Source organism: Perissodus microlepis, chromosome 8 (assembly GCF_051167445.1).
Source record: "Perissodus microlepis isolate ML-2025 ecotype Zambia chromosome 8, ASM5116744v1, whole genome shotgun sequence".
NCBI lineage: Eukaryota > Metazoa > Chordata > Actinopteri > Cichliformes > Cichlidae > Perissodus > Perissodus microlepis.
In genome coordinates this window covers 18221581-18362708 of record NC_140468.1, presented here as the reverse complement: position 1 = coordinate 18362708, position 141128 = coordinate 18221581, and the positions used below count along the sequence as shown (strand labels likewise).

The 141128-nt window shown below is 41.1% G+C and overlaps 10 protein-coding genes and 3 long non-coding RNA genes across 19 annotated transcripts; 9 read left to right on the top strand and 4 right to left on the bottom strand.

Annotated features, from left to right (window-relative positions):
* Window positions 1–19813: 19813 nt before the first annotated feature.
* Window positions 19814–33755, bottom strand: sbk1 (SH3 domain binding kinase 1). Its single transcript, XM_084937937.1, has 4 exons — window positions 32939–33755; window positions 26120–26361; window positions 25213–25415; window positions 19814–24785 (listed from the first exon to the last, which is right to left on the bottom strand). Exons 1-4 carry the CDS (start codon window positions 32974–32976, stop codon window positions 23961–23963), a joined length of 1308 nt encoding a protein of 435 aa, XP_084794063.1. The 5' UTR covers window positions 32977–33755; the 3' UTR covers window positions 19814–23960.
* Window positions 33756–38496: 4741 nt separating this feature from the next.
* On the top strand, window positions 38497–44424 carry LOC146381806 (retinol dehydrogenase 13-like). 2 transcript variants are annotated; one of them, XM_084937935.1, is made up of 7 exons: window positions 38497–38674; window positions 40377–40495; window positions 40608–40763; window positions 40837–40941; window positions 41044–41256; window positions 41385–41486; window positions 43445–44424. In XM_084937935.1, the coding sequence occupies exons 1-7, from the start codon at window positions 38610–38612 to the stop codon at window positions 43765–43767; spliced, it is 1083 nt and encodes a 360-aa protein (XP_084794061.1). In that variant the 5' UTR covers window positions 38497–38609; the 3' UTR covers window positions 43768–44424. The 2 variants fall into 2 exon arrangements, with proteins under 2 accessions (XP_084794061.1, XP_084794062.1); XM_084937936.1 differs by lacking the exon at window positions 38497–38674 and adding an exon at window positions 38685–40278.
* A 595-nt stretch (window positions 44425–45019) lies between these two features.
* On the top strand, window positions 45020–49807 carry decr2 (2,4-dienoyl CoA reductase 2, peroxisomal). Of its 2 annotated transcripts, none has more exons than XM_084937933.1 (10): window positions 45020–45482; window positions 46057–46166; window positions 46252–46320; window positions 47230–47281; window positions 47366–47501; window positions 47888–48012; window positions 48206–48299; window positions 48380–48484; window positions 49126–49314; window positions 49502–49807. In XM_084937933.1, the coding sequence occupies exons 2-10, from the start codon at window positions 46066–46068 to the stop codon at window positions 49534–49536; spliced, it is 906 nt and encodes a 301-aa protein (XP_084794059.1). In that variant the 5' UTR covers window positions 45020–45482; window positions 46057–46065; the 3' UTR covers window positions 49537–49807. The 2 variants fall into 2 exon arrangements, with proteins under 2 accessions (XP_084794059.1, XP_084794060.1); XM_084937934.1 differs by having other exon boundaries at window positions 45022–45482; window positions 49126–49388.
* Window positions 49808–50643: 836 nt separating this feature from the next.
* Window positions 50644–78917, top strand: rab11fip3 (RAB11 family interacting protein 3 (class II)). Of its 2 annotated transcripts, XM_084937931.1 has the most exons (14): window positions 50644–53571; window positions 59815–59908; window positions 62536–62612; window positions 65889–66061; window positions 69435–69635; window positions 71610–71747; window positions 72575–72610; window positions 72757–72850; window positions 73024–73268; window positions 73583–73664; window positions 74393–74530; window positions 74691–74846; window positions 74966–75106; window positions 75190–78917. In XM_084937931.1, exons 1-14 carry the CDS (start codon window positions 51976–51978, stop codon window positions 75301–75303), a joined length of 3285 nt encoding a protein of 1094 aa, XP_084794057.1. In that variant the 5' UTR covers window positions 50644–51975; the 3' UTR covers window positions 75304–78917. The 2 variants fall into 2 exon arrangements, with proteins under 2 accessions (XP_084794057.1, XP_084794058.1); XM_084937932.1 differs by lacking the exon at window positions 71610–71747.
* A 1049-nt stretch (window positions 78918–79966) lies between these two features.
* On the top strand, window positions 79967–88569 carry telo2 (TEL2, telomere maintenance 2, homolog (S. cerevisiae)). Its single transcript, XM_084937930.1, has 20 exons — window positions 79967–80659; window positions 80735–81012; window positions 81115–81183; window positions 81604–81751; window positions 81856–81958; window positions 82034–82102; window positions 82228–82369; window positions 82721–82857; window positions 82971–83056; window positions 83258–83368; window positions 83479–83567; window positions 83662–83753; window positions 83859–83975; window positions 84061–84132; window positions 84226–84396; window positions 84476–84567; window positions 84648–84747; window positions 84824–84888; window positions 84988–85103; window positions 86876–88569. The coding sequence occupies exons 1-20, from the start codon at window positions 80319–80321 to the stop codon at window positions 86995–86997; spliced, it is 2520 nt and encodes an 839-aa protein (XP_084794056.1). The 5' UTR covers window positions 79967–80318; the 3' UTR covers window positions 86998–88569.
* A 1268-nt stretch (window positions 88570–89837) lies between these two features.
* On the top strand, window positions 89838–94775 carry LOC146381802 (uncharacterized). Its single transcript, XM_084937929.1, has 3 exons — window positions 89838–90161; window positions 93086–93130; window positions 93223–94775. Exons 2-3 carry the CDS (start codon window positions 93091–93093, stop codon window positions 94155–94157), a joined length of 975 nt encoding a protein of 324 aa, XP_084794055.1. The 5' UTR covers window positions 89838–90161; window positions 93086–93090; the 3' UTR covers window positions 94158–94775.
* A 92-nt stretch (window positions 94776–94867) lies between these two features.
* Window positions 94868–100446, bottom strand: LOC146381801 (uncharacterized). The gene is made up of 5 exons (XR_014801167.1): window positions 99300–100446; window positions 99017–99079; window positions 96767–97192; window positions 96522–96613; window positions 94868–95354 (listed from the first exon to the last, which is right to left on the bottom strand). It is a non-coding gene; the product is annotated as an uncharacterized LOC146381801 (long non-coding RNA).
* Window positions 100447–101527: 1081 nt separating this feature from the next.
* LOC146381800 (uncharacterized) lies at window positions 101528–104823 on the top strand. 2 transcript variants are annotated; one of them, XM_084937928.1, is made up of 3 exons: window positions 101528–101854; window positions 103125–103169; window positions 103262–104823. In XM_084937928.1, the coding sequence occupies exons 2-3, from the start codon at window positions 103130–103132 to the stop codon at window positions 104203–104205; spliced, it is 984 nt and encodes a 327-aa protein (XP_084794054.1). In that variant the 5' UTR covers window positions 101528–101854; window positions 103125–103129; the 3' UTR covers window positions 104206–104823. The 2 variants fall into 2 exon arrangements, with proteins under 2 accessions (XP_084794054.1, XP_084794053.1); XM_084937927.1 differs by lacking the exon at window positions 101528–101854 and having other exon boundaries at window positions 103031–103169.
* Window positions 104824–104915: 92 nt separating this feature from the next.
* Window positions 104916–109792, bottom strand: LOC146381799 (uncharacterized). Of its 2 annotated transcripts, XR_014801166.1 has the most exons (5): window positions 109345–109792; window positions 109062–109124; window positions 106815–107240; window positions 106570–106661; window positions 104916–105402 (listed from the first exon to the last, which is right to left on the bottom strand). It is a non-coding gene; the product is annotated as an uncharacterized LOC146381799 (long non-coding RNA). The 2 variants fall into 2 exon arrangements; XR_014801165.1 differs by having other exon boundaries at window positions 109062–109792.
* Window positions 109793–111428: 1636 nt separating this feature from the next.
* On the top strand, window positions 111429–114851 carry LOC146381798 (uncharacterized). Its single transcript, XM_084937926.1, has 3 exons — window positions 111429–111891; window positions 113162–113206; window positions 113299–114851. The coding sequence occupies exons 2-3, from the start codon at window positions 113167–113169 to the stop codon at window positions 114231–114233; spliced, it is 975 nt and encodes a 324-aa protein (XP_084794052.1). The 5' UTR covers window positions 111429–111891; window positions 113162–113166; the 3' UTR covers window positions 114234–114851.
* Window positions 114852–116809: 1958 nt separating this feature from the next.
* On the bottom strand, window positions 116810–120379 carry LOC146381797 (uncharacterized). The gene is made up of 3 exons (XR_014801163.1): window positions 119376–120379; window positions 119093–119155; window positions 116810–117268 (listed from the first exon to the last, which is right to left on the bottom strand). It is a non-coding gene; the product is annotated as an uncharacterized LOC146381797 (long non-coding RNA).
* A 1257-nt stretch (window positions 120380–121636) lies between these two features.
* LOC146381795 (uncharacterized) lies at window positions 121637–140117 on the top strand. The gene is made up of 5 exons (XM_084938643.1): window positions 121637–121924; window positions 123195–123239; window positions 123332–124270; window positions 138437–138481; window positions 138574–140117. Exons 2-5 carry the CDS (start codon window positions 123200–123202, stop codon window positions 139497–139499), a joined length of 1950 nt encoding a protein of 649 aa, XP_084794769.1. The 5' UTR covers window positions 121637–121924; window positions 123195–123199; the 3' UTR covers window positions 139500–140117.
* On the top strand, window positions 131451–135514 carry LOC146381796 (intraflagellar transport protein 140 homolog). 2 transcript variants are annotated; one of them, XM_084937924.1, is made up of 10 exons: window positions 131451–131614; window positions 132043–132206; window positions 132290–132511; window positions 133284–133405; window positions 133489–133619; window positions 134112–134287; window positions 134457–134548; window positions 134625–134731; window positions 134866–135008; window positions 135411–135514. In XM_084937924.1, the coding sequence occupies exons 2-10, from the start codon at window positions 132060–132062 to the stop codon at window positions 135411–135413; spliced, it is 1143 nt and encodes a 380-aa protein (XP_084794050.1). In that variant the 5' UTR covers window positions 131451–131614; window positions 132043–132059; the 3' UTR covers window positions 135414–135514. The 2 variants fall into 2 exon arrangements, with proteins under 2 accessions (XP_084794050.1, XP_084794049.1); XM_084937923.1 differs by having other exon boundaries at window positions 134866–135514.
* Window positions 140118–141128: the final 1011 nt, after the last annotated feature.

Here is a 141128-nt window from a genome sequence, read left to right as displayed (position 1 = left end):
ATTTTCCTTTTCTTTTCTTTAAACTTGATTTCTGATGAACTGATGAATCATTTCTCTCCCTTTTATTCCCGTCCTTCGTCTGTACAAACTTTTCACCAGCTTCCTGACTTTGACCGTTTGCTACGTGCTGCTGATGGGTTGGCATATGTTTTGTTTGTCTTTTTTTCTCTTCATCTCGGCGAAGATCTTTCTGCTGTTGCTGAAAACAACTACATTTCAATACAGTCTCAGAGAAGTTTGTGAAATACTCCTGAAATTTTATCTACAGATTTTCCCGGATCGTTTCGTTCCCTTTATTTCATACTGTTCAACAAAAAGGTTGCTGGAGGTGTGATGTCGTCCCTGATGTTACTTTTACACTTACATTGCATTTTCCTTCATGAATTAGTTAGCTTTAGGCAATAAAACTGCTCAGTTGTGTTTAGGAACCAAAAGTAATTGGTCAGGGTTTAAAAGTTCAGTTTTCTTAACTGGCATTCTTTTTGCTGCCTTTCAGAGAAGTGTTAAACACATATAGTGCTGTTTCTTCTTTGTTTGGCTTTTTTTTTTTTTCGGGGTTACATATTGCCCATGTTTACAAGATTTCAGATAATAATAAAAAAACTTTTACATTAGACAAAGACAAAGCTTTTAAATTAACTTTCAAAATGTCCCTGTGTGAATAAGTAATCACAGCCAAGAGTTTGCAATACTTGGCAATGAGTCTTTCACATCACTGTGGAGTTCTGGTCATTCATCTTTGCAGAATTGTTTTAATTCTTTGATTGAAGGTTTTCAACCACAAACAGTCTGTTTTAAGGTCGTGTCAAAGCATCTCAATCGGATTTAAGTCTGGACTCTGACTAGGCCACTCCTAAACCTTTATTTTGTGTTTGAGACATTCAGAGGTGGATTTGCTGGTGAGTTTCAGATAATTGTCTTGCTGCGTAGCCTGAGTGCCCTTGAGCTTCGGGTCAGAACTGATGGCCAGACATTCTCCTTTCTTCTCTTTCAAGATTTTCTGGTAGAGAGCAGAATTCATGGTTCCATCATTTACAGCTGCCGAAAGAGCAAAACAGCCCCAGACCATCACACTACTTCCACCATGGTGGATTGTTGGTATGATGTTCTTTTTATGAAATGCTGTATTAGTTTAACACCAGCTATAACGGGACTCAAACGTTCCAACAAGTTCCGCTTTTGTGTTGTCAGTCCAGAGAATATTTTCCCAAAAGTCTTGGGGATAACCAAAATGTTTTTTTTGGCAAATGTGAGATGAAGATTTGTGATTTAGTTCTTTGAGGGTTTCGCCTTGGAACTCTCCCATGGAGGTCATTTTTGGTCGGTCTCTTTCTAATTGTTGAATCATGAACTCTGATCTTAACTGAGGCAAATGAGCCCTGCAGTTCTTTAGATATTGTCATTCTTTTGTGACCTTCTTGATGAGCCATTGATGCGCTTTTGGAGTAATTTTGGTTGGCCAGCCACTTCTGGGAAGCTTCACCGCTGTTCCATTTGTGGATAATGGCTCTCACTGTGGTTTATTGGAGTCCCAAAGCCTTAGAAATGGCTTTTTAACTCTTTCAGACTGATAGATGACAACACCTTTTCTTCAGTTTCTTTAGATCATCTCACAAGCTCATCAGCCTGCTTCACAGTCAGGTTCTACTACAGGTGTGGTAGTAATCAGGCCTGAGTATGGCTACTGAAACTGAAGGAAAAAAGAAAAACAAGTGGCAAATCATAGTTGATTAATTATTCAACAAAGGGCCAATTACTTTTCACATAGGTCCGGGTAGGGTTGGGTAGCTTTTTTCTCTAATTAAATGAAACGTCATGGTTCTGTACTGCTCTGGGGCTCCTGCATCACACTTTTTACTGGCCTCAGACCCCAAACCAGTCGCTTGAGCCGCTGAGCTTCCTTTGGAAGGAGAAATTAAGCACATTCCTCAGTCTCTCTGATAAATTACTCACCTCACTCCACACTTGGACTAACCTACTTCTCTCTCCCAGAGCAACTTACCTGCAGTGCCAGTCCCAGTTCCTGAGAATGCCCTTGCCTTCTTCAAAGTTTCATTTGTGTCTGATTCAGTAAACCATTTGAACTGTGCTCATCTGTTCCTCGGGTGCTGCTTTAGAGTCTCCCAAAACCTTGTACGTCTTATATTTGTCGCATCAAGTCATCATATAAAAACTGCCTTTTGTATTTACTCGGGTTATCTTTGTATGTTAAAATCTGATGTTAAAATTTGATGATCTGAAACATTTAAGTGTGACAAACTTGAAATCGGGAAGTGGGCAAATACTTTCCAGTTCTGCACAGAATTTCTTCCAACTGAAATATATGCATTTCAAGGTCCTGCTGAGATCCAGATAGATCTTGATAACTATTTAATGTTTTGACAGGATATACATTCCTACTGCAGACATAAATGGCACAAATCTGATTTTATTTTATTTCTATTGTCCATATGAAACTCAGAGCTGTGAACAGAAGAAAAAAACGGTGTATTTTGCTTTAAGCCACAGAGGTAGTAAAAAGCAGCCCTGGAGATTCAGAAAAACTGTTTTAGTAAAGACATTCATGGCACAATGCTACCACTCCCGGCTGCCACTTATCCACAAAAAAACCCATGCTGAGGAGCTGGCTCCCTTTCTCTTAAACCTCACTGTCATCTGTTCAAAAAAAGGAAAAAGAAAAAGAAACTGATGTTTGTGATGTCTTTGTTTTTGTTCTTTTGTGTGAATCCGTTCAGGCTCTATTAAAGAATACTCTGTTCCCTTTAAGGATGACCAAAACAAATCACCCACCTCCCTACCATCCTCTTCCCCCACACTGACCCTCTGCATGTCCCCCTTCACTACATCCATGAACCCTCTTTGTTCTTGCCTGGCAGATCCATCTTTAATATCTTTTGTCCAATGTATCCACTATCCCTCCTCTGCACAGTTGAAAAATTACATGATCAAAATAGGAAAAAAGTGACTCGATCAATAAATTGACCTTGAAGAGTGAAGGCACAAAGCACGGAGAGAAAAAAACACAAGAACAAAGCTGTAGAGCTGCAGCTCACCCTAACTTAATGGTGGCAAAGACCCACTGAGAGACAGAACCTATAACTAATTTAGAATCAGCAATTAAACACAACATGAATGAGTCTGACTGGAAACACTGGGAGAGCAACAGTTATAGCATTAATTAAAATGTTTCAGAAAGGTCATGATTACACATGAAAAGATTGGCGAATATTTTAAGAATGTGTGCACACAGTATCCAGAGGTGTTTTTGCACATCTGTCACTGGATGCTGTTTGGTTATAGAGTTTAAAGCATCCAAGATGCAGAATATAGGCACATATATAATCATCTCCAAAAAATAAGAAGTTTAAAGGGAAAATCAAAAGTCCACAAGCATAAGGAGCAAAAGTAATCCAAGGCACAGGAAGACTGAACACAGCAGCATAAGGAGAGGAAGTGACAACGACAAGACACATAAGCTGAAGGCTGACTGGGGATGGGACACAGCTGGAAGAAACGAGACACATGTGCAAACAATCAAGGCAATCGGGAGGAAGTAAAACCGGCACTGGACGTGAAAATAAACAAGCCTTGAGACCGATACCAGCATGAATACTAACACCAAACAAGGTGTTCAGGACAAGGAACGGGCACAGGGACCTGACATGAAGCACAAGTTCAGAAAACACCAAGAAAATGAAAGCAGGGATCCAAAACCTCAAACAAGAGAACAATAAAACCAAACACCTTATTACTAATTATGGAAATAAATGTGCTGGATGCTAATAAGAAACGACTTACTTTACCATTCAGATCTGGATCAGTAAGGTGATCAAAATACCCTTAAATTAAAAGTCAATTCTTCTTCTTCTTCTTGTGCTTCTTCTGTCCGGTCACAGCCATGGTGGTGGTTTCTATTATTCTTTCCTGACGCTGTACGTGAAGCGAAGTAATTAACTGGACACCCTCTCACTTTCCTAGGTATGATTTCTTTGTGTTGAAGACTGATATTCCTCCTCCTTCCAAGAACTCGCTTCACTCGTACCCAAATTATTGATGTCTTTCCAAATCAATTGTAGCAACAGCGTCCGAGGCTTTTCTCAACACGTTCGAAAAAAGGGGAAGAGAAATTGCTTTTCAGCTTCGGTGTGGATATAACAGATATGACAAGGAGAGAGGGGCATTTTTCTAGCAAACACAATAAATCTGCCACTCTGTGTGCAGCAGTCACTTTTTCTCTTTACTTTTGAGTTTTTAGTTATTTTTTGTTTAATGTCTCTGTGAAATGAGTTTGCAGTGATCTTGACCCTTTTTCCCCCGTGACCTCATCGTTAGCAGACCCCTGACTCGCTTTAATGATGTGTTAAAACTGAAGAGCGAGTAGAACTACCCTAATTGCATTATATACAATGGGATAATTAATGAGGCAATCTGTGCTGCCTTGTATTTTGGGGCGTTAGTGCAATTAATGAGACAGAGCTGTTGTTTCTGTCTTCCTCTGCTTTGAGAAGAGTGAATCACTTTTCTTTTGCAAACTCAAAGCACTCAGATTGGCACTCCCGGAGTCAAATCCAAAAAAGAAAGAAAAAAAGACCTCAAAGCTGCTAGTTTTCAAAGCATCTCATCTTTTTTCATGATGTATTATCTTTGACAAGGAGTGGATGGCTCTCTCAGTGGGCTTCCTGTTTGCTTCATAAAAGCTGTTTCTCTCCTCAGCCGTTTTAATGACAAACAACATGCATCCAGTCATATCCTGTTACCAGCCACGCTGATTATTCGAGATTACCCTGGCAACATAGGCGTGTGTATTTACACCAGATGCAAAGCAACCACTTCAGTCTGCGTGGAACACGTTTTAATCACCTCTTGGAAAACAGCGGTGTGTGTTTTGCACCCCAATCAAACTTTGTCTCTGCTTTACAGAAATGAGAACGGGCTCACAGTTTGTGATAAGAAATCCACAGCCGGGCGCTGTCGGTAGTATAAGCGGTGACCGTGATTCATTTCTTCATTTCATTCACAGGGGTGCGCAGTATGACTCACTCGGGTCTCGACTCGTGTTACATATGTCTAAGATTTTCAGTTCATTTCTATTTTCAGCCTATTTCTCTGCCTGCCTCCTCGCTCAGTCAGTGCAGCAACCAGTGGATGCAGTGGTGGAGCAAATCATAATATCATGTATTATGGATTGTTTTCTGTTGCTGTGTGATTTTAAACACTTCATTATACCACTGAGCACTGAATAAATAGAGTACTAGTACTGGAAGAATTAAATGAAAATACTCCCCTTACCTGATACAAAACATGACTATTAATATTGATATATTTAATAAATTTAAATCCTCATTTCTAATCTAGCTAATGATTTTATGTATGTCTGTCGCAAAGTAGCTCAACTGTACTTACAGACCTTTGTAGTAGTTGTGTAGTAGTTTTGTACTCCCAGAACCTCTTAGGTGCCTCCATGGCTGATGGCAGTGCCAAGGGTGCTCAGGTGAGAAAAAGCTCAGGCACTGACTTTATCTGTCAGTGCAGCGAGGCACAAAGTTTCAAAAATCTTCCAGTGGTGAAGACAGTATTAAAGATGTCACCAATTGGTTTTGGGATGTGCATTTTGAAGCCTCAACTTTAGTGTTTTGTCTACCAACATTCAGTTTTTTGTTTTTGGAGCAAAAAGTCACCGCATGCTAAGTCACCAGCTAACCCTAGCAAGCTACATTCATGAACTGTATGAGAGCAGTACACAGAGAAAGACATATGCAAATTGTGGCTTAATAATGACTGATAAATGCTACAAAAGGCACTACTGGGAAGAGGTCCAGTTCCAGAGAAGACCGGTTCAGGTCCAGTTAGCCAAGGTGAGGGCTAGCAGACACTGAAATGCTACAGCTGCCTGGAAGGACTCCTGTCAGTCAAAATTAATGGCCCTAACACCAGAGGTGGAAGTTGACAGTATCAATACCAGCGCTGGTATTGGTATCGGTATTGGATCGAATAAAGTTTAACATTCAGCATCCATGAAAACAAGGATTTACAAGGCTGAACAGAGTTAGCAGGAAGTTAGCTTGAAAGTTTCCATTTAAGATGCTATACCATGTTCTGACTGAGGGATTTCTAAATGAAGTCAGAAAACTAAACAACAGCAATGTTTTTGTGGTTATTGAAATTTGGCTAGCAGGCTTATGATGGTTTTAGCTGGTGGCTACCTACAGAGCTATAGTTAAGATAATATAAACACATTAGCGGAGTGAAGAAAGAGGATGAGGGTTAACTTTCTTTCCCTCAATAAAAGTTAACGTGAGGGTCCCCGATGGACAGAGACAAATGCAATAATGTGGCAAGAAAACGACGCTGAAAACGAAGCAAAGTTCAGTCAAAAGAACATCTGAGGTGATCCCTCCACATCACAAGGTTACTCACTGATATAATGTTCAGCACTGCAGCCAACGCATTAAAGCCAAACACTCTCCCTATCCGGTGTTGTGTTTTCATAGCTTCACTACCACAAGCAGAGTAGTTGGAGTGTTTGCAGACAAGTTGTAAGAAAGAATATCCCACCGTGGTCAGCTGTGTTACACCACTTTTCTATTGGACCATAAAGATGCTTTTAAATGCTTTAAAGCATAGGTGTCGAACTCTGGCCCGCGGGCCAAATTTGGCCCGCAGCCTAATTACATTTGGCCCGCGAAGCCATACCAAATTACTATTAGAGCTGGCCTACTGGTATTATACAGCTAATATATATATTGTTTAGTATTAAGCTTTGCTTGTTCCATATTCAGTTTTCCAGCAAAACTTATTTGAGTCCATAAGAAAAGATTCATTCTTATATCTGGAGGAAGATTTTTTTTTCAATAAATATTAACGTTAGCCCGCGACTTTGTTCCAGTTTTGAATTTTGGCCCACTGTGTATTTGAGTTTGACACCCCTGCTTTAAAGCATTTTAACATGGGCCTCCACGTTGGAGCCAGCCCCTTTGTTAATACTATATTGGTGTTTGGCCTTGGAGGTTGAAGTGCAGGTGGAGCAAGACAATTTTCAAATGATTTTCCAGACTGAAACCACAACTTACATTGTTGTGACAGACCAACCAATGTCTTGTTTTCTGTTATATTTTGTTTCCAGTACCTCATTTATTTGGAGGCTCATTCTTAAAGCATGCTTATGTATGCATGACAGACACTTTGAGGATCCGTATTGGATAAACATTTTTTTATGTAAACATAAACCAAATAAAAGCATCTGGGAGCACTGCTAAACTGATTCTTTTTAATTGCTTATAAAGCCCACAAAGTAAATACAGTTTAAAATGGTTGGTTGCACTTTTATAACGTGACTGATGTTTGTTGTGTGGTTGTGTGGGGTGGCAGGAAGCATTGCTTTGTCTCCACCCTACTAAAGCAAGCCACTACTGAATAGGCTCAACCCTCTAGTGACAGGGTATACTGTAGCTGACAGTTATAAAAGAAGGAGGCCAGCAAAACAAATTGAAATCGCTAACCTCCTGTGTGGTCTGAGATCACTGCAGCTTCAGACAGCACAAAAACTGAGGTAAAGAAAATGTGTGCTATTTGTAGAAAAGCCTGTTTTGCATACTGGACACTTCAGGTTAAAAAAATGTCAATCACATAGGTGATCAGAAGTCAAGTGCAAGCTGTAAGTGTTTGTCCATAACTCTTCTTGGTGTCGTCTTCCACCCACTTCCATTCAATAATATGAAATAAATACATTTTCAAACTTTATCCAAACCACCATAAGACCAAATTTTGCCTGCAGGTTAAAAAGAAGAAGAAAAAAAAGGCTATAACATGAGAAAAAACTAAAACAAGCAGATGTTTGTTACTCAAGAAGAAAAAACAGCTGAAAAAATAAGATTTATTTAAGTTATAATTTAGTTTCTCCGAGATTTGCAGCTAAAGGTGAGGGTATCTCAGTTTCACCCACTCCTTATGAATCTACTGCCTGTGAGTCTAAACTGCTGAAGGGCCTCACTTGACACAAAGTAAACGGTCGTTGCTACAAAAGACGGCGTTGTGGCTCCAAATAAAACTGATTTATCGACATTACAAAAGAAAAGAAAAGTAACAAAACAAAGAACTGCAATGGATGAAAGGACCGAGGCTGGTTCTTTAATCGCAGCGTGGAGTGAGGGGACTTAGTGACGGGACGGGCTGTTTTGTCAATAATATAAAATCTATGCCCCAGCAGGTGTCTTAAATACCCTTCACACTAATCGAGCTGCTGACTGGAGGGTGCTCACCGAGCAGGGCTGTAAACGAAAGCATTGATGGGAGCTGTTTCCTACGATATTGTTGGTTGGTTGTTAAATGTCACGGCTATTAGAAAAAAGAGAATTGCACTGTTCTGTTTGTGATCTCAGAGAAGAAAATAATCTTTGCTCGTCTTAGCCAAATAAGGAACTATTAAAATGTTGCATTCGAGACAATGCAGGAAATCATCTCCCATGTCCACCTTGCAATGCTGATTTTGCTGCCTTCCTCTGTCAGCGAGTTTGCGGTGAACATGAATCATCTTTACAGAGCCGGTAGCTGTAATTCCTCTGTCACAGCTGCACCTCTTGTTTCCCCACTTATTACAGAAACTCATTAGCAGATAATTGAAAGTAACGACACTGATTATGAGAAGCGCTTGAACAGCATCCCCGGGGTCTTTGCAATTTACAAGCTGGCAATGACATGTACATGATTGCTGCCACAATCCAAAAGGGAGCACTGCTGTTTACAGGCAAGAGGAAAAAAATATGTTGGTTGTGATTAATAATTGTGTTTTGTTTCAGCATGTCTATCTCCATATCACCTCCCAAGACGAACCATGGACTTTGCTTTTCCCTTGTTGATTAATAAACAAAAATACTGAGTGGCTGAGGGATTTAAATAAATAAAACTTCAATATTACAAAAGAAAAATCCATCAATAAAGCTCAGAGCAGTAATATTCTAAGGAATATTGTGATCTTTAGTAAATAAACTTTCTGTAGCAATTTGCCTTGATTGTTCCTAAAGACCAAAATAACAGCCCACCTAGCAAAAAACCTTCCTACTGGGCAACCAGCAGAGATTTCTTGCATTCAAGAAATTTTAATAACTAAGACCAATCTGTAAAATTGAAATGTTAACACAATTACTGACACAGGCCATAAAATCTTGCATTCTGCTAATGCATGTTGATTGGGTGGCTTATGAAGGACATAGTCCCTTGATGGCACGCTATTGTCACCCTATGACAGATGGCAAGAATGCAATTCCAAAACACAAACTTAGCTGTGAGTATGAGAAGCAGCTGGTTGTAGTGGTTCAAAGCGACCGTGGCTCAGGGGATTGGGAAGCGTATCTGTAACCAGAAGGTCGCCGGACCCACACCCAGTTTCACACCTTGGCTCAGGCGATTAGAGGATCATCAGGGGGTCCTTTTGTCCCTCTGTGGGGGGATACTCCCACTAGGTTTATATCTGGGACTCTCCACCAATTGACCTTAGAACTGAAGAAGCTTCTCGGATGAGAGGTGAAACGTCTTCAAGTAACTTAAAGAAGTCCAGACGCTTTTCTTTGCAAGATTTATATAGCGCTTTTCAAGGCACCCAAAGCGCTTTACAATGCCACTATTCATTCACTCTATTCACTCTATTCATTCACTCTCGCATTCACACACTGGTGGAGGCTACATAGGAGGAACACACACAGAAGGAACACACACATGTAAAGGAAGCACTCAAAACGTGCGGCTATCCTAAATGGGCGTTCTTAAAGTCAGCAAAGAGGCACAGAAAAGAAGACCAGACACCAGCGAGGGAGGATAAGAAGGACAGACGCAACAACATTGTCATCCCCTATGTAGCCGGTGTATCAGAAAAACTTAGGAGAGTTTTCTCCAAGCATGACATCCCGGTGCATTTCAGACCCAGCAACACGCTCAGACAAAAACTGGTTCACCCGAAAGACAAAACGCCAAAACACAGACTTAACAATGTGGTGTATGCTGTACAGTGCAGCGAGGAATGCCCAGACCTCTACATTGGAGAGACCAAACAGCCACTTCACAAGCGCATGGCACAACACAGAAGAGCCACCTCCACAGGACAAGACTCAGCAGTCCATCTGCATCTTAAGGATAAAGGACACTCTTTCGAGGATGCCAATGTTCACATTTTGGACAGAGAGGACAGATGGTTTGAAAGAGGAGTGAAAGAAGCCATCTATGTCCACTGTGAGCGACCATCTTTGAACAGAGGCAGGGGTTTACGACACCAACTCTCTGCCATCTATAATCCAGTTTTGAGATCCCTTCCCAGACGCCTTAACGCCCACTCACATCCTGGGCCATCTGACCTCAGGAATTCGCATGATAAGGTGGGGCCAGGTTTCACAATGAACACACCCGAAACTCTGGCTGATTGGGACCCACACCCAGTTTCACACCTTGGCTCAGGCGATTAGAGGATCATCAGGGGGTCCTTTTGTCCCTCTGTGGGGGGATACTCCCACTAGGTTTATATCTGGGACTCTCCACCAATTGACCTTAGAACTGAAGAAGCTTCTCGGATGAGAGGTGAAACGTCTTCAAGTAACTTAAAGAAGTCCAGACGCTTTTCTTTGCAAGCTCCTTTGACTACGATGACCTGGATGACTGAGAACCTTCACAGACGCTATATAAATCCAATCTATTATTATTATTGCTATCACTAGAAATTCTGTGCTGCTGCTTGCCTGATGTATGAAATCAAAACGGCAAATGTCATGCAGTGTCTCACAGTGCTGTGCATAAACAGTAAAAGACACTAATGTGGCTCCCAGGTCTGAAAGCTGAAGCCAGTATTTAAGTGCCTTAAGCCTCCATTCTATTTAATGGCCACCAGTGCACCACCCCTGGTTTTTCTGTTTATATAGAAGTCAATGGGAAAACATTCCTTGGCTCTTTTGTTCTGTGACCACGTCTGTAAACACTTTCTTAAGGAATTTTCAATTATAATCATTATATGAGTCAAAAAGGAGGATCCAAGGATCCAAGGTATGCTCATTGGCTGACAACTTGCCACCCACGTGTCCTTAGCCAATAAGAATGCAGTTTCACAGTGATGTTCACCCCTCTCTTGTCGCATCTTGTTTCTAAAGATCAAGAATGGTGATGATAAAAAGGCTTAATATGTTGCTGTGACATCACTTATACTTATACTTAAATGGACCCAAATGCAGGACTCCAGAGACTAAAAGGAAGCTTTATTGCTAATAATCAAAAATTAAAAAATACTAAATTCTCAGTCACAGATAAAACCAGGAACGTGGAAACTAAGAAACACACAAGACGGCACCCAACATGAGACTATATGTTAACAAAGAACAGGGGGAAACTGAACGGAGACGCCCGGGAAACACAGCTGAACAGAATCCAACTAATGAACCACGGGAAGCAAAACTGAAAACAATGGACACAAGACGAGGGACTATCAAAGTAAAACAGGGGGGAAAAAACAGACTTACATTAAAAAACAAAACAAATAAAACATGAGGGCAAACGGACAGGGACCACAAGTGACACCTAAATATTATAAAATATTTATAAATATTATATAAATATATAATATAACTAAATATTATAAAACCTATAAGATTAACTACACAAAGTCCTGGGTCCAAGACCCAAAGACCGTCACATAAAACTATTTCACTACAACTGAAAACCCCTGGGAAAGAAATCAGCACCACCTATCAGAAGACAAGAATATGATCATGTGACAGACTATTATTATCATAGTTACTAATTTTTGGATTATTTTTTATTTATTTTGATATATCATTTATATCATCAATTTTTCACAAGTTTCATAACTTATTTATCTTAGCAAAGTGTATGCTGCAGTTATTATGTCATGTTTCTATTTATCTTGATTTTGAACATTTGTATTGTTTCCAATTATACCTATTGTGATTTTGTAACCCCTTTCCTATAGTGTGCTATAAGAGCTGGACTTGAAGGTTTCTGAAAAACAAGTGCACAAGTGGGTTTAGCAGCAGAAGGTTTGTTAAAATTCAATGATCAGACTTAAGTTAAATAAGTCTAAATGTTTCATTCAACAACTAATAAACTTAGAATTGTAATTAAAATGAACGTATCAAAAGCTGGACATAGAAGGTTTTCCACCTACACTCTCGATCCACCCTTTTGAAAAATAGTAAAAGCTGGCAAAGAAAGAAAAATACAATAACGCCACCGACCCCTTTTTTTTAACTTCTCTATCTTACAAGCACCACCTATGAAAACAAACTCTTTGAGAAAATGAGCTCTTCTGTTAATTCTCTAATATTATACTTTTACAGTTTAAAATTCTGAAGTCATTAATAAATATGTTCTGACATTTGTTTAAGACACCGAGATATCCATCAAAATCCTGGTCCACACTCTTGGATGATGTACTGAGTCTGTAAGACTGCCAACACATAACAGAAAAAACAACAGTTAGTCAATTAATGATTGCATCTGCAAGGTCGTGGAGACATTATCCCTTTAAAAAAAAAAACAGTATTAAAAACCTGTGGTTTTTAATATTGAGAACAAAAAAGTCATGTTTTTCCTAGAGAAGGGACTGAGCGCCATGCATAGGAAGTATGGGAATGCTATAACTGTGTAAAGTGTACGGACAACATCAATTTAAAGTCACTGCAAATAGCACTTTATAAATAAATGTTACTTACTTAGGGAATAAGTCTTATTTTACATGAGAGCAGATATAGAAAATATATTCAGCCTATCATGACAGATCAAAGCATCAAGTAACAATACCACAGGCTCAGCAATACTAATCATTTAAATCAGACCTTCTAAAAATATAAGCCACACTAGAGCTATATGTAATTTTACTGGCTTTAGGGTGGATGAAACAAAGTTGGGGAAGCAACGCACTGGTAAACAGTGACACTGTTTGTGCACTGGGCAACTTTAAATCAGTCTCACATCATAATATCAGAGCTTATATGAGATAATGCTAATATATTCATGTGGGTTCATATAGGCAATAATAAGAGACAAAGGCTGGCCATGCAAACTGCTAAAAAAGGAGAGACAAAGAGAGAAAGTAGATATTAATATCAAATTCTCTATATCAGAGGCTAAAGGTAGCTGTGTGGAATCAAATTAATAAAAGCTAACATTAATACTGGGCTCAGGAGACAAAGGGAAGCAGTAGAAAAGAGACAAGACTAATAATATGTCAGCTACCTTAACAGCACCTCTATACCGTAGAAAATTATGATCATGTGAAACAATAGAGTGTGTACGGAGCCCCGCAGGGGACATGGGAGAAAAAAAAAATTAAGACGGACTTTTGCGAGATCTCGCAAAACAAACTCGGGATCTCGCAAAAGTTGAATTCCAACAATGGCGGCAGCTACTTAGTTGTAATATTACTCTTTCTGCGTCACAAAATACACATTTAAGATATTTTGAGGCGTGAATGTAGTTGTGTAAACGTCAGATACCTGCTCGGTTTACAAGACATCACATATTTGCAAAAGTGCTCCAACGTTTTCAGAGATCTGACACCCACTATCTCGAAGCTAACGGGAGGTCGAGACCTACTACAGCCGGGAGGAACACCGCTTTCCCGGCACATCGTGCCTCGACCTCCCAGTCGGCTTCGAGCTGGCGGCCTCCGAAGAATGCGGCTAAAACTTTTGCGAGATCTCGCAAAACTTTTTTTGCCTGCGGGGCTCTGTAAGCGTGTTCTCATACTTATTTTTTATTTTATTTTATTTTTAAATTATTAAACTTTATTAAGAAACAGTATACAGAACATGTATACAACCAGAACAAAATTGCGTGTTCTCATACTTGCAGAAGAAATATGTGGTAGTGAGTATAGTAATGCTAACAGGAACTGGAAGTTTTATTTTCTTCATATAAGTGGTCTTCTAAGGAGAACTGGGGGATTTCAGTCTGTGACTAAATCCAGAAAAATGGCAGTGATTCAGCTCCATGGATGCAAACAGCTATGTAAAACAAAGAAGCTGAACCGTTAACTTCAGTCAGGCTACTCGGCTTGGTTGTCGAGCTAAGCTAAGATAGGATAAGCTAAGCTAACAGGCTAGCTGTAACCTTATATTTAGCAAGAGTAGCATCAATCTTCTCATCAATCTCTTTGGTCAGAAAAATCTGTGGTTTTTCCTCAAAAACAACTATTATTTCTTTAAAATAAGTCCTAACCAAGCACATTAGTACTTTTACATATGAGCAGCTTAAAACGCTATGCTGCTAATTAGCACTGCACAACTGATCAAATTTTAAACTCAATCTTGATGTTGCCATTGCACAATTAAATAGATATGATCAAATGATCTTGAAATAGCATGCTTCACAAAAAATAAAATCAAATTAAATCAAGCACTCCCTAAATCAACACCTGCCCTTACCTGCATTACCTTAATCACAGCAGTCCCTATATTAATCTGGATGAAGAACCAGACATTAAATTAGATGTACATTAGATGTACAACAAAATTCAGTAGAAGGTGGTTCTCCCTCAAAGCAGATAATCATCTGTTGTTTAGAAGTACTGTAGATTTAGGGTAGGTGAAGAAATCATATGGAAAGAGTGCTATGTGCCTACACCGCAAAGCAACTCAATTTATTCAACCACATTGAAACACACTACAAACTGCAACATAATTATTGAATGGAAGACAAGAAACACAAATTAATGGTTGCTAACAGGAAGCATCTGTGACAGTGAACCTGTATGGCACATCAGCATATCCATCCAACTCACTGAAACCAATGCAATCACATTCCAATGGGCCAAAGATATGTGCTCGTTAAACACAGTAGGTAACAAATGCTTTAGGGAAGTAGTGATAGGTTATTCCCTTGCACAGTTACATTCCCAAAGTGGCAATACCTGCACTGTATGCAAAATATGGCAGCAAGCACCTAGATATGCAGTTTACATCCATCATCCAGCTACAATGAATAGGGTGCTTCTAAGAGGTGAATTAGCACCTAATTGCCTGCAAAGGCTTTTAATTAAGAGGAATATAGCACAACTTAAAAGTGAGAACTGTGCTGTGTTGACTGTGAGTGCCAAATATCCTCAACATGTATGTTAATTTTCGAGTAGGGTCATGTTTTAAATCTTGCTCCACAAGCTGACATAACCTCCTTTTAGTTTCAAAGAGTCATGAAGGGGAATTCCCAAAGTCTGGGTCAACCCATCCACTCAGTGTCCTCTTCAGTCAAGCTGCTTACTATAATTGCTGGAAACTCACTAAGGTACTTTGAACCAAATAATGAAACTGAGCTCGCCCTGCAATAACTTATGAGCGAAATGGGTGTTTTAGATTTTCATTACCAAATTGTATGAATTAGTGTAACTTATAGTTGAAGTGCATCAGTAGAATTCAGCTGGACCCCCGAGGTCCATTCACAATTAAGTCATTTATTAACATTTATGTGACTTTCAGGCAATATTCTGAAACCTGGAATTAATCATGTATTATTTAAGGTCTTATTATTATTCTAGGGAGCATAGAAAGAAAGCGACTGGACTTCTCTAAGTTTCTGGAAGACATTGCACCTCTCATCCGAGAAGCTTCTTTGGTTCTAAGACCAAATGATGGAGAGTCCCGTGTATATAAATCCTAGTGGGGGTTGTCCCTTAAGAAGGTCACTGACTCACTATTAATCCCGTGCATCATCACATGGCCCAAAGTGGGAAAAAAGGCATGTGTCATTATCACCAGAGGTTTCAGGTAAAACCATTGAGACCTTGCCTCACCCTATCACGTGACCCATTGAGGTCACCTGACGCAAGACCACCCTCTCTGTTCAAGATGGTCATTCACAGTAAGCATACATGGACCTCACAACCCTCTTAAGGGACAACCCCCACTATGGGAGCCACCATTCGGTTTTAGAACTGAAGAAGCTTCTCGGATGAGAGATGGTGAAACGTCTTCACAAAACTTAAAGAAGTTCTTTCCAAGCTCCTTAGACTACCATGACCTGAATGACTGAGAACCTGAACAGTCTTATTATTATGACAATCGTACCACTTTTTTCCAGTTTATTCATAATAACAGGCATTATAGAAATAAAATGTCACAAAACTTATGATTACTGCTTCTCAAAGTAGAGGTGAGGGAGGCAAAAGTCTGGAGGCATTTTTGAACTTAAAGTTTTATAAGTGTGATTGCCTGATATTCATAAAACGAACAGTAAATTTCTCCGTTGTAAGCATGCGTGGTGGTATTTATCCTCTGGGCTGGGTGTGAAGAGATGGAAGAATCGAAGCGTGGAAGATGACAGATGTTGGTGGGTGGCACACTCAGGTCTCGTGGCAACTGACAGTACACATTCAGGCTTCAAAATGCAGGGAGAATTTCTGCCCTGAGAGTTGACAGCATGAATATGAATGAAAATATGCAGCTTATGAGGTTCTTCGACAAAGTGGAATGTTTAAAAAAAAAAACAGGACTCATTAATGGCTGGCAATATTTGAATTCAGACAATTTGTGGCCATCTGGGCCCAGATGTGAGCACTTCATGTGATGATTTCATTGAACACACCAGCCTTCTTATCATTATGTTTACATCTTACCATGGTTTGTCCCTGGGCTCACATAAACACCAGCTGTTGTGCAACTTTTCTGCCCTTTGATTTTGAGCTGTGTTTATTTTAGGATTTAATTAAATTACATTGTATTAGACTTCCACAGTGCATGTAAGATGAATCTAAAAAGCTATTAAACAAACACAAATTGCAATCTGACTGTTAGAATGTGATGGATTGTGTTGTGTTTGGAGATCTGAGGGTGCCGTGCAGACTTAATAACTGATGATAGAGTGTGCAATGTTTTTAGCTTCGGGGTGAGCATGGATGATTAATTTTATGGCAACCTTTCAATTAGATTAAGTCTGATAGTGCCACTGAGGGAAGATCAGGAGGTAGAGTCGGATCAAAATCTAGATGGAAAGTCAAAGGGTCACTAGATTCATTATGTTTCATACTTCCTTAGAAGTTTGTGAGATATTTGATTCACGGCATACTGTATAGGATATACCGAGACAGCACTGGATGCTTGCCTGCCCCAAGGAAGCTAGTTGTGTATATAGGAAAATGCAGCACCAGCAGAAGCCCTCCAGCTTAACGATCCATCTGAGTGGGAGACAATACACTAACATAAATAAACAAGATTTTTCAGTATCATAAACCGAGATAAAAATACACAATGAAAAGCGCCTTAAGTGCTCGCAGCACCTCCACAAGAAGAAATGTGCTGCGGGTTTCTAAAACAAGGAGACAATTTCAGAGCTCTTCTAAAACGGGATCATCTCAGTTGCTATAGCAATGGTGGCAGACGACCACACACTGAGAATTTATGTCTGGCACAAACAAAATTTAGTAGCACACCGCAATCAAAGCACAAACCATACTCACAAATGGAAATATCCAAAAACATCTGACAAATTTAAGATAAACGTGGTGGTTACGCTTTATATTATTGGGCGGAAACTCCACTTTGTCCTCTAGCACACAAACACATTTCCTTTTTTTTTTTTTCCTCACACACTTGACACATCTCTTCCTGCTTGTAGCTCGCTGTCTTCTCTGCACTCTGACATCCTTTTCCTCCCCTGTCCTTTTTCATCCTGCTGTGATCAGACACTATTTCCACATCATGTTTGAGTGTAGATCTGAGGGAGTGGGTATCATCCCTTCGCGCTCAACCCCTGCTGAGATCACTATCACAATCAGAGTTTTCCGACTTTCAAATCTACAGCTGCTTCTCCGGTGCGATGCCCGTGGCTGTTTTGCAAAATGCATCACGGGACGAAAGGAATAGGTAGCGGTGCAGCTGACAGTTTCAAAGTGAATCGTCTGTAAGGTGCAGAGGCAGGATGCTGAGGAGATACAGGAGGTTCAGCTCTGTACAGTGTGTTCCTCGTGGTGTTAAAATGAGAAGAAAACGATACTACTCTGCAGCCTTCAATATGGAAAACTAAAAAAACAGAATACCTCCCCTCATTGTTTACTATGCATTTAATATGCAGAGTGCTTCTCCTGTACTTGTTTGCAAACAGCTGAATTGAAGGAAATGGTGGCTTATGTAAAAATTTAACAGCTGAAGCAGAGAGTAATTATTCTTTGTACCTAAAGCCTCTGTCTGCACAATTGTTTATCTTTTTTGAAACCAAGCACTATAAGTCACTGTCCCATCTCAGTTGTCACGGGGCAAGAGGTAGTGCCGTGCAATACTCCAGATTTTGGTATGATCCAATACCAAGTAAATATAGGTATACCAATGCTTTAACCTATAAGGTTTACAGTAGGGTACAGCAGTAGAGGTGGTGGGATCAATCCAAATATTGATAGTACACTTTTTCTACTCTCTAAGTTCAGTATGTAGGCCACTGAATTTTGTTAAATAATTTTTTTTGGGGGGGGAAATAGAATAATATCAATAGAATTTATATTTGGAACAATCTGCTCACTTTGAGCGATAGATGGTACAACCTAGACAGGTCAGCAATCTAGTTGCATCCACCCACATGCAACTTTTAGGATTAACTTGTGCCGTGTTTTCTTTTTTTATGTTAAGCCATTCAGCTGCACCTGGTATGCATGCTGCAAGTGCACCTGTCCAGCACTTTGATTCAATGAAACTGCAAGGTTCTGCCAGCCTCTTTTTTTCTGAGAACCATTTCACGCTGTGATAACATAAAGCTGCCGACACTTTGAAATCTTGCCACGTCTGCTTGAGCGGTGTATAGAGGAGGTGAAACCTGGTAGTTAGTGGTTGAGATCCAGTATTCTGACACGAATCTGTGAATGGTCTCCTTGTCAGTCAGCCGCACAGGCCCCTCACGCTGACATTAGCTCTTGCTGAGGAAGCATAACCAAAGAGGATTTAACACTTGATCTCACAGAGACAGCTGCATCCAGGGAAGATCACTTTCCTTTGTGAACTACCTACTGAAGGCTTAACATCCAGCCATCTCCAGCCCTGGGATTCGATTTAGTTTAGCTGGCAGTCTTTAAAAAGGCTATAGTTAAGGAATAATCTGGAAAGAAAAAAATGCTTTTGGTATTTAGCCTCTCAGATTGTTGTGGAGACAGCTAATAATGAAAAAGTGCATGACCTCAGAAAGCCCGGCAAGTCACTGTCAGGGATAATGTCCTGTCTTGTGCATTACATTCTTCAACTTTGAGTCAGTTTGACTGTTGCAGGTAACACAATTACCACACCACCACTAGGGCTGCTGTAGCCTTTTACAGGTGGACAATAGGCCATCACAAAGGACAACCTTCCCCCTACTACACAGGCCCAGTGTGCCAAGGCTGACCTTTCCTTTTTCTTGCAGTGTCTGAACTGATTAGCTTCGCTCTGTGGCAGATATGCCACCCCACTGTCTAAAGTCAGCCTGATAACAACTTGAGCCAACTCCTCCACTCTGACACAACAGTTGAGATGCAGCATGGACGGCTGGTGGGCTGATAACGGTTCCCATCTTCATATTCTAACCGTCCTTGAACTCACTTGCTCTTTGAGGGCCGTAGATAGCTCCTATCTACAGATGTGTTAATTGAGCTTTTTCAGAATGAAGTCAGCATATTCAAGTAGTCTGGGGGGCTCGCTGGCAAACCAGACGAAAGCCAGAGCCTTGGGAAATCACATGATTGTAGCTGACCTTCATCTAATGGTCTTGGGACAACACAAAACTGCGGTGAATAAGCTTTGCCTGCAGTGACAGAAAAAAAAAATCCCACAGTATTTTAAATTACCCTCAGAAATATCCAGCAGCCATTGCATGTGGTGCATAAATTTATTTCAACATATATTAACATTTTGTATATTCCTTTTTAAATTTTGTTAAAGACACAGTACATACAGTATTTACATGAGCTTCTACGATTTTTCAACAAAAAAACAAAAAACAGGCTAAGACGAAGGCTACTCTCTCTAGAGCTAAAATAAAACTCGATAGATTTTGACACCTCATCATTAAACTTGACAATTCCTGTCATAACAGTCCATGAGAAACAACAGTACACATTAGAACAATAGATAGCAGTTTGATGATGCTAATGGCTCTGATTTAAAACAAAGCAGCAGCTGCTCACGTCTGAAATTCGCCCCAGTTTACGCACCGTAATGCCGTGTTGAACTTTGCAATACACCTTACTCGGTGTTATGCTGTATTAAGTTAGACTACTACTTTACATTTCCTAATGCACACTGAAGGTCAGTCTAATCCCTGTCTTTTTCTTTTATGTAGATCCCACATAGAGTAAACAACAAGTTCTAAGGCAGAGCTAATTCACATTTCACTACCATCTACTCTAGGATTACCCTTTGATTAATTTTTTGAGGCAGCCAACATCTCAGTATACAGTACATCCTTCTGAGAGGCCTTGATATGGTCAACTCTACAGAACCACAAGTAAAGATGGAAAGAGACAAAGAAACTGATAGGGAACATCATCAGCTTTGATTATTTGCTGGAGGAAAATGTGTCATTCAGTACAATAAGTTAAGTCAGTGGTTCCCAACCCTGTTTCATATGACGTGACCCTATAGCCTCTGAAAAACACTTCAAATCCATAGCTTTCAAAATCAGTCCGCTTTTATATTTAAAGGTATTCACCTGAAATAACTGAAACTGGACAACTTTAGCTTGCTGTACGCTCAGCTAGTCAGTTAGATATTTTGGCCATCCATTACTACTATCGTCGTACTTTAATCCTACATTTCAGTACATTCATTTGCTACTTGTTTACTACTTTTAGCAAAATGATTTAAATTCTATTATCTACCAGTTTCACAAATTATCCATTATGTTTAGGTAACAATTTTGTTGCTACTTTTAGCTAACAGATTCAACTGTGAATTATACTTTCATCATGCTATTCCAGTTGATACTCAGTGCTGTTATCGAACAATATAACTGCTAGGAACAATTTTAGCATTGACAGTTTAAAAAATTGGCACAGCTTCTAAAAGCCTGCATTTTATCGGAACGCCAGCAGGTGGCACTAGCCGTGGCTGCAAAAAGACTACCAGTCGTGTAGAAGTCTATTTACCTGATGAGTTTAGGGACTCCATCATTTACTTTGGTTTATGCTGAACAAAAAATTAAGTCTGTTTTGTAAATCTTCCTCATACTATGTTTCAAAATGAAGATTAAGTTTGGCGTGAAACCAAAAACTCATTAGCTAGCAACCTGGCAATCACAAGTCGCATCTGTTACTTTGCAACCAAGATGACAGCAGCTCAACTCGAGGCTTCAAAAAGGACTTCAGCAACCAGGAGTTGATGTAGCAATAACCACATCCATCATACACAGTTTTTAGTAATTTTTTTTAGAAGGTACTTTTTTGTTGTAATCTTGCTAGCTGCTGTATTCATTAGCTAACTGATAAATTGTTATCCAATATACTTGGCAAAATATTTTTGTCTTTTTTTTAGTTCTCTTAACTAATAATTCATCCATTAGCTATTTAAGCTATCTATTTTAATCATTTACTTTTCTATTTTTAGCTTATCTGGCCCAAGAACCACTGAGCTTATGTAATCCCCCAGGCCCTCCATAATTAACCAAAATTACTACTCCTCTTAAAGTATTGGTCAGGTTATAGTTAAACTTGTACACTGATGTGTTTTAACCCAAATTGTGCTCAAGACTAAATTAACAATTGTTGTTTGACATTCACTTATCCAGTTTAATAGGAATTGCGACTCCTCCTAGAGTATTGGCCAGATTTTGTCCAGGATACGATTAATTGTGAGCCTCCTTGACTTTTCAGATTATTTTAATTCATAGTGTGTGAAACACAACCAGCAGATTAATTTAATGCATGATTTGTGATGGGTCATGGGCCGGATGAGCTACTATATCAGTGATAATCTGGTGATAATTTATACATTCTGTTTGGTTGCCATTTACTTCTCAGTCCTCTTCAGCTTCTTCACCTAATATTTCTATGTACCCTGTGACTACCGCAGAAGTAGCCAGGGTTCATGAACTCAAGGTTGGGACTCACTGAGCTAAATCATTGTCATGAGGAGCTGTGGATGAGCAATTTATATTCTCTTTTCTTTTTTGTTCACTGGAGCTCAATTAGTCTTCGAGAAGCGGGCAGAAGCTATTAAACCTGAGGAGCGCTGGTACCGACAGTACAGGGACAGAGGTGGTGAGCTGTCACAAGAGGAGTCGTTACATGAGACGAGAACACATTCGCACAAAGCTGAGGTGGACACACACACCTGACTGACATAAGAGTGAAGCAGTTCAAGCAGAGAGAAAAAAAAGGTAATTAGCACGCAGTGAAGCGTAGAACACACTGCTCCGGTTAGATGCATTCCTAATAAGCAGTATCTCGATGGAAGCTGAAGCCGGGGCTCTGCTCCGGTCGGGAACAATCAACAGCTCGCTCATTGTTAATGGCTGAGACTTAGGTCATCCTTCCAGACAATGTTTAAGTAAGCAGAGGGGCTGCGGCGACATATACCGAGTAACAATTGCAAGGTGTCGACCTGCACAGGGGCTCTCGTTAGCCTTAACTGATCAAATTAAGACAGTCTGCTGCTGCAATTGACAAACAGGAAGCATAATGATTTTTTTTTTACGCAGGGAATGTGTGTTGCCCGTGATTAGGCTGGGGTGAAAGAATAAATTAATTTGTGTGTCTGGCCAGGGTGAAGACCCAGTCAAATTAAAACCCAAAACAGTCAAAGAAAAAAAACAAAAAAGGGACCAGCAGCTGCTACGATGATATAGAAAGTGATATTTCTACATAGCACATCTATTTTTTTTAATGATAGACTCTACACTCTGTCATGTTTTGATGCTACATATGATGCACTGACCCCGACAGTAACCGTAAAACCCTTTCCTGTTGTAGAAAATTAGTACAGCTACATCATTGAACTACCTGATATTACGGTGCGCTCCTATCAAATTATGTACAATATCGACTTTTTCTCCAAGAGTTCATTTACAAAAAAATCTTGTGCTTTTTTTCCTGTTGTTATATTCATCCAAAACACACATACACGTCCAAAAACGCACACGGCTGGTAGAAAAGAAACAATAAAAAGCCTTTTCTCCTCCTCGCCTCTTGTGTTCGCCACCATTTTCACTCAGAAAATGCACAATCCCTGCATTCAGTTGCGTTTAATTGGAAATGAATCTCACTGAGAGCAGTTCAAGATGTGGCAGATGTGTCTTCCAGCCACTCAAAGGATTCTCGTTAATAATAAAACAGGAAGTGACCCACTGAAGTGTCCTGAGCTGATGCCTTTTCGCTGAGAGTCTGCCTCTCAGTCTAGACACCTACATGAAAAGATGCTTCATACAGACTGCTACATTTTTTTTTTTTTTTCATTTTTATCTTTGTAAAACTTTATCTTGGAAACATCTATGAGTTTTATGTACTGGAAGTTTGCAGGAAGTCCGAGAAATGGCAGTTGAATGTAATTGCGTAGATTGCCTTCTGATAACAAGCTTCCGTCTGAAAAGGTCGCCTGTTCAGAAGAATTTGGGGGATCTCCTGGACATAAATAAACACTAAAGTAAAGAGACACGGAGTAGATCTAAATATAATATCATAAGCACCACCACAGTGTATGGGCAGGAGAACACAAATGTTAGGGTGGCAATAATGAGCTGCCTTGAGGAGTGACAACAGACTCTTAAACACGGCTTCTCAGCTTGGGAAGCAGTCTTTGGTCACAAATCAAAAGCTGAATAGTATTGAATGTCAGTGATAAGCTGTCCCAGTGTGCATCACTGACTGATGATGTCCATTTCCACTGCTTGGGATTGGATCCTGAGCTTCTCTTTCATGTCTAAATTCTCCTTTTTCACTGGGCTCTCTGTGCTAGTTATTAACACTTCTTCACAGCTTGTTATTACTGTGAAAAGCCCTCTAGTCTCCAGTGCTAGCGCTAGTGTGATCACACACAGATTTCTATGGCCGTCGCCATCACCATCTGGCTTTTGTTCTTGTCTCTTCCCGGAGACTGGTGCTGTCCGGACTCCTCTCTGGGAGACAACGGGTCGGAGAGGACGCTCCTTTTGAGGGGAGCCGGGCGCAGGCAGGATGTTCCCGGAGGCGTGGAAGGCTCGGGGTGTCTGTGGGAGGAACGCGAAGAAGTGGACGTCGAAGAGGTGCAGCTGCCGGTGCACACTCCAGAGCTTGACCTCTCACCTCTCTTGGCTCGGCAAGACGCTCTGCGCCTGAGCTCGCTGACCAGCTCGTACTTGACAAAACAGAAGACATCCTTGACGCCGCAGCGTTTTTCCGGCTCAGCAGCGAGCAGCCTCTGAAACATGCGCAGAGCATCGTCGGTGAAGCGGCGCCACTGAGACGGGTAAGTTCCCACGGGACATCCCGCTTTCTGCCAGCGTCGGAACTCCTCGTAGAAGGCGTCGGCGGGCATAGCTGCCTCCCAGGGGAAGTTGCCCGTCAGCATACAGAACACCAGCACGCCAAACGCCCACACATCCAGGCTGGTGGTCACCAAAAAACCCTCTGACCGGTTAGCGCGGCAAACCTCCGGAGCCGTGTAGGGGATGGTGCCACTCACCCGTTTCACACGGCAGCCCACACGTCGGGTCATGCCAAAGTCAGCCAGCTTGATGCGGCGGCACTCGCGGTCAAACAGGAGCACGTTCTCGGGTTTGACGTCGCGGTGCACCAGGTTTTTACTGTGCATAAAGTCCAGGGCCAACCCCAGCTGCTGCATGCAGCGTTTGACCATTTCTTCTGGAAGACCCACCTAAGAGACACATACAGAAAAGAAAATCAGGCAACGTTGAGTAATACAATCTGACGGGTACATTACATGGAGGAGGTGAGAGGTGACACAGAGGAAAGAGCCTTATGGTGAGAATACAGTACCAATAAAACATCGATGTTATATAAAGAAAAACTGAAACACGCAGAACCTCAGTTCTAAGTCCCAGTCCAGCCATTTTTAATGAGTCTTCAGAAGAACCTTGAAGTCGAGCATTCCCTGCACATCAGCCGGAAAAGCACTAAAGGAAAGTGAAACGCTTTGCACAGAGAGGAAACCGGGACAAAGACGAGGCTCCAACCCCAAGAGAGCTTGTTAAAACTGCCGTGACTGAACATCGTGACTGATTGGAGCAGCTCAGGCTGACTGTGAGGCCGGTGATTGGTGGAAGGATGAATGATGGCGTTACCTGTGGGGGTATGATGTCGAAAAGGTCCCCGGCGGGGGCATACTCTTGTCCAAACACGTAGCTGTCCTCCGTTTCAAAAAGCACGTCCAGGACTTTGATGATAAAAGGACTGCAGCTAAGTGAGCCTGTTAGGCTGTATTCCCGCAGGAAACTTTTCAGCTTTGTCTTGTTCTTGGTAACAAACTTCAGGGCCATTTTGGTGCCTAAGAAAATAAATGGAAAAAACAAAATCACACATTAACACAGAGAGCACACAAACACAGTTAAGCTCTGGTGTACTAAACCTGTGTCTCACATAAGTACTGCCAACATTCTGCTGTCCAACCATGTCCATGTGTTACCCAAAAAGCACTTAATGTGAATTTGGAAATGTTTCCCGATACTCTCGGGGACTAGAAAGATTTCTGACTACTCAACCCTTTCTTTGTGACAGCTGCTGTGTTCATTCATCATTCACGCAAACGGTGCACGGTGAATGAAACTCACCTCCGTCACACACATAACCAGCTGTTCACAATCACAGCTGGAGGATCTCGTTAATGCTCGCACAGCTCGATAAATCTCCGACACATTGTCATTCTGCTCCACGCCGCTTTAAACACTCCCTTATACTGCGCTTATACTGAGCCAACTCTCTAATCTTGGGTTTCTTACAACAAAAGATTAAAACCTAAACCTGAGAAATCCTCAACCAACCCTTCTAACTCTGCCGAAATTAATTCCCAGCAAAGTCCTCGAGACTTTGCGGCGTGCTGATCAGCCTTAAGTGGTTATGCTCAACTGTGAGGCCCGCTGGCACACTGTGGATGCTGAGATTATAACAATCTGCTATCCTAAATTTCAATTTTTACGCTTGATTAGTTTGGAGACGGGAATGGCGACTGAAAGAGCTTTTGCACCAACTCACCCTGCGTCCTGTGCACCACCAGGTCCACCTTCCCGTAGGTGCCCTTCCCCAGCTCGCGGATGTGCTCGTACTGTTTGGCTACGTCTGCGGCTGATAGAGAGGTGATGGCCAGGGCCTGCATATCCTCCACGGGCACCCCTCCGCAGTAGCCCATTTTTGACGTAGGGGAGCCTCCGCCGCTGCCCACCCGCCCCGGTCCAGACGGAGAAAGAGACAGGCTCGCCTTGACGCTGTGGGGCAGACTGATGGGAGAGGAGAAATCCGATTAGAATCAGATTACTATGATGATGCTTAGCACTTTATACATGTGCTATACTGCACGTGTTTATCCTTCTTGAGTGTCACATCCATGCATTACCCATCTAGACGGCCCATCCCAAGGGATGGTTAAATCAGGAACGCCTTAATGGACCTTAATTTCCATACAATCAATGCAGGGAAGGGATCTACAGGGGGAAAACTTTCAGTAAATGTATCGTACTTCCTGCTGTCTCTCTGGATCACTCTGTCCAGCTATCAAATGTGGCTGTACTCAGACAGCACTTACTGGCAGACAGCAATGGGAAAATCAATAACAACAGGTAGAAGGGAAAGGAAACATATGGAGAGGGCTGACAGCTTTAAGGTGTAAACATGCTGGTAAGACATGCATGCCTATCTGAGACGGCTCTGAACTGATCGTCGTCCGTATAAGTAATTAGCTTCGCCTCGACAACACATCTTACTTTTGCGCCACAGTCGCCCTGAGCATTTCTGTCAAACTGCTCAAAGTGAGGAATAAATGACTGCAACGGCAAAGTTTTGGCCACTTTTCAAAAGCGCTAAGTTTGAAATGGGTCAATGCGATCCTGTGAGAGTTAAAAAAAATATAGGCGGTTTAATTGAGTGTTCAGACACACATCGCTGGTAACAAATTAAATATCAGGGATGAGTGGATGCACACGTATTGGTTACAAGGTTTGAGCGAATCAAAGGAAAGTGAAAGAAAACCGAAGCTATCAAATAAAGTACACAAAATTGAGCTTTTGGTGAAATGAAGCAGAACACCCTAATGATCCCATCCATTGTCTCAGTCTCTGTTCAGCCCCCTCCTCCCGACACACACAATCAAATTTAATCATCCAATCATGCACAGTGAGCACACACGCACACAAACACTAGTAGGAACCAAATCAGCACAAACAATTTTTGCTGATGGCCTTTTTCATCCGTCATTCAAAGCCAGCTGCCTTGCTCTTTGTTCTTTTTTCCCCTGGAGCCTGGTTTCTCAGCGCCGCTGCTTTAAAACCAGGCTCAGAAGAGCATCAACTCTGTGTTTCCATTAACATTTTGGTACACTTTTGGTGAGAAACAAAAAAAAAAGACTCTGACTTATTGCACAGTACTAGATGTTCAGCTGATGAAAATATGGCATGGGGTATATTTTCGAGGCATTTGGTTGGTGCTGCTCTTGTGGGTAGAATGTGATAAATATAGCTATTAGACAGTGAAACCTAAAATAAGATGCAGCCATTTGCAGCTTTGTGTTCTTGGCTCAACACCCTTTCTCAAAAGAAGAAGAAGAAAAAAAAAAACAAGACTGCAAATAGAACGAGTGCCCTGTGTATCCCATGTACTGTGCAGATAACACTTGTTTCTTGATTTTATCATAACCGTGGAGATGGTTATATAAGAAGCTATGAATATTGTAGCCATCTCGTGCTGAGCGTCCTCGCCGCATGTAGCCTTCAGCGAGTCGAGGCGATGACTTCCAGATCAGAGTGCAGTCCAGGTTTGGTGATACACAACACAGAACATTTCCTCTGACCGCCCACCCCGCGTGGCCCCCACAGCCCTCGATCGGGGCTTGTTTACCGGCACCTTCCAGTCAGCTCCACAGGCCGAATGTGGAGCATTTCAGCATGGATCCATAATCGCGTTACTCAGCAGCTCCCACAAAGACATCTTCCCCCATCCTGCATTTCCCTTTGCAGTAGTGAATTAAGAGGCCTAAAAATGCGACGGTGGATGGTTGGAAGATGCCCCCCAACTGCACCCTGCAGAGATGTTGTAAATGTGAACAACAGGAAAAAGGCAGTGCAGTGAAGCCGGAGGTGGAGGTGAGGTGTGGGGATGAGGCTGTGTGTTTTTTTCCGTGTGAGTGTTTGCACGCGAGTGTCTGGGAGGGGAGGCAGGTGTATCAGTCCCACAGTGACACTCTATTAAAGGCTCTTTGTGTTCCTACCTCTGAGAGGGAGCAGCTGTCAGCCTCAGCACGACTCAGCATTTGTGCCCGACCTACTGATCTGCCCCGCCGCCCTCTGCTCCCTCCTCGTCCTCTCAGGCGGCCACAGACAAGGTAACGCGCACATGCTCCACATACAGATGAAGATTGGGCTCGAGACGAATTTGCATATCTGGGGATTTTTGGAGCCAGTCTTATTCATTTCAATCAAAATAAAACAGCTCCCTAGATTGGCTGCTTCTTCTCATATTTGTGTTTCCGTTTTGTGAGAGGCCTAAAAACAACTGCAAAAAACTAATGATTTTTTTTTATGTATAAGAAAGAAACAATCTGTTTTCCAGATTTATTCTTATTCTGTTTGGGAGATATTCCACTGTAACAAGCTGTTTCCCCTTCTTACTGTTTTACTTCATTATCACCACAGCGATGGACTGACATTTCGTGTTTCCTCATCCAAGATTAAAAAGGGAGCTGTTCACCTTTTGTTCTAGCTGGAGACAAACATAGTTGAACCCTGTGACAGATGCTCCTAGCTTTTTCTTCCACTGTCAAATGCTCAGAGGGTGTAGCCCTAAAAGCCAGGGTTGGCACTGTTAGTCCATCTGTAGGCCCACTGCATCAGATTAGACTGAAGTCTCTCCTGTGTGCAATAATAGTGTACGGAGAATAAATCCTACTGGGGTGATCCTTTGATTTTAGCTTTTAGCTCTCATATAGTACCTTCAGCAGGTCTTAAATCTTACCAGTCATCCCAAAGGAAGTGCAGCCAGCTAACATTACAGCTCAGCTAAGGTGTCACACACAGGTAGATGCAGGCATTTTTTTTTTCTTGGAGTATCCAAGTCGCAGCTCCTGACATTGATAAACACTGCTGGAGACCTTTTCAAATATATTTTTATGGCACTTTGAGCACCATCACGCAAGCAGGAAAGCAGACATCTCTACTCAGACGGAGTGACAAATTTCATATTAGGTTAAATCCCTGCAAAACTGAACTCCATCCTCTGCCTGCGTTTGTGTTTAGTGTCACCGTGCAAACAGGGTATGCCAGCAGGTCAACAGGGCAAACGTTTTGTTGGCGTTGATCTGAGCATTTCAGCGTTTGCTTCTTCAAGTGCAGCTTCACAGAGATGTCTGGAGACTCTTAACGGAGCGATTTGTCCTCCAAAGATAAACTGTAATAATGTCAACAATTCATTACCATAAGAAATCAGAGCTCGGAAGCAGACAAATCCTATCTATCACATTAACATGGGGCTCATTAGGGAGAATTATTGTGTATTCAGTGAGCTACTGGATCTCCTGGTGTGATGAGTGTGAACGGCACAGCTGCAATGAACTGTGGCCTGACTTTGATCAGGACATGAAGACTTTATGAAGGTAAGATTCAGATATAAATAGATATAAATAAACATCATAGATTATATATAATAATAATAATAATATTTTTTAAGATGAAAATGTATTAATCAATCTCCAATTAATATGTTAATGTGCATAAAGCGTATATATTATGGAGAGCGGAAACAAATCCAGCAGCTTTACACACACACACACACACGCACACACACACACAGAGTTTGTGCTTTTAAGTCCGTCCCTGCTTCCTCCCTCCTCTCCTTCATCTCTTTTGTCTATTGCTGAAAATGTAAACAAGGGGCTAATGAAAGAAAGAAATAGATTGCAGAGCCTGCCTCGCAGCTTTACCTCTCTGTGTTACTAATGGACTAGTTGCTTGGCTCTCGGCAGAAGAGTCATTATGGGTGAGGACTGATCTCTTGTGTCCAATTTACTGTCAAAATGCCCAACGTGCCTCGCCTCTGGGTCAAAGTGAAACCAGCAAGTGAACCGCGACGTGACTGATGCGGTTTCTCCTGCTGTCTGTCTCGGAAAAAAAAGCAACTGCACGCAGCGAACAACATGTACAGTATCTGTTGGTCTGTGTGTCTGCATTTCCTTCCTTCTTGTCTCGCTATAGGTGGGCAGAATAAAAACACTGATCATTCAATCTAAACTAAATGGCTTCCTCCTGACAGCCACTTGCAGGGAGGACACTCTGTTCTTTGCCCAGACTTTTAAAAAAAAGAAGCTGAATCTCCTTCGTCAGCAAAACAAAACTTCATGCCCAGTGAGTTGGTGGGTTTAGTGCCTCCGTCCTGCTGTGCTGTGATAGGTGAACCAGTATCCACAGACTGCAGACGCTCACTTTGACAAATCACCTGCTCTCAGCCCTGCACAGCTGCCCATATGGACGAACCCCTGCTGGGACCGAGCCTGCCGTAACCTGCTCCTGGCTTGCCTCGCTTTTGCCCTCTTTCCCCCATCATCCCTCCCTCCCTCTGCTGTATGTCACACAGCCTGGAACAAAAGCTGCCTCCTGCTGGAAAGACCAAAGACTCTGTATAGGATAACCCAAGGTTAAACCTTCCCTAACAAGGACTGAGAGCGGTGGTTAGCTGTGAGGGGTGACACTGCAAAGGACATGTCATTCAAAGACGACAACCAAGGCCTATCTGTGACATAAAAGGGCAAAAAATATGAAAAAAACAACCTTAAGAATAGCAGCTATCATTATTGTAGTTTACGATTAAGGCCTGAGGTATAAGAACTTGTAAACATCTGATTATAAACGCCAATCAAAAATCAACGTCACCCTCGGTGTGATGTCTGTCAGCGGTGCAATAAGCTGCCTATGGGAGAAGCTGTAAGCTACCCTCACTCTCTTACAGCCTCACAATCCAGTAACCTAAAGTGATGAGAATGAGAGAGAGAAAGATGGTGTGGAAATCCAGTGAGAGAACTGAAGCATTGCCTCCTCAGTAACCACACAGCTCGTGTCCCTGTGATGTCACAGAGATGGGGGAATGTGACTTTAATATGAGCTCGGTAAAATGGGGTTTAAACGGGGGTGTAGCTAAATGATGTAACAGCTCCGTTAAGGAGGATGTTGCTTTTTTTTCTCCCCCAACCCTGAAAAAAACAACCTCTACTTCAAGGCAAGCTAACAGTATATGGTGCTTTGTTATCTTGCACAAACACAATAGCCTCTAAGCACAGTTACTAATGCTGATTGCTCAGGCTGCATTCACTAACTCTGCTTTATCTCTCTCTAAATACATCGGTGACAGATTATTCGTTTAAATCTGAAGCTGAAGACAAGAACAGACACAATTCAAGAATTGACTGACCAGTTACTAGAATAACGCCATATTAACGCAAACTGAAAAAAGGCCTTAAATAACAGAGTCTATACAGTGTTATTCGCACAGGACGAAGAAGGAAAAGAAGCCAACAGAGAAAACACAAGCACATGTGTCACAATATGTACACTAATTGGGTGTCATTAGATGTTCTAGGATGTAATCTGCATGTAATTGTTTTGTTTGTGTATTTTTTTATACCCAGCAGGGGCCAGACATCTGAGCAAGGGGAGTAAAGAGCTTCATGTCTTCTATGCATTTTAATTGACAATCCATTTGCATTCTTTGTGTCCTCTGGGCAGCCATGTTTTACCGTGACAGCCACTGCACAGGCAAACCGTGACTGCTTAAATGGGATCTTTTGATAAAGAGATCTAAATCGGGCAAAACTTTGTTAAAGACGGCGTATTAGTCACGTGCACGTGGGTGTCAATGGGCGGAGATGGGTTTAGTTGGAGCTGGAGCTGGTTATTGCCCATTATAGCCTACTGTAGCTATCTGTGGAAGCTGGAGAAGTTCTGCAGGGTTTGTTTGGAACATTTTGGGTGACTTCACGCTGCTTTTTCTGTCATAAACAGTTAAGAATTTCAGCTGAAAGCGTAGAGCCCAACTTTAAGATCACATCATCTCTGGGGTGTTTTGTTTTCACACCGTTCAGGTCAATAATGTGCGTCTCCTACTTCACCAGAAAAAATGTAATAAATCTGCCAAAGCAGAAAGAAATCTCAGCCACTGCAGCTCCTTTATATACAACCGTTGGCTGCTGTTGTGTTTCAGTTAGAGTCCATTACCAGCCTCCAGCTTGTGGGATTTTCAAGTCAGCTTCTCATTTAAATGCATTAGACAGCATTAGGGATGAGATATCACCTGTCTGCTCTGGACAAAGTCTGAAAGGGCCATTAAAGACCAGGATGCCCTCACATCCACAGTGCGGACTGAATAACAAAAACAAGGGGGGGGGGGGGGGGGGGGGGTGATATATGCAAGTATCACAAATAATGTGGATGAAAACACAGATCGGGTCGTTTCTCAACCATTAATACCAGTTAGAATGACTCATAGCCTGGTGGTGGGGAAAAGATAAAGCTGCTGTGCTGTATAATAAGTGCTGACACCGGGATATTTTTATGTGCTCCTGTATTATTCATGCATGGATATGTTGTGAGTGGGTCAAAGTTGAAAGTCGCTCAGGGTGGGGAGCACCAGATTTTAATTGCAAGAGCGTTTTATTACATTTAAAGTATCGCAAATAAAAATTGGGACACTAAAAGGAAAAATAAAGATTTTCTACTTCAGCTGTTTCTTTCCTTCCTCTCTCATTTGCAGTGTCATGCATCATGCAGGCTGACCCGGTTTCAGGCACCTCGGGGTGCATGTAAGGTGTTACTCACTCACCTGCTGGCGACCTGTCTCTCTCCTCCATGGTCCTGCATCCGCTCGGCGAGCAGAGCCTCTGCGCTCTGCTCTGCTCAGCGCCGATCCGTTTGATCCGGTTCTCCTCGTTGTTATCGATCACTCAGAAGCGCCACAGAGTTCTTAAAAAACAACAACAACAAAAAACACCTTAAAGCCTTCGCAGTTTCACAGCGGGCAGCCTGCTGGCCAAAATAAGACGCCTTTGCCCCCCTGTTTTCTGGAGATGCTCTTCAGTTTGAGACTTTCTTTGGAGGCGGATGGAATCAAAGCAGCATCTGATGCTCAGTGCTGAGATGGGGACACATGCTGGGATCCCTCCTCTGTGCGCCCACCATCTGAACCTGCCGTGCAGCGGGAGGATGAGGACGAGGAGAAGGATGAGGAGGGTGCGTGTTTATCTTTCGCTCCTCCAGCGGTCCGCATGACCCAGTTCAGCACCACACACACATACACACTCAGAGGCGAACCCATTCATTCGCATCCACGCAGGAACCTCAGCGCAGCTCCGCTCTGCACGCACGGACGCGTTTGCGTGCTTCCTGCGCTCCTCTCTGAACTCAGTCCAGCGGCCCCGCTGTCACTGACGGCCGGTCAGTCCGTACTGTCCGTCGCTCTAGAGTTGGACAGTGGGTGTAGGGGAGAGGAGGGGAGGGGGGTGTCTCAGATGTTTCTCCTTTGCAGGTCCTACCAGTCAGTTTCTTCATTGTTCGCCGTCTCCACCCCTCCGGCAAACTAATACGCTCACGTGTCCTAGGTCCTAGCGCCGGACGCGCCCACCCAACGAGCCTAAAATGACTCCAGGGGCTTCTTTAACTTTTGATTCATGCTTTGAACGAGCAGGCTTCTCCACTCTTGCGTAATTCAACAGCTTATGGCCCTAATTGCGTGTACTTCACACGGTGACTTTGCCAACTGTCCTTATTAGGTAACAGCGAGGCAAGACTTTCGATTAATTCACTGCCCGGCAGCTCCCCCTTTACTGTACATGTTAATCAACAGGCCTCCCGCCACACTTGTTTGCCAACCACAACAGATTGGACTGAGGAAAACGCCGTGATGTAATGGGAATGACTTTAATGCATCATCAGGGAAGAGCAGACATAGCTGGGTTTGTTTGGAGAATGCAATGCTTTCACACGTTTATGATTTTTTAGTGACATCCACGATTGATCCATGGGGTTTAATAAGATGTTGGTCCACCTTTGGCTTTCCACAAGGTTTAGGAGTGTGTTTATTGGAACTTTTGACCACTCTTCCACAAATGCATTTGTGAGGTCAGGCACTGATCTTGGATGCGAAGGCCTGCCTCACAGTCTCCACTCCGATTCACCCCAAAGGTGTTCTCTCAGGTTTAGGTCAGGACTCTCAAGTCAAGTTCTTCCAAACCAAATTAGCTCATCCATGTCTTTGTGGACCTTGCTTTGGGCACTGGTGCGTAGTCATGTTGGAATATGAAGGGGCCATCGGCAAACTGTTCCCGCAAAGTTGGGAGCTTGAAATTGTCCAAAAGTTCTTGATATGCGGAGGCCTTAAGAGTTCCTTTCGCTGGAATGAAGGGGCCGAGCCCAACCTCTAAAAAACAACCCGACACCAAACTTTACACATGCCACAATGCAGTCAGAAAACTGCCATTCTATTGGCAACTGCCAAACCTAGACTCATCCATCGGATTGGCAGACAGGAAAGTGTTATTCATCACTCCATAGAACACATCGTCACTGCTCCAGAGTCCAGTGGTCATGTACTTTGCCACACTTCAACCAACACTTTGCATTGGTGATGTAAGGTTTTCATGCAGCTGCTTGGCCATGGAAACATATTCCATGAAGCTCTCTACGTGTTGTTCTTGATCTAATCTGAAGGCCACATGAAGTTTGGAGGTCTGTAGCCAAAGACTGCAGAAAGTTGTTGACCTCTGGGCATTATGTCCCTCAGCACACCGTGGCTGAGTTACTGTCATTCCCAATCACTTCCACTTGAGTATATCCTTCTCTCATCCTCCCCCTCTTCTGATGAAGAACAGGACACTGATACCCAGCGTGTCAGTAAAGGTGAGTATGGTGAGTATATCCTTCTCTCATCCTCCCCCTCTTCTCACGAAGCTTCTCCTTCAACCTCAGTTCTCACCTCCTCAGCAAAGAGAAGCAGAGACGACATCTGCACTGAAGAGGTAAGTGCAAAGAGGTGCAAGGTAAGTGATGACACGTTCTGTGGCCCTTCAACATCATCAGGTTCTTTTGGTGTCAGACGCTTCTGGGAAAGGCCTTTTAACCTTTCACTTTATGACAGTGACTCTGACTAGGTGATGTTAGAACTTGTTTTTAAACTTTAAATGTTTAAGTTGGCCTTTGCGTCTTGCAGTGTTTGTAAGACACTTTCTTGCTTTGAGGACAGCTTCTTGTAAATATCCTTTACTTTTTAATTAACTTTGTAATGTTTAAGTTAAGCCTTTGTGTCTTGTGATGTTTGTAACACAGCTAACTAAGAATATCTGACTTTTAAAGAATATTAACTAACACATGTGAAATGTATTGTTTTTTTTTCTTAATATGTGACATTGCCTGTGTGACTGTAAGGTAGTTTTAGGTGTTGTTACTTCTATTTTTGTTAATATCACAGGTAACTGTTTAAATGACTTACATATTTTTTCTCGAGCTCTAGCTCACCATGCAGGACAAAGGTAAGTCTGTACTTAATGTCAACACAAATAAGTAGAAAAGGTTTAAAAATGATGTCGTGAACTGACTGTAGTCTCTTGTTTTTACATAAGGTATAGCCTGTGGCTAAGGGATCAGAGGTAAGGTAAAAACACATAACAGAAGAAAAGTAAATTGAACAAATCAGTGATCTGTGAATTCATCCTTTTCTCTTTGTCTTTTTGTCTTCCGGTGCTTTACACTTGTCCTCTCCCAGCATTCCAGACGGCGCTAACACAGAGAGATGCTCCACCCAGAAGACAGCCTTACCCCAACCCGATGAGAAGGATGGATGACCAAATGACAAACTGGAGAGTGGTGCTGTGTTCCAGCTATGTAAGTTATCACCTCACATTGGCTACAAACTGTCTTGAAGACTAAATCCTTCCAATAGCTGGTATAAATCATCGTCCTACAGTACTGTAGGTCTACGTTTATTTATAGTTATTATGTGTATATGTTGAGTTTAAAATAGCATTTTAACAACATGCTGCAGCTACCTACTATGGAAATGCTGTTTTGTGTTAAAATTACGTCTTTCTTGTGTTATTGCTTTGCAGGGCAGCTGAGAGTGGACAGAGCTGCACAGAGGACCAGAGATCCACTCTCAGCACTTCATACCTGACTGGCCACAGCACCACCCCTCTTCACCCAGGGTGAGGAGGGTCCTGACCCCGCCTGCACAGAGGGAGTTGTGAACATGCACTTCTGTGTCGGTGGGTTTAGGAGCCTCCTCACACAAACACGGATGAAGACTGTCACTGGAAGATGTCTCCATTCCATCAGCAGGACAGGACGTAAGCATTTGTATAAAAGTTTGTGATGTTTTATACATGTTTTTATTGCTTCATTTCAAACTAGGAGATATAAAATAAACCAGTTTTCATAATAGTTTCTGTCTCTTTAGTTGTTTTCTTAAAGTGATCCATTCTTTCACAAATGTTTGTAGAAGCAGTCTGCACGTCTAGGTGTTTGGTTTTATACACCCGCTTGTTTTTATACATGGAAGTGATTGGACTGCTAATTTATATCAGACCAGCAAACTGTGCTCCTTATACTTTTCCTTATTTTCCCTTTTCACCCAGCATCGAAATAACAAAGAGAGGCAAGTTAGACTCAGATTACATATTGACAGTGAAAAATAAGCTGTTATGGCAGCTAAGGGTTTAGGAAAAAGAAGAATGACTCGTATAAAAAGGGGCAGCACAGGGGAATGTGATCTTTAGTTTCCTGAAAGCGAAAAAAATCTGACCCATGTTGTTTTAATCCTTGTTGGGGAAGTGCTGGATATTGAATAGCTGCATCTTCAGCAGCTCTCGGAGGCATTCAGGTGTCTCACAGTGCGCTGCACCATTAGGCCAACAGGCAGCGAGGCGAAGACTTTCCTCGGGGTTATCGTGGGAACGGAGCTGTCATAAATCATCGTGAAGGTCAAGAACTGTGCGCCGACAGCAGAGAGCATGAAGGGTCAAATACACTGAGGACACAAACACACACACATACCTCAAGCTGTGAACAACTAGGGCTGCTACTCCTCTCCTCCCCTCCTCACTCCTTTTTTTTTCAGGCACAAAACTCACGTCCCAGTTTTCACTTTTTTGTGTGTCACCTAAAGTTTTCCGCCTCTTGAAAGATGATGGCCTTGTTTTTTTTTCCATGTTCTCAAATTCATCTTCATGTAGTGTTTACTGCATTACTTTGTATCCTAGCTTCACTTCGAACCGCAGTGTCCTAAGAGGAATTTACACAAGGCCTCAAGAACCAGAAAAGCCTTCTTCCACCCACAGTCCAAAGACAGTTGGTTAGGTTAACTGGTGATTCTAAACTGACCATAGGTGTGGCCGCAAATGTTTTTTTTTTTTTGCCTCTCTGTTAACCCTGTGACAGGCTGTTAACCTGTCCAGGATGTGCCCTCTCACCCAACAGCTAGAATAGGCTCCAGCCCCCCGTGACCCAAATTGGGTAATTGGATCAGCCAAGAAGAAGGAAAAGTACAAAAGCAGAAAGTTCCCTCAGAGATGGGACAAACCGTTCTGTTTCCACATGAATATGAAGACTAGTTAGCGACCTTAACAACCCTTTCCATCAACCAAATATCTGGGAACTGTTGCAACATTTGCTTTGAGTGGTAATAAAGTATTTTAAAGAAGATTTTCTTATTTAATGTCATACCCTATTAAAATGTTAGATGCTCATATATAAAACATGGACATTTTAAATAATGACATCAGCATATGTCTTCTTAGGCAAAAGCACAGGTTTTAGACTCCTGCAAACATGTAATTTCAGATCTTTTTTTTCTACTTTTGGTCCTGTGTGATGTCAAAGAAGTACAGCTGTTTGTGAGGAGCAGCCAATCAGAAGAAAGCTGGCTTAAAGGGAGTGTGGCCTTAAAATAAGAGAAACCAAAGTGAGTAGCTGAAGACAGAAGACAAACTACTTTTTGGCTTCGTGTAGGTTAAAAGGGGATTATTTTGAACTGTGGAAAACCAAAACGTGTGGAAACTTGACCTTTAAATAAATACTGGAGAAAAGTACCCTACTGAATTGAAACTTAGGCTGGTGGATTCTTGCTGTCTACTGACTCTTATTCCTTATATTCCCACTTTATGCCATTTCCCCAGTCTTTTATTTTGTCATCAGAAAGTACTATTTTATTTTTAAGCGAAATAAAACTGATCAATGTTGACTATTGATGCGTTCACAGACATTAAGAAAATTTTAATGTCATAATCAAAGTGACACAAACCAGACTGTCCAAGTTTCAAGCTGTTTCCTTGTCTCAGAAAATAGGGTTTAAAATGGGACTACATGTCCCACATTGCAACGGGCCCGTCACAGGGCGATGACGCAAAATTTACGCGCGTGTAACCTTGTCTTCCTACTCAGTAGTTTTTTTAAATCAGGCGTGGATACGTTAGTTCGTTTTTGATTGTTTTTTTTATTCCGAAGTTATGAGCAGATATATTTTACCCGTGTCTGTCTTTGGAACAGCGTTTGGATGCGCTGTTTTACTGAAGTGAGTAACTAATCATCATGATGACACTCTGTGATGTTTCTGGGTGCTTAATTTACACTGGAAACGTGTCATTTGCTGCTCAAGTGCATTCAATTCAGTGACAGAGAGTCGTCATACTGGGTATTGTCACGTTATTTAGTAGTTTTTGGAGTAACTGAAAGGGAAACACTTCACTCTTACACAATCCCACAAGGTACAGCCTTCTTGGCTAAATGGTATAGCTGAATATAGCAGATTTTACAGATTCAAAAGGTGTTAATGAAATTCTGTTCGCACATTAAAGAGCGTGAAGGCAGAGTGATTTTTGATTTTCTGCCTTACTTAGTTAGACAGAACAAAAACAAGAACATTTTGGGTAGTGCTGTGCAATACTTTTAACCTATAAAGGAAGCTTATTATAAGCAATTTATTTATCCAACACAATTCATCGGGCTATATACTGAACTTAGAGCGGGCAATACAATATCAAGTCGATACCGGATCAGGTTTTTTCTGGTAATGTGATGAAACACAAATAAAACCGGCAGAATGAACATTTCAGACACTGTGTTAATGCAGGCTCCCTTCTCAGACTGACACACTGTAAAGCCTCTCTGATTTCATTTCATTAACCTAACCTATGCATGTGTTTGGACTGTGGGAAGCCGGAGAGCTTGCAAACTCCCCATTTGAACCCAGGACCTTCTCACTGTGAGGAACGTCCTGTTAAATAAGTACAAAGCACTTTACAGGCAATAATCCTGTGTGGTGGCATGTTCTCCCTGGGTACCCTGCCCTCCCTGGGTACCCTGCCCTCCCTGGGTACCCTGCCCTGGGTACCCTGCCCTGGGTACTTTCCTCAGTCCAAAGACCTGCATGGGTTTATGTTAATCTATGATTCTAAACTGGCTGAAGGTTTAAATGTCAGCATCTATGTTGGTCTATCTTTTTCTTTGTGTCTGATCAAATATAGCCTCATAGCTATGTCCAGAGTGTTCCTTACCTCTTGCACTATAACAGCTGGGATAGCCTCCAGCCCTCCCACGACCCTGACTTGCCCAGTGGTTAAGAAAATCGATGGCTGGATAGAAAAACAACAGTAATGCTGAGTTATAAAAGCAGCTATGTAGATTAACTGCTGCAGGCCAATTAAGCTGTGAACTGAGATCTGAGGGTGGTTATGTAATGTTCACAGGTGTGACGACCTCTGGTTGTTTGCTCGAGTGAAATAAATCTTGCCGCTCTTCTCATTTCTTACTTTCTGCATGCCCTCGCCTCCTCTCCTTGTGTTTTAGGCTTACGATGTTGATTTATTCGCCTGAACTGAAGAAAAACCCACTTTAGGTCAAGTCTTGTTGTTTTTAAACGTGGCCTATCAATAAAATTGACTTGACTTAACCTCCCACCTGAGATGCAAGCAGCGCAGGCGAGAAAGGAGTCAGGGCATTTAACAAACTTAGATGTTGCTTCAGAGCTGTCATTCTAAAGCAGTCCCAGCATAATGTGAGATGCACCTGAATTATCTGCTCACTGTTTTGCTGATGCTGCCAGATGAGTTGGCAGAAAGTTTTGACACTCAGTGATCTGTGTGTCATGCTCACGGCTTCTTTTTGCTCCTTCTCGAGGTACATTTAAAGAACTGAGACATCCTTCAGGAGGGTGAGTGGCAGTCTCCAGTGTTTGAATAAGATACCAATAAACCTTTGTTTAATTATTTTCATAGAGACCGTATGACTGGAGGCAGGTGTCCTAGTAAGGCTACCATTAATGAAAAGACTGTGGTTATAACAGGAGCTAACACAGGCATTGGAAAAGAGACTGCCCGAGAACTGGCTAGAAGAGGTATGGAGAACCTGATTCCCCTCTGATTTGGTGCAAAAAGGTGCAACTACTTCTCTCTCACTGACACACCTTGCCTTTTTTAAAAAAAAAAAAAAATTCTCAACATCATCAGGTGGTCGGATTATTATGGGATGTCGCGATATGGAGAAGTGCGAAGCAGCTGCAAAGGAAATTCGGGGGAAAACCCTGAATCCTCACGTTTATGCACGTCGCCTCGACCTGGCCTCCATGAAGTCAATCCGAGAGTTTGCAGAGAGGATCAAACAAGGTGATGAACCCAGAACAGTTCAGTTTAAGGTACGGGAGTAAAGCCTGCTTCTGTAACACTGTTTCTACTGTAGAGGAGCCACATGTGGACATACTGATAAACAATGCTGGGGTCATGAGGTGTCCACAGTGGAAGACAGAGGACGGCTTTGACATGCAGTTTGGAGTGAATCACTTAGGTACACACTAACCTCTAAAAATCACAAGCTAGACTGACTATGCATTCCAGTCAAATTTCCCTTCGTCCGTCACGAGCTGATTCTGAGTTTGTCTCCCACCAGGCCACTTCTTACTGACGAATCTTCTGCTGAATAAGTTGAAAGAGTCCGCCCCCAGCAGAGTGATCAACCTGGCCTCTCTCGCCCACATTGTTGGAAAGCTTGACTTTGAGGACTTGAACTGGGAGAAAAAGAAGTTTGATACCAAGCAGGCGTACTGTCAGAGCAAGCTTGCCAATGTTCTGTTCACCAGAGAGCTCGCCAAGCGATTACAAGGCAAGTCTACTGGCTGCTGTATATGTGGGCATGTGTGGGAGAGAGTACGGCCTGTGTTCTTGTTTGTAATTGGCCAGTGGACACGTATATGTGCGGTATGTATTTTTAAACAATGCTGTGTGCAACAGGCACAGGAGTCACAGTGAATGCGGTGCACCCGGGAGTTGTTGCCACGGAGCTCGGGAGGCACACTGGCCTTCACCAATCACAGTTCTCGAGCTCTCTGCTCAGTGAGTATCCCGTTTCCTTACTGGATCCCGAATCAATAAAAGCTCACCACAGTTAGCCCAGTCTGTGTAGACGCTAACACATCGGGAGAGGAGCTGTTCTTTTTTTCTTATTAATTGGGGGAAAATTTAAAATAATGTAACACACATCTAAAATAAGTTCTATTTAATTTTAGTTGCATAGCTCAACACTGTGACAAATGAATTTTAACTGTAACTCATGTTACCGCTCAAAGTCATGTAGTTTTTAATAGCACAATTACGGACAGTGTAAAACATGGTTGTAGCTTCTGGGTTGGAAAAATAAAGCTGATGCAGAAGTGCATTTAAACCTGCAATCTGTCTGAACACCACCAGATGGCGATAGATGTAGTTGCAAAAAGACATCTGAGGGAAATCTGCTTTCTGTCTTCACCTATGTAAATGCTTTCCTGCTAAATTCATGGGTTTAATTATACTGAATACAAACTTAAATCTATTTTGTAAATGTTGGTCATGCCATGTTTCAAAAAGTAGGATTATCTGTGGTATTTTCCACTCGCTTATTGACTAACGACATATTCATCATAAGCTGTTACCCAAAATGGGACTTTTGGATGTCACAGTAGCTATGTTCATCCTTTATACTGTTTAAAACTAAAATGCAGGTGCTGCACATTTATTTCTCTGGTTCTCGACTTACAGTGCTGTGCAAAAGTCTTGAGCCACGTCCCATTTCTTTATATTTTGCTTTCAATGAGCCAGACTTGCTCTTTATTATGGTGGTCTTGAGAAATACTTCCCCAGGATTTCTAAAAGACTTCTTTGAACACAGAAAAGTGCCATCAGATTTCAATCCACCACACAATACCATCTGGAAAACATCTGAGTGGTAATGGCTTTGTTTTTCAGCACAACAATGATCCTAAACACACTGCCAATGCAGTAAAAGCATAGCTGGATAGAAAAACACACAGGGGAACACAATCGGTCATGGATTGGCCTCAGCAGAGCCCGGACCTCGACGTTATTGAGCTAGTGTGGGATCATCTTGACAGAGAACAAAACAAAAGCAGCCAACATCCAAGAAATTTATGTTTGCAGGTGTTTCAATAAGTCGCTGCACATATTTCACATTTTCCAGCAAAATATAAAGAAGTGAAGGCTTGCTCAAGACTTTTTCACAGTACTGTAAAATAATCTAAAATATTAATCACCAAAGAAATGACATCCCAGTTCTATTCAAGCCTCTTAAATCAAACACCAGCAGTGTGGCAATGTTGTTCACTTACACTGTATATAAAACACTGATGCAGCCCCCTCCCTGCCTCTAACCAATATTCTTTCTAAGTGTATAGTGTTACCCTGGCAACTCCAACATAGGAGATGAGGATTTCAGTGCTCACATTAAAGTGGTAAATTAGCATACCTCATGTCTTATCAGAACATGTGCTAATTATTTGAGTAAAAGACTGAGGTGAAGGAGATTCTTGCAGCTACTCATTGTCTGCTCCCCAAAGCCTTCCCTACTACCTCTTCATTGTCACTCTTATTAGCCAACCTGAAGAATACCAAATGAAAAGATTTTGGTTAACGACAACTTCCTTCTATATTTTTTAAAGCTGTGAATGTACTTTACTGCTAAGGGAATGCAAATTCCAGGGTTTAGACTTAATAATTAAAGCCCTTATCTGTGGATAAGGGTTAGTCTACAATACTAATACTTCAAAAATAAATAAATAAAAATAAAAACACCTTAAAACCTAAGAAAAAGGGCCTGCAAGTTCCCAGTTGCAAGTTGCATCTAATAGAGGATGATGTTGTAGGAGGATAAAGCGGCGTGTGTTTAAAGCTAATGTTACTCAGTCAGATCCACCTCCTGCTTTTTTACATCTGGTTTGAATCCCCTTGGCTACATAAACATTTTCTACTGTGGAAAGCAAAGTTTTTGGTGTTGAATTAAAATGAACCTTTCCTCCCAGGTCCCTTTTTCTCATTGTTGGTGAAAAGCCCAGAGCACGGGGCCCAGCCCAGCGTCTACCTGGCCGTGTCTGAGGAGCTGGAGGGGGTGACGGGGCGGTACTATGATGTTATGACCGAAAAGGAACCAGCGCCCCAGGCCCTGGACGATGAGGCAGCTTGTAGGCTGTGGGAAGTCAGCAGCAGGCTGGTGGGTCTGGAGCACGAAGGACAGCCCAGCGTGTCAAACCCATCAGCGGAAGGCCAGAACAAAGCTGCACAGACAAACCCAGCGCAGACACTCGGGCAGAATGTAGGAGCAGCTGTCAGCACTGTAGGCCTATAGGTCCTCTGAGCCAGCAGGAAATAATGGACCTTTATCACTTGAGCTGTGCCAGACACAGGAACAATTCTCTGTCTCAGACTTTGAGTCTGAGTGTCTCTATAATGGCAGTCTTTTGTATGTTCATTTATGTTCCTGCCTTAGGATGTTCTCTCTTTTAAAGAGAATCTGTAACTTTGAAACACACTTACGGATTCAAAGTTACATCCAGTTTGTATTTCTGACTTTTCTCTGCTTGTTCTAGTGATAAAATGCAAGAAGTGCTAAAATAAAGTGCTACCATGTCATTATGAGCAAAAAAGTGAAAGAGGGTTTTCAACATACTCCTAAAAACCTACCATAAAACATTAATGTTGTTTTGTTTTTTTGTCAAAATCACACCAACGTCCTGCTTTCTGTGGAGTTGAAACCTTGCACATTAAAATACACACCAGCAGAGGCTGTGTATGGTATGCTTTCTTTCACAAAGAGAGCACAAAATCAAATCTCCTTTGGTTGAATCATGTCTGTAATTGGAGAAGAAAGCATTGTTATGCAGTCTTACTGGAGGACTGGAGCTTTGAAACTTTTTTTGTGAATTCCGTCATGAAAAGTTGAAATAAAGCGCCATCTGCCTGCTTAAGATTAAAATACATGTGCTGAAAACCACATGAAACCCTATTTAAGAGTTTGTTTGTTTTTTATTCATACATGCAGATTTGGCAATAATTTCTTCAGCTGTACAGCTGTGTTAATTATTTTTCCTTCAAATTAATTTGGCTTAGAAAGCTTTTTTTTTTTGTGCACTGAAACTTTATATTAAAAGAACTTTAAAAACGTAACTGACGGATTTACACACTAACCTTAAATTGTTCCAATTTATTATTGGAAGTATTAGAACATATCTAAAAATACAAAGTATGGCACTAAAGTTAAATGCAGGATCGCTTATTTTAATGCACACTCTTATGAGTTCTGCTTCATCGTCCTCACAAAAACAAATCAAGTTACCAAAGAACTCACAGTGCAGGTCTGATCCTCTCAGACATGCAGCCTGAGTGCAAAGAAAAATATCCATCCCTTAAGTATTTAGAGGATCCATTGCACGGGGTCCTCTCCAACAGTGTTTTCCAAAGTAAAGATCAATAGGGGGTGAGGGAGGAGGACACTGCACTAATGCACACTGATCAGCATCAGCCGTGAAACCGTAAACCCTCGATCGTTTAATTCGGGGTTGGTTTACAGGTGGAGACCCTCGCTGGTGCCATCCTAGAAGCTGATGGCGATTGTAGACGAGCAGCAGAATAATAACAGGGTTTTCCTTTGCTGGGGAGGAGACTGCCTCCAGAGGATGGTGCCGTCTGAATCAAACCAGCTTTGACCTCTAAAGTTTAGGACTCACAGCAGCTTTTGAATTTTAACTTTGCTTTATTTGTATATTCATATATATATTCCCCCTGTCTGCCGTTTTTAACGTGTTTCGACCGGGATGTATTCGTTGTCTTGAATGCACCCTTATCGGACTTCATTGCCCACAATGCACCACTAAAGGACGAAAAGTAAACGTCCAAGGTGCAAATCGTTCCTACCAGAAAAAAAGTGCTAATGAGTGAATTATAAATGCAGATACGGGTGGGCCTGGTTGTGTGTTAGTGTTTCGTGTTCAAGTCCGGGTTCAGCACAGAGGCATTGGACTGTTGTTCTGTCAGCGCTACTAACCAGCTCGTCGTCTTCTTCAGGTAACACGACGAAGTGCTGCAAGTACACGGAGCCGTACTGTTAATTAAGTGTTGGCAAAAACAACAACAATAGTAAACTCTATTTTAAAGAGACGAACAGCTCTGTACTCTGGAGCAGAGGTAGACCACTGCTTTGAGTGAGGCACGTTATTTTGCAAGTCCTCGGCTTGCCGTTTTTTTTTTTTTTTTTTTTGTTAAATGACAGTATTTTATTAAAAACGTTTATTAGTGACTATAAATGACAGCCTGCTTCACAGTTTTCACTGTTCCGCTTTGGTAATGCAGTTTTCTTCTAGTATGACCTCTCACCTTGCCAGGAATTACACAAACGTGTGTTTAAATATGCTGCTAACTAGCATTAAAGTCTCTGCACTCTGCAGAGATTTCAAAATAAGAGCGTCATACTGGATAAAACTCGTTTGAATACATAACAGTCCCAATTTAAAAAAAAATAAAATAAAATAAAATAAAATTTTATATATATATATATATATATATATATATATATATATATATATATAAAATTTTATTTTTTTTTTTTATTTTGCATTTCTTTTCGCTATTTATCTTACAGACAATCAACATGGCAGAGTCGAAAACAAAGGCAGAGTTGCTGCCTGAAGATGTTGACACGGACGACTGTCTGACTTCATACACTTACATCTACAGTCCGGATTTACTGAAGTAAGCATGAAAATATGTGTTTCCATCAGCACGTGTGATTTAGTCTCTTTCCTGACCGTTACATGGGGTGTACTGTATTTTACAGAGACCAGGTTGCTTTTATCACAGGTGGAGGATCTGGAATTGGTCTGCGCATAGCTGAAATCTTCATGAGGTGAGAAGATCTGCCTGCTCATCTCCATAACAGCCAATCCTGTTGCAGTCAGTAAAATATCACATTGAACTCTAACAACATTTTAATTATTGATCTGTGCATGGTAATGTGCCGAGGTCTCGAGCAAACCCTCAATTTGTTATATTTTGCTTAGTTTAATCACAGTTCTCCGGGCTTTCTGAAGGTCTTTGAAAGGTTTTCTTTGGACATTGGCTCCTGTCTCACTTATTTTCAGTTCACTCCTCGCACCAGACCATTTTCTGAAGGATGTTTTTAAGTGTTTAAGCCACTTAACACTAACCAAAGGTGGTGATGTTTGTTTGTTTTTTGTTTTTGTTTTTTTGCTTTAATGATTCAGACTAAAGCAATGAAAGTTGTTTATGCGTAACATAAAACTTTGCAAAGAAGCAACTTTAAATTGCATCTTTAAGGATGAAGTGGTAGACAAAAACCCTGTCTACAGCAGATGAACGGTATCTAAAAATCCAGCAAAGAACTGACAAAGGACTAGAGAGATGACCCTTCAGTTCATTCTTCTGTTTACTTTAGCCTCAGTTGAAGGTTCAGTGGTCTCAGTGAAAGGGTGACTTTCAAGAAACCATTTATAAGGAAGGGCAACTGGGTGAAAATGCCAAGGTATTCCTGATTACACAAGAACTAGACTGAAAATCAGGTGCATTTTCATAGCAAAATACACAGAAATGAGAGCGGGCCCAAATGAAGCTCACACCATGATGAAGCTACATTTGCCTAGCCTTGTGCTCTTCTACCCTTTGTTACCTTACTTTCCATCCTGCCTGCCTTATATCTACCTTCTTTATTTATGGGTTGATGATCTTTTCCGGTTCTGATCAGCACAATGCAGCATGTGTTCTCTCTGCAGTGTTATACATTTTCTCTGTCTTCCAGGCATGGCTGTGACACAGTGATTGCCAGCAGGAACTTAGACAAGCTCAATGAGGTTCACTCTTCCCACTCTTTCCGCAATCATAGAAGATCATTATATAACACCAAGACGCCAGTGTTAATGAATATTTATCCCTAGGCTGCTAAAAAGCTGTCAGCTGTGTCAGGGCGGCGCTGTCTTCCACTGTGTATCGACGTGAGGCAGCCCGACAGCATCATGGCTGCTGTGGATGAGATCCTGAAAGAGTTTGGCCGTGTGGACATCCTTGTTAACAGTATGTAATGCCTCGTGCACAAAGACCAGCTTTATATATCTCATGCATCTTATGGAAAAAACAAACAAAAAAAAGGTGGGGCACCCCGCCACAAACAATTCCTGACCTTTGCAATCCGACCACTGAAGGTCCAAATGATTTTTAAAGGCAAAATAAGTGCAAATGTACTCTGTTCAAAGGTCAAGTGTGAAAGGTTTTGGTTTAATCATCAACCTTCCTGATACTTCATCTCTTTATCTTGTATTTTTACCTTGTTGCATCACTGTAGCATGATTAAGTGTTAGATACAGGTCATCTGTGCAAACTGATCTTTATGTCAGCAATTAGGCACTGCAGAGTTCTTTGCCTTGGAGTTGTCATAATTACTGTGCTGGTTTCAATCACAGATGCTGCTGGGAACTTCCTCTGCCCTGCTACCGCACTCTCCTTCAATGCCTTCAAGACCGTTCTGGATATAGACACGTTGGGTACATTCAACACCAGCAAGGTGGTTTATGAGAAGTGGTTCAAGGTACGGCGCTCGTTCTGTTTGTGTGATGCAGCGTTTCTGAGCTGTGCTGAAAGAGCCACAAGTACAGTTGTTGATAATGCTTTATCTGCCACAACATCAAAGCCTTCAATAAGATTGTTTTCCTGCAATACATGCTAGTCACCAGAAGAGGGCAGTGCACATTAAATTACTTATTGCATTACGATTCACTTAGGATCATGGTGGCAGCATAGTCAACATCTCTGCAACGCTTGGATACAGAGGACAGGCCCTGCAGGTGCACGCTGGCTCTGCCAAAGCAGCAAATGGTGAGGTGTTTTTTGTGTGTGTTGTGTAGTGATATTAAAATGCAAATCTAATATCTCCATGCTGTCTTTCTTGTACCCAGATGCCATGACCAAGCACCTGGCTGTGGAGTGGGGGCCCAGTGGAGTGAGAGTCAATGCTGTGGCTCCAGGTCCCATCTCTGGGACAGAGGGCTACCGCAGGCTGGGTAAACACTGAGCTTAAATAATGATCCGTCAGTTTAAGGGATCTGTATTTGATCTTATAAAGTCTAAAACAACTTCAGGCAAAGCATTGATACTGTTGCCACTGTGCAGGCTTCTGCTGGAAACGAGCATTTATTCCTGATTTTGTCCATTTTCCACTATAGAAAGTTTTTGTACAAAGCCACTCTTTGGGATGAGCTGCCTCTGCAGTGTTAAATCTACAGCATTGATTCTCATGGGTACTTCAGATTAAAAGCCCTGAAGAATTTCATCTGGCTAGAAACACTCTGTGAATCACGTGCACCAGCATGATAAATTTAATTTTTGGTTAAGGGAGTATGATGTTTATTATGGTGTGATGCTATGTTTGCTGTATCCAGTTAAAGGAATTCTAGGAAGTGTCAGAAATTGCCAATTAGGTAAAGCATGTTCAGGCACATTTTTATAACACATTTTATCTTAGAATTCTTTAAAGAAATCACTACCTCATGATGATGATCATGATATCAATCTTTACAAAATTATTTAAAAGCATGAGCTCTTGAAGTCACCTAAGGGCTGTTGGGTCAAAAATACTGTAATCATGGTGTATAAGTGTAGCTTACATCATCTGAGGATGCTCGTTTCTTCTTAAAACTTTCAGGTGGTCTTAGAGTGGAAGCTGCTGGTGCTTTCCAGTCCATTCCTTTGCAGCGAGCTGGCAACAAGACAGAAATGGCCCACTGCGCTCTCTTCCTGGCCAGCCAGGCGTCGTCTTACACGACTGGAGCCATCCTGGTGGCGGATGGTGGGGCCTGGCTGACCTCAGCCAACGATGTCTCCATGCTGTTGGGTATAGCTTCCTCTAAATCTGCTAGACTCTGAACGGGGGCTCTCCTTTCCTCCTCCTGACGCCTCCCTTACCAGGTGTGTGGGAGGAGGTGAAGAGAGAGTACAACTAGGAATGTGATTGTGCTGTTTTATGTTGCAGGAATGCAGTGAAACCTGTAATAATTGATGTGTATGTTATTGTCTTTCAGGTTATTGGTCAGCTGAACAGAAAAGAGACAAGTAATTGCTGAAACAAAGAAATATTGCAGCCATCTGTAGTACTGAAATGCTACGTGTACAGTATTTGTAGTTCATGTAATCTACTGGTGCCTTAAGTCAGTATTGAGACTCATGGAGTTGAACACTAATGTACTATATTTGCTGTACTATAGTAGTTTACAGTCTTAGAAATTAAAAAAATACTTTATTACAAATAACCAACTTTGTTTCTCTCCATTCCACTGCTGTAAGTGTGCATTTAATGAAATCATGTTAAATAAAATATTTACCTAATATCTAAGGGTGCTGTTTGTATTTGTGGTCAAAAATCAGGTAACTGTTTCACTCTGTCAGATTGTGCCTGCAGCATGGAGCAAACTTTTAATTTTAAGTTACAACTGTTTAAGTTTGGGTCTTCGTGGCTGATTCAAGGGGGGAAAAACTATGCTCATACAATGATTTTTATTTTTTAAAGTCTTACATGGCTCTAAAGGCTTATCCAACGAAGAGTGAACACAAGGTCAGTAGGTGGGGAAAGTTTCTGAAGCACTCTGTTTAGTAAGATTTTTTTATTTATTTATTATTGTTGTTATTATTATTGCTGGAGCAATTCTGCAAGTAAAACTGACCAATGTGTAGTGACTTAAAGTCTTCATCAAGGCCTGACAAATGCACCATACCAGCTCTGGGACGTTATTAGTGTGTGTGCATGAATGTATATTTCATACACAAATTTAACAACCAGTTTGACAGGGATTCACAGTACCGCTGAGAGTCAGATGGGGGCGCCAAAACATTACTTTACATCCAATAAACAATTCTCCACAATCGTTTGTAATTTATAAACATAATTATATGGGTTAATATGTTATATGAGGAATATTTGTTTTACCCAGACAACCGTGCAGCCTGCTGACTCTCGCTGATCACGGCACTCTGATCTCTGTATAATGTGGAAGCTCCTCTGCTGAACCTTAACTTTGACCTCTGTGTAAATATGAGTGCGGACCAGTGTTTTGAAAATTGGCTGTGGGCTTTCCAAGCAACGAGAAGACAGATAAATAAATCCCAGTTGGTGGCTGCTCATGATGCCAGTGATACTGCGGGGTGTTTAGTACGCGTGCGTGAAACGTCAGTGGTGTGTATGCGGCTGGAGGAGGAGGATGGGACACTGCTGATGCTGATGCGAGAGCTTTCGGCGTCTGTAATCAACATCGGTGGCCTGACTGCCAAAACGATGGAGTTTCTTGGCCTCATTTGACACCCTGTTGGTTTCACTGTGGTCATCAGCGGGGGACGCTAGCGCAGGTGTGCTTTTGAGGACAGCGGAGGGATTTGATGAGGGAAAGAAAACGGTTTCGTCTCGTCACTCGTCTGGCCTGGCTTCTGAGGGACACAGGTGGACCGCCGCTGGAAAACGGCATCAAAATTAGGCAGTGATATTTTACTGCGAAGAGGACGATACTTCACGTAATTACCCTTTGAACCCCGAAGCTAGCATTTTGGTATTGTTTTATCAAGAGAGGACGAGAGTTAAGCTTGAGGGTTTTTTTGGTGTGTTAGCCAGCTAATAGGCTAATTTCGTTAGCAAGCCTGTTAGCAGCTTCCCCGACCAATGGCACGGGAGAAGTGGGATGCTCGAAGGAGGAGTTAACGGTAGTTGCTGGCTTAAATTCATTCGAAGGAAAGACGGTCGGTGACACATGTGGGAAGCCGCTTTGCAACAACAGATTTGGCGTTAACGTTTTACAGCTTGGTGTTAATTCAGCTTCGAGTAACGCTGCTTACGTCGCTTCCCTCCGAGGCGATTGATAAGATTAGATAATCGGCTAATAAGGCTAATGTTGACAAACACTCTTGACCTAACGCGTTAATTCGTAACTCTAGTGTTTCATATCACCTCGCTGTCAGAGATGCTGTAAAGTCGTGTGCTTGTCGATTCAGTTTCGAGATGTTATTGAGCAACTTTCGGGCCGCAAGTGAAGCATGCTGAAGCTGGAACATCTGACAACTACCAGGAGCGGACCTGCCATGGCAGAAAGGGATATAGTGAGTCCAGACGCATTTCCATCAGCACCATATTCAGTATGGCCAGGAAATCAGTATGATTTCTAGATTTAGGTAATGCTGTTCTCGAGATGTGGGGGGCAACCACTGAATTTAAAGTCAGAAATAGAGTCTTAGGCGTTTTTTCTAAACCTGCATATCTTCTTAAAACTATTGTAGTTTGTACTTCGTAAAATCACAATATCTGATAGCATCTTTTAAATGATAGAGGTGGAGAGCGCTTGTGGGGGCTCTCCACACTTGACTCACAATTTCACTAGAGATGTGCTGTGCCATATAGAAGCATGGCATTAAAATTGAAGGATTGGATCTTGACAGTAGTGAGATAAAAATAAATAAATAAATAGATACAAATCAGCAGCTTTCATAGGTTTCCAAAGGTGAACAGCCAGCATAAATGGAGCCGACAGTTGTGTCTGGCCCTTTGGGGCACACGCAGTGGGAGCCAGAGCAGCCATTTCCTCTTGGATTTGAGACACTGGATTCAGACAATGCAGGTGTGCCCTGTCAAAACAAGAGTGAACAGACGGGTTTGGACTTCAGGAATGGCGACCAGAACAACATATCCCAACAGACTCAGAAGGAAAAGGATTTAGTGGACAACCACCTGAATGTCTCAAATCTTTCTTTTGGAGATTTGCAGTTTGAGGGAGATCACACCACTATCTCCCAAACTTTTCTCCACAGTACTCACATTAAGGATTTGTCTTGCACAGAAAAAACAGAGGGACTTGATGAAATTAGTGACTGCACATTGTCCTGGCTATTTTCTCCCAACTTCGCTGATGTGATTGGAAAAAACTCTGCTCAAAAGGAGCTGACTCTTAAACGGGATTCCCCTCTGGAGGACTTAGAAGTCCTCAGTAGTCAGGTTGCGCTAATAACCCTCAGCGTGCCATCATCTCCAGTGAAGACCGATACAGGGGATCCATTTTTGCTAGTAGATCTCTCCAATGAACATCCTGCTCCCAACTCAGAGTCTTCAGGCGAGTTAAACCCACAGGGTGTCAGTGAGGAGCTGGTAAAGGTGCCATGTAAGGAGCAGATCGACCTCCCTCCCTTACAGAGCAGGGAGACTTTGTCACCTGAAATTGGAGACAAAGGTTTATTCCCTGATCAAGTGACCGATCTGCCTGTAACCAGTAGCGCTACCCTACAAGGTTTACCTGAGAACTGCCTCCTTCATAACACACACAGCACACCGCTGGAGTGTTTTGAAGGATCTGTGCCTTTGTTGGATTTAGACGTTCCAGATTTTGACAGCAGCCTAAGCCTGTGGCCTGCCAGTTCTGCCTCTGTTATCTACACAGGAACTCCATTAGATGTATCATCAGAGGAGTCAGAAGTGGTACATGAAGAAGCTGCTGTTATTAGGAATCTTACTTTGGAGCAACAAGGTGAGAATGACCTGCTTGCTCTGGGTTTATTAAACGAACCTTCATCACTGACACTGCCTCTGGTTGAAGATGCCCTCATCCAGGGTGATCTCAGCAGTCAGAGTTCCTCTGTGGAAAACACGCCTAAGGATTTGATGGAAGACAAAATCTGTTCTGAAGTCAAAAATCAGGGAAATGAGGCAATGGCTTTGGATCCGTGCTTGACTGTTGAAGAGGTCCACGATGATGAATCTTGGGACTTGAAACCCCAGGAGGGTGTGCGGAATGAAAACAGTCCAGCAGCTGAGGAGAGGCCGGCCGACACTACACAGCTCCAGGGTTCAGGCTGTGACGAAGTGGCCTCTTTTGATTTTTCAGTTCAGGATTTAAATACAACTTCTTCTGAGCCTGAGTGGACTAGTGAGCAGGCCGTGGAGACGATCTCCCTCTCCAACATGGTGGTAGATGACTCACTGCCGATGGTCTCAGCTGTGAGCGCAGGGGAGGAAGACGTCTCCCCTCTGAAAGCTGTGTTCGATGCTTTAGACCAAGATGGTGATGGCTTCGTCCGCATTGAGGAGTTCATGGAGTTCGCCGCTGCCTATGGGGCCGATCAGGTGAGAAGCTTGTTGTTTGTTTGTTTGTTGTTTTTTTTTTTTTTTTTAGTCTTGCCATTTTTGAGCAGGCAGCTTCTTTGTACCATATGTTGGGTAAGATTCAGTGTAACACAATAAACGGCTCCATATGTGTAAAATCTTTAGTATTGATTTTTAGCAGGAACTTGGAGTGCTTCCTGTAAAACACTGGTAATTAAATCAACTAAAATCCATCTACTGAAGACTGTCTCATGTCTGTGTTTTAGAATGTGTATGATCCAGATTTATTTCAGATTTTTTATTATTAGGTAGGAGTAAAACAAGTAAACTGTCAAAATGTGGTCATTTCTCTGATAGGTTTTTGGGTGAATGTTTAAAACCTTCATACAGACATGAAAGCTGGCTCAGGTGATGTTACAGTGTCATGTAATGGAATGGTAACTTAACCCCTGCTGAGGTGCTGCTATGTTTCTCTGCAGTTTCCAACACTTAGTGTAACAGACAATATTGAAAGTGCAACTTATTATGAAAACCATGCCTGGATTAGTTTGTCTTCTGTCTTCAGTGAGTGTTGAAAGGCCAGGATTTGTTTTTCTCTCTCTGCCCTGATAAATCTGTTAAACATGCTGTCTGTAATGAGTTATGTCAGGCCTGAAACTCCATATGTCAAATGACAGAATGCTCACTTCTTCATTTGTACACTCTGTGGCTAGGGGATTACCCCTTGTGGTATAGCTGCTGTGTGTCTCTGTACCCATTAGCCTCACTGGTTTGATGGTATCTTCCCCTTTACATCAGGTATTCAGTTTTATTTCCACAAAAATAGGCCTCTCTGTCAAGAGTACCTAAGTGAGTATACATTAATATTAGAATTTTAACATGATCTTCTTTAGCAGTTTTTGATATGCATATATCAGCATTAAAATAGCCAGCTCAAAAGATGTAGGTCAAAAAATAATGATCAAGCACAAAAAACGATTATTTTGCCCTGTATCAGACAGCTGATGCCACATCTTGGATGCTTCTCTATGTCCTGGCAGAAAGAAAAACAACCAACTCCCTCCCACAGCCTGTGTTGACCAGATTTGGGCAATAAGTTAATTTCCGCTACTTTAACCAACTTGTTTTTAACACTGTGAACCTTTGGTACACACACACACACACACACACACACACACACACACACACACACACACACACACACACACAACGTAATGCATGCTCACTAATGCTTTTTAATCCCTTCTTTCTCAGTTCAAAGCAGCTCTCTTGCTGCTGCTCTGTCCCGTGTCTAGCCATAGGTATCTGCAGCTCTCCAGGCAGGGAATTGTGAAGGATTAAGAATGAAATGTATTTTCCTGAGTCGGAGGGACTTCGTGCTTTGCGTGCAGTTCACCAGCCGCCGATGACCTTGTTTCGAGTGACACAGGAGCACAATGTCTCATGTTTGGTGTAATTTAAATAAGTTGCACCTGCTGATTGAGAGAGTGCTAAAGTTGACACATCTATGACACTGAGAGTTAATTTTTTTTTCCCAGAGGTGTGGTCTGTTTGACTGTTATTTCCTGCCAAAAGGTGCTATCCAGATTGTGCAGATGGATTACTTTTTTTTTTTTTTTTTTTTCTTCATTGTGTTAGCTATCCAATATCTGGTTTGCAAGAGCTCCATGAGCTAAAGAGTAGGCTCCTCTCAGATTTCTGTCCTTTCCTGAGACCAAGGAGACAAACGTTTAGGCGCGCTTGTTATTTCTGACCTTATTTTTTTCATTTACAGTTGTCGAGCAGTCAGCAGACAGACTTATCTATAGAATTTGTGGAATGTTTTAAGCATGTTACCTTTAGGTGAGTTTATCATTCAGTAGCTCACACAAGGATCTGTAGAAAAGTCAGCTCTGCTTCAACAGGGCAAACATATTCACTTTATAATTGTTTCTTTGCTGAGTGTTGAAAGTGTTTTTCTCCTCCCATATCAGTGCGAACCACATATAAATGTGCTTTTAATATTTGACTAAGCCTTTCCCTGATATGTCCTTGTATTTCAGCTATCTGGAGATAAAAGCAGTTTGAATAAGCTCTATGCCTGACCGAGTCCAAATGGGGGAAATTATGACCTGGGCCTTGGTGGTAACACAAGTGTTTTAATATGTTGGTTCGAAAACCACAAGGCAAAAAGTTATACAGATCCATAAAAAAATGCCCATTGAGAATTTATGATAAGCTCATCATGTCATGTTTGTTATGTCATAGTTTAGCTGGCAGCTAGGACCGTAACTTGGGTTTCTCTTTGCAAATACCCCCGACACCTGATAAACACCAGGAAGGTATTCATAAGACATTTGCATGAATGTTCAGATGGCGTTCGTATGCTAAGCATGCAAATGTTTCCTCTAGAATTATTCCAGGATGTGATACCGACCATAACCGCACACAAATGTAGTGTATTGCGAATAACATGAAAATATGGCGGGGAAACACTGAGCACCAAATGTCTCTGCAGTAGTCAATCCACTCTATGAAACCTTTTTGACTATTTAAAAAAAATTAAAAATAAATGTCCTGTCTGGCAGGTCTTAGTATGGCGCTATTGAAAACACTTTTCTAACTCCCACTCACTCTCTGGTTTTGACCCTGATTCTGCACAAAAGCCACACTGAACTTCATTGAGTTTGGGACTCTCTTCTGAGTCGACATCACCAAACCTACTTTGGTCAGCCTCCCTCCCATCACCCACTGCTGTTATGCACCACCCCTCTAATCCCCAGTGGAATGCCCCAAGCCCTGAAACATCCCCTCTCTTTAGTTCCCTTTTGTTTTCATCTGTGTTTTATTTACAAAGACTACTTATTTATTGTCATCCGAACCTGCCAAACTTATGATTATGGCTATCAAAGTTTCGTTTGGCAACTGACTATTGCGAAATGCCCTTTAGGAAACACTCTCACCAAAGGGTATTCTTCTCAGCGGGGTTATGCACAAAAGTGGTCTGTGTGGAGGCGGTCAGGCGTGCCCCGGCACTGATTAGACACAAATGGAGGAAAGAGAAAAACCACAGTGCTTTGCTCCGCTGAGCAATGGAACCGTTGAGCTGCATCTGACTTTTTATCTCAGTCTTTCCTCTGGGTCTCAGGGCTGTACATCTGTCTAAAAAAAAGACACTGTAAAAGCTAAAAATGTAAGTTGCCTTTTAGAAACTGAAGAAAGGATTAACACAGACACAAATAAACATGAAAAGTGCTTAAATCTATTTAATACACCATCTTTCTGGAAAATAAGTGTTTAAAGAAATTACTTTTCAGAGAGTTTGTATTAAATAGATTTATCAAGTTGTATGAAATGCTTGTTCCATGTAAATAAACTATGTTATTGTTTAATATGTTATTGTATCAGGCTTAAAATAATAAAACAGGTCATATAGAGAACACAGCAACAGTCAAAACAAAGACAATGATAAAAGTTATGTGAGTCTTAGAAGAGGATAATCTGATTTCTTTGCCCGGTTAATAGGTTGATGCAAAAATGAAATCACATTCACCTTTCAGTTTTTAGGTTAGACCTAGGAATAGCCAGCAGGCTCCACTAACAAGACCTGAGGGGCCTGGCACTGCTGTACAGACTTAACAGCTGAAATGTAGGCCATGGACACTTTCCACAGGATAGTAGCTTAAAACTGATCTGGGAGCTTTGGCACTGGAGGTTTTTACAGTAGCGTATCCTACTCGGCTCAGTGGTGCATTTTTATTTTTTTCCTAATGCCACAGAAACGATACCCAAAAGCTGTTCTTTGCTTTTTATATCAGACGTGCAAAAAAACGTCACTGAAACCACTGATGCTCGTTAACTCCCCGCTCACACCTCAGTTTTCTCGCCTTGCCCAGAAAGAGGTGTTTGTGAAGAGCTGCGTGGAATAAAACAGTTTCCTCTGAGCTGTGATGTTCTGTGATGTTGGGATGTGGAAAAAGCTTCAGTAAAACACCTTACGCTGACCTAAAGCACACTTTGTTTTTCTTCTTCCGTGGACTTGCATACATGAAATCACTTGCTGTTTTGTGGTTGTGTTTTGAAGCCCCAGTTTTTACACTACAGCTGTCACTGTCTTGGTTTTGTTTAGTTAGAAGTGTTCGAGAGTGTGTAGAGTGTCAATTTATCAGGTAATTCAGATAACTTCTAATTTAGGCCCGATAGCATGCAAATAAAATGCTAGAATTTCTACCATCAAAGGAGTATTTTTGCATGGTCTGTTAGAACAACCAGCAGGCATTACAACCTACAGCCTTTCTGTCAGTTAAAGCAGTCACTCCTGTAAAATGTGTAAATGGATACAATGTAAATGGATGAAGTTATAAACCAAGTTCTCCCTTATGAAAGGAGTAATAACCTATGGAACCTAAAAGCAGCAGGCTGGTTATTTATGCTGTAGAGATGGGAAAGTTAATCTCATGCATTGTAGGTACTTTGTCCTTGTTGTTTTTTTGTTTTTGTTCTGTTTTTTTAAATGCACAAAGCCACTGTGATGCCTGAGGTTTAGGATTCTACATTTTGAAGCGTCAATGTTAGCATTTTAGCTGTTGTAGCGCATAGACGTTACTATATATGGATGAAAGGTTGCTAAGCTATCAGCTAACTCTAGCAGTCTTGGTTAGCAAGCTGTATTCATTAACTGTGCAGGGTGCAGTGAAGACAGTCTGTGTGGATTGACTTTTGGTCATTTAAGGAACGGCAGTTTTTCGCACTTATGCTTCGGCCCTTGGGGTCCTACTATTGATCAGCATTTCTGACAAAAAATACTTTGCTGTATTTAGTGAGGATTGGCCCTGCTTTCATGTGACTGTGCATAGTTATAGCACACATGTGTTATGCTAGCTATACCCAGTATTTTTTGCTGGATGTAGTTTTTGTTTATTTTAGAAGCGAGCTGTAGTACCCTTTGCCTTTGCATGTTTGTCTTGTTTGAACAGAGCATTTAATCACACATGATTTGCCTGGGAAGTTGGTAATCTATCCTTCTGTTTTTTGTTGTTATTGTCCAATAACTTTTTAGTGCATGAGTACCAAAGAGGCACGGATAAAAAGAAACTTTTTTTTCTTCTAAATAATGTAAGGGGGAAAAACCTAACGATTCCTAGTTGCTAGGGTTCAATACTAGAAAACTCTTCATCTTCATCTGTCTTCATCTGTGCTCTTTTTAAACCTAGAAAATGGTGAGCGTATCAAATCTGCTGTAAGAAAAAGGTTTCACCATAGCAGACATGCTTGCTGGATGAGCTGGATGCTTGAACTCAACATTGCTGCATGAACTCTTATTTAGCGATACCACTCACTCCCCTTCTCTCACCCAGTACAGCTGGATTTAATTCATCAAACCCAGATCATAAGCCACAGGCTTGACAGAGTCAGTTTATGAGTAGTTTCAACCTTCTCAGCCTCTTGAGTAGGAGCTCAGTATTGCTAAGAAGATCAAGTTATTTTTATGTGTAACTGATATAAAAAGTGTTCCAGAGACGCCACGCACAGAACAGCAATCCCTTTAACATGTTCACACTCTGTGCTGACGTTCTCAGAGAAGAAGTGATCCCAAACCACAGAAACCTCACGTCGCTGGTGCTCCCACCCAGCTGCTCTAATTCTGTTACATGCTTGAAAGTATGCTGTAATCATGTGTTAGTCTTTTTTTTTTTTTTTTTTTTTCCCATGTGTGACATTTTATGCTCAGAGAGTGAGATACTTTTGCTGATAGCTAGTTCCCAAGTTAAATCTCTGGAAGCCAGATAACCTATCCAAACAAGCCCTCTTGGTAAATTAAAAAGATTTATTTAAAAAAAAGCTATAAAGCTAACATCCTTATAAACTTGTCCAGAATTCAATAAAGTGAAACTCTTTACATCTGCAAAAGTTGATTTTTCTTCTCAAGCTCTAAAGTGTTTTATTGGTGACTTTCTGCTCCTGTAATCAAAAATGGAGCTTGTGTAATTGTGCAGTTAAACTGTCAAATGAGTTGAATGATCCTGAGTATGACTTCTTAACAGTTTTATGAAGCCCAAAGCAAAAATACTGCCCTGTTATTTTGAATGCAGTGTGCTTTTTCCCACTGAAGTCAGTATGCAAACATTGCAGCTAAGTAGTTTGTCGTTCTTTGTGGAAAACTTCCCCTTATGTCAGTCATTACATCTCCCTGAAGCATCTATGCTGAACAAATGGTAGGTTTATGAAAGAGAGCTTTTATGATGTCAGTGTAGTGAAATCTTTCTTGTTTATGTCCCTCTTTAGGTGAAGGATCTGACAAAGTTTTTGGATCCAAGTGGGCTCGGTGTCATCAGCTTTGAAGATTTCCACCGTGGAATCTCTGCCATTAGCAATGGAGGTGAGTCATCGCGCATCTCCTTTTATTGTTTTCCTTGTAAACTTGTTCCTTAGTACCCTCTTTTTTGTGGACCCACTACGTCTGCTTGTTTCAGACACCTGTGGCACAAAAATCTCTTGAGCTACCCCTTGCCCCCATTTCTTTACATTTTGTTTCCAAAGAGCCAGACTTGTCCATTTCAGTCCAGTCTGACCTTTATTTTGTGTGTATGTGTGAAGCCACTTAACAATAATCTATGAATTATTCAAGCAGTAAAAAAAACCTGCTTCATACCTGGGCACACATCATTAGAGATGGCATGTTGCATCCTGAGTTTATCATTCAGATCAGACACAACTCCTAATCCTCTCTTTGTGGGTTTGTTATAACATCAAAATCGAATCTTATCCAAATATTGAATTAATGTTCACATTTGCTCAAAAGTGGACATCAATTCAAAGAGAGTGCTGGGTGTGTGGTGATGTCATTGCAGCAGTGACACTGATGCCTCAATCTGCCCGGCCTATTGATTTGAAGAACTCATTCCCAAGGCTTTCTAGGTTGCACATATCCAGTTTCTCAAACCATTAATAAGTCATGCACTGGAAAGTGTTAGATGCACAGACACATGGGCTGACTGGTGAGGTTTCAGAGCGGGATTGGCAGAGAGAGAGAGATGAGGTTTGGGCAGAGCGTCCTGTTCATCTTAATTATTTACCGTCTTCTCTCCCTGCCCTGTCCTCTCAGTTTTCCCCCACTTGTCACTATATTTTTCTCCCACTAGTCACTACTGTTGATGCTAAGTACAGTGATGAAAACACAAAGAAAGGACAGATACTGCCTATATTTGCATGCAAGGATAAATATCTCAACGTAAACTCTGCTTTTGTGTACATTTTCTTACTAGATGCTCTTATTTCACTGCTCAAGCAGTCTCACGTAACTGGTTTAATAGGCAGTTTTTGTGCTCCTGTCATTTGAGCAGAGTCGTTCTGGTGTTTTGGTGTTTTGTTTGATTAGTGCACATACCGTATTCAAGGAACAAGGATGATATTGTTGAAACTGGCCACTAGTATTGTCCTGTGTTTCCCTTACTGCCTCTCCATTACTTTAGGTGTGTCTAGCTCTGTGGTTAATGAATCAGTTTTTTCCTCCTAGGAGAAAGTTTCTCATTGGTGTGTGAAGATCTAACTTCCCAAGTTGCTCACACACTGCTAACAAAATCACAGTGTGCTTGTCAATTTTGAGCTAAACTATTCCTTTTTAGAGCCACTGCATCCATGTCGTATTCATTACCCCAGCAGTGACCTCCTCTTGTTGTAAACGGAGGCCAAAATCTGCTCCCTCGGGTCCCAGCCTGGAGTATACGTTCATCATAAGCTTCACTCAACTTTCTTCTTTTGTTTCCACCTCATTTTTGGATCACTCCTCACGGAAAATTGTACCCTTTTAATAAAGGGAAGTCTGCAGGCTATGGAAATGCCTTGTATCCCATAGTGGCTGTGGCATGTCTGGAACAACAAAACATTGCCTAGAAATATTTGTGCTCTGAAATTTTTACATGATGCCAAGAGACTACAGGTGGGCAGCCAGCTTCTCAGGCCCATTCTTTGTGCACTCCTTTCGCTTCAATAGCCCACAATGTCTGAGTCTCCAAGAGCAAAGGGTTGCATAAAAACCCTTGGGTCTACTGCCAGGACACTGTTTGTGTTCTGTTCTCCCAGCAGGGCGCTATTCATTCCTCTGTTTACTAGATACGAGAGCTGCAATGGCTGATGGGACTGTTGTTGGTCCGTCTCAGGTTGCACTGTTGGTGCTTTCAGTGGAGGGTTTTATTGACAAATATAAAGTGGATATGGTTGCTTCTTGCCCTTTTTACAGTTTTATTGTACCAGTCGCTTGACATTCTGTAGCCCCTCAAATGTCTGTAAAAGTTACATAATGTTTGCTGTCACATCACTCTTAGATTGCTGACTGTAAATATACAAGTAGGGCAGCTCAGGTGTAGACTCTGAAATGTGCTGATTAAAATGCTTAAGTCAGCACAACTGTTTTTCTCCCCCCTCTAAAAGTCAACATTTAAAATGAATCTTTGTTAACGGTGACACCTTTACTCATTTGCAAATTGAGGCTAATAATTTAATTAAATGGAGGTTTGTTCTTTTTACCACTGTAGGGAAAAACAGGTTTCATGGTTTATTAAAAAAAAGAGAGAGAGAAAATGTTAATGTAAACTGAAGACTGACATTTTAATAGAACCAAAGTAAGGCATGAATAGATTAAATAAATGCAGTTTTGTTATCGTGCTGTGCATGTAAGGGGAAACAAAACAAATGCTGACAGTCTCTTCAATTTTAATCCCAAATTGTGCACAACATATGTTACATAAACACCTGAATCCCTTGGTGATAATTTACCTGCACACTTGCAGGTATTTAGTATAATGTCTTTTTTTTTTTTTTCTTTGATTATATATTCCTTCAGTTGTTTCATACACCTGCAGAGACATAATCCTGCATCCTGGCTCTCTGCTTGCTCATGGACATTGTACTGTGCAGACCAGTCTCGTGTTTGTTGAGCCTTCTTTTCTGTTTGGCTTTGTTTGTTCTGTACACATTAAACCTGTCTTCCTCCTATCACATCTGCAGGCCCGGAGCCACAGCTATACGGTGTAAACTACAGTCCAGGGGATGGAGCTGTCGGCTGTCAAGAGGAGTACGATGAGGTGAGGAGCCATACAGGGAGGCTTAGTCGCTCTCAACTTGTGCATGCGGTCCAGCTGTTGTGCTGTCAGTTCCTGGTGGTGCATGCAGCAGCACAGTGTGAAGCTTGCAGGCTGAACTCCCTGTGCACTCTCACTCTTCCCACTGTAATTCACTGAGTGGCTTGCAGAGCTATCATTACTGCTTTATGAATGCTCCACGGGTTGAACACCCTGGTTTGGCTGACACTAAATAGCATCTGGCAGGCGAGGCTTTTGAGTATTCTTTGACAAATATTGAATTAGCTGGAATGTGAGTTTGTTTTCATGTCTCTGGAGACTTTTTTTTTTTTTTTTTTTTTTTTACTGTTGTGGGCAGCATATCTAGAATTCCTGTCTTCTCTGGTGTATGAAACTTGTATATTTAACGATCATTTTTGCTGGCCTCTGCAGAATTGAAAGGTTTCTGCTATTATGTGTGCCTCCAGCTGTGCTGGAGGACGACTGTTGTTTTAGTGGCTTCACAATGCATGGTATCGGCGCCCTCTCTTGATGTTGTGTAGAAGTGCAGTCACGTATGTGAGAGACTGATTGAATAAATATTTAAGCATTCTTCACAAATACTAGGATATAAACAAAATATTAAAAACAGAATTGATCTTTGTGTACTTTTTGTTTTGGCTAATCTAATTTGAGCACAATAACTGTTATAGAGCTTTACTTGATTGACAGCTGAGGCTTAAAATTACAGTCATGGCCTTGTTGCAAACTACATTTAAATGCATTAAATGAATCCACTAGGTTGACAAGTTGCTCTGCACAGTAAGGGCTTTACATGTGAAAGCTTGGTTTTCACCTGAGTTGCTTAAGGTTTATTTTCAGATGAGGTCTTGCTTTTCGTAGATGTGAGACTTCTCTATAGATGACAAGAAATGCCAGCCAGTCAAAGGGAAGGAAGTGAGAGGGCTCTACATGTTTGCAAAGAGAGGGGGGGAAAAGATAAGACATACTGCTGGTGGGAGCAGTGTTTTATTGTCTGGCCATCTGTGAGTCTAGATGGATTCACACTTGTTGGAAAGCTTTTAGTTGTAGTTAAGAAAGCAACTTGTTATATTCTTTAAGGAAATGAGTGCACATAAACTGGGTAGATGACATACTTGCATGTGAATTATACTTCTGCATCAGGTCTACACTGTGACTTAAGCCATAACCAGAACCACATTTTAATCCCGCACCACAACCTTCTCTAAACCTGATGTGCACATCCTGAGAAATGCAACTACACGTCGGGTCGACGTATACCAGAACAACTTGAGTAAAAGGTTGCAGTGTAAGGATAAGAGGAGTTTCTGGTTGCTACTTTAGTTATGACATAGATTTCCAACAGAAGTCTTATCAAGCTTCAAAGTATTTTTTTTAACAGGGACAAAGCCTGTTATGAATTGTATTATTTCTCAGTGTTTTTGTCTTGTCATATCTGTTGATTCCTTGGATGTTTATGGGTGATTTCTTTTTATTATTTTCCAAAAATAGCCATTTGAATTACTTACTACCTAATTACTACTAATTAATTACTACCAATAGATGCGGCTATTTGAAAATAACTGAGGTGAATATACCCTAGCTGTAGCAGTCCACGCAGTGTTAACTGTTTTGTTTTATTCTCTTTAGACTTTGGTTCCTTGTTTTTATCCTTGATGCAATTATCTATAATATTTTTTCTACTTAAAATATCCCAGCCGCTTTGGCTGCAAGTTTTTGGAACCCATAAGCAGAGTCCGGGGGTTTATTCTGTGAATGTTTGAAGGCGACGCCACACCTGTGTCCATGGCCTTCTTTTTTTCCTCGAGTTTCTGGCAGGAAAAAGTTCCCCTTGCTCTCGCTCTCTGTCAATGGCTGTGCTGTTCTGTCCCTGTTTGCTTTCAAAACAGGCAAGGTGAGGCTGTTCAGCTCGAGCCTGGCATGAGAGAGAAATGCAACACCCAGTCCACCACATTTTTCCTTTATTAAATAACTTCTGCCCTTGCTGATGTTCACATTTCCACCTCAGCTTGAATTGCTTTACAGTGACAATGACAGGTGTTGTTGAGCTGAAACTTTGTTAAACACTGCAAACACTGCCCCCTCAGTGTTTGCACACAGACTGTTTAATGTAGGTGGTTGTAATGTGGAGACCTCGTTCGCTGTACAGTCTTAGACATGCAGAACGTGGCGTGATCATTTAAACTTTAACACTGTGGCACTAAGTGAAGTTCTGAGGGGCGAGCCGGGAATGATTAAATTGTTAATCTTAACTGTTAGCTGATTGTGTGGCATTTTCACTCAGAGCTGTTACCAGCTGATTGAGCATTACAGTTGACTTCTGTTGCTCTTTGGACTTTGTCACTGTCTCCACCCCTCTGACCACCCAGTCTGCAACAGTATTATTATTTTTTTCCCTTCCCTGACGCTCTCTGAACTCTCTCTGAGAGTGAAGGTGAGGAAGGAATAGTAGGAGTTATAAGTGGGCTCTTATGGCAGGCCAGCTTTTCCGTGAGTGAGCCTGGGCAGGAAAAAATGGTTTTTGGCATGGTGGATACCCCTCAGGGTCCTTCATCTTCTGACACTCCATGTAGACTGGTATGTTAAATTTTCCAACATGACTCACCTTTGCTTTATTATCGCTTCACAGCTCTGATACCTGATGAGTCTCTGGTTGCTGATAACTTCAGATGTCTATTTTCTGGCGTGTATCAGTTTTAAGCAGTTGGTATTTGTTGTTTGCAAAGCATTTTGTTTGAACATGTTGCTTAGAGGTGTTGATGCAGCAGGTTTTGCTTGGAACTGCCATCAGAAGCACAGAAAACTGTCTCTGAAGTCTGTTTATGTGCTGAGATTTATTTGCTCGCTGCTTTAATTGGCATCAGTACCTGCTGGCTAGACAGGAATATTCAAGATTAGCTCCTCTTCGAAATGACTGCCTTGTTGACAGCTGTAGTTTGTGTGTGTGTCAAATAAACAACAACTGACAATCTTATTTATCTTCCCCAAAACAACCAAACCACCATGGTGTTTAGTCTCATTCAAATTCATAATCATAAAAAATGTGTAGAGCACTGTGAGTACTTTGTATTGGTGCAGTGTTTGCTCGATGTTAATACTTACATTCGGCCAACTAAAATAATATTTGCGCATATTAAATTCCACCCATGAATATGCCTAGCTAGTACTCCGGTAAATTATTAAAATTGTGATGATGTGGAAGTTTACCGCCTGAGTGCTTTCCTGTAATGCAACCTTATTCTGTTTTTGTGACTGCAGCAAAATGAGGTGACAGACAGTGCATACCTGGGCTCCGAGAGCACTTACAGTGAGTGCGAGACCTTCACTGATGAGGACACGGGGGCCCTCGTACCTCCTGAGATGCACGAGGATGTGGAGACGGACAGCGGCATCGAGGCCACGCTACACGACCCTGAAGATGGCAGCAACAGGTTGGTATATAAATTTCATGTCAGTGTTGGCTGCTATGCCTTTATTTCCTGGAAAAAAAATAAATAAATAACTTGTGTGTTTGTTCAAGGCTGAGAAAATTGGATTGTAAACTTCAGTGTCTTGAGTCATACATCATCCCTTTATTCCACTTGTCATGAGATGCAGAAATCATGTTTGTAATGGCTCCTGGCTACAGAAATCTCCCCCAAAAATGTGTGTTAAATCTCTAGCTGAGGGTTAGCCCTGGAGCTGCCCTGCACTGCCCTTTTACACAGATCATGTGGTTTATGGGTCTTTCGTGTGTGACACTGGATCACTTGGGTTCTATGTGGGTCAGCAGACAGGCAGATTAAAGAGAGGCAGTAGACTGCCACCACTAACTTAATGCCTTCAGTTCCCCTGAGGTCATCCATGCGTTACTGTGTTTGTTGTCCTTAATGGAGACACCTGTATTTCAGCAAAATATCAGTATAGATGTCAGTGGTTGATTTACCTGCTATCACATAAATTATGTGCTGGTAAATTTCAAAAATGGTTTCATCCATACAGGAGACAAAAGGTTAGTTAGTAACTCTCTGTAATAAAGACGTTTGTTGTTTTGGCCAAATTGTTGTTCTAAGCTTCAGTATTGCCTCAAAACTTCACCGGCAGAACATCAGTAATGTTCTTTAGCTTTTTTCTTTCTTTCTTTTATTTTTCCTAGTGAAATCATACATGCTATAGAGTATTTGGGGCATAAGTTCATAATCAGTGAGAACATTCACTGTTAGTGTTTTTAGTATGACTGAACCGGAAAGCTTATTCAGAGATAACTTGGAATCTGCACAGTGTAAGCACAAGAAACCTTGAACACAGAAAGCCCTTCTACTATTCTTTACCTACGGTGGTCGGAGTGAAGGAGTCTTTTTACTGACCTGAAAAGAGGCTGAGATCTACTCATCTTCTCTGGTTATTTAGTAAAGCTGTTTCTAATAACAGCAGGTGAGTTGTTTTAAAAGTTCTCTTTGCTAAAATTGGTCATTGTGTGTTTTCAAAAATAGTTTTTTTCATTTTTTTTTTTAAAATCCATTCATGGTGAATGTGGGTTTAATTGTTTTGCTCTGGACTTTCTTTTAATTGGTTTTACTGTTAAATTTGAGGTTGTGCTCTGTAAAGCGTTCAGTTATCTCAGCACCAGTGCAGCCCACTCACAGTTGACAAAGTTAGTAAAGTCTGCATTCCAGATCTACAGACTAGCGGGAGGTGAGGGTTGGTGTCTGATTCTCACATTAATATTTTCGTCAGTAGTCCTTGTTTAATTGAATTAAAGACTGTAAGATCATTTTTTTTTTGTCTCAAACAGTCGGACACTTCAAATGACGGCCCACATAAATAACAGTGCCGGTGGCTGTGGCCGATGAGATTTATGTCGGCATGCAAGCGTTCTTGTTGATACAGTTTTTAGGGTAAACACGAGAGAGGAAGTGCACAGCTATGTGGCTTCATCTGCTGACTGTGTGACCTGTCTGTCCGGCTTGGTGACGGATCGGAGTGGACTGCCTGACATGGATGTGTTTGGACTTCCCATTCCATGTGTGAACCTTGAATTCCAGGAAGTGTTGAGTTGGCTCTTTTTTTGTGTTGTTTCCCCCCATTTTTTTCTTTAGCAAGGCTAATCTGATTCTCCCTCTCCATTTACTCAAGTCATCACCCACACCTCTAAGTCTGACTCAAAGTTACATTTTAAAGTGTTTATATTCACTCACCTGCTTACTAAAAACTGGAAATGCATTAATTGCCAAAAAAAGGACCCTTCTGTAATACCAGTGATATCATCAATCCTGTGAAAGGAGATTAGGTCCTATTTAAAATGTTATTACTGTCCAACACTGATGTCTATATAAGCTTTTTTTAATACAGCTTCCTTGTCAAATACAATCTTTGGCTTACTGTGAGCATTACTGATGAAATGAAACTAAGTGGACGCTACGTCAGCTGAGGTTTTGCCATGTAGCATGGTTAGCTGAGCGAACCCTAGCTCGAGTCTGCATTCAAAAGAGATTTTTAGGATAGGAGTATATGCACTGAAGTGGGGATTAAGAATCTAACAGGATTAGCCACCTCCTCCCTTCTCTGTCCTACCCCTGTGTCCCCCACACACATTTGGCCCTCGGACAGTCAGCAGGGCTGTCTGTTGGTCATTGCTTAGCTTCAAATCTGATTAAGCCACTCACAGTCAGCCCTTACCAGTACACGGCCTTAAGTCTTTGCGGCAGCAGCATCCGTCATGTAGCGCTGGCAACTTGCAGCTCCGCAGGATTTGTTTTCTCCACACTGGAGAGTGGTGGTTTTTTTTTTTTTAGATTGAGGTAAACTGTGAAAATTCAGGATTCCACTCTGGTTGTCAGGGGTTTTAACTCCAGTTGCTCCGAGGCTTTCACGCCAGGGCAGCGGAGGGTGTTTAAAAATGCGTTCTCTCTCGTCACCGTCTCTTTGTGCGAGGGACCTCAATATGGGGCCAAGTAGCAAGAGCCTGAATAAAGGGTGAGTAACAATAACATTGGTTTTGTTAAAATTTAATCCGTTCAGCCCGATGTGTTTTTGTTTTTTTGTTTTTTCCGCTAAAACTGAATTATTACTTCTTAAGAGTGCTTAGGCTTTGAATTAGACAATAAGCAAAACAAATCATGTCACGATGCGCTGAAAAAGCAGAGATTTCTGCTGATTTAGGCATCCTCTTCCTGTAAGAGTGTGTTTGTGCACATTTAAGACATTCAACATCCTGCTGGACTACAGGAAAGCCCTTCTCTGAACCTTTCCTGGTACATGAAAGTAAATCTTGTTTTGTAACTCAAATTTACTATAAAGTCCTCAAGACCAGCCCTCCAGCTGAATTATGTTTTGCTGCACACAACAGCCAGAGCAGTCATGTGGGTGAAAGTCTCAGGTTTTTCAGTAAGCTTGACCCACATTAAACACCACAAAGACTCCAGTCACATGTCTCAGGTGTTGCCCTTGAGGTTTTGCATTAACAGAGTACAAGACATGTTGTTTCAGCCAAAAGCAGGCCTTGGGATTAATGTGAATTAACAGATTACCTTTGAAGACGAGCGATCGAACTCGTCCAGACTGTTGCTCTTCTCGGGGAAAGATTAATTGTGCTTGTTTTGATCTGGTTAGATCCAAGATTCTGAGCTTTAGAGATTAAGGTTTGTTAAGTTTATGGAAGTGTGGCTATTTATGCTCAGACAGATGTTACTTATTTAATCTGTCTTAACCTGGCACTTTTTTTTTCCTTTTTTCTTTTTTCTTTTTTAACTTGGACTTGACATTAACAGTGTTGTTGTTTACGCCTGTGGGCACGCTCAGCAACTCTTCCACTGTGTGTTTCAGGTTTTCCCTGAACTCAGAGCTCCATAACCACTCCCTGGTGACGGTCATTGGTGGAGAGGAGGAGCACTTTGAGGACTTTGGGGAAAGTAACACTTCAGAGTTGCTGCTGGAGAGCACCACAGAAGGGCCCGAGGGAGAGGGTGACTCCCATCTCACACAGACCCCTGAGCAAGTCAATGGCTCAGCATTGCGCTCCCCCAGGTATGAGCTTGTCTTCCCTACACAACTCAACTCAGGCTTCCCGAAATTTAAGTTATTTGTAGTGAAAGTTATTTCAAATTTTAACCCAAAGTCTGTAGATCTGAGAAGCCATTAATAAGTGTAACCTGCACAAAGGTTATTTCTAAACGACATGAATCTATGAGAATTTAGGCTGTGAAATCATGGCTTTATTTTTATCAGCCCTTTCTGATAAGAGGTGTGAGACTGTCACATTCTCAGATGTGCTGTCCAGGCCCTGATGCGTATCTTTACATTCTTCACAGAAAATGTTTCTCTTTTAACAAAGACACTGAGGTCAAGCATTGATAAGACATATCTGGAGACATCCTTGCCACCACTGTCTGCCTTCTTTTCTTGCCAAGGGAAAGATAAGATGACCTGAACACAAAGTTCATTCTGGTTTAACTCTGCTTGTTGTAACAAAACTGAAGATGTGGATTTATTTCTCTTTTGGATGCTTCTTGGTATCCTTGGACTAAATGTGTTTTCAGTCAGTGTGTCTTAAAGGTGGCATCTGTTAGTGCAGGTCAGACAAAGATGGATGTTTTTGTTGCACTGAGTTTAGACGTCTTTAAGAGGCTCCAGCTGTGTAAAGTGCCCATTTAAAAACAGAAATGGCACCAGACACAAACGTATTCACGCTCTGCACCTTTATGTTGAATAAAGCTCCTGTTTTAGCCTTTTCCCGCTCATTTGTTCCCTTCCCCCCTCCTCTTTTTCTCATCAGAGACTCTAAGCCGGATAATGTGTAATATCCGCTTGGGTGATATTTCAGTGACTTGACTTGCCAGGAAGCTCTTAACAGCTAACTGCCTAGTTGTTGTAGCCTACTGACAATGAAGAAATAAGATGGGGTAACTGGATTGGCACTAATAATACCATTTCAGTTATCACTATTAAAGACGTCAAGTACAGCCTCACTCAGTTCCTGCTGTTTTAGTAAAGCCTTTGCTAACATTAGAGGAAGGCTACATCACTATAGATGTATTATAATTCTTAGATTTTTGTTAAGTTTATGTTAAGTATATAAGCTCTAAAGAAATATTATATAATATTTTTAAACAAAGTGCATCTTTTCCCTTACAAGTTGAGCAAAAATCTGTTTGGTGGATAGACTCGAATCTCATACACAGAAAATAACCGCATCCCACAAGCTTCACCCACTCGGTGTGAATGCGTCACCGTGTTTTGAGCAAATCATGCTCATTGTTGGCGCATGTATCACTGCTGCCTACACACACACACACACCCCCACATTTATCTACATATTACCGTACTGAGTACATGTGCACACTCTGTCGGGTTAGTCCTGTTCTGCACAAACACATCGCTGTGGGCATCGTTTAACACGCTGTCAGGAGAAAATTGCTCAGTATGATGCTGCATATGGCCATCGAGTGACTCTCAGTCTGTCGTGTAACGCAGCCTCTCTGCCTCCAGGAACCGAAACAGGTGCCAGTTTATTAGGTAATTCAGGTCTGACTCTCCCTGAATAAACAGCAGCTGGTAGACGTGATGTGCAGAGAGCAGCAAGGAAATAAAATTCAGGCAGGCGACAAATTAATGGAAAAACTGTGTATTATTAGGGCGTTGGATCAGATTTGTGAATCTCTGATTCGATTTGTTTCGAAGTTGCAGTAAGAGCTTCAATAGGAAAAAAAACAAAAAAAAGGGGGGGGGGGGGTGTCTAATCACTCAAAGATAAGCACAGTCTTTATCTAAGAGATGTTTTGTTTCCTTACACTATCCAGAGCACGAGTCACAGCCACACTGCCGTCTGTCTCACGTCTCCTCTCAGCACTGCAGCCTTCATTTGTCACTCTTTTCAAACTCTTCTGTGGATTTCTCTGATACCCCAGTGGTGTCCCTTCCCACCTGTGTTCACCCCCTTACTTGTCCAGCACTCACCACATCCTCCCCTTCCTTTTCTTCCTCCTTGTTTCCTCTTTCCAGTGCACCCACTTCTCCCCCTGGCTGCTTTCAGAGCTTCCTCAGGGAGGAGGCGCTGGACTTTTTCTGTAGCCAGTGTCACAAACAAATAAGTCGTCTCGAGGACCTCTCCACTCGCCTCAGTTTCCTAGAGATGACTAGGTAACACGTCATTCACAACCTCCTCTGGGTATAAACTGTGTGACTGTGTGTGCAGTGCCGATTAGATGCAGTGTCACGCATGTTGTCATGATGATTGCATGACATTGGCATGATAGATAGCAGCGTTAGCATGTAGTATATATTAATGGAATAACATTGCTGATTTTCTTTTTTTCCATCGTTGCCATCTTAACAAATGATTTGTGACTCTTAAAGAATGCTCATTTGAAAATAAGCATCATAGTCTGATTTTCACGTTTCATTCATTTGATTGAGACATTAGCAGTATGAAATAATCACAGGTGAGTGGTGTCTGTTTCAGAGTTTCTTTTCGTTCCTCACATCATTGACTTCATGCTTCATTTGACTTTGTACTGAATCCTTCTGCTAGTCAAGTGAAGGATCCTGCTTTTATTCCGACTTACTCGGATCCATATTACAGAAACACTAATTCCCAAACTTGGTTTATTTACAAACTGTAAATTCACAAGTATGTAATTCATTTTTGCCAAGTGCTGAAATTGATATTTTATTTTAAAGGTTTCTGTAATACTCACATGGGTGTGTGTGTTAATCTGTTTGATCCTACATCAGCACTTGTTGGGTACGATTGATACATGCTGGTTTGTTGGTGTTCAGAGTGCTGTGGTGTGTGAATGCCTTGTAGCTTTAGTTATCATTCATCAACATGTTTCGTTTTGCTAGTAGATCTGCTAGTAGACAGAGGGATGAGGGGTTGGATAGGGATACCAAGCTGCGGTGTCTCTTTCCTTTTCATCATTTTCTCTTCCTGACCATTTTTCCTGTTGTTCTGTCTCCCCATCCAGCGCTGGCAAGCGGCTATCCAGCAAGAAAGTGGCGAGGTAAGCCAAACTTTAGCTCTGTATTCTGTAGATATCAGCTCGTTTTTCTAGTATCCAAAAACAAAATTAATGGTTGTTTTTGGAAGCAGTTGTTTATCAAATATGAGTGGATAAGAGGGAGTGACGTTTTTGCTCTTTACATGCAGACACCTCCTCCAGAACAGCTCGATGACTCTGGACACCATGAGCGACTTGACGCGGGACATCCTGGAGCTGGCTGACAACGACATCACAGACAAGGTGACAGTTGTGGTTACGCCGAGTGAGCTGCAACAGTTTTCACCTGTTACAGTTGTTGTGAAAGAAAGGAGGAAATGTTTTTTATTGGCAGCCAGATCGATAGGTATAATTGTTAATAAGTCAAAACAAGTGTTTTTAATTTTTAATAACTGTGAAATGTGTATACTGTCCAGGTGCTCCTCCTTGAGCGCCGAGTGGCAGAGCTGGAGAAGGAGTCCGAGGCTTCAGGGGAGCAGCACACACGCTTGCGCCAGGAGAACCTTCAGCTGGTGCATCGGGCCAATGCCTTTGAGGAGCAGCTTAAGGAGCAGGAGCTCCAAGCTGACGAGGAACTGCAGCAGGAAACCCGGCGTCACAAGGAGGCCCTCAGCAAGCTGGAGAGAGAGAGAGGGTTGGAGATCGAAAACATGCAGGCGAGGTGAGGAGACTGCGAGGGGGGAAATGGGTGTTTTTACACAAAGGTGAAAGATGGCAACAGATGGGTTTTTGCATCGTTTATATTTAATGGTGTTTTATAACAGCCTTGCTCATTGTGAGAAGAGGTTGTCTTTTTTTTTTTTTATTGGAGGACTCATGGCTCTGCACTGCCACCATATGGCAATAATCTTCCACTGACGCTACTTTTTTTTTTTTTTTCCCCCCCCCTTGTGCAGTCAGATTGTTAAATATTAATCAACTGAGCTGTTTTTGGTTTTGGTGTGTACTTTTGACAGATCTGTGCTTGTTCCTCAGGCTTCAGCAGCTGGACGAGGAGAACAGTGAGCTGAGGTCCTGCGTTCCTTGTCTTCGAGCAAACATCGAGAGACTAGAGGAGGTGATGACATCATTGTCACGTTGCTTTGTCTTTTCTCTTTTGTGCTCCTATCATAATCTTAGCTCCCTTGCATTCATTTGTAGGGACTGTAGCTCCGAAATGACAACACAGGCACGGCTTCCTCAAGACGGGCGCTTTGCTTCTATTTATTGAACGCCGTGAAAACTATAAACATAAAACACAAAGGCTGTAGGCATTTCAGTCACTTAAAAGTAACACATGTGCTTTAACAAAAATTACCTTGTGGCCGCCTGTCACTTCAGAGGTCCTAGACGAATAACCTTATAGTCTTGTGCATTCTAAATTAAATAAATAATTAGAACACCATACATTACAAATTTGCACAATATTACACTTACAACAAATACCTTGTACAGCTAGTACACAAACCAGACTTCTGCAGATGGCTCACTAAAATCCTTTGTGTGATTATCAAACACAGGCCTCACAGCGATCACACCCAAACCTCGTGATAATAGCGGTGCAACACAAAATTGTTCTTTGTGCCAAGACAAACGCATCTCATACACCAGATAAAACACACCTTCACAATATGTTCCACAGAAATTTACAAGCAAAAACATTTTAACTGCTGGAACCAACTATTAACCTCTTTTATGCATAAGCCATTTCTGTGACGCTTACAGGGAATTATTTTATAATTGTTTTTGTCTCTTCTTGCTAACACTTCCCCACATCTTTATTTTTTATTTTATTTCCTTCTCCAGGAGAAGCGGAAGCTGCAAGATGAGGCTGAAGCCATGGCCGACAGGCTGATGGAGGAGACAGAGTCTCGCAGGAAGATGGCCGACAAGCTGAGCCATGAGCGCCACCAGAACCAGAAGGAGAAGGAGTCCACGCAGGAGGTCAGACATGTTTTGTTTCTTTTCTCTGTTTGAAATACGTTGCACAAAAATATAAAAAAACAGAATACAGCTAGATCACATCATATTAAAATTTTACATCATCTAGTTTTTTGTCATTAACATCATTTTTCCTCACATCCTTGATCTGTTTGTGCCACAGCTGATTGAAGATCTGCGAAAACAGCTTGAGCACCTACAGCTGTACAAGTTGGAGGCTGAGGCAAAGAGAGGACGTTCACCTGGAGCAGGGCTGCAGGAGTACCAGACCCGCACCCGTGAAGCCGAGCTGGAGCAGGAGATAAAACGACTCAAACAGGTAGCAAAAGAATCCTCATTCTGCTGTTTTTGTTGTCTTTGCGGTTTTGAGATGGAGAGGGGAATAATTTAGCAGCTGCATGGATTCACAGTGTGATATGTCTGACTTAATCTCTGCAGGACAACCGTACTCTTAAGGAGCAGAATGACGAATTAAACGGCCAGATTATCAACCTGAGCATCCAAGGAGCAAAGAATTTGATGTCTGCATCCTTCTCTGACTCCCTGGCTGCAGAGATCAACTCTGTGTCTCGCACAGAGGTAGGTTGAGGAAATGGGGAAAGAAGTCGTGAACCGCATTCGCTGTCGGCTTTTCCCTCACTTCTGCTTCTCTCTGTTTCCAGCTGATGGAGGCCATTCACAAGCAGGAGGAGATCAACTACAGGCTCCAGGACTATATTGACAAAATCATCGTGGCCATCATGGAGTCCAACCCCTCCATCCTCGAGGTCAAATAAACAGCCAGAGGGACTCTACGGACTGCAATTAAGAAAATTGGAGATATTTCTAATACAGGATATAAAAATATTCTGGAAGGAGAAAATAAACAGTAACGCCCAACTCCCCCCATCAGAGAGGATTTGACAAACAGTTCATGGCTGTCGTTGACAAATAAGCTAGTTTATTTTTGGTTAAGTACCCATCGAGTCTGTGCTTTTTGTGAGCGTCTGTGTCGGCCTTCCTGATAACACTTGGGTTCTGGTGACGTCCATGTTCGTGGCTAGAGGGACCCAAGATTCCCCGTTTGAGTGAATGAATGTGTAAATGTGTGTGAGAGGGAAATATCCTACAAAGTAGAAACCCCTTTTCCAAACGATGCTAGAGCTAAAACCTGATCAGTTATACCTGAAGGCCTTAAGTAAAAGGTGATCAAAGTCTTCATTAGTTATGCCACACATGCCTCAGTTCAGTCAGCGAAGGCTTGCTGGGATGGTGGCAGCATGATGGCTCAGATCATCTGAGCCGCGCTGAATCGTGTTTTTAAACAAAAGCCGTATGAAGCGCCGCTCAGGAGCAGAGTAGAATCTGTCCTTAACATTTTAAAAGTTTGCAGTGCTTCGTAGCCCCGCGTGCTTCTCTCCTTTAACAGAGCTCAGCCGTCTTTTCCAGGGAACTTCTGCTGGGTCGCAGACAAGGAATGCCTCAAGGGGGGTGTGTGTGTGTGTGTGTGTGTGTGTATTTGATGTGTTCAACATTCCCCTTTTTTGCTCTGGTTTTGGAAGAAGCTTGGCAACACTAGGAGTGGAAAACATTCTTGAAACCTTTAAGTGATCTGTGTGCTTTATAAGTTGCTTAATCATTTTTTTTTTTTTTTTTTTTACAATGAAACAGGGTCCTGCAGGTCTTCAGGTGGGCTGGAAACACTACGTTTCCCATCACTCACTGGCACAAACATTTAGATATCTCCCATTTATTGCACAAAGTATAGGCTGGGTATACTGACTTTAACTCTCCAGACACTTGAACTGAACTTGAAGGGAAGCTGGCGAGTGATGGTGGAAACTGTAGTTTGGCTTCAGTGAAGTCCAGCCCACCTGACCTCTGCGTTCTCTTGCTGAGTGAAAGCGACAGGGAAGCTTATCAGTTTTTGTTTTTCCTTCACGAGCGATTTGTTGTCAGTGGAAATGTCGTTGTGACTGAAACGCTTACAAATGACAACTGAGAAGAATCCAGACTTTGTCTTTTGCACTACATTTTGATTTAAATATTGTTTTTGTTGATGGAATAGAAAAAAATGTTTATTGTAAAGGGATGAAATGATAAATGAAGATTGTCAAGTGTGGGATTTGTTCCTGAAGGAATCCCACTCATGCTGTATTGGGGGAGGGTGTTACATTGCTCTAATATAATTACATTAAATTGAGTTTATTTAGGAAAAAAAATCCTGCAGCCATGACTTCAGATTAGTTTGTCATTGAGAGCTCAGATGAGCTTTCTGCTGACTGTCAGCCAGACATAATCTGCATATAACATTGAGGAGAAGTGGCAGACCTTGGTAGCAATAATGCTGGCCCATGAAGTGGACATTGATGGGTGGGTTGAAGGGACAGGATAAAGAAAAGCTGCTCTCCATTTCCTCTGCTTAAAACGTTTCTCCTTATTGCTGTAAATGAGAAGGACGGCAAGAAGGAACAAGGACTGATTCTGTGCTCATCGGTACTCTGCAGCCATCTTCAAACACATGGACATTTTTTTTTCCCTCTGACCTGGAAAGTGGATGTTTAAGTTGGATTTACATGCCAGGCATCTTGTTGGACTCGTATCATGAAGACTGGGGGGAGGGGGTTATTTTTGTCCAAACAGCATGGCGTTCTGCACACACACATGCTAAAATGAATTCCTGTTTTTCACACGTTCACCTCTGAAGTCTATCTCACCGCTCCTCTTCTTCACCTGCCACTCCATGAAAAATGGCCTTGGATGTAAATGACTTGTACATGTAAAGTTTTTTCTACACTCATTCTAGATTCTAGGTATTTTTATAGTCAGGAGGAAAAAAAATAAGAGCGTTTCTTTTTCTTGTCTTATGCTGAGAGACAGCTGCCTGTACTCTTCTCTAGCATGTAGCGTGTACAGTATCGTTTGGGTTTCTCTTTTCTCTCATTTTAAATCACATGCAGATATTTATTCGACTTACACTCTGATCTGTGATCTGTTCTGCTGAAAATATATTTGTACATTTTTGAATTCATGAGGGGAGGTGATTAATTCAGTGAATGAATCTGTGGGCGAATTTACCGAATTCAGAGAGTTTAAAGCAAAGTTATATAATGTTTGGGGCAGTCAGCAAACACAAAACAAAGCTTGAATGTGACCTGCTCAGTGCGGTGATCTGTTGAGGTCTGGGCTCTCTTCCATTGTGCTGATGCTGCTCTGACCTCTTGGGTGTTGTGATTTAGATACGGCTGAGTCTGCAGTTTTCTACTGTCGTCTTCCCAGATGGAGTCAGGTACTGCATGGAAACACAGATTTCTTAATGTATATTTTACTTGTTTGACTTGTTCTCACTGAAGAATCATACGCTGAAACATCAGTCGGCAGAGCTGTAGGTTGAGACCTCGACGTGACACACAAAACCTCGTATCCAGGCTCTCTGTTCAGCTTCCTGCCCTTTTTTTCTTTTTTCTTTTTTTTTTTTTTTTCTGTGGTCTGGGGGTTTTTTTGGGGGGGGTTTCCACGACAGATTCTTTATAATACTGAACCATTATTATGCTATAATGTAGAAACAGGACGACACCTGCGCACAGTGGGATACATGACACTCGATTGGTGTTTTATTGTCTTTCTGACAGACGGTTTGATGACTGGCGACAGTTTGATTAGTCGGTGAAGCCACAGAGCTGACAAAATCTTTTCTTTCAGCAGAGCTGAAGGTGATTGCACTTTAACCAGATCTCTCTTCATTTTACTCCTGCCTTTTAAAAATGACCAAAGACATATTTAAACATTGACGGATCAAGTTATCCATTAGGATTCACTTTTATTAACACTTCTCCTGTTCTAGTAAATGATAAAAACAAGCTCTCTGCTTGGAAAGGAAAGAAGAAGAAACTGGCCTGCTAGTCTAAACACTGTGCCTCTGTCTCAAACTTTGCCTCTAAACTAACCTGATCATGAGCCCTGGGGAAAGCACTGACCACGTGACTGTCAGTTTGTTAAATTATAATGATGAAATCTAAACTGTAAATATGAATTGTCTTTTTTTTTCTCCTTTTTTTTTTGTGGATTTCTTTTATTTTTGTTTCTTTCATCTCACGCTCACTTCCAGTGTCCAAAGAAAGTTTGCTCAAGGCACAAACGTCACTACTGGAGTAGTGCATGGCTTACCATTATGTGACATGGGAAGATTAAAAGAGAATATTGTAGAGAAAAAAAATAAACTGTAAAACTATTTTCGAAGATAAATGTATAAATTATAACAGTATTGGTTACAGCTGTATTTTTTTTTTCTGAGATCCCCAAAATGATCTAATCCTAATTGTTCTTGGGGAGCTATAATTCAGTCATTGTAAACAGAGAAAATTTAAAGGTAAAGGTGAAAGTAAGATTAGAAAATAAAGGAATAAAATGATCTGTGTGGTATTGGCTCATTTTGTTCGCAGACTCAATGCCTTGTCTGATCAACAAACCACAGACGCCTCCAACCGGCCATTCACCCCCAGCTGCTGGAGTCGGGCTCCTCCTCGCCTTTCAGCACCATCTGCTGGTTATGCTCAAAACAACACAAATCTCTCATGCTCAGTGTTTACAAACTGCCCAAACTCAGTGTGTCTGTTTTATTGTATTTTACACTGCTCAAAATATTAGAGGAGTACTTGATCACCACAGTATAGCATAAATCAGTTAAACTCCATGTAGGTGGTATGAGGTGTCAATGTTCTGTGCTGACACTCCAACACCATTTCTGTCAGAACACACCAAAATTGGAGCAGTTGTCTCCTTGTTCCCACAAGAAGCGACCAAGACACCAACAAAGAGACCTGTACAAACATAAAATTGTCCAGTTCTAAAGAAAGTCTGTATTTGTCATGACCACCTTTACTCTTCAGCACAGCGAAAGGTCACTCTTAGCTTAATTTGTCGTTTCTTTAAGTAGTCTTCAAAAATGGTTCTCCAGGCTTCTTGAGACCATTTCTGAAGATGTGATGAACCGTAATGATCAACTGAAAGTCCAGATGCTTGGTTTAACTATAGATACAATTTAAAACTCGTTGTTTGCTGACCACAAATCTTTTGCAGTTTTCAATAATATTTGTGTACTATTACTTATGTAGCATAAAGACTTTTACTTAAATAAAGTACGTGAAGATTCGTCAATTTGCTACACAATATTTATCTCTGATCAGATACTCTAGTTACCAGCTGCTGAAACGTAATGTTGAAATGTACTTTTATATCTTCGCCTTTTGATGTTTGCATTCAGGCACGAAGTCATTGTTTTATTTCTTGTTATATTTACAATAAATTATGCGTATCCAAGTGTGTTGTTAATCGATATGAGGGAGGTTATCCACTGATTAGACAATCTGCAACGTTACCAAAATAGATTAAATAAATCGTAGGTTTCTTGAACGCCACATCGGACCGATTATACCCGGAACCAATTCTATCCTGCTCACCACGAGCGTATTTTGGTGCTGCACTCTCGGAATCACAAACAGCTACGGCGGCATGATTCTCTCGCTGAATCCACAGCTGTCCGTGGGGACGGATAATTTCCCCTGAAAATAAAGTCCTCATTTTACTGTGAGTGTAAATCGTGCTCATGAAAGCTCGTGTCGTTATAAAAATGTGCGGCTGCACATCAGCTTGACAGGCTAACAGCTGAAGCTAACCCATTCAACATATGGGACTCGACTAGACTTCATATTTTGTAGCACAAGTTTTTATTTCTCTACTTTTCTTAGTAAGTTGGAGGCTAGACCTTGGTAGAAACACTGCTGCTTGTCATTATAATACCGTTATAAAAAAAATGGAGTCGCTAACTACAAATACTAACGTGCGACTAACGGTGACCCGGTGTTTCCGCACACTCAAGTCATCCACGGATAGCTCAGACATCATTACGGCTCTTCGGACACTCCACTCCTACTTGGATGAAGGACCGGACAGCACAGCCACCTCAGCTGAGCGTGCAGAGTTCAGGAGAGCTCACTACTCTTCCGCTCTGCAGCTGCTGGTCAGCAACATTCAGGCTGACTGGTTACACCAGCTGACAGCAGCCCAGCGCGCAGAGCTGTGGGACGGCCTCTTCCTCGCAGGACCTCCAGAGCAGGCGCTCCTGGTGCTGATGGATGCAATAGGAGAGCTGAGGTGGGTGGTGCTGGGTGTGACGTGCTTATCATCATCTTCTTTAATAACCTTAATGCCTGTGTCTCGCCCCTGCAGACCCACCTCAAATCTGGACCACGTGGTCAGCATCACTGAGAAGTTCCTTCAGCGTGGTCGCCTGGCTGAGCTGCTCTGGTCCTTCTGTCTGGAGGCAGCGCCCTCTGACTCGCCGCAGCTCAGAGAGACGCTGCTGGGGCGTATTAGCGCGTTGCCAGACATTACCGCCAACAAGCTACAGCTAAACAACAGAGCTCTTTTCCGTCCTCAGCAGTACTACCCACTGCTGGCCACAGAAATGCTCACCGCCCTGGAGCACACCTGCCAGGCACTCAGAGGTGAGGGGCATCTCTAAAGCAATGATGACACATTATTGGGAATGTGTAGAAGTGTGCCAGGAGACATCGTAATCTCTCATTCTGTGTGTTTGTAATTTGTAGCTGGAACGGACTGTAATTTGACTTTTGTGGCTCAAACACTTGGAAAAGTGTGTATCCAGGGGCACAGCGGTGAGTTTAAGGATGTATTTGGTTATAGTTGTTTGTCTCTGTACTGCAGGAGTCCTTAAGCTTTTTCGGGTTGAAAGCCAGCCTTCAGAACCTGAAAAAAATTCATACTCACGCTAAATTAAATAAAGATCAGCGCATTAGAAAACTTGTTTTTCCTAAAATAAAAATATCAGTTTATTTTTCACCTGGTTTTCCAGTGGCTCTGCTCCCCACACTTTGCAAACCTCTGCAGTGCGTCCTCCTATTGTGCCACAACCTCCTGCATGTCTTTTGCTGTCAGAACATCCTATTATTACTTATACTCCCCAGCTACTTTATTAAATGCACCTTGCTACTACTAGCTTTGCTGTCTTTTGCCATCAGAACTTGTATAAATTCTGACCATTCTCTTTTTTTTCCCTCACTTTTGTCCTGCTGCAGGTTCGGTCTTGGCTGTGATGGCTCCTCGTCTGTCCGCGTGCACGCGCTCAGACATGGTGTGGCAGAGGGTTTGCTGGAAGCTGCTGGAAAACGTTCCCCAGCGATGGATGGAGAGTGTGCTCACTGGGCTGGTGCAGGCTGTTAGTGGGTGAGACTGTTGCAGATTCAGAAAATCTGGGAAAGTCTTTTTAATTTATCCAGCTGTCAGTCTGTGTTTAATGGCGCACGTTTGTTGTGTTTTTGTTTCTTCAGGCCGGACGCACTGGGCAGGATCATCGGAAACCTAGTGCTGACAAATAAAAAGGCTCAGTTTGTCATCACTCATAAACTTCTGTTACTGCAATATAAGTATGAGGTACTACAGTAACTTCCTCCCTGACAGTTATACGTGTTATGAATATCGTGCTTTAATCTGCGGCTCTTTTCCTAGACTCGTGTTCTGAGAATTATTCTTGGTTACCTCGCAGCAGACAGGGATCGCAGACCTCTTCTTATCCAGGTGGGTGGATGGGAAGTTAAGCAGCCTAATATTATATACATATTAGAATATAAATAACCACTTCACACCCTCACTCAGCAGTGCTAATGTGTTAGTTAATGATTTTGGTATATGTGTGTTTTCAGGTTTTACGGTCTGTGTCCCAGGCCTGGGCTAACTCCAGCGCAGTGAAACACACGCCTCTGGAGCAGCAGTTATACGTCAGCAAAACCCTCCTGCTGAGTGTGAGCCTGCTGAAAGACTCTGAGATACAGGAGCTGCGCTCAGGTATAACAAAGCCTTCTGCTTTGTGCCTCTAAGGAGGATGAAATGAAACCATGAATGTTGGTCTGTTTTTGTTTGTTTTTTAATTAAGAAAGACCTCACGGAGCATAAGATCACTTCAAACTCCATTATTAACTATTCTGGAGCTTCTGCATGACCCTTACTAGATGATTTATTAGTTATATATTTTTACATCTTCATATTTGTGCACATTAAATAAAAATCAGTCAGAGTTTTCAGCAGTAAAATTACTACTGATACTAATCAGATACTACAAAACAGCTACTGAAGTAATAAAATACTTTGATTAAACTGAAGTCAGTTACACTGACCGGTTGAATCCGTCTCTCTCAGAGTTACTTCAGTGTATGCTTGGCGGCATGCAGACCCACCTTGACAGCAACGTGGTGCGGATCAGGCATATGGGGATGGTGATTGGAGAGTACCTGAGCTCCCGCATGGATATCAATGGAACCAAGCTTAAATTTGAGGTACGGTTCATTTATAGCAGAAGCAAATATAACAAGCCACCACGAGCCAGCCTGTCATTGTTTGTACTGGACTGTGAGGCTTGTGTGTGAGGTGATGCTGTGTCGTGTTCTAGTACGATCAGGACGAAGAGACTCGTGAGCTGCTGTCTCTATTGGCTCCCGGCGCCTGTGACGAACCAGAGGCTGAGCCCGTAAATAGGTAGGTCGTACTCTGTCTGTCACTTCTGCTTAAAGATGTAAAAAGATGAAACTGCCAATCAGCTGACTTGCTAAGTGATGAGAATATTATTTTTTAAGGATCCTGAAATTTTTTACCTAAAATTTTAAAAATGATCTGATTCATCTTAAATGTATGCAATGTGTATTAAATACAAATACATAAATATTGTGTCATCTGCAGAGCTGACGGTCCTCAAGAGACCACTGAAACAGCTGAGTCAGCTAAGAATGTATCGCAAACTACATCAGGAGCTCAGGCATTAAAAACGGATCCAGACTCTGATCTCGATAGGTATGTCAAGCATTCAGTAAGAATAACATCCTTTAAAGATTTTTTTTAAACCAACTTTTACATGTTTAGAGCATATATAAAAGTGCACGATTAACCTTTTATCACTCCAGTGACGATGAGCTCACTCCGTACGATATGTCTGGAGATCAGGAGATCAGTAAGGCGTCCCCGCCTCGCTACCTACGAGACTGCCTGGAAAGTATGACTTCACCCATCTCATCCCTGTTTGCCTTATGTGATCGCCTGTGTCGTATTCTCACTCCAGCATGTCCTCATGTTTCAAACTTATCTAGTTTTAATATCCTCTGAGGACCCAGTGCGCGTGGAGCTCGCTTTGAAAGCTGCTGAGAGTTTGGTGCGGAAGAACAGTTTTGCAGCCAGAGAGGTACGACGGGAATAACAGAGGCTCTAAGATTTGAATATTTCCTCTGGAAGATAGGGGTAAAATTAATTGATGTTATAATGTAGGTGTTTTCATTCTTGTTTTCAGATCAGTGTCCAGATGTCCAAAGTCCTCCTTCATATGGACGACAAATACAACATTAACGGCTTCCTGTACCTCAGGCAGGCGACGATGCTGGCTCTCACTGTCACTGACTGTATTCCTGTATGTTTGCCTTCTCTTAACAAACTACACACAGCTCCACAAACTTTCATTCATAACCAAACTGTATTCCTGTGTCCTTTGGTAGGTGGCTCACTATTTAACCACAGAGTTTTACTCCTTGAACTACAGTCTGCGCCAGAGGCTTGATATCTTGGAGGTAAAACGAGAGGTCATAGTGGTTATCTGCGTGATGGTCTTTGATCATTGCTACATATCATGTAATTATGGCCTCTATTATTTGATATCACAGGTTCTTGCCTTAGCAGCTCAGGAGCTCTCTAAACCAGTCACTGAAAAGAAAGCTGCATCCATAAGCTCTGCTACAACAGCTGAGTCGACTCCATACCCCGGTGACAACCCTGTTCACTGGCAACAAGTGGTAGAAAAGCGAATCCAAAGCAAGACAAAACGCCTCACTAAGGTACTGCCAGTCTCTCTTGTGATTTGGAATTTGAGTGCAAGCTCACTCTGAAAAGTAATTTTGTATGTTTTTGCCACAGAAAGCCGCCCAACCTGTTACTAAGGCAACACCAAACCGCTACGCCCCTGTTGCCGGGCACTTCTTTTTCCCTCTGCTTAAAAACTATGACAAGTAAGCATGATCCTTGTTTTCAAATCCATGAACTCAGCTGTAAGAAAACATTTGTTTAATACATGATACCTTCCTGCTAGGCCTCAGGTGACCTTTGACCTGTTGGGCAGTGACCACCTGGTACTGGGCAGGCTGATCCACACTTTGGGCCTCTTTATGCATCTAGCAGTCAATGCACCGGTACATGAATTTCTCCTTCTCTGGCCTATTATAGATGCTGTATTTGTTTTACAATGCCTCTGTTATTTTGCTTCAGATAGCCGCACAGATGGGCTGCGCTTTGCTGGACTTTGTGTGGGCAGTGCGGTACCATGCTGACCAGTATGTGTGATTCATTATCTCTGTTTGTCTCTGTAGTGTAACACAGAAAAATATCTGTGGACCTTTGTTGTCATCTAACTTGAATTCTGTGTGTTAAAGGATGGTGAGACGAGGCGTCCTCTTTGCTGTTTGCTCTGTGTTTCTGAGCATGCCCAGTCAGAACCTGCTGGTGGACATCAGTGATCAGCTGTTTGAGACCAGGTCTTGGCTGGCAGGTATTAAAAAAATGTTAAAAAAAAATTGTGGTGTGACATTTTAATGACAGAAAAGAAAAAGCCCAATGCCACACCTGCACCTGATAACTGTCAGCAATCTGTCTTTACAAACACACAAAAAGATACTGCACAGTCATTCACAGCTGGACTGGACATTTCTGGGAAGCCGATGAGGAACCAGGATGTCCTGTAATACAGGGGTGTCCGTGATTTGATTGGCTATATATATTTTTTTTTATCCCAATGGGAATAAAACTCAGAGCTGAGTGATACAGGTCAGAGGGGTCACAATTTCCGTTTTACAGGTTGCAAATTGTTTGGGAAAAATGCTGAAAGCTATCAATACTACTACTACTAATTAGAGATGGACCGATCCGATATTACGTATCGGTATCCGTCCGATACTGACCTAAATTACTGGATCGGATATCGGAGAGAAATAAAAAATGTAATCTGATCCATTAAATATCAAAAAAGCACCTCACAAAACTTGCAACATGGCGTAACTCGGCTCATAACCGTAGCACGTCGGAGCAGTGTGGTCACGTGATAGAGCGGCTGTGTGTATTTGTAGCCTGCTAGCAAACTTTTTATCTCCGAGGAAGTTATGTCAGAGAGAAGTAAAGCAAGTGTGTAAGTTCATCTCTGAATGTTTGTAAAGCATTCCCGCGTTAAGCTTAACAACCGATATATAGAGCAACTGCCTCTCTCTCTCTCTCCTGCTGCTACTTCAATCGTGAAACTGCTTAATGATCAGCTGATCGGCTTTTCTGTCACGAGTCCGTCTCTCTTCTTTGTTTTTGGCCCACTTTGCACCAGAAAGAGGAAACCAGCGGCTGAACAACAGCAGCACTATTAAGCTTGATAAGCTGTTGTTAGAATTTATTTAATATTACTTTCTAGACCAGGATCTTTTTCTACGCAGCTGACGGCTGGTAACTGTGCAGGGGCGGATCTAGCAAAGTTTAGCCAGGGGGGCCGATAGGGCATGAACAGGGAAAAGGGGGCACAAAGACATACTTTTCTTTCTTATTCTCATTTAAAATATCTAGCTTTTAATTATTTAATAATTATCTGAATCTTACACCCAAAGTTTTAATCTGATGTAAAATATATAGAAGTCCATTACTGTATATAGTAACTGTTAAGTCTAATATACCCTAGTAAGCTGTAGTACTTTTTCCTTTGGGAAGATACCATCTGTGAATTCTGCAATTCTGTTGAAGAAAGATGTTGAATCTATTTAATTATTCTTGAAAAATAATTTATTTCTGTGAATTTTTTTCACCCTGCATCAAATTAAAGTTGATTACATTGATTAAGCATCATGAGGAAGAGGCTGGTTCCCTATTTTCTTTTGCTGGGAGTTTGCAACCCTATTAGTTAGGTTGCTTAATATTTCTGCTAAGTACTCTTTAAAATACCAGAATAGGGAGGATGGAGTAGGTTTAACTTTATTAGATTGATCAGTGTTGCTGATCTATGAAATATTTTGGGTGCAGTGGGTTTTTTTGGGGTTTTTTTGTTTTGTTTTTTTTACATACAGGTGTAACAGAATAGCTTTAGTGTTGTTGTTGTTTTTTAACTTGAGTATGAACTTATACAAAAAGCAGCAAGATATTAAAAAAACAGTTTTATTGATTAAAAAACACTATATCGGATTCATATCGGTATCGGCAGATATCCAAATTTATGATATCGGTATCGGTATCGGACATAAAAAAGTGGTATCGTGCCATCTCTACTACTAATAATAATGTTACTGTCCACAGATGTTGCTGAAGGAGACCCGGATGCAGATTGCAGGAGTCTGGCGGTGCAGAGCCTGGTGCTGCTGGATAAGAGCCTGAAGAAGCAGCTACAGGATCCACAAGCGCCGACTGTGGAGACGTGACACAACGTCAGCAATGCACAATGACATTCTGGGTGTGTGAATACCCACACATGAAGAGAAATGCGTCTTTAATGTAGATACGGATATTTGGTGGCCCAAGGGGCCAGCCTAAGGGAAATGGCTGATCCCAATGGTCCAGTGGATGTTAAAGGATGTTCCTTTAGCTCAGGCATGAATCCTACTTACTGCAGGTGCTGCTTTTTTTAAATATCCTGCAGCATAGTGCCAATCAGAAAACATCTTCTCACACATGCACTAATGGCACATACACTGGTTTGTGTATTCAGTGTCCGATTTACAAACCAAATGAAATATTAGATTGAAGATGAAGTTTTCCTTAAATAAAAAAAATGTTTAAAATGTATTAAAATATTTTGTTATGAGGATATCCTTTCTCTGCTTCTTTCCTGTATGGGTACTCTCTGTACTTTGGTTGTTTGTTTGCAGAGGACATCCTGTGAACATTCACATGAATATCACACTGACAAATAATGGAAATACTATTAGTACTTCCTGTTGTCATGGTCAGAGGAAAGTCCACCTCTGTCTGATAAAATGAAACTACAATGTCTTTTTTTATTAGTCTGTTTGAATTCATATGGTTAATTACATTAATTATTTTAATTGTTAAAAAGTTAAAATGTTTTATAATTCAGACAACTGTTTTCCTTGTTCTAAAGGTTTAAAGTGCATTACACTGACAGTTGTGTACATTAAAAAGATTTAAATTTATTTTTATTGAGAGAAAGTGTAGGTTTTTTTTTCTTTTGATGACGATGGGAAATGATTGGGGTTTCAGTGTTTTGCCATGTATAAATATACTAGTGCTAAACAAGGAAATAAAAATTAAATATGCCTAGGTTATGACAAAAACAATAACAATATGTAGTTTGGTCTTTAAGTTTTTGAATAGAGGCATTTGTTATTTTGTGGGTTTACCTGTGCACGCCACTACACAGTCGATTCAATTCAAACTATATGACTGAAGTGCAGACTTTCAGCTTTAATTCAAATGATTAACAAGAATATGACATAAGCTGGTTTTTATATAAGTAACCAGACAAACTAACAGTTTAAGATATAAGGACTGTTTTTAATACTTAGATGAAAATCCTTTCCCCGAATCCATCGCCAAACAGCTGCTGCTTTTTTGTGGTTTACTCTCTCAGTTTTGTCTTCAGCAACTAAAAAGCAGCTCTGTTAAGTTGAGATCAGGGGCGATTCTAGGATCAGAGCTTTGGGGGTGCTGCGCACCCAGAGAGCTGCTCAACCAGGCAAGGTAAACTGTACACGTCACGATGAGACTTCTTCCCTGTCTCTGTCAGTCCCTGCATCCTTAAATGTCTCCAGATGTCCCGAGTTCCCTCTGTTCCTCCCTGTCCTCATCGTCTGTTGTCTTCATCTCCATTATCAGTCATCATAATTTTACCATCTCTGTGTAAGTCTGCAAATTTCTTTATTAAATCATAAGATTCTTAAATTCATCAAGTCTCTCTGTGCCTGGGTCCTCGTCACAAAACATGACATCACTGTTTTGTACATTTTAACACAATTTAATCCCACATTTGTGAAAGAAAAGAAAAACACTTTTTTGAAAAGTCTGTAACAAAACCATCAAATCTGATAAAGGTTATTTAAATGCTGCTAAAGAAGAATGGATTGGAATAAAAAAAAAAAACATATCCTAACCTTAATTACTGCGGGAGAATAATGAATGATGCTCACATTGAGTGAAAAGTAAACAGAGTGCATTTTTTGGACAGAGATTCACTTTTAAAGTGTATGTATAATACAATACAGATACATAAAAAATACACTCCAAAAATAGAAGAGTCCTTGAAATGTACAAAATATTATTAAAAAATTAGAAAAATGGAGACACCTTAGCCTATGGTACAATGTATACAATGTATGAAAAGATGTTTACTGCAGATACTAATATGGCTCTGCAGATTTTTTCTTTTCTTTCATCCTATGTCGCCTCACCTTGAGGTTGGTAAATCTGTCTATCACATTTTGGTGGTCAAGTCTCTCAAGCATCTCTTTCTCAACTGACATCACAGCCAGGTGCTGGAGTCTGCTTTGACCCATGGTCCTTCTCAGCCAGGTATGGAGCTGACTCAAGACACTAAAAGACCTTTCAAAGCTACAGCTGCTAACTGGGTTTGTTAGGGCAACCTGAATAGCAGTTTTCAGTGTGGGGAAGATCTGATTATCCAGAAGATTGTACAATGTTAACATATCTGGAATGGCACCAGCCTCACTCTTGAGCTTCAAAACGTTTTTGGCAACTGTGACTTCCTCTGACTGAAGTTCAACATGGTAATGCAGTGCCAGGGCTGACAACCCACTTTGTTTTGCAGATTCTGTACAGCAGCTTTAATATAGGGAGAACACAACTTCCAGATTGTATGAGTAAAATTAGTTGTTTTTTATTCTTTGCCAGTTTAACAGTTTGTGTTGTGCCTGTTAGTATTCACTGTCTGTTTTCTTACCTGGTTCTTCCTGACCTTGTACTTTCTCCTCATGTTCTCCTCTTTCCTCTCTCCCTCTTTGGACTGACAATCATACACAAATAGATTGTATTCAATTAGATTAAAAAATACTATTAAGATCACTAATAAAAAAGTCCTCTCTCAGTTTTCTTTTAACCAAAAGGCAAATAACCAAACCACATGTACATCTAATAAAGGACATAAATATTGAAACCTGATCCAACATTATCCTTTATTGATGGATCATTTGATTTTACACTTTTACCTGAATGTGGCTCCTTTTAAAAGAAAAAAACACTTCCTCATATCCATTATGAACCTGGCTACCTCTCTGTACACACACACACACACACACACACACACACACACACACACACACACACACACACCATATAGTGCTACATAGGGGGTATGCTGAAAATAGAGGGTGATAAACTGGGAAGGTGAAAACTAGTGAGTGAGTGACAATGAAAAGGCAGTTTTCATACCGCTGTAGCTATAATGGAGCAGACTAACAGCACTAATGTTTCTATTGTTGTCCTCTTCTGTTTCATATTGTGCTGAGTGAGCATGCCATCAGCCTGACCAATAAGAGCCAAGAGTTGCAGTGATAGGCAGGCTGAACCAGCAAATAGCCAGAAACAACTGGTCAGTGCAGCACCGCCTCAGGTACCACGTACAGATTTTAACTGGCTTCTGACTTTGTGTGGTGTGGAATATGCTAGATTTTATATAAATATGGATGAGATTAGCTGGGGATGAACAAAATCTCCTTCAGCAACTATTAAATAGCCAGAAGGGGCCAGACAGTCAATATATTAATTCAGCGTTCCTACAGAAAAGACTGTAAAGCATTCCCAAAAAGTCAAAACAATTATTTTAGCAGCTGATTTCTGTACTTAAAAAACCCCCCAAACAAACATTTATTATAGCTCTATTATGTAGGTAATGTAGGAGACGCGGACACAAATACACAGAGGGTTAACGAGGGAAGTGGGAGCACACGGGGAACACAGGTGACACTGATAATCATAACGAGACACGGCAGGAGTAACACAACACTGACGGGAGACTATCAAAGTAAAACAGGAAGCACACAGAGACGCAGAACACAGACATAGCGGGCTGGGAAAACATGGAATAAAACACAAGGAGGAGAAACGAGGCATGGGGACTGGCAGATACACAGAGGGGGCACACAGGGGGTAAAGTCACGAGGGGAAATCAAATAAGCAACATCTTAACAGAACAACCGAGGGACCCTAAAACTGACATCAAACAACAACAATACAAGACACACAAAAAAACAGGTAGAAGTCCCGGGACCATGACATGCAGGTGGTTACATATGGTTAAAATGATTCAAATGCAGTAAGTATGCACCTTTCTCATATCAATATAGTCCATAACTTGATTACTGTCTGTAGCCCACATGATTAAACACTTTAGTTACATAAAACATGTGAGTTTAGATTTTATCTACTGTATAGCCTGTATAGTAAATTAATATGTAGCCCAATAAGTTTAAAATCCAGAAAGCTACACTACATGGGGCGGTTCATTTACAAACACAGGTCTAACTTGAGTTTCACACAGTTTTTATTAGAAAACAATCAAATTGTTAAATGCTTAAAGTACACAAAATGTCAGAAATCTGCACCGTGATGAACACAAATTTAAGCCTAATTTTTCGTGATTTGTTGATTAACCCTCCGAGGTCTAAATCCCACGTTGTGCACATCAACATCACAGATTTGTACAAATAAAGTTCATAGCAAAGACATGTTAAATATTAAGCACTGGAAACAGCTTGTTGTTTTGTTGCCATAGCGATGCCTCCAGGGAAAAATTAGGGAGCAGAGCAAGAATGAGACCATATTAGTGGATATACGCTCTGATAACTTTGCCTAACAATCATAAAGAAATGTTTTATATTTTGTGTGTGTGTGTCCTCATTATTGAGCTTTAATCCTGCATGAAGGCCAAGATGAATCTCTTAGAGTAGAACTATTAGAATAAATAAAAATAATAAGACATTGACTGCTTTAGTCTTTTAGATTCACTTCTGTCTGTTTTGTTTTGTCTCCATTTAAAAGATATCAAAATCTGAGCAAACAACTTGATGTCAAAAGAATCTCTGCACATTCCGCAGTCTTTGCTGCTAGAGTGACATCACAGCATTTAAGCATGTTTTGAATGAAAACATCAGCATATGAACACAAAACTGAAGAGACACTGCAACCGAATGAAAGCAGACCACTATTTAGTGACATTTCCACGTTTCCCTGAGGATTAACTGCTCTGTAATTTACCAAGAACTAAAGTAAGCTCAAATTTCAGTTTATAAACTTAAGATCATTTACTTAAATATATAAAGCCTGATTTTCCTGCTTGCCAGGACACTATTTATGTACTTTACATTGTGCAAGACTAGACTATATTTTCCATCATAGAGAGGATGATGTGGATCTATTATTCAGGAAAACAAATGAAGACGTAACTATTTGTCAGCTGATGTAATATTTGACAAATTATACATAAATTAGAAAATGTTCTTAATCATATCTTAGAGTGACAGAAGCTCTTTTTAACACGATTATTTCTGAGATTATTTTGTTCATTTAGGAAAATAGAGAAGACTTAAGTTTTGTTCTCAAACAAACTATTAGAATTTCTGAGAAACTGAGGCTGCGTCCACATTTTTGAAAGCGCAGCTTTGTCTCTGCATTTGGGCCTTTCGTCCACACCTAAACAGCAGATTGAGTCACTGAAAGGTAAGATTTTTAAAAAGGACGTTTTTGTGTTTAGGTGTGGACGAGGAAAACGGACATTTACTCAGGCAATGTAAAAAGTGTGCGCCGCTGTTGAAGTCACGCTGTGGCCACGTTAGTGTTTACATGAGATCAATTTCTACAATGGCAGATGTAGACAACATACTGTGTCTGTTAATCTTAGTATCTGCAGTTTTTACACGCTTACATATACACACACAGTTACTGTGCCTCCATTTAGAAACACAGAGGCATCAGACGTGGATTCTACATTTAACACAGACGCTCTCCCAACCCAAATCCTGACGTCGGTTTGGAATAAATGTAATTTAAAAAAATTACATTTATGTATGCTGTATGCATTTTGTCCATTCCAAAGTTGTGAGTCTGTTCCAGCCAAAAAGCTGTCTTTAGTTATTAACATTTGAAACGATGAAGGCACGTGAAAGTAACATAAAGTTAGCTGCTTTTCCAGAAAAAGACAAAAACTTCTCAGAAGTACGTAAGGTTTTATGAGGTTTTCACACCCAGGCTTCTAGACTTCTGATTGGCCAACATTTCTACACGGTTAAGATTTGGCGTGTTCTTGACAGCGTTTCACTTTGTTTTTAGCGTTTAGATGTGGAAGGAGATATTTTTTCAAAACTGCACATGTGGACTGGATTTTTATTTTTATTTTTTTAAACAAAAAAGGAAAAACATCCGTTTTCAAACATAGCCGTGTACGTTCGGACGCAGCCTAAAGTCATCACAAAAAAAGCAAATTCTCTGAACATTCTGGGTTGAGGTTTAGTGATCATTGTTGTTTTGTGTTCCTTGTAGTCAAAATGAATGGAAGTGGAGATGGACCACAAAATAACCAAAACGGTAAGCACATGTACTCAGTCTTGAAATTGATGAAAAACTGATTTTCAGCAGATAGTTATGGATGTTAATTAAAAGATTTAATGATCTTGCAGGCCAACAGGTTAACCCACAAAGGTTTGCAAATGGAGATCAGGAACCTGCTAATGAACCAGTTAATGGAGGCTTCGTGAACGACCTGTATCTCGCTCTCCGTGATATTTGTTGGTTTCTGCATGAGCTAATAGCTTCAGTACTGGCACAATATGACAATTACCTTTACGGTGATGACGACGATGACGATGACGATGACGACGACAATGACGAGGACGACGAGGACGACGCAGATGACGAGGATGACGACAATGACGACGACGATGACGACGACAATGACGACGACGACAATGACGACGACGACGATGTCAACGTTCAAAATATTAATGTGAGGGACAATAATGCCAATGCTGACAACAATGAACAGCACGAGGATCATAATGCTGTGGTTGTTGTTGGCAATGAAAATGAGGAGGCATTTGAAGACCGTGTGGACCAGTACATCCCAGAAGAGGACCCTCAGCCAGGTGTTTCCAGGAGGAGGTCTAGAGAGATGGATGAAGAAGATTTGGGACCAAACAAAAGAATGAGATGGAGCGATGATGACTCTGACTTCTTCTCTGCTTCTGATACTGAGAGCGTGGGCTGTCCTCATGTTGGTAATATTGCCGATGAGGACATCAATCAGCAGGTAACAGAAAAAGAACCGCAGCCTGGTGGATCCACGAAAAGGTCCAGAGAGGAAGATGTTGACGAAAAAGAGCGTAATGGCAAAAAATCCAGGCTTGCACACTCTGATTCGGGGACCAGCTCAACTGTGCACGACGCTGAGAGCAGCAGTGATGAACTATTTGAAGATGCGCACGAAGAGCTTGATCATGAAACTGGAGGCTCGAGGAAGCGTTCCCGAGAGGATTTTGAGGAAGAAGAGGAATACTTGCCTGTGTGCAAACTTCACAGGTGTTCAATTGAGTCGACCAGCAGGGATGAAGACTAAGACTACTTCGACGGGTTTTTTCAGTATCCTTTTAGTAGGCTGATGCCTACTCAGGTGACCCTGAATCCTCCATGCTGCAATAAGCTGGGCATACACTGTGCTGCGATTTTTCAGTCGCGTTATTCAGCTCCTGATCAAACTGTACGATTGACTCGCAGGGGTGAGAAGTTTGATCAAGGCCAAACTCGGGACGATCCCCAAAACGATCGCACGACTGAAAAATCGGCTCAAAATGGGCCAAAAATCGCACAGTGTATGCCCAGCATTAGGCTGCCGGGGGATTCCCATGATGCACTGGGTGTTTCTTCTTCACCCACTGTGTTTAATAGACCTCTCTGCACTGAATGGTGTCTCTGTTCCATGTCTTTATACCATTTTCCTTTCCCCTCCCCAACCGGTCGCAGCAGATGGCCGCCCCTCCCTGAGCCTGGTTCTGCTGGAGGTTTCTTCCTGTTAAAAGGGAGTTTTTCCTTCCCACTGTCGCCAAAGTGCTTGCTCATAGGGGGTCATATGATTGTTGGGGTTTTCTTTGTAAGTATATCTTACAATATAAAGCGCCTTCAGGTGACTGTTGCTGTCATTTGGCGCTCTTTAAATAAAATTGAATTGAAAATTAAATAGATGTCACTGTGATGATTTCTTCCCTCCATAGAAAGCTTAGACCCAAATGCAGATTCAATGCACATGGTTAAACTATTTATGAGACTTTGTTTAAAGAGAGGGAATGGAGAACGTGGCTCGAGCTAGGAGTGTCAGCAGAGAGCAGGAACCAGAGGAAAAGCTATCGAGAGACTGAACACCTGGCTCCTGATGGGAACAATCCAACGGGAATTCTGCAACAGAGGGAGAAGAAGTTGCTGGACGGGTAAGGGAGTTTGAGGGTAGGATGAGTATGTTGGCAGAGGAGACCTAAACACAGGGAAGGAGCACGCCAGAACTGGAGCAGAGGGGAAGCCTAGTTACCACTGGAGATGGCAGAACAAACTGGCGAGGAGTAGCAGGCAGCGCTGGTTTAAGAAGCCCTCCTGCTGATTGTTTGCAGATGAGGCCCAGGTGAGATGCTGGAAACTCCACCTCTGAAGTGTGGACACAGTATCCCGATTCCAAGTGGAAAAGCCCCTCAGACACTTCCATGGTGCATGACAAGAAGGATGAGAAAGCATTCATGGTCCATCCATCCGTCCGTCAGCGTAATGCCTAAAAGTTTATTCAGATGTAAATGTATTACATTTTTAAATAAAGATCATCAGTGTTTTTAATGACGCTGCATTTCATTCATGTGTCTCTATTGGACAGTGTTGTAGAAGTTACAGAAGACAGGAATCAGTTCCAGCTTGGCCTGACATTTGATCACTAGTGATGTGTGATACCACTGATTTCCTTTCCGATCCGATACCAAGTAAAATTCAGGGTGGTATCGACGATACTGATCCGATACTTTGTACAAAAACTTTACTCTTTTATTGTATCTCAAATGATAGCGTCATAATCATTACAGGACATCAGATTACTTGTTCTTATCACTTAATAATGCAGAATTCATCATATAGAAATAAAAAACCTGAAGTTGTGCACTATGTGAACACCTTGCCTGCCTGCAGCACTAAAGGACTCCCTGAGAGACGTCTGTCTCACCCTAGCAGCACCCGTCCTTCTCCTCCTCTTCAGTTCGCCTCAACATAAGCTCGTCATATTCTGTGATATGATTTACTTTGAGGTGTTTGACAAGGTTAGTGGTGTTGCCACAACACCTCACTTTCTTGCCACATGTATCGCAAACCACGTCTCGGCTGTTTGTGGATGTAAAATACGTGCGCACATGACTCCAGTTACGCTCAGCCATTGTTGTGAGTGCGCACGCCACAGGCTGCCACACATTTATACAGCCGTATTTCACACATGACTATAAAAGGCGGAAGAGGGAGTAGTTCTTTCCAATGTAGACAATCTGAATGATAGTTTCTTTCCACTGTGTTCCTGTTAATGAAAAACTACAATTTCACCCAAAATGATTAAAATATCGATATTTTAATGTGGAAACCTTCTGTTTCCACATCTGGACTTTCTGTTGCTGCCCACGCAGGTGAAACTTTCTTTGAAGTGGCTCATTGAAGTTGTAATTGATAATCAATTCCCACACAATGTGAGAATCCAATCAATTTGTTTATCAGGGGAAAGGTGTGATTTTTTAGGACACTGGAGCCTAACATTAACTGGTTTAATCTTAGCTTATTTCCATAAGAAGAAAAACATACTGAGAAAGAGATCACCAAAATATACATGTACAAATGTGAAATGGTCATATGTAGTGTGAAAGAGCTATTTGACATCTTTAAATTCAAAGTAATGTATAAATCCACTTACATAAAACATGAAAAGGCGGAGCAGCGATGCCCATCTCAGCCAGTGTATGATGGTGGGGCAAGATGGCAGCTTCCACAACATGACGCCAGCTCCTATATATTTTTAGTAGATAAATGATACGTTTATGTATCAATTTGTTGGAAGATGTAATTACACCTTAATTATGTAATTAGAAGCAAAAATGATTTTTTTTAATCAAATCACCTCAAAATATTACTGTACTTACTTTCTAAATCATTCTTTACCTCTAAAAGGGGTGGCTGTGGCTCAGGAGGTGGAGCAGGTCATCTACTAATCAGATGGTTTTTGGGTCGATCCCTGGCTGCTCCAGACTGCATGCTAACTGTCCTTGGGCAAGACATTAACCCCAAGTCACTCTCTGATGCATTCATCAGAGTATGAATGTGTGTGAATGTTAGATAGAAAGCACAGAAAAAGGGCTTCTATGAACAGGTGTGAATGAGGCAACCTGTATAGGGCGCTTTGAATGTTCAGGTAGAGTAGAAAAGCACTGTAAAAATTTCTCTGTGTTGATTTCTTTCGGACCTCAAACATTACTCACCTTGTTGCAGGTTTCTTTATTAATGCTGAAAACCCAGAATGGAAACTGACCTTACTGCTTCCTTCCTTTCCAAACTACTGCGGCTCCTCCAACCAACGGCCGCGGCAGGCTAAACATGAGGACACAGATGACGTGCAACAGTAAACACATGAGATACACCTCTGTACTATTTGCTACTTTTATTCCACATACAACTGTCCATTATACAAATCGGCACACGGGCTCAAACCATTAAACAAATGCACAGACTGCACAAATAACTGCACCATTTACTATGCCAAATTTCAACATTGGCCTATTGCATAACTTAGTGCATAAGTATACATAAACCAAAAAATGCATCAAAATGATTCAAGCTGCGCTCAAGCTGCAGTCAACAGAAGGTTTCGCCTCATGCTCACCCTACCTTTCTGCTCATTAACATCAGGTGCCGTGAACAGGTGAGTGCAACCACATTTATCACCTAACACACCCATGAGTCACGCCCCACACCCGTGTACCAATACAGTGAGTGCATTTAAACCAACCCACTTAATCAAAAAAGGAACAACTCATATGACTCCTACACAAACTACTGCCTCACACATAGATTAAGCTCATCAAACATCTTTCTCATCAGTTCTTTGGAAACAACAGAATGACTTCAAGGCGTTGCCGTGTATTTGTGTAGTATGTTGGGCTGCATGGTAGCAGGGGCGATTCTAGGATCAGAGCTTTGGGGGTGCTGAGCACCCAGAGAGCTGCTCAACCAGGCAAGATCAACTTTACTCATCACGATGAGACGTCTTCCCTGTCTCTGTCAGTCCCTGCATCCCTACATGTCTCCAGTTGTCCCGAGTTCTCTCTGTCTGTCTCCTCGGTGCATTTAAACCCCTGTTCCTCCCTGTCCTCATCGTCTGTTGTATTCATCTCCATTATCAGTCATCATAATTTTACCATCTCTGTGCAAGTCTGCAAATTTCTTTATTAAATCATAAGATTCTTAAATTCATCAAGTCTCTCTGTGCCTGGGTCCTCGTCACAAAACATGATATCACTGTTTTGTACATTTTAACAATTTAATCCCACATTTTTTGAAAAGATGTAACAAAACCATAAAATCTGATGAAGGTTATTTAAATGCTGCTAAAGAAGAATGGATTGGAATTTTTAAAGAAAAAACATATCCTAACCTTAATTACTGGGGGGGAATAATAAATGATGCTCATAGTGAGTAAAAAGTAAACTGAGTGCATTTTTTGGACAGAGATTCACTTTTAATGTGTATGTATAATATAATACAGATACATAAAAAAAAACACTTCCAAAACATAATAAATTATTACAAATGAATTATTACAAAATATTTAAAAAAAAAGGATATAAAAATGGAGGCAACTTTGCCTGTGGTAGAATGTATACAATGCATGAAAAAATCTTTACTGCAGATACTAATTTTGTGTTGTAAGATTTATGAGTTTCATGCTTTCATAGTGGTCCTTAGGAGAGCGTGACATTTTTATCAGGTGGTACACACTGTAAAAAGTTTGAGAAACACTGATAAGCGTATGTGTGCTTTTGGAAAACATTTAAAGCTGCTGTACAGAATCTTTAAAACAAGCTTAAAACATTTTTAGAATATAAACAGAGCACTCTGCTTCTCTTTACAGCTCCTCACTCCACCAGGGCTGTTTGGCACCTTCTGATACTGTGCAAATGTGATGTACGTACTGCGGCAGTCATACAGACAAGTGGACGGTCCAAAAGTTGGCCTACCTATTACTGGCTGAGGTTTTAGTAGAGTTGTGGCTGAACCACATAAAAATATATCATTAATTTTAATCTCCCCAATCCATTATAATGTTATATGAGTATGAGTAAAATCAGGTTGTTTCTCTTTGTCAGTTTAACAGTTTCTGTTTTGCCTGTCACTATTCCCTGTCTGTTCTCTTACCTGGTTCTTCCTGACCTTGTACTTTCTCCTCAGGTTCCCCTCTTTCCTCTCTCCTTCTTCGGACTGACAATCATACACAAATTGATTGTATTCAATTAGATGAAAAATGAAATTAATATAAAAAAATACTATTAAGATCACTAACAAAAAGTCCTCTCTCAGTGTACTTTCAACCAAAAGGCAAATAACCAAACCACATGAACATCTAATTAAATATATAAATATTGAAACACTGATCCAACATTATTCTTGATTAACAGATCATTTGATTTTACACTTTTACCTGAATGTGGCTCCTTTTTTTGAAAAAACTTCCTTATATCCATTATGAACCTGGCTGTCTCTCTGCACACACACACACACACACACACACACACCGGGAGTTATAAGGTTAATGGGCATTCAGTCAGTTAGCTAGTTAGTATCCATTTCAAACAGGACAGTGGTAACAACAGCAGGCTACGGACAATTATAAGTTTTAGATTTTAAATAGGCTGTATAAATTTCAATGGGAGCAACAGGACGGTCAAGTATCCTGATTTTACTACAGAGCAGGACGGATTGTAGGGTAGCAAACATCGTCAGAAAACATGTTTTCAACACTGCAGGTTACCTGGGTGTAATGTTTTTCAGCTAAAAAGAAACATGGTCTGACTCCTACCTAACTATATAAAGAGTAACTGAAGGTTAAATGCAGCCAACATGTCCTGTTTTAAGCCAGGCACTTACACCTCCGCTCTGCTGCGTCTCAGACACCATCGCTCTGGCAGAAAGGGCGCCAGAGCCAGAGCAGGGGAGAGGCCAGCTGGAACAAACCATTTTGGGAGGGGGGGAGGTTATCTATAATTTTGTTTCTAAAGTGTTACGTCTCAACCAAGTACTGTATGCTTTTTATATTTTTAGTAGTGTGTCACACAAACAGCTGAAGCACCTCCCGAAAATGGGCTAAAATCGCCCCTGGTTGAGATCATGTGACTGATCGGCCAGTTGAAGAATATTCCATTTCTTTGCCTTGAGAAACTCTTTGCATTTGCAGTTTGCTTTGGGGTGCTATCCATTTGCACTGTCAACTGCTGGCCGAGCAGTTTTGCAGCATTTGGCTGAATACGAGCTGAGAGCATAGCCCTGTACAGTCACATCATCAATAAACACTAGTGACCTGGTTCTATTGGCAGCAAACTCTAATCTGTCCTTGCTAATTGTTTGCACCTTGTAGTAAACCCTCTGTATTTCCATTCGTGAAGACATCTTGACTGTAGACCATGACAAATTACTTTTAGGTCTTTAAAAAAGGAGCACTATGCAAAAAAAACAAACATTTTTTTAAATTCCTAATCAGTTAATGTAGTACTTTTGTGACTTTTTTACATTCCCAAAAAGTCAAAACAATTATTTTAGCAGCTGATTTCTGTACTTAAAAAAACCCCCAAACAAACATTTATTATAACTCTATTATGTAGGTAATGTAGGAGACGCGGACACAAATACACAGAGGGTTAACGAGGGAAGTGGGAGCACACGGGGAACACAGGTGACACTGATAATCATAACGAGACACGGCAGGAGTAACACAACACTGACGGGAGACTATCAAAGTAAAACAGGAAGCACACAGAGACGCAGAACACAGACATAGCGGGCTGGGAAAACATGGAATAAAACACAAGGAGGAGAAACGAGGCATGGGGACTGGCAGATACACAGAGGGGGCACACAGGGGGTAAAGTCACGAGGGGAAATCAAATAAGCAACATCTTAACAGAACAACCGAGGGACCCTAAAACTGACATCAAACAACAACAATACAAGACACACAAAAAAACAGGTAGAAGTCCCGGGACCATGACATGCAGGTGGTTACATATGGTTAAAATGATTCAAATGCAGTAAGTATGCACCTTTCTCATATCAATATAGTCCATAACTTGATTACTGTCTGTAGCCCACATGATTAAACACTTTAGTTACATAAAACATGTGAGTTTAGATTTTATCTACTGTATAGCCTGTATAGTAAATTAATATGTAGCCCAATAAGTTTAAAATCCAGAAAGCTACACTACATGGGGCGGTTCATTTACAAACACAGGTCTAACTTGAGTTTCACACAGTTTTTATTAGAAAACAATCAAATTGTTAAATGCTTAAAGTACACAAAATGTCAGAAATCTGCACCGTGATGAACACAAATTTAAGCCTAATTTTTCGTGATTTGTTGATTAACCCTCCGAGGTCTAAATCCCACGTTGTGCACATCAACATCACAGATTTGTACAAATAAAGTTCATAGCAAAGACATGTTAAATATTAAGCACTGGAAACAGCTTGTTGTTTTGTTGCCATAGCGATGCCTCCAGGGAAAAATTAGGGAGCAGAGCAAGAATGAGACCATATTAGTGGATATACGCTCTGATAACTTTGCCTAACAATCATAAAGAAATGTTTTATATTTTGTGTGTGTGTGTCCTCATTATTGAGCTTTAATCCTGCATGAAGGCCAAGATGAATCTCTTAGAGTAGAACTATTAGAATAAATAAAAATAATAAGACATTGACTGCTTTAGTCTTTTAGATTCACTTCTGTCTGTTTTGTTTTGTCTCCATTTAAAAGATATCAAAATCTGAGCAAACAACTTGATGTCAAAAGAATCTCTGCACATTCCGCAGTCTTTGCTGCTAGAGTGACATCACAGCATTTAAGCATGTTTTGAATGAAAACATCAGCATATGAACACAAAACTGAAGAGACACTGCAACCGAATGAAAGCAGACCACTATTTAGTGACATTTCCACGTTTCCCTGAGGATTAACTGCTCTGTAATTTACCAAGAACTAAAGTAAGCTCAAATTTCAGTTTATAAACTTAAGATCATTTACTTAAATATATAAAGCCTGATTTTCCTGCTTGCCAGGACACTATTTATGTACTTTACATTGTGCAAGACTAGACTATATTTTCCATCATAGAGAGGATGATGTGGATCTATTATTCAGGAAAACAAATGAAGACGTAACTATTTGTCAGCTGATGTAATATTTGACAAATTATACATAAATTAGAAAATGTTCTTAATCATATCTTAGAGTGACAGAAGCTCTTTTTAACACGATTATTTCTGAGATTATTTTGTTCATTTAGGAAAATAGAGAAGACTTAAGTTTTGTTCTCAAACAAACTATTAGAATTTCTGAGAAACTGAGGCTGCGTCCACATTTTTGAAAGCGCAGCTTTGTCTCTGCATTTGGGCCTTTCGTCCACACCTAAACAGCAGATTGAGTCACTGAAAGGTAAGATTTTTAAAAAGGACGTTTTTGTGTTTAGGTGTGGACGAGGAAAACGGACATTTACTCAGGCAATGTAAAAAGTGTGCGCCGCTGTTGAAGTCACGCTGTGGCCACGTTAGTGTTTACATGAGATCAATTTCTACAATGGCAGATGTAGACAACATACTGTGTCTGTTAATCTTAGTATCTGCAGTTTTTACACGCTTACATATACACACACAGTTACTGTGCCTCCATTTAGAAACACAGAGGCATCAGACGTGGATTCTACATTTAACACAGACGCTCTCCCAACCCAAATCCTGACGTCGGTTTGGAATAAATGTAATTTAAAAAAATTACATTTATGTATGCTGTATGCATTTTGTCCATTCCAAAGTTGTGAGTCTGTTCCAGCCAAAAAGCTGTCTTTAGTTATTAACATTTGAAACGATGAAGGCACGTGAAAGTAACACAAAATTAGCTGCTTTTCCAGAAAAAGACAAAAACTTCTCAGAAGTACGTAAGGTTTTATGAGGTTTTCCCACCCAGGCTTCTAGACTTCTGATTGGCCAACATTTCTACACGGTTAAGATTTGGCGTGTTCTTGACAGCGTTTCACTTTGTTTTTAGCGTTTAGATGTGGAAGGAGATATTTTTTCAAAACTGCACATGTGGACTGGATTTTTATTTTTATTTTTTTAAACAAAAAAGGAAAAACATCCGTTTTCAAACATAGCCGTGTACGTTCGGACGCAGCCTAAAGTCATCACAAAAAAAGCAAATTCTCTGAACATTCTGGGTTGAGGTTTAGTGATCATTGTTGTTTTGTGTTCCTTGTAGTCAAAATGAATGGAAGTGGAGATGGACCACAAAATAACCAAAACGGTAAGCACATGTACTCAGTCTTGAAATTGATGAAAAACTGATTTTCAGCAGATAGTTATGGATGTTAATTAAAAGATTTAATGATCTTGCAGGCCAACAGGTTAACCCACAAAGGTTTGCAAATGGAGATCAGGAACCTGCTAATGAACCAGTTAATGGAGGCTTCGTGAACGACCTGTATCTCGCTCTCCGTGATATTTGTTGGTTTCTGCATGAGCTAATAGCTTCAGTACTGGCACAATATGACAATTACCTTTACGGTGATGACGACGATGACGATGACGATGACGACGACGACGACGACAATGACGAGGACGACGAGGACGACGCAGATGACGAGGATGACGACAATGACGACGACGATGACGACGACAATGACGACGACGACAATGACGACGACGACGATGTCAACGTTCAAAATATTAATGTGAGGGACAATAATGCCAATGCTGACAACAATGAACAGCACGAGGATCATAATGCTGTGGTTGTTGTTGGCAATGAAAATGAGGAGGCATTTGAAGACCGTGTGGACCAGTACATCCCAGAAGAGGACCCTCAGCCAGGTGTTTCCAGGAGGAGGTCTAGAGAGATGGATGAAGAAGATTTGGGACCAAACAAAAGAATGAGATGGAGCGATGATGACTCTGACTTCTTCTCTGCTTCTGATACTGAGAGCGTGGGCTGTCCTCATGTTGGTAATATTGCCGATGAGGACATCAATCAGCAGGTAACAGAAAAAGAACCGCAGCCTGGTGGATCCACGAAAAGGTCCAGAGAGGAAGATGTTGACGAAAAAGAGCGTAATGGCAAAAAATCCAGGCTTGCACACTCTGATTCGGGGACCAGCTCAACTGTGCACGACGCTGAGAGCAGCAGTGATGAACTATTTGAAGATGCGCACGAAGAGCTTGATCATGAAACTGGAGGCTCGAGGAAGCGTTCCCGAGAGGATTTTGAGGAAGAAGAGGAATACTTGCCTGTGTGCAAACTTCACAGGTGTTCAATTGAGTCGACCAGCAGGGATGAAGACTAAGACTACTTCGACGGGTTTTTTCAGTATCCTTTTAGTAGGCTGATGCCTACTCAGGTGACCCTGAATCCTCCATGCTGCAATAAGCTGGGCATACACTGTGCTGCGATTTTTCAGTCGCGTTATTCAGCTCCTGATCAAACTGTACGATTGACTCGCAGGGGTGAGAAGTTTGATCAAGGCCAAACTCGGGACGATCCCCAAAACGATCGCACGACTGAAAAATCGGCTCAAAATGGGCCAAAAATCGCACAGTGTATGCCCAGCATTAGGCTGCCGGGGGATTCCCATGATGCACTGGGTGTTTCTTCTTCACCCACTGTGTTTAATAGACCTCTCTGCACTGAATGGTGTCTCTGTTCCATGTCTTTATACCATTTTCCTTTCCCCTCCCCAACCGGTCGCAGCAGATGGCCGCCCCTCCCTGAGCCTGGTTCTGCTGGAGGTTTCTTCCTGTTAAAAGGGAGTTTTTCCTTCCCACTGTCGCCAAAGTGCTTGCTCATAGGGGGTCATATGATTGTTGGGGTTTTCTTTGTAAGTATATCTTACAATATAAAGCGCCTTCAGGTGACTGTTGCTGTCATTTGGCGCTCTTTAAATAAAATTGAATTGAAAATTAAATAGATGTCACTGTGATGATTTCTTCCCTCCATAGAAAGCTTAGACCCAAATGCAGATTCAATGCACATGGTTAAACTATTTATGAGACTTTGTTTAAAGAGAGGGAATGGAGAACGTGGCTCGAGCTAGGAGTGTCAGCAGAGAGCAGGAACCAGAGGAAAAGCTATCGAGAGACTGAACACCTGGCTCCTGATGGGAACAATCCAACGGGAATTCTGCAACAGAGGGAGAAGAAGTTGCTGGACGGGTAAGGGAGTTTGAGGGTAGGATGAGTATGTTGGCAGAGGAGACCTAAACACAGGGAAGGAGCACGCCAGAACTGGAGCAGAGGGGAAGCCTAGTTACCACTGGAGATGGCAGAACAAACTGGCGAGGAGTAGCAGGCAGCGCTGGTTTAAGAAGCCCTCCTGCTGATTGTTTGCAGATGAGGCCCAGGTGAGATGCTGGAAACTCCACCTCTGAAGTGTGGACACAGTATCCCGATTCCAAGTGGAAAAGCCCCTCAGACACTTCCATGGTGCATGACAAGAAGGATGAGAAAGCATTCATGGTCCATCCATCCGTCCGTCAGCGTAATGCCTAAAAGTTTATTCAGATGTAAATGTATTACATTTTTAAATAAAGATCATCAGTGTTTTTAATGACGCTGCATTTCATTCATGTGTCTCTATTGGACAGTGTTGTAGAAGTTACAGAAGACAGGAATCAGTTCCAGCTTGGCCTGACATTTGATCACTAGTGATGTGTGATACCACTGATTTCCTTTCCGATCCGATACCAAGTAAAATTCAGGGTGGTATCGACGATACTGATCCGATACTTTGTACAAAAACTTTACTCTTTTATTGTATCTCAAATGATAGCGTCATAATCATTACAGGACATCAGATTACTTGTTCTTATCACTTAATAATGCAGAATTCATCATATAGAAATAAAAAACCTGAAGTTGTGCACTATGTGAACACCTTGCCTGCCTGCAGCACTAAAGGACTCCCTGAGAGACGTCTGTCTCACCCTAGCAGCACCCGTCCTTCTCCTCCTCTTCAGTTCGCCTCAACATAAGCTCGTCATATTCTGTGATATGATTTACTTTGAGGTGTTTGACAAGGTTAGTGGTGTTGCCACAACACCTCACTTTCTTGCCACATGTATCGCAAACCACGTCTCGGCTGTTTGTGGATGTAAAATACGTGCGCACATGACTCCAGTTACGCTCAGCCATTGTTGTGAGTGCGCACGCCACAGGCTGCCACACATTTATACAGCCGTATTTCACACATGACTATAAAAGGCGGAAGAGGGAGTAGTTCTTTCCAATGTAGACAATCTGAATGATAGTTTCTTTCCACTGTGTTCCTGTTAATGAAAAACTACAATTTCACCCAAAATGATTAAAATATCGATATTTTAATGTGGAAACCTTCTGTTTCCACATCTGGACTTTCTGTTGCTGCCCACGCAGGTGAAACTTTCTTTGAAGTGGCTCATTGAAGTTGTAATTGATAATCAATTCCCACACAATGTGAGAATCCAATCAATTTGTTTATCAGGGTAAAGGTGTGATTTTTTAGGACACTGGAGCCTAACATTAACTGGTTTAATCTTAGCTTATTTCCATAAGAAGAAAAACATACTGAGAAAGAGATCACCAAAATATACATGTACAAATGTGAAATGGTCATATGTAGTGTGAAAGAGCTATTTGACATCTTTAAATTCAAAGTAATGTATAAATCCACTTACATAAAACATGAAAAGGCGGAGCAGCGATGCCCATCTCAGCCAGTGTATGATGGTGGGGCAAGATGGCAGCTTCCACAACATGACGCCAGCTCCTATATATTTTTAGTAGATAAATGATACGTTTATGTATCAATTTGTTGGAAGATGTAATTACACCTTAATTATGTAATTAGAAGCAAAAATGATTTTTTTTAATCAAATCACCTCAAAATATTACTGTACTTACTTTCTAAATCATTCTTTACCTCTAAAAGGGGTGGCTGTGGCTCAGGAGGTGGAGCAGGTCATCTACTAATCAGATGGTTTTTGGGTCGATCCCTGGCTGCTCCAGACTGCATGCTAACTGTCCTTGGGCAAGACATTAACCCCAAGTCACTCTCTGATGCATTCATCAGAGTATGAATGTGTGTGAATGTTAGATAGAAAGCACAGAAAAAGGGCTTCTATGAACAGGTGTGAATGAGGCAACCTGTATAGGGCGCTTTGAATGTTCAGGTAGAGTAGAAAAGCACTGTAAAAATTTCTCTGTGTTGATTTCTTTCGGACCTCAAACATTACTCACCTTGTTGCAGGTTTCTTTATTAATGCTGAAAACCCAGAATGGAAACTGACCTTACTGCTTCCTTCCTTTCCAAACTACTGCGGCTCCTCCAACCAACGGCCGCGGCAGGCTAAACATGAGGACACAGATGACGTGCAACAGTAAACACATGAGATACACCTCTGTACTATTTGCTACTTTTATTCCACATACAACTGTCCATTATACAAATCGGCACACGGGCTCAAACCATTAAACAAATGCACAGACTGCACAAATAACTGCACCATTTACTATGCCAAATTTCAACATTGGCCTATTGCATAACTTAGTGCATAAGTATACATAAACCAAAAAATGCATCAAAATGATTCAAGCTGCGCTCAAGCTGCAGTCAACAGAAGGTTTCGCCTCATGCTCACCCTACCTTTCTGCTCATTAACATCAGGTGCCGTGAACAGGTGAGTGCAACCACATTTATCACCTAACACACCCATGAGTCACGCCCCACACCCGTGTACCAATACAGTGAGTGCATTTAAACCAACCCACTTAATCAAAAAAGGAACAACTCATATGACTCCTACACAAACTACTGCCTCACACATAGATTAAGCTCATCAAACATCTTTCTCATCAGTTCTTTGGAAACAACAGAATGACTTCAAGGCGTTGCCGTGTATTTGTGTAGTATGTTGGGCTGCATGGTAGCAGGGGCGATTCTAGGATCAGAGCTTTGGGGGTGCTGAGCACCCAGAGAGCTGCTCAACCAGGCAAGATCAACTTTACTCATCACGATGAGACGTCTTCCCTGTCTCTGTCAGTCCCTGCATCCCTACATGTCTCCAGTTGTCCCGAGTTCTCTCTGTCTGTCTCCTCGGTGCATTTAAACCCCTGTTCCTCCCTGTCCTCATCGTCTGTTGTATTCATCTCCATTATCAGTCATCATAATTTTACCATCTCTGTGCAAGTCTGCAAATTTCTTTATTAAATCATAAGATTCTTAAATTCATCAAGTCTCTCTGTGCCTGGGTCCTCGTCACAAAACATGATATCACTGTTTTGTACATTTTAACAATTTAATCCCACATTTTTTGAAAAGATGTAACAAAACCATAAAATCTGATGAAGGTTATTTAAATGCTGCTAAAGAAGAATGGATTGGAATTTTTAAAGAAAAAACATATCCTAACCTTAATTACTGGGGGGGAATAATAAATGATGCTCATAGTGAGTAAAAAGTAAACTGAGTGCATTTTTTGGACAGAGATTCACTTTTAATGTGTATGTATAATATAATACAGATACATAAAAAAAACACTTCCAAAACATAATAAATTATTACAAATGAATTATTACAAAATATTTAAAAAAAGGATATAAAAATGGAGGCAACTTTGCCTGTGGTAGAATGTATACAATGCATGAAAAAATCTTTACTGCAGATACTAATTTTGTGTTGTAAGATTTATGAGTTTCATGCTTTCATAGTGGTCCTTAGGAGAGCGTGACATTTTTATCAGGTGGTACACACTGTAAAAAGTTTGAGAAACACTGATAAGCGTATGTGTGCTTTTGGAAAACATTTAAAGCTGCTGTACAGAATCTTTAAAACAAGCTTAAAACATTTTTAGAATATAAACAGAGCACTCTGCTTCTCTTTACAGCTCCTCACTCCACCAGGGCTGTTTGGCACCTTCTGATACTGTGCAAATGTGATGTACGTACTGCGGCAGTCATACAGACAAGTGGACGGTCCAAAAGTTGGCCTACCTATTACTGGCTGAGGTTTTAGTAGAGTTGTGGCTGAACCACATAAAAATATATCATTAATTTTAATCTCCCCAATCCATTATAATGTTATATGAGTATGAGTAAAATCAGGTTGTTTCTCTTTGTCAGTTTAACAGTTTCTGTTTTGCCTGTCACTATTCCCTGTCTGTTCTCTTACCTGGTTCTTCCTGACCTTGTACTTTCTCCTCAGGTTCCCCTCTTTCCTCTCTCCTTCTTCGGACTGACAATCATACACAAATTGATTGTATTCAATTAGATGAAAAATGAAATTAATATAAAAAAATACTATTAAGATCACTAACAAAAAGTCCTCTCTCAGTGTACTTTCAACCAAAAGGCAAATAACCAAACCACATGAACATCTAATTAAATATATAAATATTGAAACACTGATCCAACATTATTCTTGATTAACAGATCATTTGATTTCACACTTTTACCTGAATGTGGCTCCTTTTTTTGAAAAAACTTCCTTATATCCATTATGAACCTGGCTGTCTCTCTGCACACACACACACACACACACACCGGGAGTTATAAGGTTAATGGGCATTCAGTCAGTTAGCTAGTTAGTATCCATTTCAAACAGGACAGTGGTAACAACAGCAGGCTACGGACAATTATAAGTTTTAGATTTTAAATAGGCTGTATAAATTTCAATGGGAGCAACAGGACGGTCAAGTATCCTGATTTTACTACAGAGCAGGACGGATTGTAGGGTAGCAAACATCGTCAGAAAACATGTTTTCAACACTGCAGGTTACCTGGGTGTAATGTTTTTCAGCTAAAAAGAAACATGGTCTGACTCCTACCTAACTATATAAAGAGTAACTGAAGGTTAAATGCAGCCAACATGTCCTGTTTTAAGCCAGGCACTTACACCTCCGCTCTGCTGCGTCTAAGACACCATCGCTCTGGCAGAAAGGGCGCCAGAGCCAGAGCAGGGGAGAGGCGAGCTGGAACAAACCATTTTGGGAGGGGGGGAGGTTATCTATAATTTTGTTTCTAAAGTGTTACGTCTCAACCAAGTACTGTATGCTTTTTATATTTTTAGTAGTGTGTCACACAAACAGCTGAAGCACCTCCCGAAAATGGGCTAAAATCGCCCCTGGTTGAGATCATGTGACTGATCAGCCAGTTGAAGAATATTCCATTTCTTTGCCTTGAGAAACTCTTTGCATTTGCAGTTTGCTTTGGGGTGCTATCCATTTGCACTGTCAACTGCTGGCCGAGCAGTTTTGCAGCATTTGGCTGAATACGAGCTGAGAGCATAGCCCTGTACAGTCACATCATCAATAAACACTAGTGACCTGGTTCTATTGGCAGCAAACTCTAATCTGTCCTTGCTAATTGTTTGCACCTTGTAGTAAACCCTCTGTATTTCCATTCGTGAAGACATCTTGACTGTAGACCATGACAAATTACTTTTAGGTCTTTAAAAAAGGAGCACTATGCAAAAAAGACAAACATTTTTTTAAATTCCTAATCAGTTAATGTAGTACTTTTGTGACTTTTTTACATTCCCAAAAAGTCAAAACAATTATTTTAGCAGCTGATTTCTGTACTTAAAAAACCCCCCAAACAAACATTTATTATAGCTCTATTATGTAGGTAATGTAGGAGACGCGGACACAAATACACAGAGGGTTAACGAGGGAAGTGGGAGCACACGGGGAACACAGGTGACACTGATAATCATAACGAGACACGGCAGGAGTAACACAACACTGACGGGAGACTATCAAAGTAAAACAGGAAGCACACAGAGACGCAGAACACAGACATAGCGGGCTGGGAAAACATGGAATAAAACACAAGGAGGAGAAACGAGGCATGGGGACTGGCAGATACACAGAGAGGGCACACAGGGGGTAAAGTCACGAGGGGAAATCAAATAAGCAACATCTTAACAGAACAACCGAGGGACCCTAAAACTGACATCAAACAACAACAATACAAGACACACAAAAAAACAGGTAGAAGTCCCGGGACCATGACATGCAGGTGGTTACATATGGTTAAAATGATTCAAATGCAGTAAGTATGCACCTTTCTCATATCAATATAGTCCATAACTTGATTACTGTCTGTAGCCCACATGATTAAACACTTTAGTTACATAAAACATGTGAGTTTAGATTTTATCTACTGTATAGCCTGTATAGTAAATTAATATGTAGCCCAATAAGTTTAAAATCCAGAAAGCTACACTACATGGGGCGGTTCATTTACAAACACAGGTCTAACTTGAGTGTCACACAGTTTTTATTAGAAAACAATCAAATTGTTAAATGCTTAAAGTACACAAAATGTCAGAAATCTGCACCGTCATGAACACAAATTTAAGCCTAATTTTTCGTGATTTGTTGATTAACCCTCCGAAGTCTAAATCCCACGTTGTGCACATCAACATCACAGATTTGTACAAATAAAGTTCATAGCAAAGACATGTTAAATATTAAGCACTGGAAACAGCTTGTTGTTTTGTTGCCATAGCGATGCCTCCAGGGAAAAATTAGGGAGCAGAGCAAGAATGAGACCATATTAGTGGATATACGCTCTGATAACTTTGCCTAACAATCATAAAGAAATGTTTTATATTTTGTGTGTGTGTCCTCATTATTGAGCTTTAATCCTGCATGAAGGCCAAGATGAATCTCTTAGAGTAGAACTATTAGAATAAATAAAAATAATAAGACATTGACTGCTTTAGTCTTTTAGATTCACTTCTGTCTGTTTTGTTTTGTCTCCATTTAAAAGATATCAAAATCTGAGCAAACAACTTGATGTCAAAAGAATCTCTGCACATTCCGCAGTCTTTGCTGCTAGAGTGACATCACAGCATTTAAGCATGTTTTGAATGAAAACATCAGCATATGAACACAAAACTGAAGAGACACTGCAACCGAATGAAAGCAGACCACTATTTAGTGACATTTCCACGTTTCCCTGAGGATTAACTGCTCTGTAATTTACCAAGAACTAAAGTAAGCTCAAATTTCAGTTTATAAACTTAAGATCATTTACTTAAATATATAAAGCCTGATTTTCCTGCTTGCCAGGACACTATTTATGTACTTTACATTGTGCAAGACTAGACTATATTTTCCATCATAGAGAGGATGATGTGGATCTATTATTCAGGAAAACAAATGAAGACGTAACTATTTGTCAGCTGATGTAATATTTGACAAATTATACATAAATTAGAAAATGTTCTTAATCATATCTTAGAGTGACAGAAGCTCTTTTTAACACGATTATTTCTGAGATTATTTTGTTCATTTAGGAAAATAGAGAAGACTTAAGTTTTGTTCTCAAACAAACTATTAGAATTTCTGAGAAACTGAGGCTGCGTCCACATTTTTGAAAGCGCAGCTTTGTCTCTGCATTTGGGCCTTTCGTCCACACCTAAACAGCAGATTGAGTCACTGAAAGGTGAGATTTTTAAAAAGGATGTTTTTGTGTTTAGGTGTGGACGAGGAAAACGGACATTTACTCAGGCAATGTAAAAAGTGTGCGCCGCTGTTGAAGTCACGCTGTGGCCACGTTAGTGTTTACATGAGATCAATTTCTACAATGGCAGATGTAGACAACATACTGTGTCTGTTAATCTTAGTATCTGCAGTTTTTACACGCTTACATATACACACACAGTTACTGTGCCTCCATTTAGAAACACAGAGGCATCAGACGTGGATTCTACATTTAACACAGACGCTCTCCCAACCCAAATCCTGACGTCGGTTTGGAATAAATGTAATTTAAAAAAATTACATTTATGTATGCTGTATGCATTTTGTCCATTCCAAAGTTGTGAGTCTGTTCCAGCCAAAAAGCTGTCTTTAGTTATTAACATTTGAAACGATGAAGGCACGTGAAAGTAACATAAAGTTAGCTGCTTTTCCAGAAAAAGACAAAAACTTCTCAGAAGTACGTAAGGTTTTATGAGGTTTTCCCACCCAGGCTTCTAGACTTCTGATTGGCCAACATTTCTACACGGTTAAGATTTGACGTGTTCTTGACAGCGTTTCACTTTGTTTTTAGCGTTTAGATGTGGAAGGAGATATTTTTTCAAAACTGCACATGTGGACTGGATTTTTATTTTTATTTTTTTAAACAAAAAAGGAAAAACATCTGTTTTCAAACATAGCCGTGTACGTTCGGACGCAGCCTAAAGTCATCACAAAAAAAGCAAATTCTCTGAACATTCTGGGTTGAGGTTTAGTGATCATTGTTGTTTTGTGTTCCTTGTAGTCAAAATGAATGGAAGTGGAGATGGACCACAAAATAACCAAAACGGTAAGCACATGTACTCAGTCTTGAAATTGATGAAAAACTGATTTTAGGCAGATAGTTATGGATGTTAATTAAAAGATTTAATGATCTTGCAGGCCAACAGGTTAACCCACAAAGGTTTGCAAATGGAGATCAGGAACCTGCTAATGAACCAGTTAATGGAGGCTTCGTGAACGACCTGTATCTCGCTCTCCGTGATATTTGTTGGTTTCTGCATGAGCTAATAGCTTCAGTACTGGCACAATATGACAATTACCTTTACGGTGATGACGACGATGACGACGACGATGACGATGACGATGACGACGACGACAATGACGAGGACGACGAGGACGACGCAGATGACGAGGATGACGACAATGACGACAACGATGACGACGACAATGACGACGACGACGATGTCAACGTTCAAAATATTAATGTGAGGGACAATAATGCCAATGCTGACAACAATGAACAGCACGAGGATCATAATGCTGTGGTTGTTGTTGGCAATGAAAATGAGGAGGCATTTGAAGACCGTGTGGACCAGTACATCCCAGAAGAGGACCCTCAGCCAGGTGTTTCCAGGAGGAGGTCTAGAGAGATGGATGAAGAAGATTTGGGACCAAACAAAAGAATGAGATGGAGCGATGATGACTCTGACTTCTTCTCTGCTTCTGATACTGAGAGCGTGGGCTGTCCTCATGTTGGTAATATTGCCGATGAGGACATCAATCAGCAGGTAACAGAAAAAGAACCGCAGCCTGGTGGATCCACGAAAAGGTCCAGAGAGGAAGATGTTGACGAAAAAGAGCGTAATGGCAAAAAATCCAGGCTTGCACACTCTGATTCGGGGACCAGCTCAACTGTGCACGACCCTGAGAGCAGCAGTGATGAACTATTTGAAGATGCGCACGAAGAGCTTGATCATGAAACTGGAGGCTCGAGGAAGCGTTCCCGAGAGGATTTTGAGGAAGAAGAGGAATACTTGCCTGTGTGCAAACTTCAGAGGTGTTCAATTGAGTCGACCAGCAGGGATGAAGACTAAGACTACTTCGACGGGTTTTTTCAGTATCCTTTTAGTAGGCTGATGCCTACTCAGGTGACCCTGAATCCTCCATGCTGCAATAAGCTGGGCATACACTGTGCTGCGATTTTTCAGTCGCGTTATTCAGCTCCTGATCAAACTGTACGATTGACTCGCAGGGGTGAGAAGTTTGATCAAGGCCAAACTCGGGACGATCCCCAAAACGATCGCACGACTGAAAAATCGGCTCAAAATGGGCCAAAAATCGCACAGTGTATGCCCAGCATTAGGCTGCCGGGGGATTCCCATGATGCACTGGGTGTTTCTTCTTCACCCACTGTGTTTAATAGACCTCTCTGCACTGAATGGTGTCTCTGTTCCATGTCTTTATACCATTTTCCTTTCCCCTCCCCAACCGGTCGCAGCAGATGGCCGCCCCTCCCTGAGCCTGGTTCTGCTGGAGGTTTCTTCCTGTTAAAAGGGAGTTTTTCCTTCCCACTGTCGCCAAAGTGCTTGCTCATAGGGGGTCATATGATTGTTGGGGTTTTCTTTGTAAGTATATCTTACAATATAAAGCGCCTTCAGGTGACTGTTGCTGTCATTTGGCGCTCTTTAAATAAAATTGAATTGAAAATTAAATAGATGTCACTGTGATGATTTCTTCCCTCCATAGAAAGCTTAGACCCAAATGCAGATTCAATGCACATGGTTAAACTATTTATGAGACTTTGTTTAAAGAGAGGGAATGGAGAACGTGGCTCGAGCTAGGAGTGTCAGCAGAGAGCAGGAACCAGAGGAAAAGCTATCGAGAGACTGAACACCTGGCTCCTGATGGGAACAATCCAACGGGAATTCTGCAACAGAGGGAGAAGAAGTTGCTGGACGGGTAAGGGAGTTTGAGGGTAGGATGAGTATGTTGGCAGAGGAGACCTAAACACAGGGAAGGAGCACGCCAGAACTGGAGCAGAGGGGAAGCCTAGTTACCACTGGAGATGGCAGAACAAACTGGCGAGGAGTAGCAGGCAGCGCTGGTTTAAGAAGCCCTCCTGCTGATTGTTTGCAGATGAGGCCCAGGTGAGATGCTGGAAACTCCACCTCTGAAGTGTGGACACAGTATCCCGATTCCAAGTGGAAAAGCCCCTCAGACACTTCCATGGTGCATGACAAGAAGGATGAGAAAGCATTCATGGTCCATCCATCCGTCCGTCAGCGTAATGCCTAAAAGTTTATTCAGATGTAAATGTATTACATTTTTAAATAAAGATCATCAGTGTTTTTAATGACGCTGCATTTCATTCATGTGTCTCTATTGGACAGTGTTGTAGAAGTTACAGAAGACAGGAATCAGTTCCAGCTTGGCCTGACATTTGATCACTAGTGATGTGTGATACCACTGATTTCCTTTCCGATCCGATACCAAGTAAAATTCAGGGTGGTATCGACGATACTGATCCGATACTTTGTACAAAAACTTTACTCTTTTATTGTATCTCAAATTATAGCGTCATAATCATTACAGGACATCAGATTACTTGTTCTTATCACTTAATAATGCAGAATTCATCATATAGAAATAAAAAACCTGAAGTTGTGCACTATGTGAACACCTTGCCTGCCTGCAGCACTAAAGGACTCCCTGAGAGATGTCTGTCTCACCCTAGCAGCACCCGTCCTTCTCCTCCTCTTCAGTTCGCCTCAACATAAGCTCGTCATATTCTGTGATATGATTTACTTTGAGGTGTTTGACAAGGTTAGTGGTGTTGCCACAACACCTCACTTTCTTGCCACATGTATCGCAAACCACGTCTCGGCTGTTTGTGGATGTAAAATACGTGCGCACATGACTCCAGTTACGCTCAGCCATTGTTGTGAGTGCGCACGCCACAGGCTGCCACACATTTATACAGCCGTATTTCACACATGACTATAAAAGGCGGAAGAGGGAGTAGTTCTTTCCAATGTAGACAATCTGAATGATAGTTTCTTTCCACTGTGTTCCTGTTAATGAAAAACTACAATTTCACCCAAAATGATTAAAATATCGATATTTTAATGTGGAAACCTTCTGTTTCCACATCTGGACTTTCTGTTGCTGCCCACGCAGGTGAAACTTTCTTTGAAGTGGCTCATTGAAGTTGTAATTGATAATCAATTCCCACACAATGTGAGAATCCAATCAATTTGTTTATCAGGGGAAAGGTGTGATTTTTTAGGACACTGGAGCCTAACATTAACTGGTTTAATCTTAGCTTATTTCCATAAGAAGAAAAACATACTGAGAAAGAGATCACCAAAATATACATGTACAAATGTGAAATGGTCATATGTAGTGTGAAAGAGCTATTTGACATCTTTAAATTCAAAGTAATGTATAAATCAACTTACATAAAACATGAAAAGGCGGAGCAGCGATGCCCATCTCAGCCAGTGTATGATGGTGGGGCAAGATGGCAGCTTCCAAAACATGACGCCAGCTCCTATATATTTTTAGTAGATAAATGATACGTTTATGTATCAATTTGTTGGAAGATGTAATTACACCTTAATTATGTAATTAGAAGCAAAAATGATTTTTTTTAATCAAATCACCTCAAAATATTACTGTACTTACTTTCTAAATCATTCTTTACCTCTAAAAGGGGTGGCTGTGGCTCAGGAGGTGGAGCAGGTCATCTACTAATCAGATGGTTTTTGGGTCGATCCCTGGCTGCTCCAGACTGCATGCTAACTGTCCTTGGGCAAGACATTAACCCCAAGTCACTCTCTGATGCATTCATCAGAGTATGAATGTGTGTGAATGTTAGATAGAAAGCACAGAAAAAGGGCTTCTATGAACAGGTGTGAATGAGGCAACCTGTATAGGGCGCTTTGAATGTTCAGGTAGAGTAGAAAAGCACTGTAAAAATTTCTCTGTGTTGATTTCTTTCGGACCTCAAACATTACTCACCTTGTTGCAGGTTTCTTTATTAATGCTGAAAACCCAGAATGGAAACTGACCTTACTGCTTCCTTCCTTTCCAAACTACTGCGGCTCCTCCAACCAACGGCCGCGGCAGGCTAAACATGAGGACACAGATGACGTGCAACAGTAAACACATGAGATACACCTCTGTACTATTTGCTACTTTTATTCCACATACAACTGTCCATTATACAAATCGGCACACGGGCTCAAACCATTAAACAAATGCACAGACTGCACAAATAACTGCACCATTTACTATGCCAAATTTCAACATTGGCCTATTGCATAACTTAGTGCATAAGTATACATAAACCAAAAAATGCATCAAAATGATTCAAGCTGCGCTCAAGCTGCAGTCAACAGAAGGTTTCGCCTCATGCTCACCCTACCTTTCTGCTCATTAACATCAGGTGCCGTGAACAGGTGAGTGCAACCACATTTATCACCTAACACACCCATGAGTCACGCCCCACACCCGTGTACCAATACAGTGAGTGCATTTAAACCAACCCACTTAATCAAAAAAGGAACAACTCATATGACTCCTACACAAACTACTGCCTCACACATAGATTAAGCTCATCAAACATCTTTCTCATCAGTTCTTTGGAAACAACAGAATGACTTCAAGGCGTTGCCGTGTATTTGTGTAGTATGTTGGGCTGCATGGTAGCAGGGGCGATTCTAGGATCAGAGCTTTGGGGGTGCTGAGCACCCAGAGAGCTGCTCAACCAGGCAAGATCAACTTTACTCATCACGATGAGACGTCTTCCCTGTCTCTGTCAGTCCCTGCATCCCTACATGTCTCCAGTTGTCCCGAGTTCTCTCTGTCTGTCTCCTCGGTGCATTTAAACCCCTGTTCCTCCCTGTCCTCATCGTCTGTTGTATTCATCTCCATTATCAGTCATCATAATTTTACCATCTCTGTGCAAGTCTGCAAATTTCTTTATTAAATCATAAGATTCTTAAATTCATCAAGTCTCTCTGTGCCTGGGTCCTCGTCACAAAACATGATATCACTGTTTTGTACATTTTAACAATTTAATCCCACATTTTTTGAAAAGATGTAACAAAACCATAAAATCTGATGAAGGTTATTTAAATGCTGCTAAAGAAGAATGGATTGGAATTTTTAAAGAAAAAACATATCCTAACCTTAATTACTGGGGGGGAATAATAAATGATGCTCATAGTGAGTAAAAAGTAAACTGAGTGCATTTTTTGGACAGAGATTCACTTTTAATGTGTATGTATAATATAATACAGATACATAAAAAAAAACACTTCCAAAACATAATAAATTATTACAAATGAATTATTACAAAATATTAAAAAAAAAAGGATATAAAAATGGAGGCAACTTTGCCTGTGGTAGAATGTATACAATGCATGAAAAAATCTTTACTGCAGATACTAATTTTGTGTTGTAAGATTTATGAGTTTCATGCTTTCATAGTGGTCCTTAGGAGAGCGTGACATTTTTATCAGGTGGTACACACTGTAAAAAGTTTGAGAAACACTGATAAGCGTATGTGTGCTTTTGGAAAACATTTAAAGCTGCTGTACAGAATCTTTAAAACAAGCTTAAAACATTTTTAGAATATAAACAGAGCACTCTGCTTCTCTTTACAGCTCCTCACTCCACCAGGGCTGTTTGGCACCTTCTGATACTGTGCAAATGTGATGTACGTACTGCGGCAGTCATACAGACAAGTGGACGGTCCAAAAGTTGGCCTACCTATTACTGGCTGAGGTTTTAGTAGAGTTGTGGCTGAACCACATAAAAATATATCATTAATTTTAATCTCCCCAATCCATTATAATGTTATATGAGTATGAGTAAAATCAGGTTGTTTCTCTTTGTCAGTTTAACAGTTTCTGTTTTGCCTGTCACTATTCCCTGTCTGTTCTCTTACCTGGTTCTTCCTGACCTTGTACTTTCTCCTCAGGTTCCCCTCTTTCCTCTCTCCTTCTTCGGACTGACAATCATACACAAATTGATTGTATTCAATTAGATGAAAAATGAAATTAATATAAAAAAATACTATTAAGATCACTAACAAAAAGTCCTCTCTCAGTGTACTTTCAACCAAAAGGCAAATAACCAAACCACATGAACATCTAATTAAATATATAAATATTGAAACACTGATCCAACATTATTCTTGATTAACAGATCATTTGATTTTACACTTTTACCTGAATGTGGCTCCTTTTTTTGAAAAAACTTCCTTATATCCATTATGAACCTGGCTGTCTCTCTGCACACACACACACACACACACACACCGGGAGTTATAAGGTTAATGGGCATTCAGTCAGTTAGCTAGTTAGTATCCATTTCAAACAGGACAGTGGTAACAACAGCAGGCTACGGACAATTATAAGTTTTAGATTTTAAATAGGCTGTATAAATTTCAATGGGAGCAACAGGACGGTCAAGTATCCTGATTTTACTACAGAGCAGGACGGATTGTAGGGTAGCAAACATCGTCAGAAAACATGTTTTCAACACTGCAGGTTACCTGGGTGTAATGTTTTTCAGCTAAAAAGAAACATGGTCTGACTCCTACCTAACTATATAAAGAGTAACTGAAGGTTAAATGCAGCCAACATGTCCTGTTTTAAGCCAGGCACTTACACCTCCGCTCTGCTGCGTCTCAGACACCATCGCTCTGGCAGAAAGGGCGCCAGAGCCAGAGCAGGGGAGAGGCGAGCTGGAACAAACCATTTTGGGAGGGGGGGAGGTTATCTATAATTTTGTTTCTAAAGTGTTACGTCTCAACCAAGTACTGTATGCTTTTTATATTTTTAGTAGTGTGTCACACAAACAGCTGAAGCACCTCCCGAAAATGGGCTAAAATCGCCCCTGGTTGAGATCATGTGACTGATCGGCCAGTTGAAGAATATTCCATTTCTTTGCCTTGAGAAACTCTTTGCATTTGCAGTTTGCTTTGGGGTGCTATCCATTTGCACTGTCAACTGCTGGCCGAGCAGTTTTGCAGCATTTGGCTGAATACGAGCTGAGAGCATAGCCCTGTACAGTCACATCATCAATAAACACTAGTGACCTGGTTCTATTGGCAGCAAACTCTAATCTGTCCTTGCTAATTGTTTGCACCTTGTAGTAAACCCTCTGTATTTCCATTCGTGAAGACATCTTGACTGTAGACCATGACAAATTACTTTTAGGTCTTTAAAAAAGGAGCACTATGCAAAAAAAACAAACATTTTTTTAAATTCCTAATCAGTTAATGTAGTACTTTTGTGACTTTTTTACATTCCCAAAAAGTCAAAACAATTATTTTAGCAGCTGATTTCTGTACTTAAAAAAAACCCCAAACAAACATTTATTATAACTCTATTATGTAGGTAATGTAGGAGACGCGGACACAAATACACAGAGGGTTAACGAGGGAAGTGGGAGCACACGGGGAACACAGGTGACACTGATAATCATAGCGAGACACGGCAGGAGTAACACAACACTGACGGGAGACTATCAAAGTAAAACAGGAAGCACACAGAGACGCAGAACACAGACATAGCGGGCTGGGAAAACATGGAATAAAACACAAGGAGGAGAAACGAGGCATGGGGACTGGCAGATACACAGAGGGGGCACACAGGGGGTAAAGTCACGAGGGGAAATCAAATAAGCAACATCTTAACAGAACAACCGAGGGACCCTAAAACTGACATCAAACAACAACAATACAAGACACACAAAAAAACAGGTAGAAGTCCCGGGACCATGACATGCAGGTGGTTACATATGGTTAAAATGATTCAAATGCAGTAAGTATGCACCTTTCTCATATCAATATAGTCCATAACTTGATTACTGTCTGTAGCCCACATGATTAAACACTTTAGTTACATAAAACATGTGAGTTTAGATTTTATCTACTGTATAGCCTGTATAGTAAATTAATATGTAGCCCAATAAGTTTAAAATCCAGAAAGCTACACTACATGGGGCGGTTCATTTACAAACACAGGTCTAACTTGAGTTTCACACAGTTTTTATTAGAAAACAATCAAATTGTTAAATGCTTAAAGTACACAAAATGTCAGAAATCTGCACCGTCATGAACACAAATTTAAGCCTAATTTTTCGTGATTTGTTGATTAACCCTCCGAGGTCTAAATCCCACGTTGTGCACATCAACATCACAGATTTGTACAAATAAAGTTCATAGCAAAGACATGTTAAATATTAAGCACTGGAAACAGCTTGTTGTTTTGTTGCCATAGCGATGCCTCCAGGGAAAAATTAGGGAGCAGAGCAAGAATGAGACCATATTAGTGGATATACGCTCTGATAACTTTGCCTAACAATCATAAAGAAATGTTTTATATTTTGTGTGTGTGTCCTCATTATTGAGCTTTAATCCTGCATGAAGGCCAAGATGAATCTCTTAGAGTAGAACTATTAGAATAAATAAAAATAATAAGACATTGACTGCTTTAGTCTTTTAGATTCACTTCTGTCTGTTTTGTTTTGTCTCCATTTAAAAGATATCAAAATCTGAGCAAACAACTTGATGTCAAAAGAATCTCTGCACATTCCGCAGTCTTTGCTGCTAGAGTGACATCACAGCATTTAAGCATGTTTTGAATGAAAACATCAGCATATGAACACAAAACTGAAGAGACACTGCAACCGAATGAAAGCAGACCACTATTTAGTGACATTTCCACGTTTCCCTGAGGATTAACTGCTCTGTAATTTACCAAGAACTAAAGTAAGCTCAAATTTCAGTTTATAAACTTAAGATCATTTACTTAAATATATAAAGCCTGATTTTCCTGCTTGCCAGGACACTATTTATGTACTTTACATTGTGCAAGACTAGACTATATTTTCCATCATAGAGAGGATGATGTGGATCTATTATTCAGGAAAACAAATGAAGACGTAACTATTTGTCAGCTGATGTAATATTTGACAAATTATACATAAATTAGAAAATGTTCTTAATCATATCTTAGAGTGACAGAAGCTCTTTTTAACACGATTATTTCTGAGATTATTTTGTTCATTTAGGAAAATAGAGAAGACTTAAGTTTTGTTCTCAAACAAACTATTAGAATTTCTGAGAAACTGAGGCTGCGTCTACATTTTTGAAAGCGCAGCTTTGTCTCTGCATTTGGGCCTTTCGTCCACACCTAAACAGCAGATTGAGTCACTGAAAGGTGAGATTTTTAAAAAGGACGTTTTTGTGTTTAGGTGTGGACGAGGAAAACGGACATTTACTCAGGCAATGTCAAAAGTGTGCGCCGCTGTTGAAGTCACGCTGTGGCCACGTTAGTGTTTACATGAGATCAGTTTCTACAATGGCAGATGTAGACAACATACTGTGTCTGTTAATCTTAGTATCTGCAGTTTTTACACGCTTACATATACACACACAGTTACTGTGCCTCCATTTAGAAACACAGAGGCATCAGACGTGGATTCTACATTTAACACAGACGCTCTCCCAACCCAAATCCTGACGTCGGTTTGGAATAAATGTAATTTAAAAAAATTACATTTATGTATGCTGTATGCATTTTGTCCATTCCAAAGTTGTGAGTCTGTTCCAGCCAAAAAGCTGTCTTTAGTTATTAACATTTGAAACGATGAAGGCACGTGAAAGTAACACAAAATTAGCTGCTTTTCCAGAAAAAGACAAAAACTTCTCAGAAGTACGTAAGGTTTTATGAGGTTTTCCCACCCAGGCTTCTAGACTTCTGATTGGCCAACATTTCTACACGGTTAAGATTTGGCGTGTTCTTGACAGCGTTTCACTTTGTTTTTAGCGTTTAGATGTGGAAGGAGATATTTTTTCAAAACTGCACATGTGGACTGGATTTGTATTTTTATTTTTTTAAACAAAAAAGGAAAAACGTCCGTTTTCAAACATAGCCGTGTACGTTCGGACGCAGCCTAAAGTCATCACAAAAAAAGCAAATTCTCTGAACATTCTGGGTTGAGGTTTAGTGATCATTGTTGTTTTGTGTTCCTTGTAGTCAAAATGAATGGAAGTGGAGATGGACCACAAAATAACCAAAACGGTAAGCACATGTACTCAGTCTTGAAATTGATGAAAAACTGATTTTCAGCAGATAGTTATGGATGTTAATTAAAAGATTTAATGATCTTGCAGGCCAACAGGTTAACCCACAAAGGTTTGCAAATGGAGATCAGGAACCTGCTAATGAACCAGTTATTGGAGGCTTCGTGAACGACCTGTATCTCGCTCTCCGTGATATTTGTTGGTTTCTGCATGAGCTAATAGCTTCAGTACTGGCACAATATGACAATTACCTTTACGGTGATGACGACGATGACGATGACGACGACGACGATGACGACAATGACGAGGACGACGAGGACGACGCAGATGACGAGGATGACGACAATGACGACGACGATGACGACGACAATGACGACGACGACAATGACGACGACGACGATGTCAACGTTCAAAATATTAATGTGAGGGACAATAATGCCAATGCTGACAACAATGAACAGCACGAGGATCATAATGCTGTGGTTGTTGTTGGCAATGAAAATGAGGAGGCATTTGAAGACCGTGTGGACCAGTACATCCCAGAAGAGGACCCTCAGCCAGGTGTTTCCAGGAGGAGGTCTAGAGAGATGGATGAAGAAGATTTGGGACCAAACAAAAGAATGAGATGGAGCGATGATGACTCTGACTTCTTCTCTGCTTCTGATACTGAGAGCGTGGGCTGTCCTCATGTTGGTAATATTGCCGATGAGGACATCAATCAGCAGGTAACAGAAAAAGAACCGCAGCCTGGTGGATCCACGAAAAGGTCCAGAGAGGAAGATGTTGACGAAAAAGAGCGTAATGGCAAAAAATCCAGGCTTGCACACTCTGATTCGGGGACCAGCTCAACTGTGCACGACCCTGAGAGCAGCAGTGATGAACTATTTGAAGATGCGCACGAAGAGCTTGATCATGAAACTGGAGGCTCGAGGAAGCGTTCCCGAGAGGATTTTGAGGAAGAAGAGGAATACTTGCCTGTGTGCAAACTTCAGAGGTGTTCAATTGAGTCGACCAGCAGGGATGAAGACTAAGACTACTTCGACGGGTTTTTTCAGTATCCTTTTAGTAGGCTGATGCCTACTCAGGTGACCCTGAATCCTCCATGCTGCAATAAGCTGGGCATACACTGTGCTGCGATTTTTCAGTCGCGTTATTCAGCTCCTGATCAAACTGTACGATTGACTCGCAGGGGTGAGAAGTTTGATCAAGGCCAAACTCGGGACGATCCCCAAAACGATCGCACGACTGAAAAATCGGCTCAAAATGGGCCAAAAATCGCACAGTGTATGCCCAGCATTAGGCTGCCGGGGGATTCCCATGATGCACTGGGTGTTTCTTCTTCACCCACTGTGTTTAATAGACCTCTCTGCACTGAATGGTGTCTCTGTTCCATGTCTTTATACCATTTTCCTTTCCCCTCCCCAACCGGTCGCAGCAGATGGCCGCCCCTCCCTGAGCCTGGTTCTGCTGGAGGTTTCTTCCTGTTAAAAGGGAGTTTTTCCTTCCCACTGTCGCCAAAGTGCTTGCTCATAGGGGGTCATATGATTGTTGGGGTTTTCTTTGTAAGTATATCTTACAATATAAAGCGCCTTCAGGTGACTGTTGCTGTCATTTGGCGCTCTTTAAATAAAATTGAATTGAAAATTAAATAGATGTCACTGTGATGATTTCTTCCCTCCATAGAAAGCTTAGACCCAAATGCAGATTCAATGCACATGGTTAAACTATTTATGAGACTTTGTTTAAAGAGAGGGAATGGAGAACGTGGCTCGAGCTAGGAGTGTCAGCAGAGAGCAGGAACCAGAGGAAAAGCTATCGAGAGACTGAACACCTGGCTCCTGATGGGAACAATCCAACGGGAATTCTGCAACAGAGGGAGAAGAAGTTGCTGGACGGGTAAGGGAGTTTGAGGGTAGGATGAGTATGTTGGCAGAGGAGACCTAAACACAGGGAAGGAGCACGCCAGAACTGGAGCAGAGGGGAAGCCTAGTTACCACTGGAGATGGCAGAACAAACTGGCGAGGAGTAGCAGGCAGCGCTGGTTTAAGAAGCCCTCCTGCTGATTGTTTGCAGATGAGGCCCAGGTGAGATGCTGGAAACTCCACCTCTGAAGTGTGGACACAGTATCCCGATTCCAAGTGGAAAAGCCCCTCAGACACTTCCATGGTGCATGACAAGAAGGATGAGAAAGCATTCATGGTCCATCCATCCGTCCGTCAGCGTAATGCCTAAAAGTTTATTCAGATGTAAATGTATTACATTTTTAAATAAAGATCATCAGTGTTTTTAATGACGCTGCATTTCATTCATGTGTCTCTATTGGACAGTGTTGTAGAAGTTACAGAAGACAGGAATCAGTTCCAGCTTGGCCTGACATTTGATCACTAGTGATGTGTGATACCACTGATTTCCTTTCCGATCCGATACCAAGTAAAATTCAGGGTGGTATCGACGATACTGATCCGATACTTTGTACAAAAACTTTACTCTTTTATTGTATCTCAAATTATAGCGTCATAATCATTACAGGACATCAGATTACTTGTTCTTATCACTTAATAATGCAGAATTCATCATATAGAAATAAAAAACCTGAAGTTGTGCACTATGTGAACACCTTGCCTGCCTGCAGCACTAAAGGACTCCCTGAGAGACGTCTGTCTCACCCTAGCAGCACCCGTCCTTCTCCTCCTCTTCAGTTCGCCTCAACATAAGCTCGTCATATTCTGTGATATGATTTACTTTGAGGTGTTTGACAAAGTTAGTGGTGTTGCCACAACACCTCACTTTCTTGCCACATGTATCGCAAACCACGTCTCGGCTGTTTGTGGATGTAAAATACGTGCGCACATGACTCCAGTTACGCTCAGCCATTGTTGTGAGTGCGCACGCCACAGGCTGCCACACATTTATACAGCCGTATTTCACACATGACTATAAAAGGCGGAAGAGGGAGTAGTTCTTTCCAATGTAGACAATCTGAATGATAGTTTCTTTCCACTGTGTTCCTGTTAATGAAAAACTACAATTTCACCCAAAATGATTAAAATATCGATATTTTAATGTGGAAACCTTCTGTTTCCACATCTGGACTTTCTGTTGCTGCCCACGCAGGTGAAACTTTCTTTGAAGTGGCTCATTGAAGTTGTAATTGATAATCAATTCCCACACAATGTGAGAATCCAATCAATTTGTTTATCAGGGGAAAGGTGTGATTTTTTAGGACACTGGAGCCTAACATTAACTGGTTTAATCTTAGCTTATTTCCATAAGAAGAAAAACATACTGAGAAAGAGATCACCAAAATATACATGTACAAATGTGAAATGGTCATATGTAGTGTGAAAGAGCTATTTGACATCTTTAAATTCAAAGTAATGTATAAATCAACTTACATAAAACATGAAAAGGCGGAGCAGCGATGCCCATCTCAGCCAGTGTATGATGGTGGGGCAAGATGGCAGCTTCCAAAACATGACGCCAGCTCCTATGTATTTTTAGTAGATAAATGATACGTTTATGTATCAATTTGTTGGAAGATGTAATTACACCTTAATTATGTAATTAGAAGCAAAAAAGATTTTTTTCAATCAAATCACCTCAAAAAATTACTGTACTTACTTTCTAAATCATTCTTTACCTCTAAAAGGGGTGGCTGTGGTTCAGGAGGTGGAGCAGGTCATCTACTAATCAGATGGTTTTTGGGTCGATCCCTGGCTGCTCCAGACTGCATGCTAACTGTCCTTGGGCAAGACATTAACCCCAAGTCACTCTCTGATGCATTCATCAGAGTATGAATGTGTGTGAATGTTAGATAGAAAGCACAGAAAAAGGGCTTCTATGAACAGGTGTGAATGAGGCAACCTGTATAGGGCGCTTTGAATGTTCAGGTAGAGTAGAAAAGCACTGTAAAAATTTCTCTGTGTTGATTTCTTTCGGACCTCAAACATTACTCACCTTGTTGCAGGTTTCTTTATTAATGCTGAAAACCCAGAATGGAAACTGACCTTACTGCTTCCTTCCTTTCCAAACTACTGCGGCTCCTCCAACCAACGGCCGCGGCAGGCTAAACATGAGGACACAGATGACGTGCAACAGTAAACACATGAGATACACCTCTGTACTATTTGCTACTTTTATTCCACATACAACTGTCCACTATACAAATCGGCACACGGGCTCAAACCATTAAACAAATGCACAGACTGCACAAATAACTGCACCATTTACTATGCCAAATTTCAGCATTGGCCTATTGCACAACTTAGTGCATAAGTATACATAAACCAAAAAATGCATCAAAATGATTCAAGCTGCGCTCAAGCTGCAGTCAACAGAAGGTTTCGCCTCATGCTCACCTTACCTTTCTGCTCATTAACATCAGGTTCCGTGAACAGGTGAGTGCAACCACATTTATCACCTAACACAGCGGTCCCCAACCTTTTTTGCGCCACGGACCGGTTTATGCCTGACAATATTTTCACGGACCGGCCTTTAATGTGTCGCGGATAAATACAACAAAATAAAACTAGTACCGGTAACGAAAAAAAGAAGATTTATTCATAACACACGTGAAAAGACCCAGGAAAACCGAGTAAACGATAAAAACGATAACAAAATAATGCTGAAAACCGATAAAAAAACCCTGAAAACTATACATTTCACACCTGAGCCTCAACTCTCGCGGCCCGGTACCAAACGACTCACAGACCGGTACCGGTCTGAGGCCCGGGGGTTGGGGACCGCTGACCTAACACACCCATGAGTCACGCCCCACACCCGTGTACCAATACAGTGAGTGCATTTAAACCAACCCACTTAATCAAAAAAGGAACAACTCATATGACTCCTACACAAACTACTGCCTCACACATAGATTAAGCTCATCAAACATCTTTCTCATCAGTTCTTTGGAAACAACAGAATGACTTCAAGGCGTTGCCGTGTATTTGTGTAGTATGTTGGGCTGCATGGTAGCAGGGGCGATTCTAGGATCAGAGCTTTGGGGGTGCTGAGCACCCAGAGAGCTGCTCAACCAGGCAAGATCAACTTTACTCATCACGATGAGACGTCTTCCCTGTCTCTGGCAGTCCCTGCATCCCTACATGTCTCCAGTTGTCCCGAGTTCTCTCTGTCTGTCTCCTCGGTGCATTTAAACCCCTGTTCCTCCCTGTCCTCATCGTCTGTTGTATTCATCTCCATTATCAGTCATCATAATTTTACCATCTCTGTGCAAGTCTGCAAATTTCTTTATTAAATCATAAGATTCTTAAATTCATCAAGTCTCTCTGTGCCTGGGTCCTCGTCACAAAACATGATATCACTGTTTTGTACATTTTAACAATTTAATCCCACATTTTTTGAAAAGATGTAACAAAACCATAAAATCTGATGAAGGTTATTTAAATGCTGCTAAAGAAGAATGGATTGGAATTTTTAAAGAAAAAACATATCCTAACCTTAATTACTGGGGGGGAATAATAAATGATGCTCATAGTGAGTAAAAAGTAAACTGAGTGCATTTTTTGGACAGAGATTCACTTTTAATGTGTATGTATAATATAATACAGATACATAAAAAAGAACACTTCCAAAACATAATAAATTATTACAAATGAATTATTACAAAATATTAAAAAAAAAGGATATAAAAATGGAGGCAACTTTGCCTGTGGTAGAATGTATACAATGCATGAAAAAATCTTTACTGCAGATACTAATTTTGTGTTGTAAGATTTATGAGTTTCATGCTTTCATAGTGGTCCTTAGGAGAGCGTGACATTTTTATCAGGTGGTACACACTGTAAAAAGTTTGAGAAACTCTGATAAGCGTATGTGTGCTTTTGGAAAACATTTAAAGCTGCTGTACAGAATCTTTAAAACAAGCTTAAAACATTTTTAGAATATAAACAGAGCACTCTGCTTCTCTTTACAGCTCCTCACTCCACCAGGGCTGTTTGGCACCTTCTGATACTGTGCAAATGTGATGTACGTACTGCGGCAGTTATACAGACAAGTGGACGGTCCAAAAGTTGGCCTACCTATTACTGGCTGAGGTTTTAGTAGAGTTGTGGCTGAACCACATAAAAATATATCATTAATTTTAATCTCCCCAATCCATTATGATGTTATATGAGTATGAGTAAAATCAGGTTGTTTCTCTTTGTCAGTTTAACAGTTTCTGTTTTGCCTGTCACTATTCCCTGTCTGTTCTCTTACCTGGTTCTTCCTGACCTTGTACTTTCTCCTCAGGTTCCCCTCTTTCCTCTCTCCTTCTTCGGACTGACAATCATACACAAATTGATTGTATTCAATTAGATGAAAAATGAAATTAATATAAAAAAATACTATTAAGATCACTAACAAAAAGTCCTCTCTCAGTGTACTTTCAACCAAAAGGCAAATAACCAAACCACATGAACATCTAATTAAATATATAAATATTGAAACACTGATCCAACATTATTCTTGATTAACAGATCATTTGATTTCACACTTTTACCTGAATGTGGCTCCTTTTTTTGAAAAAACTTCCTTATATCCATTATGAACCTGGCTGTCTCTCTGCACACACACACACACACACACACACACCGGGAGTTATAAGGTTAATGGGCATTCAGTCAGTTAGCTAGTTAGTATCCATTTCAAACAGGACAGTGGTAACAACAGCAGGCTACGGACAATTATAAGTTTTAGATTTTAAATAGGCTGTATAAATTTCAATGGGAGCAACAGGACGGTCAAGTATCCTGATTTTACTACAGAGCAGGACGGATTGTAGGGTAGCAAACATTGTCAGAAAACATGTTTTCAACACTGCAGGTTACCTGGGTGTAATGTTTTTCAGCTAAAAAAAAACATGGTCTGACTCCTACCTAACTATATAAAGAGTAACTGAAGGTTAAATGCAGCCAACATGTCCTGTTTTAAGCCAGGCACTTACACCTCCGCTCTGCTGCGTCTCAGACACCATCGCTCTGGCAGAAAGGGCGCCAGAGCCAGAGCAGGGGAGAGGCGAGCTGGAACAAACCATTTTGGGAGGGGGGGAGGTTATCTATAATTTTGTTTCTAAAGTGTTACGTCTCAACCAAGTACTGTATGCTTTTTATATTTTTAGTAGTGTGTCACACAAACAGCTGAAGCACCCCCGAAAATTGGCTAAAATCGCCCCTGGTTGAGATCATGTGACTGATCGGCCAGTTGAAGAATATTCCATTTCTTTGCCTTGAGAAACTCTTTGCATTTGCAGTTTGCTTTGGGGTGCTATCCATTTGCACTGTCAACTGCTGGCCGAGCAGTTTTGCAGCATTTGGCTGAATACGAGCTGAGAGCATAGCCCTGTACAGTCACATCATCAATAAACACTAGTGACCTGGTTCTATTGGCAGCAAACTCTAATCTGTCCTTGCTAATTGTTTGCACCTTATAGTAAACCCTCTGTATTTCCATTCGTGAAGACATCTTGACTGTAGACCATGACAAATTACTTTTAGGTCTTTAAAAAAGGAGCACTATGCAAAAAAACAAACATTTTTTTAAATTCCTAATCAGTTAATGTAGTACTTTTGTTAAACCCCTTGAATTAAAGTCTTCATTGTTTGATCTAAAATCCACTATGGTCGTGTGCAGAGGCAAAACTACTATAAAATGGGACATTATCCAAAAATGCAAAGGTGTAATTGTGTTTATTGTTATAATGGTTGATGCTCGTTAAACATTAACAGAGCTTCAAATTAGCACACTTGCAGGTAGTCCTTGCGAGCCAAAAGGCGCTGGATGAGCTGATGGGCTGCATTAAGAAGAATATAGATAAAACCTAATAGACTATTTTGTGTGTTGAATCATGCAACGCAACTTGTAGGATCGAAGAATATTAATGTGTAGGTTGAAAATAGCATAATAGGCTACCTTTAAAACCAATGAAAGCCACCTCACCGATCAATTTAAAAAGCTTTTTAAAATATGAAATGTTTGCGAAATGACAACAGACAACAGTAAACATGCAAATGTCACACAGTTCAAGGCATTTTCGGTTTTGCAAGGTTATCTTGGCTAAACATTTTCGTAGAACTGACAATATTCATTTAGAATGAGTAAAGCCTGTGACAGCTCCATCAGAAATTAATACTCTTTGTGCCTGATTAGGCTTCTCTCAGTTTAGAATTAACTTCGACAACTGTCGGGTTTTTCCGTCATTTCTCTTCGCTCCACCTCCTGTGCAGTCTGTAAGGTTGTCAGGGGCAACTGGGAGAGACGCTTTACGCTCACACCAGAGGCTACGCGACAACACTGGAAGTAACTGTCGATGTCTGAAGCCCTTTTCAGTCTCTACAGATAAGTTGGCGTCACTTTAGAAGAAAGTGAGCTGAGGTGGGTTTCGACAAGATGACTGACTTCGTTGAACGTTAGCGAGGGCCAGCCATAAATGCTAACTTTGACTAGCTTATCTGGCTTAGCTAATGTTAGCTGCTAGTTGAAGCTAATTTGGATTTATAGTCTTTCCAGTGATGCTGCTATCTCCTGTAATGCTACAGTATCAGCCGGTTTTGTCAAGTATTACGGTGAACTTATAGCTTCACTTAGGTCTGCATTGTTTACTGTTTGCATGTATCCATTAATGAACTAGCCATGTCAACTCCAAAAAAAACTAAACAAAAAAACTAAAACAAACACACAGCAACCTAAAGCAGAGAATGATACTTGACTCTACATTTTAGGGCTAACTTGTAATTTTTTTCCAAAACTTAACAAACAGAGGAATCCATCTTTTGTCTTTTGTCTCTCTTTTTTTAATATAGAGAAGTACACGGGAGATATGGCGGTCTATTTTGATCACCGCATTGAGGCCCCTGACAGCAGTGATGTACCCTTTCAGTTGACCTGGCACTCAAGTCTTCCTATATTGGCTGTGGCCTCAAGCAGTCCTGCCACCGGTGGAAAAGTAGACCTGTATCTGCAGCAGGTAACCTCGGACATAAAAGTATGTAACATTTCTCTCATATTGACACACACAAAAATCGTCACACCTATCTGGTTCATGTTCAGGGGGAGCATGTGGAGAGCTGCCATGTAGTTCGTCCTCACCAGCCCTCAGGGCTGCGCTGGCATCCCACAAAGCCAGTTTTAGCAGTAGGCTGGGATAATGGAGAAGTAGTGCTGCTGACACACCCCTCTGGAGATCAAACAGTCTTGCCTGGTGTACATACAACCACCATCAAACTGCTGGAGTGGAGCAGCTTTGGCAGCCGCTTGGTAACTGGTGATGAGGTGAGTTTGTTGCAATAACGTCCTGGCATATATTATTATATTACAAGTCTTTTACATGCTGATGTTTTCATGAATGATGGATCAGTTTTAATAGGATATAATCACTTATTTTTTCTGGGTATGCACTCACTGTAAAATGATGGACTTGTTTAAAAATGGCCTCATAACCCTTTCCAGATTGATGGAAGCAACAATTGCTTCCCTGAGATTGTTACTGACATGGCGTGAACACAGACTGGAAACTACCTAACCTTTGTTTTTCAAAGTGTGTACAGCATACCTTTAGTGTCATTTTTTGTATTTTTTTTTATCTAAAGTGGACATTGAAAAAAGTCATACATCCTTTTATCTCATTGTGTTTGAATAATTGTAATTCCTTCTACTGGGATCTCAGCCAGAAGTCCATCTTTCAGCTCCAGCTCATTTAAATCTCAGCTGCCAGACTTATAACAAATTCAAAGAAATAAATCATCATTCTCGTCCTCACAACCTTTTGGGTATACGATACATGGGTACAAGCCTTGTTACAGATTTGGTCACTTCTTATGAACCAAGTCACTGCTTGCATTCCGCACATCAGACACTCTTAGCTGTCCGTGCAGCCTGGCTCAATGCAAAAAGAAAACAAACAGTTTCTTGTTTTAACTCTTTGAACTTTTCTTTCGTATTTTTAGCTAAGATTTTATTGTGTTCTTTAACACACTTTGTAACTGTTTTGAAAGTGCTAGGCAAATTAATTGTTAACTATTACTGTTATTATTGTTATTGACAGTCTGGAGCTTTGGCAGTATGGAAGGTGGATGCGAGAGGGAGACTTCATGGAAACCACCTTGTAAAACATGAATACAAGAAACCTTTAACTTGCTGCATCTTCAGACCGTCCACACCTGGAGAGTAAGCAGCCTTCGAAGTCCCATATCAAGTGGAAGAGTATGACATTTTTTAAATCAAATACTATTTTTTGTATTTTATTATAGTGATGTGGCAATGCTAGCTCGAGCATCTGTGAGAGGAGATGAGCGTGCGCTGGACAAGTTTAGCTGGAAGGGGGCACCTCTGAAGATGGGGCCACAGGAGGGACTTGGATTCTTTATCTGCACTGCAGATGGTAGGAGTTTGTGATTTCTGTTGGAGTTTGGAAAATTAAATCATTTGTTATTTTGAATGCATTTGACCATACTTTCTTTAAGACACAATTTGTTTTTTCATTGCCTTGTATAATTTTGTCTGAGGCCAGCAGTCTTCTGCAGTCACAGCCCTCAATGTATAAAGGCTGTTTATTTTATTTGTTTGTTCTGTAAATTGCATTGATGATACTTTGCTTTATTTTTGAACAGTTACGAATAACAGTATGAGAAAAGTATTCATGGTTTTAGAAAGTCTGATTAATCCAGCAGACATTGAAAATTATATCAAAAGTGTATTTTGCCTCTGTGAAGCAGTAATCCTTTGGGAGTCTCCAGAAAGGAGAAAATACAACAAGCTATATTGCTATTGATCCAGAATCCAGTCTGATCTTTAATAAATATGAGCACTTTGTGGTTTGAGCTGTCAGATATTCCACTTATTTAATCTTTAATCCCATGTCTTATGCATATAGGTAAGGTCCATAGTGTGGATGAGTATTGTAAGACGAGTGTCCTTCTCAGTGTGGAGGGCTCCATCAAGAAACTTCTCTACATTGAGAAGACAGAGGCCCTCGCAGTGATCACAGAGAACCTCATGCTGTCACAGTATGCTCTCGGACCTGAGGGTGGAGCACAGGAGATTATGAAGGTATACAGAAAGATTTTTAAAAAAAAAATATATTAACCAGTAATATCAACATGAGTGATCAATCTCAGTTACTTTAATTATTACTATACTTGAATATGTGTGCCCTTTTTATATTCTGTGCCAGGACTAAAGATCAGTGTGGAGTAATGCGTGACTTTTTTTGTGACAGGGTAAGTTGAGCAGCAAATCCGGGCAGAATATAGACGTTGTGTGGACAGAAGATGGCCTCCTCATCACTGCATCCGGGGAGCAGGTCATCAGGTCAGTATACACACACTGAGAAAAAAAACATGTAAATTTCAAACTTGAGTAATAATGTCCCTGTTGAATATTTTAGGCTGTGGGATCTGGAAAGAGATGACAACTATGTTTTGTCTCTTGATGAGACTCTGGGATATGAGAGGGGAGAGATGATCAACTGTGTTTCATACTGTGCAGGCAAAGGTAAAAGTTTGCACAGAATTGTAAATGAAAAGAAGCTTTTTCTTTCCCATCACCATATTCCTGAATGTTTCCAAATGCATAGTTTAAAAAAAAAAAAAAACTCGTTGCTTTTTTAAAAATTGTGCAACACTCAGAAATCCTAGCAGCTGGCACCACCAATGGACGCATAGCAATGTGGAGGATGGTGGTGCAGTCGGGTAGCAGTAGAGGTGACACTAAGCCCCAGTGGAAACTGCAGACACCAACAGAAATTGGAGGAAATGTCACTCAGCTACAGGTAATGTCTTGACCAGCATTAGTACATTACTTCCGTTTCGTTTAATTACACTTTTATTTTAATTGGAGATTGACAGTAACAACACTGTTTTTCTTTGAGCCAAAATTTCATTGAAGGAAATTTCAATGCAGCTTTGATGCTGGATGGAGACAGCAACGCATTTTAAAACCCTGACTTGGACTGTGGGAATCAAGTCTTTACAATACACACACACACACACACACACCATATAGTGCTACATAGGGGGTATGCTGAAAATAGAGGGTGATAAACTGGGAAGGTGAAAACTAGTGAGTGAGTGACAATGAAAAGGCAGTTTTCATACCGCTGTAGCTATAATGGAGCAGACTAACAGCACTAATGTTTCTATTGTTGTCCTCTTCTGTTTCATATTGTGCTGAGTGAGCATGCCATCAGCCTGACCAATAAGAGCCAAGAGTTGCAGTGATAGGCAGGCTGAACCAGCAAATAGCCAGAAACAACTGGTCAGTGCAGCACCGCCTCAGGTACCACGTACAGATTTTAACTGGCTTCTGACTTTGTGTGGTGTGGAATATGCTAGATTTTATATAAATATGGATGAGATTAGCTGGGGATGAACAAAATCTCCTTCAGCAACTATTAAATAGCCAGAAGGGGCCAGACAGTCAATATATTAATTCAGCGTTCCTACAGAAAAGACTGTAAAGCATTCCCAAAAAGTCAAAACAATTATTTTAGCAGCTGATTTCTGTACTTAAAAAACCCCCCAAACAAACATTTATTATAGCTCTATTATGTAGGTAATGTAGGAGACGCGGACACAAATACACAGAGGGTTAACGAGGGAAGTGGGAGCACACGGGGAACACAGGTGACACTGATAATCATAACGAGACACGGCAGGAGTAACACAACACTGACGGGAGACTATCAAAGTAAAACAGGAAGCACACAGAGACGCAGAACACAGACATAGCGGGCTGGGAAAACATGGAATAAAACACAAGGAGGAGAAACGAGGCATGGGGACTGGCAGATACACAGAGGGGGCACACAGGGGGTAAAGTCACGAGGGGAAATCAAATAAGCAACATCTTAACAGAACAACCGAGGGACCCTAAAACTGACATCAAACAACAACAATACAAGACACACAAAAAACCAGGTAGAAGTCCCGGGACCATGACATGCAGGTGGTTACATATGGTTAAAATGATTCAAATGCAGTAAGTATGCACCTTTCTCATATCAATATAGTCCATAACTTGATTACTGTCTGTAGCCCACATGATTAAACACTTTAGTTACATAAAACATGTGAGTTTAGATTTTATCTACTGTATAGCCTGTATAGTAAATTAATATGTAGCCCAATAAGTATAAAATCCAGAAAGCTACACTACATGGGGCGGTTCATTTACAAACACAGGTCTAACTTGAGTTTCACACAGTTTTTATTAGAAAACAATCAAATTGTTAAATGCTTAAAGTACACAAAATGTCAGAAATCTGCACCGTCATGAACACAAATTTAAGCCTAATTTTTCGTGATTTGTTGATTAACCCTCCGAAGTCTAAATCCCACGTTGTGCACATCAACATCACAAATTTGTACAAATAAAGTTCATAGCAAAGACATGTTAAATATTAAGCACTGGAAACAGCTTGTTGTTTTGTTGCCATAGCGATGCCTCCAGGGAAAAATTAGGGAGCAGAGCAAGAATGAGACCATATTAGTGGATATACGCTCTGATAACTTTGCCTAACAATCATAAAGAAATGTTTTATATTTTGTGTGTGTGTCCTCATTATTGAGCTTTAATCCTGCATGAAGGCCAAGATGAATCTCTTAGAGTAGAACTATTAGAATAAATAAAAATAATAAGACATTGACTGCTTTAGTCTTTTAGATTCACTTCTGTCTGTTTTGTTTTGTCTCCATTTAAAAGATATCAAAATCTGAGCAAACAACTTGATGTCAAAAGAATCTCTGCACATTCCGCAGTCTTTGCTGCTAGAGTGACATCACAGCATTTAAGCATGTTTTGAATGAAAACATCAGCATATGAACACAAAACTGAAGAGACACTGCAACCGAATGAAAGCAGACCACTATTTAGTGACATTTCCACGTTTCCCTGAGGATTAACTGCTCTGTAATTTACCAAGAACTAAAGTAAGCTCAAATTTCAGTTTATAAACTTAAGATCATTTACTTAAATATATAAAGCCTGATTTTCCTGCTTGCCAGGACACTATTTATGTACTTTACATTGTGCAAGACTAGACTATATTTTCCATCATAGAGAGGATGATGTGGATCTATTATTCAGGAAAACAAATGAAGACGTAACTATTTGTCAGCTGATGTAATATTTGACAAATTATACATAAATTAGAAAATGTTCTTAATCATATCTTAGAGTGACAGAAGCTCTTTTTAACACGATTATTTCTGAGATTATTTTGTTCATTTAGGAAAATAGAGAAGACTTAAGTTTTGTTCTCAAACAAACTATTAGAATTTCTGAGAAACTGAGGCTGCGTCCACATTTTTGAAAGCGCAGCTTTGTCTCTGCATTTGGGCCTTTCGTCCACACCTAAACAGCAGATTGAGTCACTGAAAGGTGAGATTTTTAAAAAGGACGTTTTTGTGTTTAGGTGTGGACGAGGAAAACGGACATTTACTCAGGCAATGTCAAAAGTGTGCGCCGCTGTTGAAGTCACGCTGTGGCCACGTTAGTGTTTACATGAGATCAGTTTCTACAATGACAGATGTAGACAACATACTGTGTCTGTTAATCTTAGTATCTGCAGTTTTTACACGCTTACATATACACACACAGTTACTGTGCCTCCATTTAGAAACACAGAGGCATCAGACGTGGATTCTACATTTAACACAGACGCTCTCCCAACCCAAATCCTGACGTCGGTTTGGAATAAATGTAATTTAAAAAAATTACATTTATGTATGCTGTATGCATTTTGTCCATTCCAAAGTTGTGAGTCTGTTCCAGCCAAAAAGCTGTCTTTAGTTATTAACATTTGAAACGATGAAGGCACGTGAAAGTAACACAAAGTTAGCTGCTTTTCCAGAAAAAGACAAAAACTTCTCAGAAGTACGTAAGGTTTTATGAGGTTTTCCCACCCAGGCTTCTAGACTTCTGATTGGCCAACATTTCTACACGGTTAAGATTTGGCGTGTTCTTGACAGCGTTTCACTTTGTTTTTAGCGTTTAGATGTGGAAGGAGATATTTTTTCAAAACTGCACATGTGGACTGGATTTTTATTTTTATTTTTTTAAACAAAAAAGGAAAAACGTCCGTTTTCAAACATAGCCGTGTACGTTCGGACGCAGCCTAAAGTCATCACAAAAAAAGCAAATTCTCTGAACATTCTGGGTTGAGGTTTAGTGATCATTGTTGTTTTGTGTTCCTTGTAGTCAAAATGAATGGAAGTGGAGATGGACCACAAAATAACCAAAACGGTAAGCACATGTACTCAGTCTTGAAATTGATGAAAAACTGATTTTCAGCAGATAGTTATGGATGTTAATTAAAAGATTTAATGATCTTGCAGGCCAACAGGTTAACCCACAAAGGTTTGCAAATGGAGATCAGGAACCTGCTAATGAACCAGTTAATGGAGGCTTCGTGAACGACCTGTATCTCGCTCTCCGTGATATTTGTTGGTTTCTGCATGAGCTAATAGCTTCAGTACTGGCACAATATGACAATTACCTTTACGGTGACGATGACGACGACGACGATGACGACAATGACGACGACGAGGACGACGCAGATGACGAGGATGACGACAATGACGACGACGATGACGACGACAATGATGACGACGACGATGACAATGACAACAATGTCAACGTTCAAAATATTAATGTGAGGGACAATAATGCCAATGCTGACAACAATGAACAGCACGAGGATCATAATGCTGTGGTTGTTGTTGGCAATGAAAATGAGGAGGCATTTGAAGACCGTGTGGACCAGTACATCCCAGAAGAGGACCCTCAGCCAGGTGTTTCCAGGAGGAGGTCTAGAGAGATGGATGAAGAAGATTTGGGACCAAACAAAAGAATGAGATGGAGCGATGATGACTCTGACTTCTTCTCTGCTTCTGATACTGAGAGCGTGGGCTGTCCTCATGTTGGTAATATTGCCGATGAGGACATCAATCAGCAGGTAACAGAAAAAGAACCGCAGCCTGGTGGATCCACGAAAAGGTCCAGAGAGGAAGATGTTGACGAAAAAGAGCGTAATGGCAAAAAATCCAGGCTTGCACACTCTGATTCGGGGACCAGCTCAACTGTGCACGACCCTGAGAGCAGCAGTGATGAACTATTTGAAGATGCGCACGAAGAGCTTGATCATGAAACTGGAGGCTCGAGGAAGCGTTCCCGAGAGGATTTTGAGGAAGAAGAGGAATACTTGCCTGTGTGCAAACTTCAGAGGTGTTCAATTGAGTCGACCAGCAGGGATGAAGACTAAGACTACTTCGACGGGTTTTTTCAGTATCCTTTTAGTAGGCTGATGCCTACTCAGGTGACCCTGAATCCTCCATGCTGCAATAAGCTGGGCATACACTGTGCTGCGATTTTTCAGTCGCGTTATTCAGCTCCTGATCAAACTGTACGATTGACTCGCAGGGGTGAGAAGTTTGATCAAGGCCAAACTCGGGACGATCCCCAAAACGATCGCACGACTGAAAAATCGGCTCAAAATGGGCCAAAAATCGCACAGTGTATGCCCAGCATTAGGCTGCCGGGGGATTCCCATGATGCACTGGGTGTTTCTTCTTCACCCACTGTGTTTAATAGACCTCTCTGCACTGAATGGTGTCTCTGTTCCATGTCTTTATACCATTTTCCTTTCCCCTCCCCAACCGGTCGCAGCAGATGGCCGCCCCTCCCTGAGCCTGGTTCTGCTGGAGGTTTCTTCCTGTTAAAAGGGAGTTTTTCCTTCCCACTGTCGCCAAAGTGCTTGCTCATAGGGGGTCATATGATTGTTGGGGTTTTCTTTGTAAGTATATCTTACAATATAAAGCGCCTTCAGGTGACTGTTGCTGTCATTTGGCGCTCTTTAAATAAAATTGAATTGAAAATTAAATAGATGTCACTGTGATGATTTCTTCCCTCCATAGAAAGCTTAGACCCAAATGCAGATTCAATGCACATGGTTAAACTATTTATGAGACTTTGTTTAAAGAGAGGGAATGGAGAACGTGGCTCGAGCTAGGAGTGTCAGCAGAGAGCAGGAACCAGAGGAAAAGCTATCGAGAGACTGAACACCTGGCTCCTGATGGGAACAATCCAACGGGAATTCTGCAACAGAGGGAGAAGAAGTTGCTGGACGGGTAAGGGAGTTTGAGGGTAGGATGAGTATGTTGGCAGAGGAGACCTAAACACAGGGAAGGAGCACGCCAGAACTGGAGCAGAGGGGAAGCCTAGTTACCACTGGAGATGGCAGAACAAACTGGCGAGGAGTAGCAGGCAGCGCTGGTTTAAGAAGCCCTCCTGCTGATTGTTTGCAGATGAGGCCCAGGTGAGATGCTGGAAACTCCACCTCTGAAGTGTGGACACAGTATCCCGATTCCAAGTGGAAAAGCCCCTCAGACACTTCCATGGTGCATGACAAGAAGGATGAGAAAGCATTCATGGTCCATCCATCCGTCCGTCAGCGTAATGCCTAAAAGTTTATTCAGATGTAAATGTATTACATTTTTAAATAAAGATCATCAGTGTTTTTAATGACGCTGCATTTCATTCATGTGTCTCTATTGGACAGTGTTGTAGAAGTTACAGAAGACAGGAATCAGTTCCAGCTTGGCCTGACATTTGATCACTAGTGATGTGTGATACCACTGATTTCCTTTCCGATCCGATACCAAGTAAAATTCAGGGTGGTATCGACGATACTGATCCGATACTTTGTACAAAAACTTTACTCTTTTATTGTATCTCAAATGATAGCGTCATAATCATTACAGGACATCAGATTACTTGTTCTTATCACTTAATAATGCAGAATTCATCATATAGAAATAAAAAACCTGAAGTTGTGCACTATGTGAACACCTTGCCTGCCTGCAGCACTAAAGGACTCCCTGAGAGACGTCTG

Bases quoted from the DNA above. Each gene is read 5' to 3' on its own strand.
- decr2 (XM_084937933.1), top strand. From the start codon at position 46,066: ATGGCAGAGTCGAAAACAAAGGCAGAGTTGCTGCCTGAAGATGTTGAC. The intron at 46,167-46,251 runs GTAAGCATGAAA...TGTATTTTACAG, and splicing joins TACAGTCCGGATTTACTGAA to AGACCAGGTTGCTTTTATCA. The intron at 46,321-47,229 runs GTGAGAAGATCT...TCTGTCTTCCAG, and splicing joins ATAGCTGAAATCTTCATGAG to GCATGGCTGTGACACAGTGA.
- rab11fip3 (XM_084937931.1), top strand. From the start codon at position 51,976: ATGGAGCCGACAGTTGTGTCTGGCCCTTTGGGGCACACGCAGTGGGAG. The intron at 59,909-62,535 runs GTGAGTCATCGC...TCACATCTGCAG, and splicing joins CTCTGCCATTAGCAATGGAG to GCCCGGAGCCACAGCTATAC. The intron at 74,531-74,690 runs GTCAGACATGTT...TTTGTGCCACAG, and splicing joins AGAAGGAGTCCACGCAGGAG to CTGATTGAAGATCTGCGAAA.
- LOC146381800 (XM_084937928.1), top strand. From the start codon at position 103,130: ATGAATGGAAGTGGAGATGGACCACAAAATAACCAAAACG. The intron at 103,170-103,261 runs GTAAGCACATGT...ATGATCTTGCAG, and splicing joins ACCACAAAATAACCAAAACG to GCCAACAGGTTAACCCACAA.
- sbk1 (XM_084937937.1), bottom strand. From the start codon at position 32,976: ATGCAGGACCATGGAGGAGAGAGACAGGTCGCCAGCAG. The intron at 26,362-32,938 runs GTGAGTGAGTAA...CTCTCCCATCAG, and splicing joins GAGAGACAGGTCGCCAGCAG to TCTGCCCCACAGCGTCAAGG. The intron at 24,786-25,212 runs GTAACGCCATCA...TGTGTCTCTTAG, and splicing joins TCGACATCATACCCCCACAG to GTGGGTCTTCCAGAAGAAAT.
- telo2 (XM_084937930.1), top strand. From the start codon at position 80,319: ATGGAGTCGCTAACTACAAATACTAACGTGCGACTAACGGTGACCCGG. The intron at 81,184-81,603 runs GTGAGTTTAAGG...GTCCTGCTGCAG, and splicing joins GTGTATCCAGGGGCACAGCG to GTTCGGTCTTGGCTGTGATG. The intron at 84,748-84,823 runs GTACATGAATTT...ATTTTGCTTCAG, and splicing joins ATCTAGCAGTCAATGCACCG to ATAGCCGCACAGATGGGCTG.
- LOC146381806 (XM_084937936.1), top strand. From the start codon at position 40,205: ATGAGTTGGCAGAAAGTTTTGACACTCAGTGATCTGTGTGTCATGCTC. The intron at 40,279-40,376 runs GTACATTTAAAG...TTATTTTCATAG, and splicing joins TCTTTTTGCTCCTTCTCGAG to AGACCGTATGACTGGAGGCA. The intron at 40,942-41,043 runs GTACACACTAAC...GTCTCCCACCAG, and splicing joins GTTTGGAGTGAATCACTTAG to GCCACTTCTTACTGACGAAT.
- LOC146381795 (XM_084938643.1), top strand. From the start codon at position 123,200: ATGAATGGAAGTGGAGATGGACCACAAAATAACCAAAACG. The intron at 123,240-123,331 runs GTAAGCACATGT...ATGATCTTGCAG, and splicing joins ACCACAAAATAACCAAAACG to GCCAACAGGTTAACCCACAA. The intron at 124,271-138,436 runs AAGACTACTTCG...TGTTCCTTGTAG, and splicing joins GACCAGCAGGGATGAAGACT to TCAAAATGAATGGAAGTGGA.
- LOC146381802 (XM_084937929.1), top strand. From the start codon at position 93,091: ATGAATGGAAGTGGAGATGGACCACAAAATAACCAAAACG. The intron at 93,131-93,222 runs GTAAGCACATGT...ATGATCTTGCAG, and splicing joins ACCACAAAATAACCAAAACG to GCCAACAGGTTAACCCACAA.
- LOC146381796 (XM_084937923.1), top strand. From the start codon at position 132,060: ATGGCGGTCTATTTTGATCACCGCATTGAGGCCCCTGACAGCAGTGAT. The intron at 132,207-132,289 runs GTAACCTCGGAC...GTTCATGTTCAG, and splicing joins TAGACCTGTATCTGCAGCAG to GGGGAGCATGTGGAGAGCTG. The intron at 133,406-133,488 runs GTAAGCAGCCTT...ATTTTATTATAG, and splicing joins AGACCGTCCACACCTGGAGA to TGATGTGGCAATGCTAGCTC.
- LOC146381798 (XM_084937926.1), top strand. From the start codon at position 113,167: ATGAATGGAAGTGGAGATGGACCACAAAATAACCAAAACG. The intron at 113,207-113,298 runs GTAAGCACATGT...ATGATCTTGCAG, and splicing joins ACCACAAAATAACCAAAACG to GCCAACAGGTTAACCCACAA.